The sequence below is a fragment of the Zosterops lateralis genome (assembly GCF_965231275.1).
Source record: "Zosterops lateralis genome assembly, chromosome: Z".
NCBI classification, from domain to species: Eukaryota; Metazoa; Chordata; class Aves; order Passeriformes; family Zosteropidae; genus Zosterops; species Zosterops lateralis.
The window spans coordinates 52,331,404-52,475,582 of NC_139800.1; the positions used below are offsets into that span (position 1 = coordinate 52,331,404).

Consider the following 144,179-nt stretch of genomic DNA (forward strand, 5'->3'; position numbering starts at 1 on the left):
GCATGTTTCAATTACAAGGGAAGTTTTAGAAGGAAGTGAATGAAAATAACTACTCCAGCATTCTTTAGATAGTCTGCATTATAACAGAAAAATTACATTGAAGCGATTTCTTTTAATTAAAAATAATAAAATTCCAGGGAAAGAAAACCAAAAACCAGTAGCATCTACAACAAAAAGAAAAACAGGGAGGAGTACCTAAGCCTAGCTGAAGTTAAATAAACAGCATAACCTAGGCTTTTTTTGCAATCCTGGAAGACTGAACATAAGTTAATGTAATGTGTGTAATAACTGTTTAAGAGTTTCATGAAATAATGGGTTTGGAATAAAAAAATAATATAGGGGTAGAAGTGTGATAAACCCATGGAGATCACTCAGCTTTGCACTTGAACTGCTGAATGCAATGAATACTTTATCAAAATTGGGACTGTACTGGATAATTCAAAATGTTATTCCATAACTCAAAAATATTCCATATTCCAATATTCCATCTGTGCTATGTCATACATCAAAAATTGTTCCTGTCTCTTTAAGACCTGTTGGCTGGAAAGGGAATTGTGGAGGTCAGGAAGTGCTAGGACCTTTTTTAAGGTCTGTGTTGCTTAGGCAGGAGCCCTCTTGCCTTTATCCTTCATTCTTTACTGCTCTTTTGCCTATTATTTGTTACTTGTTTTGGATTTTCAGTAAACTCCTATTTTTTCACTTACATTTTCTCACATTTATCTCTCTCCTTACTGGTAAAAAGGGGAGTGGTTAGAAATAAAAGGGATGGTAAGTAATTTTGGAGTGTCTGCCCCTTCAATTGTATTAAACCCAGACAGGCATCCACTGTACCCTAGGAGCCCAGAAATATTTAACATATTTTCCATATTATTACCCACTTGATTCTCTGCTATGTTTTGTGGCATTCTGTATGCCAGATGTTTAGACCATTGCTGCCACTTCCTTGTGACTGGCAGAGTAGTCACTTCCAGATCTACAAGTGGCACAGCTCCCACTTGTCCTGCTCATCATCCTCTTGGATGCAACATTTCATAAACAGGTGGTGGTGGTTGTCGTTAGGACCGGATCATGAGCCTAACAAAGCCAACAGATACTACACCATCTACCTGTACGAGAAATGTGATTTTGGGTTGTGTCATGTAGTTAAAATATCTGACAGTGTTTTTTTCACTAGGGTACTGATAAATGCAGTGCAAAGGAGAGAGGCTTTCTGCACTACCTCACACAGGAGCCTTTGATGTACCTGGAATTACTTTTACTTTTCTGGTGAGCAATGGTACCAGCTGTGGGATCAGGCTCCCCTGTGCTCATTGGAATTTTCCCACTCAAACAAAGGCGTTTTTGGCACTGTGACCAAAGGAAAGTTTCAGCCTGGGAGTATCCAGGTTGCGAACCCAAGATGGAAATGGAACCAATCCTTGGCAAATTATGTTCCCCATCATGACAAAAACTGGGAATAAAAAAAACCAACAAACCCCCCCAAGAATTCAAGAGTTGCAACAGTTTCCAAGAAGCTGTGCTTCATTGCTGCAGACCATTGCTGGATGATGAGGTTGTCAATCACATACCTTTTCTTGAAAAAGTCACTGCCATCAAGGCATATTACCTGTTGTGGTGTCAGCATGATGTCAGTACAACATCACCATCACCACCACCACGGGCCCAAGGTTCTTTTTCTTTAATTAGTGCTAACGGTTACCCAGTACTACCCCATTACTAATTAAACAGTGCAACAGGCCAGGAGATCACACCTCACATCCCTTAACAGAGGCTCATGTGGATGGATGCCCTTCCAGCCATTTCTGCACTGGAGGGGAATCAGTGGCCTCATGCAAAGGACCCTTTTAACTGTGTGGCTGTAGTCAGGGATACTAGAAGGCAAGTAAAGCAGATGGCAGTTAATCTGTTCCTTTGGTCTCCCCAGATTTTTCAAGTTTCACTCTATCCAACCTGCTGCAGCAGACATCATTCCAAAACACCACAAAGCCCTGAACAAAAGCCTCAGGACAGCTAGATTAGAAGAAAACACACTCAACAACTTTTGGTACTATGTAGTAACTTCCCATCTCTGTTTTACAGTTGCTAACCCTGCAGCAATTGCTTTACTCACATATTAAGCTTTTTTCAGTACCGTGAACAGTAGAAACCTTGTAAAAATGCATTTCCTGGGGTTTCATTCATGTTCATTCATTCAGTGCAGCCTCAAGCAAACAGCTGCATGAGATGGAGGATGAACAAGAGAAATGCAACTATTTGATAGGAAAAAAAAACCACAGGAAAAAAATCCAACAATAATGTAAAATAGTTCTTTTTGTTTTCATTTTCAATTTGAATTTTGGAATACATTTATTAACCACTTTTGCCCACTGCTGCATATCATTATGAAGGTTGTAACGGCAGCAGCAGTACATAGTCTTGTGCTACAGTTGTCTGTGAAGTTCAAGAAACAACTCCATGAGTGGAGATGGGCTCAGGGCAGTGTACAGTACTCTAGAAAAGGTGGAAAACTTACTCTTTGTGACAATGGGCAATCAGATCAGGATCATGGCACCACAGAGTTCTTCTGATGAAATTGCATCAGGCTAACCAAATCCATTTCTTACTGTGTCAGAACAGATATAACACACTTGTGAGATATTTAACTTTCTGCAAGAGTTGTTCAAATGGATTTGGATCTAAAACAAGTCCTAAAAGAGATGTAGTCTCAGCGGGGATTCTTTTTTATGATGTCTAGGAACTGCTAATATTTCTTACCAGCTCTGTAGAAATTTGACCAAAAAGCTGCAGGACTGAGATGAGATTGATGTCTCCTGATTTTTTGGTGCCCCTATTAATTTGCATTCAGTCAGAGATAGTCAGGACACGAATCGATGAAATGCTGTAGTTGCACATATGAAAATAAAGTACACTTTTTGAAATGCTGAATTTGGCAGTAAATTTGTTTAAAAGCTTTGGCTTACACAAGGACTGTCATGATTGTTTTATTACTCAATGCCAGGTTTGCTATTCCCTTAGCCCATTTGATCTTAATGAGACACACATTGCAAAAACGTTGTGCAGTCTGTAGGGAATACATACAACCTTGCATGTTTATTTAATGTTAGTTGCTTCAAGACCACTTAGGATGAGGAGAAAGAAGAAAGCTTGGTTCCTGCACATGCAAAAGTAAAGGCATATACAAGATGTGTTCCGAGATTAAGGGCATACTTGTAATTAATTAGTTTCTGTATTGGTTTGAGAATATTACATGCTGGTCTTGAGGAGTGCTGCTGATGTCATCTGCCACGAAAGCACAGCTGGAGTGCAGCATTGAAGGCAGCAAATCCCTGAGACAGAATCACATTCTTGGTTTTTCAGCCACAGCTACGTGTGGTTTTCTGGCAACTGGACTGTCTTACAGAAAGGAAGTTTGTTTGGAAGCAGAGACACAGATCTGCCCCTACAGGTAAGAGGGATTCCTGCCCAAAGGCAAGAGCCACTGTGGCACAGCCATGCACTGGCTTCCATGCCATGGCCATTAAGGTCTGTCTGCACCTGCACACTGACCTCAGCATAAAAAACAAAGAACATTTCTTGTGTCTGCATTACAGAGATGTTTGTACCTGAGCAGGACAGAGGTACCAACAAAGCACATGGAACAATCGACTGAGAGCAGCAAAAAGATGAGGAATGATGGCCCCAGTTTAGCAACAGGAAGAAAATGTTTTGAGTGAAATGATAGATATCCCTCTAAATCCCGCATATTGCCTTGAACCACAGGCTAGGAATCTGTGCTCTGAAGGATGGTAAAATCTGCACTTGGCATGTAAATCCTAAGCCAAGAACTCTCTGTGTTAGGGTAGATCCTAACAAAGGAGAAGAGATAAATACCTGGTTGAAATAATGGCCAGCTGTACTCTGAATTTTCATGGTTTAAAACTTGAAAAAGGAAAAAAAGCATCAGTTTTAAGACAGGTAGAGCTCAGTATAAATCCAAATGAGCTAGGTTCTACATTTATTCAGAGCAAAATTAGAGTAACTGCAATTAAAGCTATGCCACTGTAAGTGCACAGCAGTTTCCTACAGTGTTGCCTCACATCTTGTTGATAAGCAGCATACACCTTTCCACTAGCTCCCTTTTCTTATGACACTGCTGTATCCTGAGTCGCTGTCTGAGTCCCATCTTCTTAAGATTGGACTTCCTCTAACCCCAGTGAAATAAAGTTTTTGCCCAGGAGTCTATTAATAATGTAGTGATCTTTTCAGAAGTGGGGGCAATTTCCTCCTGCTTCATCCCTTTCATCTTCTAGATCTTGGGCTAAGCATTCTCCATACTGTAATGTGAAATGCTGTTAAATTCTTGATATTGCAGATATCTTTACTCATATTGATGGAGTTATGCTTTCTCTTTTCCCGCTCCTTCATAAAAGAGCAGTATGTCACCTTTATTTACAGCTCAGTAAAGGCAATGTCATCTTTCAATTGAAATTTGGCTGCACTGTGAATTTTTTTTCCTTTTTTCTCTTTCTTTTCCTGCACAGCTGGAAATTAATTCCTCTCCAATCCAGGAGAAGAGTGGAGAGATAAAAAACCAAACCTGGCAAGAACAGTGCTTATTCTAGATAAAGTGAAATAAACTGAAATTAAACAAGGCAGTGCTGCCTCTTCAGGGTTAAGCTGACAGTTGTGTCAATACTGGAACAGCAGCTGAGGTGTGGGGAGCATAAGCTAGAAAAGTTCAGCAGTTTGCTGTGAAGGGAGCTGGCTGCTGACCAAAGGTTCGGGCACAGGGCTGTGAAAAGCACACACCCTCCTTGGCCTAAAATGGAGGAGAGAGAAAAACACCATGGTGTTTCTCACAAACTGTGGCTGAGCCCTCCTTTGCACTCACGAGAAGTGGTGAAGCTGTGGCTGGATGTAGTAATGCAGCCACCTCCCACCCTCCCTGGGAACAGGGAAATTACAGCTCACACAAGGCATGTGACACAACTGCAAATGGTGAGAATGCACACTTGAAATGAAGCTGAGATGCACAAGGCTCCTCCTGAAGCACAGCTTGGTGCTGCAGAGAAGCTCAGAGCATGACTCAGAGCCTGCTCCTCCCCATCACAACCACTTGGGCCACAGGACGGCTCGGCAGGCAGCAATAGACTGAGTCACCAGCTCCCCTGCCTTCATGAAGTTTGCAGGGGAATAAATTAAATCAGACCATGAATCCAGTGAGGTTTTATTGGGGTTTTGCTTTTGGAAAGAATGCTGTGGGCTTCTGTTGGGCCTGAGGTTTTTCCACAAGCCATCTCAGCAGCTTTCCTGTCTACTTCTTCAGCCTGCTCATTGCACATATATGTAGCTTGAATTTGTATTCTGCTGCCAGCTCAGAAAACATAAAGCTTCCAATTAAGATTTTAAAGTTACAAGCAGCAGAAGCAAACTAGAAAAACACGAGTACTGGCTTAATTACCTTTAGAGTAGAAGCTGTTTAGAGTCATGTAAAGTGACACCAGTTGTGAAGATTCCTGAGGGTTAACCACACACCTCGTAATTGCTTTGAAATTCTCCACTGCTCCTGCAAGAGAATTCACGTCTGCAAGGGCTGATAGAAAGAAGTCTGAGGAGTCACAAAGAATGAAAGGCAGGCTAACAGAATGGGGAAAAACCTGTAGCTTGTTCAAGGCAGGACATGGTCATGAACAGATTATCCTTAAGGTTCCATAAAGCCTAAAAAATACCAACTCACACTTTCAAATGCAAAACTCTGCTATTTTCTTCTGTTTGGCGGCATACTACATGGTTACTACAACACAAATCCTCTTATATTAAAATAGTCATAATATTGATTAGAAGCTAAATAGGAAAATGCATTACAGCTCTTTGTTAGGAAAATTTCCTCACAGTGAATACCTGCTCTAGACCCCCACAGTCTTGTTCTGTGTACAATGCTTCCTTAGACTGATAGGTAGAAATGGCACAAAAAGAAAAGCAAAATAGCAGAATATAAGCAAGACTCAAACACAGAGGCTTGGTTTAACACCGTCTCTCCTGTTTGGGCTATTCCAAGCAGTGAAAGGAGAACTAGAAAGTTTAGAAGTAAGATACCGTTCATAGTTCTTACTTAGGCATTTACAGAGATTCTATATTGATTTAATTGTTTAGAAAAAAATAGCCACCAAGCAACACTGGCCCAGGATTCCATGCAGAAGACAAAACATACAGGAAAGAGAGAAAAAGAACTAGAAGTTACAGATACTACTAGTCTTTAATTAGATTCACTGCAATGCAAAACTCTTTAATGGCCAAAGAGAAGGGGTCATCAGTGAAATCTTGAAAGGGACTGAGATTCTCAATTGAGTTGACTATACTATGAGAGCATATTGCACCATAGGATGCCTTCTTGTCCTTTGATACAAGTTTCTTCTCTTTGTAATAGAAAAGAAACTCCATTCATTCATATTTAACTTTACACTGTCGTTCACAATTTCATCTATATTCTCACACTTATTTATTCCTCAACATATTTAATTGCCTTTTTTTTTTTCCCAGAGCACTCCAACAAAATACTGTCTTCCATTCTCAAGCAGAACAACATACCAACAAGCCAATATAGCTATATAATGATATCCATAACTTAGAAGAAATCTGGCAATCATTGGTAAGCCTGAGATAACTGTCCCCTAATGTCAGGCTAGCAGGAAAAGACAGTTACTTGTTTGTGTGATCTGCATGTGACTGCCACACCACTTATTTAGGGCTCAGAGAAACCGATTTACACTGCACTACTGCATACCATACCACAATGTGGTGGTTTGGGATTTTTTATTCTTCATCCATGATTTTAAAATCCTCACTGCATTTGCAAAAGTGCTTTAGATCTATGATTCCACAGCTAATTCAGTTCCTGTATCATCATCCAAATTATCAGTTTAACAGGTGAAATTGTTCAGCTGTAACAAAACCATAAAATAAGTGGTATCACCCACGTGTGTGTGCAAGGAGGTATTTTTCTATCACCAACTGCATTTCCAGTTTTCTGTCACTGTGTGAGTGCTTCTGGATTCACTTCCAGTAGAGGGCAGAAATAAACATGATGTTCATCTGGCACAAATTTGATATCCTCAGGTTTTGCCAGAGCTGCTCAGCAGAGATGTGCCCAGCGCAAGATTTTGCATCCAATGGAGATTTGAGACTTTGATGTTACATATGGTGCTAAATTCAGTATTCACTGCAGTAACAATGCTCTAAGGAAAAGTTTTTCATCCAAACATCACCAGCCTTTGGGCATGTTGCAGTTTGAACTTGATTCCTGTCATCCAGGTCTCTCTCATCTGTACAGTCCCTTGTTTCCAGAGAAGGCAAAAGCCTTTTTTTTTTTTTTTTTTTTTTTTTTTAAATGCCATTATATGATCTGTATATCATAGTGTCTAATGCCACCTTTCAGGAGTATGGTACTTGTAGCATGTAGATCCTAACAAGTCAGAAAACAAAGAAGTTACATTTCAGAAAATAGTGTTTGCGCAAAGCAAGTGTTACAGGGGCACAAGCATTTTTCCTGCAAACTATACTTCCAGAAAGCAAAGTTGAAATACATATGTGAGAAACTCCAGTTTAGGAATGAGTTGTATTTTGAGGGCATTCTTTTCCTTTTCCTATTCCCATGAGATCCTTTCCCCATATATCTTTGCTTTCATCTCTTGTTACTGACGGTGACCCTGTCACCCTTGCACCAGAAAAATAAAAAAGCCCCACAGAAGGTGTTATTTCTACCTCCAAGGACTACTGATGATCTCAGAGAGGCCCTAGATTCTCACAAGGCAGCAAATTCTCTCAACCTGTTCCCTGAAAAATGTATCTTCTATAATCTGGATTAAAAATCTGCACAAAGGGTAACATGTAGCTTGTATCACCTAAAAAAAAAAAACAAAAAACAAAAAAAAAACCAAACCTGAACCTGTAAGTAAAGTATATTTCTAAAAAATATCATCATTTTCCAAATGTTTGATTGTTATCCTTAATATTGTGTATAATCTAGAGTCCCTGTGGCTCTCTGTTTTACCTTCTCTGTGATCTCAGTCTTGCAGGCTTCCTTTCACAAGAGCACTCTTTCATTTAGGCTTGGAAAAATATGGGATGAAAGATGAACCTATGCACTTGCTTTGCTACTTTAATTTGGTGAAATTCTTAATAGCATCTGTTTACTTGTGGTAATGGTGGCTGATGAAAAGAATCAATAGCTGAATACTTTCAGCAGCCAAGGTAAGAAAAGGCCTTCAAACAGGAAGGAAAAAAAAAGTCCTTAAAATGTGGCTTAAATAAGAAGAGAAATTAACATTTTTCTGTTCTAGAATAGAAACTGGATTCCTCAGTTAAAATGAAGAGGAAGCATCACACCCTTTAATTAAAATTCTTATTTATTTGTATTTTAAAATAGTTTTTTCTTACTTACATGCAGCTAGTCACTGCATATCAGATCAGAAGTCATTATCCTCATCTGTAAACAGAGAACTGTGGTTCAACAAGACATTTTGGAAGGAAAACTGTGAGAGAGGTCTTCAGTTCTGTTTCTGTGGCTAAAAGTTTATTTCTGACAAGCTTGATTGGCAGTGATGTTCAAGCTGAGGATTGCCTCTTCTGAAATACTTTGCAGATGTGTTTCTGGGGGCAGCTGCTGTTTGGAAAGAGGGGAAGGGAAGTCACTGCTCCCTCAGACCACACACCCTCCATCCTTATCAATGGCTTATAGATCTCAGTATCTGCATCTTCCAATTTTGCCAGGAAAACCATAGTCAGAGGTGAGTGTGGAAAAACACTTTTCTCACATTCACTCACCTGGTTTAGTCTACCTGTCTGCACAGATGAGAGCAAGGGTCCAAGGCTGCAGCTGAAAATATCTCTGCCCTGATATTAAAGGCACAGAAGCTACACTGGCAGAGGAACTGATACCCAATGTGATCTGAGCTGTTGATGTTTCAGATACACAAGATTTCCTTTTGTGGTGCAGAGCCTCATGCTGCAGTGCAGCCTTGTGTGTGAGAAGTGCACTGTGGCCATATAATAACCATAGGCAATTGCTTGGTCATACATCATTTAGCAAATGAAAGACATTTTTGTTATCCAGTGGTACCAAGCAAATGATATGGCAGGTGCTTTACCAGATGATGCTAGCACGTTTGGAAACTTAAAATGTCTTATAGAGTCTGAGAAAATTTACCAATTTCATGAATGGGGCAAAAGGAAGGAGTTGTATGATATTATGTGTCTCTATCACCTCCTGTCGCAAAGTCCTTCCTTCCTTCCTCCCTCCCTCCCTCCCTCCCTCTCGTGGAGACTGTTAATATACAAGGTTATATGTGCTTAATACCCAGTGCATAGTTTACTTCCCTGGTTCACACCAGGTGCCAAACTGGTCTGTCCAAACCCACGAGTTCTGCTGCCTGCTCCTCTTGCTTCTCTGCCCCTTCTGATGTATTTCACGCTTTAGGCTTTCTTCTGAACACAGGACTGGATCCATGGCAGCCTCCACTGGAACAGGACTGCCTGCCAGGCTCCAGGAGCCTTCCAGCAGAGGTTATTTGGAGGGGAAGCAGCCTTTGTTCCATGGTGTAGGAGCAAGAGAGTGCCTACCTCCTCAGGCAATTAGCATGACAGTAATGACAGTTGTAAGGAGGAGCTTTTTACTGGGCTAGAGTGTTCTTTAGTAGGGATAGGCCTGATGACAGCAACCTCAAGATATCTGAAATACCACAGCGATCCTCTAATGGGAGACAGGAATGCCTTTATCCTCATTGACTGGCTACAACTGGAAAGACATATGATTTTAATTTTAGCTAGCTCTGCACCATTTCAGAGAGATATTTACAAGAGTATAAATAGACAGAACAGCTCTGCAGACCAGCTCATTGAAGTACCCTAGAGCATAATCTCCCCATCCTAATGCCAAATATAGGACCTACAATAACGCCTGATGGAATAGACAAACACAACCACAGAAAGGTTTCATGCTTAACACATGTGATTTCATGTACTTTTTCCTGTCTGAGTGCATTTGTGCCTCTCCACTGAACAGCCAGTGGAAGATAAATGCTGAACCAGGCATCCACAAGGGCTTTAAAAAAAAAACAAAAAAAAACCAAACCAAACCAAACCAAACAAAACAAAACAAAAACAAAAAAAAACAAAAAACAAAACAAAACAAAACAAAAAAAAAATAAAAACCAACATGGAGGCTGCCTTCCACTCTAATAACTTTGTTAGATCCTATAATGGATATTTTATTTGTATGTTTGTTTGTATAATTTGTTTGGGGTTTTTTTAAGCAAGTGTTCTTGTAGGGTTGGTATGAATTTGGAACACCATGATTATACTGAAGGAGACAGCTGAAATAATATTCACATTCCATGTGGCCAAAGAAATGATACGCTGTCTTGAGGAAGATGGCCCTACTAGTGCAAACCTGAATGTTTCTGAGTACTGTAATGGCAGAAGAGAAGGAGAAAGTAAGTCAGTTGCATTAAGAGGATCCCAATTTGGTACAAATTAGACTCATTGCATTAGCAGAACAACTACAGTAATGTGTCTGAAGGTCCATAAAACTCCCCAGGGATAGTTTGTCATTGGTGTACCTCCTGGTGTCCAGAGCAGAAAGGATGCCATGTGCTATGTGAATTAGTCCTGTTAGCCAGAAACAAGGCACAAAGGGAAAGTATCTCAGTCCCATGAGACATTTTTCAGATTTTTTTTAACTGGCTGTGTTTTGTCTATGTAGCCAAAATCTACAAAAACAATAAATACCATTTTTAAATAACATGTTGAAAGCACTGGTCAGCTCCCCCACTGTAGGAGTTTCCAGTTTTTCAGTCATGGCTGGTACATCTGACTGTGTAAATATGATATGGCTTTCTTGTTAGGAACTGAACCCTCTTTAATAAATAAATAAATAAATAAATAAATAAATAAATAAAATTAAGCTGACTCTGGAGAAACCCAGAGCTCCAGGGAGCAGATGAGGCTCAGTCTGAAAGCTCATACTGGAGCTGGACACTAGGGAAATTTGCCTCTGGCTGCTATCTTGTTGTTTGGAAAGACATTTAATTGTCCTTAAATTTTGTTATGAAGAATATCTTGAAACAGTGAACAGAGAAAAAGAGTACAGCAGGAGGACATTTGGTTCATACATCCTCTCAGTAGTCTGGCATTTTGCAAAAGAATGCAAGCAAACAAGGGATAAGGGGATTTTATTGGTCTTGAATTTCAAGTATCTCCTTTTACATCCCCCAGACCAGACTTGCCAGCACACTGTCGGGTCTTTCCTTATCCTTCTTTTACTCTTTGTCCCTGGAAAGAAGACAAAAGAACTATCTATCAATCCTTTGATGCTTTTTCAGCTAAGTGCCACCCCACCCCCAAGCTTGGCCACTGCAGCAAAACTTGACCTGATGGTGTTGGTCACTGCTTTCTGTCATAGAGGTCCTGAGCCTCCATGCACCACATAGAGAGGATGACATGGAGACTGTACAGGGGCAAGGCACTCACCTATTTTATGGATTTGTCTGACATGGCTCTTACCATTCAACATTCCCATTTTTGCCTTTGTGTAAGAGGGGCAATTGTGCTGCTCCAGTGCATCCAGGGTTGTGAGTTGAGTAACATCCCAGACATAAAAGCACTCAGGCCCTGCAGCAAGAGAGGTCACAGTGCTTCAGACAGGTCAGTTAAGTTTACAATCTTAAGGGAAATTTTATCTTGTAGAGGTTTATATGAATAAATAATGAATGGCTGCAACTCGTCTAGATACAGGCAGTGTCTCATGTCCAATCTATCCATATAAAGTGGGGAACAAAGCAGCAACATACTCTTTGACGTGATGTTCATGTCTTAACTCAGAGATGTAACTCACTGGGAGGATCACTGTGGGAAGTTTGGTTATGCTTTTGGTTTTTTTGAATGTGGAGATTGTGAATGTGCTGCCTTATGCACATTGCTACATATGTGTGCATTCAGAAACACATTTGTGTTCCCAGGAATGCTGGATCTTGTCCAGAAGAGCTGGGGAGTCCCAGCCACTCCCAGTAATCCCATTCAGCAGGCAACAAGTATACAAGTGATACTAGAGAATTTGCTTCCTGGAAGTACTGAGTTACTTTCACTTCACAGTTAGTCAAATTTACCTTCCTGAAGTCCTACTGGAAAAGTCAACAGAGTACCAGGGGTTTGTTAGCTTGTGTTCTTCCAAAGGATTATTCGGCAAAGCACAGCACCAAGCAGGTGCTGCCTCCCTTATCCCATCAGCACTGAATATAAAACAGGAAAAGATAACTGAGGTTGACTCAGTTCTATTTGCCATATTGGTAATGCTTCAGTGAAGACAATGTTCTTTCTCAAGAGTTAAATTGCTTTACTATCTGAACACCAGCTACTGCTAAACAGCCAAAGACAAAGTCACTTTTGGCTTTCACCACTCAAAACTGCCAACTTTAGCCATAGTAATCCCAATCAAAGGAGACCCTGAAATGAAGGCACAATCATCAAGATATCCAGAGAATATCTTTGCAGTGCTCAGGTAATTAGTCCCTGGGTGCAGGGAGCTGACTGCAGAACAGGGTTCTGCAGCATTTAATGGTGGATTGCCAGAGGAAAGCACTGGGTAAAGAACAACAAAATTAGGAGGAAAAGTTGATTTTGGAGAATTCTTTCTCAGTGCCTGATCACAAAGCTACCACAGTCCCTTCTGATGGCCACCCCTGAAAGCATTCAAAAGAATTTAATTGTCCTAGACAGGAATCACACAGATTTAGAAGCCAGAGGACAATTATTTGCAGTGGCAAAAATCTCCATTGCGACCATTGAAAAGTAACTCAGGAGTCAAAATAGCAGTGCAGGGTCTCATAAGAATGTAGGACAATAAACTCACCAGATACTCAGGTGCTGAAGCAGTGGAAGCACAAAGAAGAGACCACAGCCATCACCCATGAGAGCAATGCCACCAAACTATGGCAGGCCTGGGTCAAAGTAAGGGGGCAGCAGTAAATCCCAGTATAGTTTTGAACACAGTGATTCCTGAAAATATTAAGAAGGAAAACCTGCCTTAAGTATTATCTACACAAGAGCAGCATTTATGAATAAACAATATATTTACAGCTTATTGAAGTGGAAACTATACAGTGAAAATTTGACTTCAGTTAGATAAGAGACCTCAGATATACTGAGCACTGTACTCATGAGGTTTCTTAGGAAGAAGAAAACTATTTTTTCACAAGGTATGTAGATAGCACTCAGTAGGCTGAGGCTTGGTTACAGAGCAAGAAGAACTGCCCAACTAGTCAACTGACCATGAACAAAACTGTATTGATGAGGATTAGCACAAACCAAAAATTGGGGTAAACACAGATTCTTCCAAGGGAAAAAAAAAAGGAGGAACTAATTAAATACAGCTGCTTATGATAACACAAATCAATAATAATGATTAGACAGTGAAAAACCTCCTCTCATCTGGAAAAATGTTCTCTGACCTCAGGTTCACCGCATGCTGAGCTTCGCATCAGCAGGTACCCTGAGACCCCTGCTTCCTTTCAGAAAAAAATGTTATGGTAAATAGAATAGTAATCTTTCTTTATATTTTGAAGTTTCTAGGAATTTAATTACTAAGTTTCAATTCCTTTTGTTTATAAAATTATATTTACTGGCTATTTTTAAATTAAATATTAGTATTCAATAACTGTAATCATTTTGTTGTGCACTCCAATTATTTTTTCCAGTAAAGATGTTTCAAGGTCTGTTCTTTACAAATTAATCATAGAGTATTTCAAGGACAATCAAAATCAGGTTTATCAGTGAAATAATGAAGGTGTACTCCTTAAATGATGGCTGGAATTAAGATTAATTTGCAACTTGTGAAGGTCAGGGCTGTAGAGCAAAATTAAGTGTGCCACTGCAAAGCAGATCCACATTAAGTTTACAAGAGCAGACATTACATTTTGCAGTGAAAAATTAAAGGTTTTGTTTCTCTATCTCTAGAGCAAGCATAAATTTAGGAAGAGAGTTCAGGAAGAAGCAATCAGCATGCCAGTCAACAGACTTCACAGAACAAGATCTTAGGTCTTACAATAACAAAATAAGGAACTAGAATAGGAACTCCATTTGAAAGGTCTAGCATTAAGTTTATAGAAGAAGAGAGCATGCCAAATAAATATAGTACAAAACTGCACCATTTTAAGAAAGAACTTCAAAAAAAGAAGCAAATTATAAAGCAAATAGAAATATTTAAGACAGAAAAGGCAAGAAAAGAGTAGGCAAGAAAAGGCAAGGCCTTTTAAAAGGGTGGAAAAGGGGAGAAAAGAAGCCCACAATCAGCCAGGGAGCTTTCAAAAAATATGCAGTTAGAAGCCAAAGTAAACTCTGTACCACTGCTCAAAAAAAAAAAAAAGCAAAATTAACCCTTCATCATTCATAGTCTGTAAGAATTAAAAAGCTTTCAAAATTAAAACATGGCATTTAAAAAATGGAAAGGTCATACAAATGAAAACAACAGGAGGTTTTTGAAAAGGTCTTGGAGCAAATTGACAAATGACAAGTCTGTCAGTCAGCTCCATAGTGCATAGGGAGATGCTCTGGAACATCCCTGACAAAAGAAGATATGTTTCCACACTCCTCCAAAAATTTAGGACGGTAGATTTCTTCTATAAAGTTTCTAAGAAATTTCTCAGTCTTCTGTTCACCAATCAGGTAAGGGCTAAGATAAGGGTTATATTCAGTGAAGCTGAAGCAAGGGGATATATTCATTGTATTCTGTCCTGTCCCAACACTCTCTACATTTGTAAAAGCCCCTCTCCCTGTATTTTATAGCCCCCTTTAAGTACAGGAAGGTGCTATAAGGTCTTCCTGGAGCCTTCTTATCTCCAGGCTCAACAATACAGACCCTCTGAGCCTTTCCTCATAGCAGAAGTGCTCCATCTCTGTACTCATCTTAGTTACCGCCTCTGGACTCACCCCAACAGGTCCATGCCTTTCCTGTGCTGGGACCCCAGAGCTGGATGCAGGGTTCCAGGTGAGAACCTGGAACCGGAGCAGAGGGGCAGAATCCCCTCCCTCCCCTGCTGCCCACACTGCTCTGGATGCAGCCCAGGACACGTTTGGCTTTCTGGGCTGTGGGTGCTCATGGCTGGGTCGTGTCCAGCCTCCCATCTACCAGCACCCCCAGTCCTTCTCACAGGGCTGCTTTCAATGAATTCTTGTCCCAGTCTGAACTCATGTCTGGGATTCCCTGAAGACAATCCTTCAAGTAGAAGGATGCCACATCTATACTTGAATGCCACTTCAATTCATGCAATTCTTAGCTTAGGATTTATTTTTTAATTTTCTAGAGTGATATTTAAAGAACAATGGCAGCAAAAAGGAGCAAGCAGTAAATCCATGACAGTAGATTTCTGCTTCCTACAGAATACAAATTTCATTAGGCATCACTGTGTTATGTCTGAGTCTATGTCTAGTGTTAGTCCAGGTACATTAAAGAACAATCAGAATAACAATAGTAAGGATATCATGGGAAGACAGAACCTTAGGTTGAAAGTTTGGGCTGAGGAATATAAGTGATTTATAGAGAAGACTGGCAAACTCCTTTTGTTGACTAGTCCTCCAAGCACATTCAGAGTAAATTGGTTTTTAGTATCATATGTTTGAATTTGTGTTTCCATTTGAGTTATATAAAATGAAGAGGTTCTAAGAAAGGCATAAAAGTTAAGCTGTAGCAGTTTCCAAGTTCCAGTATAGTGAATTTATGTCTGAGAATGAGATGTTTCCATGAGAAATCCAGGAAAGTAAAAATTCACAAATTGTCAAAAATTCCCTTTTTAAAAACATATCTGGGACACATGGATTGTTCTCGTGGATTACTGTGGAGCACCAAACGGGCACACTATGTACTCTCCACAAAGAACTCCCTACATCACTTCTCTAGATTTTAAAGCAGTACTGCAGTCAGGTGGATGGCAATGTCTACCTCGATAAAGACCAAACTTGCTGTTGGTGAAGTATATCCTCAATAGCAAAAAAAGCTACACAGCTTAATAATAATAATAATAATAATAATAATAATAATAATAATAATTTTTAAAAGACAAAATTCCCAAAAGGGCTGGATCTAGTGTTTGCTTCATGTTTCCTAAAGTTTTCTTCCACCTCCAAAGCAAATATGATTAAGATGGTTATGATTGTCTGCATGCAATTTGCAGAGCAAACTGTTCTTAGTTGCCTCTCTGCCAATCTGTGACTTCAAAAGGTTACCTTACATTTATATTTAGCTAAGACATGGAAGCTCTGTTGCACCAGGATTTACATACTCTGCAAGCAATTATGTTCTTTGCCATGTGACACAGAAGGTTAAAAGCATAGATTTTTCTTGTTCCTGAAGCCCTTTTTTTTTTCTTATAGCAAAAGAAAAAAAATTAACTCTTTATCAATTGAAACTCATTATATAAGTAATGCCTTTATTGGGCAATATACAATTTCTTTTGTTACTGTTGTTTATTCCCCTCTTGACATGGGAAATTTCGGTTGGATCTTCAGAGTATTTTTTTTTCTGATACTGAGGGAAAACTTCCACCTAGGGATTAGAATGGAAGGGCTATATATCCAATTTAATGCAGAGCTCCCTTTACAGTTTGCATCTAGTATCCACTTGAGTCCAGAGAAGCCCAAAGGGGTTTGTTGCTGTAGTAGCTATTTCTGTTGAAAACATTTGTGCCATACACACAAGGAAGAGAATTTGGATGGAACAGATTTTTATTTTCTGAAAACCACCACCCATTTTTTTTTTTCCTAAAAGCATCTCATGTGACTAGAACTCCGGCTATGAGCTTTTAGGGCTAAATGGGAAACATGGTCTAGAATATATTAGTCATGAAGCTGCTCAATTGTGGATTGTGAGTATTGGTGAGGGTTTTATTTCCATACCAACAGTTTTCTCAGCACGTTTTCTCTAAAGCATTTTTTCAGATAAAGGCTGCCTTTCTAGAGTATCTCAGACTGCACAAGACTTTAAATTAATATTGGACAAAGAGAACCCAAGGAGCTAGAGGGATTTGGACTTCTAACAGGAAGAAGAAGTCTCGGGGTTTTAATCCGGTTGTTTCCACCCGAGATTCCAAAGCTGGCCGGTGGTTCGTGTGGGCACGAAGGGAGTGATTTTCCCTCTTGACCTCTGAAGGATTTAGGGTCTGCTGTCTGACTCTGTGTCTCTGTGTTCTGTGCTGAGCTCGGTGCTCGGTGCGGTGCAAGAATGAAGAGGAGTCTCAAGGTCGTGGTTTTCTTGGTTTCTCGCGTTGTTTATTAGTTCTTATCTTACAATTCTCTGTGTCCGGCCAAGGTGTTCTCAGCAGCCTGGACACGAGGTGACTCCCCTTCCCCTGTGTCCGGCCATGATGTCCACTGCAGCTCGGACACAAGGCGACTCCCCTCCTGTGATGGGAGGTCGCTACCTCTTATACAGATAACTACGTACCCATTGTTTACAATTCTATGCCAATGTCTATCACCTATACTAACAGGGTCATTTCTACTTTGATCCAATCCACTGAAACTATTTTGTGCCCACGTCACTGCAGAAGATGGATGCCAAGGGAGAAGAAGAAGAACCCAGGGCACCGCCCTAAAATCACCATCTTGTCCCTTTGCATCTACATTCTAAAAACCCAAAACTACAAAATCTTCTGCACGGTGATAACTACACTACTCTCAGTAACACCTTTGTGACTTGCAATTCTTCTCTCTGTTGGATGTTTTTCTCATGGACCAAAATCAAAGCCTGTGTCTTCCTGGGCTCTGTGCCAGGCAAACCCCCCTGCACAGACCCCAGACCCTCTTTCTTGGGTCCCAGGCCTCTCTTCCGAGGTCTGTGACTTCCCAGGGCGCCCAGAGGGATGCCCTGGACTCCAACAAAGAAGAAACTAAATTTACTCAGGAACTTCTCATGCTGAAATTCTGGAATTCTCCCACAGTTTTCTTAATCTTTTGAGTAACTTCGAGATGGGGATATGAAGACAGAGAAAGGAATTGTTTCCATTAGACAGGAGCAATTCGTGCCTCCAGACAGATTAGTCTTTTAGAAAAGCCCAATAAGGAAGTATTTGTTTGCATCACTCCTATCCCAACTGCACACACTAAGAGATTCTGTTAGGTATCTGGATATTTAACTGCTTTTCCAAACACAGCTCAAATGTATTGAGGTTGCAGATTACTCCAGACCATATACAAATCACTGCTGAAGTCAGATGAAAACTTGCTGCACTCACGTTTGCAATTGCTCCATGTCCTAAAGGAACTGTGCAGCAGTAGGACATTAAATGGCATGAAAAGTATTTGTGGAACTGAAATTTGTTACACTTGTTACCTCTGACCTGCTCATAATTCATGCTGAAGGCATAGAGCTCACTTGTACTCATGACCCTTTTCTGTGGCAAGAGTCTTTGTCCTGTGTTTCACTTGCATGCATGTCTTATTTTCCCAGTACACCAAAAATATTGTTGACCAGATACAAAATACTGGAATATCACAGTTCCTGAACAGCATCACATCCTTTACTGAGGAATCTGTGTCCAGACATTATACCATCCCTCCTTTCCCTGGAATGTGACTTTACTCTGGAACATGAAAGAATGTTATCTCCATTCCTTCCTGCTGTGCTCCTGGTCTGAACTTAGGCTCATGTCAGGATGCTTTACTGAAAAAATTATTATTTTTCATTGGCTGTCATTCTGTCCAGCACTCACAAGACACCCAGGGTAACTGAGAAGGAGCCATTTTCAATTATTTTTTCTACCTTGCTGCACAATAGGTGCTCTGAGGAACATGCTGAGTCTTGGGGGTGGTGCTGTGCAGGGCTAAGAGTCAGACCTGATGATCCTTGTGGGTCCCTTCCAACACAGCATATTCTATGATGTTGTGATTTTGTTACTTTGTTCATTAAATCAATCAAATTAATAGCAAAGTGGCTGCATCATTGAGAAAAACAATATCCAGAGAAACAGACTTCTAGCTCCTTTGTGCATGAAGAAGTCTGGGCTTGTTTTTATGTTCTCGGTTCTGAGAATATTGAGAAATTTTGGTTGCTGCAGGTGCTCTTAAGATACTATCCATCTTAGCTGATGAAAGGAAGAAAAATGATTACTTCTTTGCTGGAAGAAAATTACATTCATCATAAAGGACATACAGCACTTCACTGAGTGTAAAACTTCATGCTAACAACTGGCAGCCTCTTCCTAACCCAGTTTTTGATCAACTAAAGAAAGTATTGCTAAGGCACATGAGCAGTTTTCATATTTTCCTAGTGTCTTGGAATTCGTCTTTCAACTGATTGGTGGTACAAATGCTGCAGTTGTGCAGAAGCTGATGAGGTCATGCAAGTACATCAGAAATAGTTACGCATGCATGCAATAGGCAGAGCTTCGCTCTTTGGGCTGAAGATAGAGGCAGAAAGGAAGGAATGGCTTGTTCCTTCATGGGATGAGGCAGAGATATGAAATTACCCTGTGTACTCATTTTGTTCAGTGCAGGGTCATGAGTGACAGAAGGGGCTCTTGTCATGTTATTTGCATGAAGAACAAGCTGGAGGCTTCTTTATATAACTTCTGTTTGAAAACTGGAAGGAGACTTCCCTTTAAGAATCTGGGTTCTGGAAGATACAAGGAGAGGCTGAAAACTTCAGACCATTTTCTCTTCTAAACAAGAATTTCCTTCCGCTACTGCTACTGACTGATTAAATACAATGGTTAAATACAGCAACCCAACTGTTTGGAGTTCTAAGGGTTGGAAGGATTTAATTAATTTTGGGATAGCCAGTTATACAAGTGCAACATATAAGTGATAATTAGTTGGTAAAAAGCAGTGAAGCAAAGCAGGAGGAGTTTCCTTTCTTTCTCCCTCTGCTGACAAGCTTCCACAAAATGAAAAGACTCAAGGCCGAGGAAATGTCCATTACAGAATGTGCTGACCTTTCTTTGCAATACCATGTTTGTCCCACTAAAGCCAATCAGTGGTTTGGCAGTGTATAAGTGTTGGAAATACAAATGCTTGCAATGGCAGTTCTGCCTCTTGCTTCAGCAAAAACAGAGCTTTCAGTCCTAGGTGTGACCCCACTATTCCCTCAGGGTCTACTGTCTGTATCACAGACAGAGGAAAATTATCCATCAAGCAGAACCACCTCCCACAGAAGTCCACATGTTCAACACATGTTTTTCTGCCTCACTCTTTGAAGACTCTGCTGGGAGCATCTGTAAATGTTTTCTGTCAATATTGGAGGAGGCAGTGAATTCTCACTTTCTTGAGTCAAACCCTGCAAATTCTAAAAGAATCTCAGCCTGCTACTGACTTAGACCTCCAGTGTTAAGCAGTACCAGCAGAAGGGCAGATATCACCTTTCCACAAAACTATGGACCTCATTACAAAAACCAGTGTGTTAATAAGAAGTTAGCTAACCTAGTGCACTGAAATGATCACAAAATTAATATGAGAAGCTGATCATCATATCCTATACACATTCACCTGTTCTGTGAATTTACAAAAAAAACTGCTCAGAAATGCCACACTGCAAAATGGATGGAAAAAGGAGTGGGATGGATGCAAAAGGACTGCATCTGTGACAACAGTGGTCTGTAGCCTAGCTGGCTAAAAGGCTGTATAGGAGAACCTTAAGAGCCATCATGAAGTTATGGCAGCTCACCTGTCAGTGACTAGTGGCAAAGAAATCAGGAAGTGCATTTATGACAGTGTTCTCCAGGAGAATAAGCACACGTCCATTGTTTCTGGCAGAGGAATGCAGACAACACAGTCAATTAATGATAGATGCAATATAAGCCTTACTTGGATCTGATAATATTTTATAACCAGAAAATGCATTTCTCATGTGACTAAGGGGGGTTACAGGACTCCCCATAGTGATAGTAACTTGATGTGTGCTCCTAGCACAAGATAAATATATTCTGCCTACTGCCAGATGCATAGATAAGAAGAAGACAGTAAGAAGTAATTTGCATGTGTTATTCTGATGGCTGTCTGCCCTTTACCTTCTCCCAGAGGCTCTTGAAAGCACTCAGGAACTCTGCACATGTGTAGCTTAGTCAATCCTTGAGGATGCATGATAGTCCACCCTTCAAGGAACTACTGGATGCTGAGCACATGAAAAAGGTGTGATCACAGGTCACAGCCATGACATAACATCTGCCTTTCATCACTTGGCTAGAAACACTGGTAAATTTAGGATGGTTATTTTTGCATATATCGTTCCATCCTTCCAAAGAGCCACCTGTGTGGAGTGCATTCTCTCTAGGCAGCCATGCTAACACAGGCTGCTGAGACCAGCTGAATGAATGAGTTCAACAAGGCCAACTCCTGGTCCTGGGTCACAACAACCCCAGGCTGGAACAGAATGGTGGAAAATGGCTCAGCAGAAAAGGACCCTGGGGCAGCTGGTCCACTGACAGCTGAACATGAGCCAGCATGTGCCCAGGTGGCCAAGAAGGCCACCTTCTTGCATCCTGACCTGTATCAGCAACAGTGTGGCCAGCAGGACCAGGGCAATGACTGTCCCTCTGTACTGGACACTGGTGAGGCCACACCTTGACATTTAAAGGGGGCCAGTTTTGGCCCCTTGCTACTGGAAAAACACTGAGGTGCTGGAGTGTGTCCTAAGAAGTGGACCTGGGGAAGGGTCTGGAGCATAGGTCTGATGACAAGCAGCCAAGGGAGCTGAGGCTGTTCAGCCTGGAGAAAAAGACTCTTGAAGGAGATCTTATCACCCTCTACAGCCACCTGAAGGGAGCATATAGCCAGGTGAGGATTTGTCTCTTGTCCCAGGTAACAAGTGACAGTACAAGAGGAAATTACTTAAAGCTGCACCACATTTGGAATGGCTATTAGGAAAAATACCTTCCCTGAAAGGGTTGCAAAGCATCAGAACAGGTTGCCTAGAAAAATGGTGAAGTCACCATCCCTGGAAATGTTTTTAAAAAGTGAGGTAATGACACTTGAGTACATGGTTTAGTGGTGATCATGATGGTGGTTCCACCTTTACAGCTGGATGATTTTAGAGGTCTTTTCCCACCTTAACGATTCTATGATCTAGCCCTTCTTTTATGACCACTCCTGAGAACTTGGGCACTGTGACAAAATGTGGCAGTGTGTAGAGGCAGTGTCCACACATACACGAGATTAGTATTGTCAGCACACACTGACACTGTCCATCCATGACAAATCCTAATATCAATGGAAAGGAAAAGCAGCCACATTTTTAAAGGGGGTTTATGCTAAATCACTCTTTACTCTTTCTCAGCAGCACTTAACTTTACTCTTCCTTATTGTTATGAATAAGCGTGGGCAAGCTTCTCTAGGACCAAAAGAGTCAATAATAAAGATTTCTTCAAGCTATTTTGCAAGCTTTGAAATCAGTGGTTTGTTTTGCATATATCTACAGTGCACTGAGTGGATGTATCTAGTTTGTACAGGGCTAAGCCTATATCCAAACTGTTCACAAAACTTTCCATCTACTCCTCCTTTTGCTCCATGGCCTGCAGCACTTGCAGAAAACTTTTCAGATTAGATAGAGTTCATGACTTGTTTCCGGACATCATGGTTCCTTCAATCCCCCTTTGGAGCATTTTGACAATAATTCTGTGTTTTCAGTATGCTCTTTCCTTTATCAGGCATCACTGATGAGCTCTATCATCATTTAAGTTGTGGATGTCACATATCCTTAGCATTAGTGCTACGACTTTTTTGACTGCTGCTCTGTTGTTTTTCATCTCAATTGCAGCTTGTATTGCTGACATTTCTATTAGAGTGATATTAATGATATCTTGGCTAAGTTCTCACATTTCACTAGATGTTGTATTAAGGTGTAACTAAGGAAGTCCTGTGTCCTTGTTTTGTTTTGTTTTATTCTACCCAAATCTGAGGATGCTTTGCACCTTTGCTTTCAATTCACCCATTTCTTCTTTTTCAGATTGTTGCTTGAGAGAAGGCATTTACCCACTTCACTGTAGTTTCTGCTCAATCATTAGTTCTTCACTTACTTCTTTTGCTTCTTCACTTACTTCTTTTGCTTTGTATTTTCCTGCTCTGTCCACTTCCTCAGGCACCTTATTCCCCCACCTGGAGTTTTCCAGTGAGCTTTGCAAGAGTTTTCATTGTGTGTTTTTTCCCTTTCCTGAGAAATTTTCCACATCTCTCTGTTTCTCAAGTTCTTTCTCACTAGATTGATATCCAATTGTTCCACATAGAGCTTGATGTCTACTGTATCTGAATAATGTCAATTATTCTTCCAGTGTGCCTTTTTGCCTTTCTCTCAATCCATTCCTCAGTAAAGAAAGAAGCTACTTGAAGCACTGTCTTTCTTTTCGAGTACATATTCTGCCTGATATATACTGCATCTACTCTGCATTTTCCATGATCTGATTTTTCTTTGCAAGAGCCTAGCTGCAGTGTTATCTCAGTTCTCTCTACCATGCAATGCTCCTTAAAATAAAATCATGTATTTATGAGAACTGACTGTTCCTCTTAATGTGACTAAGGAACAAAAGTGCAACATGATGTTGTTCATCACAGAAATTATAATGCCTTCTGGCCAAAGGACTGGAGTTCTGTTTCTGCTTTGTGGGTCCTTCTGGCAATGTTATTTGTGCTGAGTAGTGTCTTGCTCAGCTGATTCTGCTCTTGAAATCAAAAGAGGAACCTCAGAATGAGGAAGGGCAAAGGGATTGGTCCTAGCATTATGTATTTATTACTAAAGCTTTTGCTCAAAGTGCTGGACATTCTTCACAAACTTAAAAAAAAAAAAAAAAAAAAAAAAAAAAAAAAAAAAAAAAAAAAAAAAAAAAAAGACCAAAAGCACTACCCCAGAACCAGAGCATTAGAAAACTGTTCCATTAGGAACTCAGCAGGAAGGTGAAAAGTTTAAACAAGTGAAAAACAGAGTAATAGACAGCCATTGGAGATTGTGGTGTAGAGACATTTGTACAAAAATATTAATGAAGTATGTTGTCAAAGACATAATATTTCTAATTCAGCTATATGTAAACAGGCACAGTTTAAGATCAGCAAACGAACTTCACCCACTTAAACTATGACTTCTTCATTTATGTCTGTACACAGAATCTGCATTTGAGAAAGGAGGGATTTTATTGGTGTGTGTTTTGATACATATCAAATATAAAAATCTTTGAGTTTATTTTTAAAGTATATGTTCACGTTCTGTAATCAGAGCTGGGCAAATTTTGGACAAGTCCAGTTTCTTCATTCTGACACTTGGGAGCTCCAGAATCCTGTTTTCAATTGCTAGCTCTGACAGCAATTACATGGACAGCTTTGAGCAAATCACTGAATCCCTCATTCCTTAATGGAGAATATCCCTCTTCCCTGTTTCCCACTCTCTGTTTATTTGGAGTGAAAGCTTTAGAAAGAATGAATATCTGTTCATATCTGGGATCCCCTTAGGTGGAGCCTCAGAGGCAGGAGAGATGCTGATGCAGTAGAAAGAGTTTCCAGATACACCAGCAAAGGATGAAGATGCAGTGAAGGGTAGCCAAGTAGGTGAGCAAGAAACAAGCACTTCAGTAGCCATGACTCACAAGAGCTTTCATGCAACCTGTTGCTCACTAACAGCACAAGGCAAGGGCTACACAGTTTAAGATTAAACAAAAGAGCAGAGATGTGTAATTTTTGGTGAGTTTGGGTTTGGATTTTTGGTTTCACAGAACCAAGCCTTTTAACACTGCTATGGTTTGGTCTTGTTGCATGTTTACACCTATGGCTCTCCCACTCCTGCTGATAAATGCTCTCTTCTACCAAGGTCAGTACTAGCTGTTTCTGTTAGAGCATACCTCTCAAAGACACAAGAAAGTGGTATTGTCCAAAACATCACTGGAGGACTTTTACTACCAGACATATTCAGTATGCAGAAGTGTTTATTAGACCTAGCTTAGAAGACTCTTTCTTAGACTAAACTGACTGGCATTTTGAAGTAGACACAGATAAAGAAGGTAAGTGTACTTTGAAAGGAAGAGACACAAATTAGAAGGAGGAATATGTGTTCTTTGGCAAGAACATTTCTGCTTCAAGCAGTTACCTCATCTTTGAAACCCAGTCTACCTTCTTTCACTGAAACGTTCAAATACACAAACATGTATTGATCAAATCTTATAATGAAATCTAAAATCAGTCATTCCTATAGGGCAAAACAAATCTTTTACTGCTATTAGGAGAGATTTATGGCATCACTGATTACTCCAGTTTAAAAAAAAATGAAAGAGAAATATGCTTGCTTTTAAAACATTCATCTTAGGTGAGATCTTCAGGTATGGTAAAAACTTTAAAAAAAAAAACCAAAAACAAGTCATTTGTTCTGCCCCTGCATTCCTGTACTATATAGATGACTGCAGTGCATCACAGTTCTTGGACAAAATGGACATTTTGTCTGTTTTCCAGATAACATTGTTTGTAAAAGGAAACAATGAAACCCATGAGATGATATTGAAGACAAAAGGCATTTATTTTTATTATTATTATTATCGACATTTGGTTGTGCCAACTTCAGGTTTTTTGCTTTTTAATAAATTTTTGCTCTAAAATCTCAGAACATTACACAGCCTTCCAACATTTCTGCTCTATACCAGTCTTTTCACTCTATGTGATTCAACCAAAGGCATCTTCTTAGCACAGTTTTTCTGAATGGCAGCAGCACACCAGCAGCGGTGGAGTTAATAGAAGGTTTGATAGCCAGGTTTGCATCTTTGGTGTCCCCAAAACCAATCTATACATATGTCAAGTGCTTCATGGACCAGAGGAGGAGGAATGTTCAGAGGTAGCCTGCTTTCAGGTTTGCTGCAGGGTGGAAGGGGAACTTTATGGGTAACAGCTGTGCTTATTTGATGGTTTCCTGGCTTTTAACAGTTCTGCCACCCGTGAGCCACCAAGTCTGCTATTGCACAGCAGTGGGTGGAGCTTTTACAGAGTGGCTCCAAGCTGTGACATGACGATTTCAAAATCCCAGCACAGGATTTTGCTGTTGGAGTCTGGCTGCCTTTTGTCACAGAGGCCCCTATTTCCACCCCCCCTGTTCTGTGGCCCTGCACTGCATGTCCTGTGTTCTGTACCACTGAGAGTCAGGCATGACATTTCCACTGCCAGTAGGCAGAGCAAGGCCGGTCTTGTGGCTGTGATGTCACTAAGGAGCTCCAGTTCATGTCTGTGTCATTGTGGCAGTGATACACTATTTGTCATTACAACAGTTTACACAGAGCTGGAAGTATGCTGCATAGACTGAAGCCAGGACAATGTCTGTGTCAGTAAGAGTGTGTAACAAGAAGTGGTAAGTAGTAAGGATACTCTATGCCAATGTACCTTTTACATCATTTGAAAGTCCAAACATGCTTTCAACAGCTAAAGATCTATGGAGTGGCTGTGCACCAACTGCATTTGCTTTAAAGTATAGCACTTGTGGGTTCCACTTAAAACCGATGTTTCACTTTTCTGGAGACTGTCAAACCCTGGTTTATGCCTCAAAGAATTTGCAAATCCCTACTGTTGCTTTGACCAAGTGTTGCACTGATGCATTAAAATGGAACGTTTCAAATGATTTTTTTTTTTTGGAGTTATTAATTTCAGAGTTTTCAAGGCTTCCTCCTTAATTCCATATTCTGAAGTGACTCTCTTTGTGAAACCTCTGACCCTGGCATGCTCCAGAAATCCTGGGAGCTGTTCTGGACTGCAGCAGGTGCCCAGCTCACAGAAGGGTCCCAGGGCTGCACAACTCCTCTCTCACTTCTCCTCCCTACAGCCTAATCTCCACTACTCCATGTTGATGAGAGTTTCAAAGGATGGCGACTTTTTAGAAAACAGATACCTTTTTTACAGGCAACCATTCACTATCCACATGAAGATAATCCTCCTCTAGATAAAATCCATATGTGGGTAGAAGAGAAGCAGATTCACTGTTCTTGGTAGACTCCTAGAGGCAGAGTGGAAACTAGAATGGGATGGTACAGACACAGAGAGGTATGTTCTCATCATGCCAAAGATGCTGAAAGGAGCTTTTCCTGCTCTGCAGAGGCAACATACTATGAGAGGTAATCCATTTCTTGTACTCAAAGTATTCTGTATTTACAGCAATGTAAAGCCAATAAATTTTTGGCGTAACGAAGCCCAAGCTCCTGACTCAGTAAGAAGCAGAATAGGCAAGTCCTGCTGCCTTTTATTCTTAGGCTTCATCCCAGGGAGCATGGGTATTTGTTCTGCTGAATGAGCAGTGTGAGGAAGTTTGCAATTTGAGGAGCAGCACTATGCACAAGCCTCGCTTGAATGACTGACCAAAAGAGCATCTGGAAACCACCAGTCCCAAGTCACAAGGAGCGCATTGCTCCAGGTTTCCTGTGAATGTGCTAAAAGACAAGACTGTATTCCTATTTTGAATATGAGAGATATTTTTCTGTCATCTTCTTTCAGGTATTAATGGGAGTCACAGGCCAAGCTACGTAAGCACATAGACAGCAGTGTGGACACTTTCATATAAAAGCCGCTTAAATTACATTGCCTTTTACTGACACCGAGAACTTGATTTTGACCCAAATATTAACCCATCACTGCCTGGATGACCTTTGTACTTTGTGGTAGTTACTGATTTCTGGAGTTCATGCGAGTTATGCATGTAGCTGTGTGAATGACTTCATGGTCTTCTTATTTTTAGGTATTACCTCTCCAAAAAATGTTAACTTACTTAGCTAACAAAAAATGTTAGCTTACTGTAGTAGGTAAAAACTTGGCTGAATCATACTAGGCACAAAGAATGGGTCTCAGTTCAAAAAGGAAAAAGAGAATAATAAGGTCCAGAATAGTTTGGCTGAGAATGTATTCTTTAATGCGACAAAGTTAAAAGCTATCCTAAGCAAAGTTCAGGAAGGTGTAATAAATCATGGCATTCAAAAGGCTTACTTAGCACATTGTATAGATTGTTATTTAAAATTTAGAGAATGTACACAATGCCAGTCCTCTCATAAATATTCTTTTCACTCATTTTGCATCAGGATTTTTCTATCTCTCACACAATAGGTAATTTCACTTATTCAGTGCTCACAGGATCATATAAGCTCACCTTATCTGAGTTTAAAGAAGATTCACTACCGTGCAACAGTGTTCACCCTTGTCTGGGAAGAGCCCAGAGAAGTGGATTTCGCTTGACTCATTTAGCTGCTCATAGTCCTCAAACACACCTTGAAGAAGAAAGATAGATTCTTTGCAGCCACATAGAGGGAATCCTTCTTTTTCTGTCATTGCAATTTTAAAACACATGGGTTTTTCACTGTGTGTCAGAAAGTAAGGCGCATTCTGGGATGATCGATCAGTGACTCAAAATGGTACCTGGAGGATTTTTTATGAAAATAACTATTATTTCTGCTTATTTCTTTTGCAGGCTATGAATCTTGTCCAATAGATGCCAGCCAAATGGAAAGATGCAGAATGATACTGCTGTTTCCAGTGATTCAAGCCTTACTCTACCGTGTCAGGAGTCATTTCTTTGACCAAGAAATTGAGTCAAATCCGTGGCTTAAGCAGTTCTTCCCAACTAGAACAAGTTCAACAGACAGCAGTCCAAACAGGGCAGATTTGTGAAGCCTCGATGTCACATAGCTTAAGAAATGGCCACAAGTGTGTGCAATTCAGTAGTAAGGCTCCCAGTATATAGAGACAAACAACCTTGCACCCTGACCTATTTCTTCCTATTCAACCTCAACATTTTGCAACTTTTTTTGAGTTTCTGCTGATAAGGGAAAACCCTAAATTTCAATATATTTGTGTAATTGCTAAAGACCAGATTTCTTGGTTGAACAATTTAATAAAGTGGGGTTTTAACTCCTCTGTAAGGAAAATGCCTCTGCAGTTCCCGTTAACCTTCACAGGGCACGTGCATCTACCTCAAAGAAAAAGTCTTTGCTTGCAGATTTCATGCACAGCTTGTGATCTGGAGACTGAATTTTGGCCCAGGATCTTCGGTGGACAGGTTCCAGAACAACTGGAAGAGATCAGTCTCAGGTGGTACATTAAAGGTTTCCTATTGCATTTGACTACTGCATCCACTTAATGATCATTCAAATGGTGCATGTTCCTCTTCATTAATTATAAAATAATTTTTAAAATCATGTTCATAAAAATTACCATTATTCTGCTGATGTTAAGTGCAAATACTCAATTACAGGTTTGTCTCCATATTCCTATGGGGAAAAAATTAATTCCCATTTTAATCACTTACTGTTAAATTTCTGGTTGTTAATTCAATCCCAAAACTAGTAAATACTTTTGTCTATTCTACTCCGTTGAATAGTAGTAGTGGGTAAAACCATACAGCATGGCCTGTTTCTAATTATACTCTCAGGTTTCCTCCAAATGAACAAAAAATCTCTATTTGGTACGTTGCCTGTTAACCTCTGTAGAGGTCAGTGCCTCGTTCCTGTAATGCAGCACACCTTTTTCCTTTCCATTTAACACAGTTATTGCTTTCTGGAAGGCAAGATGTTTCTTGTTCAGACTGATGCACAATCAAGCTGGCCCTTTTCATTCAATATATTACATATTTCTGTATTTGAAGGGTCAGAGAAAAGTAATTTACCATCTCTCTTCAGAATGGTGAAATGTTTTGTTTTTTCATATTATTCATTTTTTATCCTTATAGGTACTTTATTTGTTAAATAAATAGTTTTTTCCACTTTCCTCCAAGAAAATCTTTTCCTGAACCAGTTGTGCAGCTCTGGGACCCATCTGTGAGCTGGGCACCTGCTGCTTGAATTTACTATTCGAAAGAGACCGCATTCAAAGATTTTTTCCCAAATTTGCCCTAAACCAGGACAGTAATTAAGTTTGACCATGAGTGTAATAGCTGCCACAGAGGTTACTCACCCTTTGTATGCAAAATTGATGACTGATAAAACATGTTTTCCATAAAAATATATGCATGCTTTTTGCTTGAAGATTTTAAGCCATGGTAGAGCAAGGACTTGAATTCAAGTATTGCTAGTCCTGAACAATCCGATACCCATTATTAGCATCAGCAAAACTTCAGGTACCAGCAACCCATATTCTTCTGCCTACCAAACAGCCTATTTCTGTCATGGTCTAAAAACCCCAGTTCTGTGACTGGAAATCTCAACCAATATACTCTATTGCCAATTAACAAGCTGCTAGTTACCAACTCTGTACTGAGAAATAAATAAACAAACACATAGAGAAACATCTCAGCTTTGCAGTTGACATCTCTCCTCTTCCCTTTTTACTCCCTTGGTTGCACTCCGTCCCTTCTGACATATGGGTGATGACACAGGGACATGATTGTTCCTTTACTTTTGCTTTTCTCACTTCTAACTCCACTGCCCCTGTACAGCGTCCTGCAGAGGCTGTGTGCCTTCCTAATCCTCCTCCCTGCCTCTTCCAAGTGACTGTTCTGTGCTGCCTGAGAGCCTTCTGAAGGGAAAAATTAAAAACCAAAATCTGATGGGGCCCCAGGTTTATTTTATGGCACAGTGGCACAGCTCAAAAGCCAGAGCTGGAGCTATTTTTTGTTTCTCTCAGTGCTGAGAAGGTCACCATCAGGGCAAGTATGTCTCTGAAGAGTTACTATGGAAATTACCATGCACTTTGAACACCTTTTTCCTATTGAAAGGAGAGCTGGGCATCTAGAAATCTTGGGAAATCACAGTACAAGCCAGCCAACTTCTGGCAGTCGGTCAAAAAAGTGAATGTGCCACCAAGAAAAGTGTGCTCATCGTTTAAAAATATGGGATTAGACTTCCATCAGGTTTAAAGTGGCTTTAGTGGATGAGTTCAGGGACTCTGTCCCCACACTTTGATGGCATTAAACAAATGGCTTTCTACTAGTTTTCCATTGTAGCCCTTACTCTACTTGCCCAGTGAAAGAAACACAAAGGAACTACAAGAACAATTGCAAACAAAGGCTGCAAATACTATGTGTGGGATTGTAAACACAAGCAGTGATTCAGCCCTAAATGGCAAAGAGAGTAGCAGGCAATCAGGCCTTCAATTATTAACTAAAAGGGCTAAACTCACCCTAAGGTCTTCTGTGCTTGTGAGGCGGAGCAGGGGCATTTCACCGAGTGCACAGCATCAGCATGGTTGGGAAAACTGCTGTGGCAGCCAGCCAGCAGAGCACTCCTAAGGGTGCAGTCCAAGGATTACATGGGTTTTGCTCCTGCGGGGCTGAGAAAAATCAGATGCCTTGATCATCCTAGCTTATTCTCTCTGGGTGGGGAATTGAATCTAAACCTACATATCTCTTTCCATCTGGGGTGCCCCAGAGTGTCCTCAACCCCTATTCCAGAAAGACACAGAAGGACTTCCTGCAGCTTCCTTGTGGGCCCAACATGTACAGGATGGGTGTTAGATAACCCTAATAGTGTCTGTGGAACAAGTAATGAGCTGGTGTGAATACCATTCTTACAGCTGGAGATCATTCCCTGTCCTTAGTGTCTCTGAGATATGATGCTGAAGTTCAGGAGAAGCAAACCTGGCAGAGCATCCCAGGTAAGACCTGGGAAGTTCTTCTTAGGGAAATGGAGTGTCTTTAAAAATGGGCTTCCAGCTCTGTTATCTGATATCCATGTCTCCTGCCTTCATGCTAAGGAGGGTTGACATGAAAATTTCCCCCTGCCGCCTAAGCTCTGCTTCTTCCTTGGTGTGGCCCTGCCCCAAAAAGCAGTATCAGAGATAACTAATCTCTACCAACATCAACAGGAGTTTGGAGGAGCTAGGTGAAAACGGAGGCAGAGGAGCCCCAGGGAAGAGAAAAACTTGTCTCGTATCCTGTGAGCAGTCTGCACCCACACTTGTCACCTTCCACTTCTCTCCTCCTGTTTGTTCTTCATTGGGTTTGTTTGTTTGGTTGGTTGGTTGGTTGGTTGGGTTGGTTTGGTTTTTTATTTATTTTACTCTAATTTTAGGTTTCTTAACACGTGGACTCAAATGGATTGAAATGGAAGTAAAATAAGAAATAAGAGACCTGGTGTCACTTCTGAAACTAAGGATTGGAGTCTTTCCAGGCTCTCAAAGACAAGTGTATAGCAGAAGCCCTGCTCTGACAGAAAGCCTTTGCTCACTGCTATATTCTAATACTCTAGATTTGATTTTTTTTTTTCTTTTTCCCTGTCCATTAGGTCTGTTCAGACATGAGGATCAGCAATGAGACACAAAGGACAAAAATATGTTTGTCACCTAACTACACCAGACCTTTTTGGGACAAAAAGTGTCTGCAGAGCCACAGTGAAAATAAAGCCAGAGTTGGAGTTGATTGGAGCAGAAGGAAAGTTTACAGAGGAGTTGTGTAAGCCAGAAAAATTAATCTGCCTGTGGTAACAGACACAAGAAGTGGGTTCCTAGACTGTTCATTAATTAACCTCGGAGACCGGAAAGATTATTGCAATAGGAATTATGTTTAATAAAGGAGGCATCTGCTCTGGAGGAAAAGTGTATCTCCTAGTGCCTGACATTTTTCCTGTATTTGTGCATATCTGGAAGGAATTTCTCCCCACATACCTACAGCTACGATTTTCTTTTGTCCTACACATCCATCAAAGGTGGATGACTGTGTTGACTATAATAGAGTGCCACCTGGAATGCATTTTCCTGTGCTTTGGAAGAATATATTATAGAATAATAATGTATGCATGGATCCTGCATACATTATTTAAATGGAAGAACTAAGAAAACAGCATAAAATGTGTTCATCAGCTTGACTGACAGGTGTTGCACACCTGCAGGTCAGTGGAGAGCAGGGACAGCAGCATCTCCTCTTTTGCATTCTGAGGAATTCTGAGGTTATTGAAGGTTGTTAATGGTGCAATCAAACCATTATAAGCAAAAAGCTACAAAATCAAATTCAGAACAATGAATGCATCAGTTCATTAATGGAACAGTTCCAGCCATCTGGTATTCATATGCTCTACACTGGGGCTGTTATTGTACGGATATAAATGACCCAGCCTTACCTTCCAGCAAGAGCTTTCATTAACTAAATATATCCAAATTCTTTATTGTTCAGCTAGTATTACAGGCCCTATCCTGTGTTTTGGAAAGGCTGGGTTTTGGGGGTTGGTTTTTTGTCTTGATTTTTTTTTTCAGTTTTGGCCAGTTAAAGCTTCAGTCCCACAGTATTTCCCCTTTGGGTTTGTGTGTGTGTTACCCATCCCATTGTGGACATGGCACCTCTTGGAAAACTTTTAGTGACTTCTGCTGCTGAAGCTCTAGAAGAGAGTGAAGGGGCCAAAAGTAAAAATAAAAACATTCAGACTCTAGCAAGAAATACTGTCTCTTGAAGGAAAAATTCCAATGTTGCACTGAGTTTTTCACTTGGCATTATTTACTTTTTTCAAATGATACCTCCAACAGCTTCTCAAAGCCCACAGAATGGATAAGACTGGAAAGGACCACAGCAGATCATGTGGTCCAACCTCTCTGCTCAAGTAGGATCATCCCAGAGCACATAGCATGGGATTGTGTCCAGACACTTCTTGAATATCTCCATTGAAGGAGAGTCCACAACCTCTCTGAGCAGCTTGTACCAGTTCTCAGTCACCTACAGAGTAAAGAAGTTCTTCCTCATGTTCACATGGAAATTCTTGAACATCATTTTCTGTACATTGCCTCTTGTCCTGTTGTTTGGCACCACTTGCGCCACCAAGAAGAGGCTGGCTCCCTCCTCTTGGCACCATCCCTTCAGATATTTATAGATGTTGTAGAGGTCCCCTCTCAGTTGTCAGTTCTTGAGACTGAACAGGCCCAGCTCCCTCAACATTTCCATGTAAAAGAGATGTTCCAGCCCCTTTGTTGTCCTCTGCTGGACTCACTCCAGGAGCTCCATGTAAGACCTGACATTTAAACAGACCAAACTGATGCAAAGTTATATACAGTACAAAGGCATCCATGTGACTTTTTCTGAGTATGGCACTCAATTTATTGGTGTACAAATATCATCCAGTTCAAGAGGAAAGGGCACAGACAGGCTAAATTATGGATTTTAGATATTGTCTATTGACAAAGGATCACAGTTGGAGCAGGATTTTATAACCTTTGACCTTTGCAGTTATAGCCAAAGGGGTAAGTGCTGGAGCAATGGACCCAACGGCTGCCTCTGCAGTTGCTGGAAGTAAAGCTTTCCTTGTTTCCCTGTATCTACATGAGAAGGGGGATTCTAGTCATTTCATGGCAGACCAGAGCTCTGTTCTTGATGAAAAGACAAATAAGAGCAGCCTTCTCTACCCAGTCATCCCTTAACACCATAAAAATAAATGTTTCTTCAACAGTCTGGAAAACAAAAGGCTAAATGAGTAGCAGTATTCAGACAGCATAAATGCAGAGCTTCTCTGAAGTAGCAGTGCTAACCTAGCCCCAGGATCTAGCACAGGTGTTCCATAGAGCTGAAGGGCACATAGGAGTGTCCAGTGCTGCAGCCATCCCATGGGAGATACCCCTGCTGCCTTCCCTCCATGGAACCTGCAGCCATCCCTGAGCCTGCGTGTACCACAAAATCATAGCTCCTCTCCACTGTCTCACTTCCCTCACCACAGTGAAGTCACAACCATCAGCTTCCTGGCCTCCCATCCAGGAGCCTCCTGGCAACCTTCTGCACCCATGTTTGTTGCCCCAGACAAACCCCATATGCTTCACAGAGCCACCAACTCTCTTTGATGCATCTCACAGCATGTGATTCATAAGACTTTTAACAGTAACACAGAGGCTTATGAGCTGTCACTGAATTAGTCACTAATGCACTGAACTCCTTTGCATCTCTGGCAATAACTACCTGAAGCATCTTGCAAAACCTAGTCCAGTCATCGCAGGGCAACAGGGATATTACAAGTGCCAGGACAAACCCAAAACTTCTTTCACAAAGAGCCCTGAGGCCTGGTCACTTGGATAGACATTGCTCTTATTTCTGGAGCAGGCATTGTCTAAACTGTGTGATCTGACTTAGATTTTGCCATAGAGGCTATGCTAATCAACCATCTCCTCTATTTTTGTGGATATATTCCTAATCCTCAATATGCTCAGGCACCCATTTTTCCTTCAATCTTGGCCTTGCAGTCCTGCTGTTAAGGGCTGGGAATGGGCAGAAAACCATGAAGTGACAAAGCTCGGCTTCCAGGAGCACTATGGCCACATTAACTTTCCAACAATCTGCTACACTTCAGAAGGATTAGGATATCCTCAGGTCCAGACAACAGGAGGCTGAACCAGGGAGAGAGAGAGTTTCCATGGAAAAACTTGCTCTTTTGCCTTGAGAATTTAGAGGTTTTAGAGGAATTTGTGCTCACAGAATTCATTAACTGCTTCTGCATCATTGCAGGAGCCCAGAGAAGACTGAACCAAGGCAGAAGAACTGCCACAAAACAAAGATGACATAGTTTTATGGATAGGGATGCTTTCTTTCTGTGAGATTTCTGATGTGTCTGAAGTTTCTCTGGAAAACAGCATGTTTTCTAACTGTAGGTAATGTTATTTGCTCAGATTCCTCTGCATCCTGTCCCAAACAGAGATGACCAGCATGCAAGCTTCGGAGAGTGTGTATGTAACAAATGAGCAAAAAGTCGAACTCCAGAGAGTACTTTATTCTTTGTGAATTGTTGGAGCTGTTCTTTGTAATGCACACATGCTTTAGCAATCTATTACAAATGGCGGGACTCTAAGAAATAAAAGCTGATCAATAAAAAGTGAAAATACTGTTCAAGGTCTCTATTCCTATCTCAGATAATGCTGAAGCATGCCAATTTTTTCCACAGGAATTAGATCTCATAGAATGTATCGTTCAAAGCATCCACTGCACTGAAAATTTTGTCACGTTTCCAATCCAAAATGAAATTATCCATTGCTACCCATACCATGCTACCCACACCAGAGTATGCTGCATAGAGAAGTGACAGAGTGAAGAGACATCTTAAGTGTAAATTCCCAGATTTTTTTTTTTTATGAAAAACATCAAAGGTACTTTCCAGAGCTAGACTAAAGAGGAATTAGATGTTTAACTTTTCTAGGTTTGTATGACTAATCTTGCAGCCACTCAGTTGAAACTGTACGAATGCTGAGAATTAAGTATATCAATGTCTGCACATGTTAAGCATACTTATGATTTGAATAAATTCACTAAATTGAGCACATGGAACTTATACGGTTTGTTCTGGAAACAGAAGTTTTTCCAGACTGAAAGATGTGAAAAGTACTTCCCTATCTAATGCAATTCAGTACATCTATGTGTGATTACATAAACATGTTTCAGACCACAGAGTACCACAGCCAAGTCTCATAGCAGTTGCATTCATTAAACATGTGATCTTCCCTGGATCTTCAATATTTGCCTGTTTATAAGATTTATTGAATATTCCCTGTATTTTCTATTTAGAGTAAGAGTGGCTGACGGAGAATTAATGACATTATCCTTGAATAAATGACAAGTCAGTATTTCAGGACTGAGCGAGCATGCCTGAAGTTACTAACAGAAAACAAAAACTGAAAAAACATTGCTGCTTTAACTACATCAGTTTGCTGAAAGTGGACTCAAAAATAATTTTCTTTAAAACGTTTGCTATCATTTTACCTTCATATAATTCCATCTCATGCACAGATCAGCCTCTTCCCATGAGTTCACTGCTATTTTCTACTACTTTCCTTCAAGGGTCAGTAGCTAGAGTTGCTGCACAGGACATCCTAACCAGCAATTTTTGAGTACAGGGATGCTAAGCAGCAGTGATTTCCAATTTGCAGACATAGTAGCTCTTAGCAGCAAGCACTGTCCTACTGAAGGAGACTATGCATGCTTGAGGTTGTAGGTCTCACCCACAGAGATGTAAATCTTGTCAGATCACCCTTCGCTTGAAGCTTTGATTGCTTTCAAGTTAATCTTGGTTCTTAGAGTGGTATCTGGGCAACTGTCTGAGGACCGGAGAGGTTTTGTAGACATGTACATGCAGTTTGTGTCCCCAAAAGATGAGTAAAACCTGGCTTATAATGGTGCTATAGCAGATATGCTGCCACAGGACTGAAAGAATCAACTCTGAAGACCTGCTCTCTAATCGGTGGTTCATTCATGTATGTCATCCCTTTTCTACCACCAGGGGAGGACACCTGCATTTTGAGCACACCGTTTCAAGACTGCCATTGTCCAGCTCGGATGTGGCTTGTGCATAGGTGAGAAGACCTGTCACCATAATTGGTGTATAGATGCTAAACCATCTATAAGAGCTTGTAACAGAACATGCTTTTTGGTCACCTCCTGCAAACACTTGGTAGCTTGCTTTGAACAGGTAGAAGATTAAATCCAGCACTTTCCAAAGTTAATAGCCTGCTGAACACTTAACAAAACTTTTCAGCATATTGAAGTCTAGTCTCAGAGCAAAAATACAATGCTGAGTATGAAAACAAGGTCTGTGTGGTGACAACTTCTTCCTAAAGAGAAAACATCTCACCAGCCATGACAGCAAGAGAGACCTGCTCTCATTGATGCCAAAAACTTGGTTAATAACCATACCTGTGGCGCAGCAGATATTGCCAGTAGCTATGGTAGACAGTGTCATTACTGTGTTGATGACACACAAGCAAAGATCAGACTTGAGAATTGTCTCTAATGCTTTCTGGTTCCTTGAGAAATATGAGTGCTTTAAGTCTGCTTGATGCTTCATAATAGTGCTGCTGGAGGCACTGATGGCTTGTGTAACTGTAGGAAACCTCCCCAGAAATCTCACTGCAGGGGTTAAAAATGTTTAGCCATTTCAGCCATCGAACTCTTAAGTGTTGTGTCCAACATATGTCTTTTCACTTGATGCGTGTACATGCAAAAGCGGCCTCTAGATGCTCCAGCAATCCAATTAAATCAGACTATTTCACAGTAAAATCTTATGGAGGGCAGAGGGTGGGGAAGAAGTAATTTGAACCTGGTTTTGTATAATAAAATAATTCTTCTAATCTGGAGAACAACTGTGCGACCCTTTCCAAGGATGAGCGCTCGGTGAACTTGCAAACTGACTATTCCTGTGACTGCGGGTCCCAAACGGCTCTTCCGACATCGGAGAGAGATTCCAAAGTTTCACGGGACGAGAACTGTGGCTGCTCCAGGAACACCTGCACACCACGGCACGCTCCCGCACCCCCCCCCCCCGGCCTTTCCCGGCCCTCGGCGGCGGCCCCGGGCTGGCTGAGGGGCCGGGCCCTGGAGCGGGCATGGGGCGGGCGGGCACACCTGGGCCCGCCCGGAGGGGGCGCGGGGGCGGAGGGAGCCCGGCCCAGCTCGGCCCGGCCCGGCCCGTCACTCCCCGCCGCGTCCCGCTCCGCTTCAGGCCGCTCTGCTCCGTCCCTCCCCGTCCCACCCCTCATTCCTCCCTCCCTCCTTCCCTCCTTCCTTCTCTCCCCTCCTCCCTCCCTCGCTCCCTCCCTCCCTCCCTCTGTGCGCGCCGGAGGCGGCGGCGCCGCGCTCCCTCAGCCGCGCCCGCGCAGCCCCCGCAGGTAAGCGCAGCGCCGGGCCGGGGGGCGGAGCGGGCCGGGGGGTCCCTCCGTTCTCGCCCGCGAAAAGGTGCCCGCTCCCCATTCCCCAAGGGCTCCGTGCCCACGGCGCCCTTCTCCTCCTCCTCCTCCTCCTCTCTTTGGCTTTTTCTCTGGTGTTTCCGAACTGGTCCGGGTCCCGCGGCCGCGGTGGAGTGCGGGGCGCGCCTTGGCGGGGCCTCTCCGGCCGAGGGCGCCTTCGGGATGGGCTGCAGTGGGTTCGAGGCGTCGGGTCAGGCTGCTGTTCCTGCTGGACTAACGTGTCCAGGACTGGCCTGGAATAAGTGATGGGCACTTGTTTGATTAAGGAACACGAGCGGGACTGACTTACGGTCTGCCCTCTTCTTCTTTTTTTTTTTTTCTTTTTCTTTTTTTTTTTTTTTTTTTTTTTTTTTTCCTCACCCCGTCCTTCCCGAAATCTCTTTGGATTTATTTATACCAAATTAAGGCAGTGGAAAAAGTCCTAGATAAAAAAAATGGTTGCCACCTCTGTCTCCTGACTTTCTCAGTCCTTGGGACGAAGAGCCTGCTCAGGTCCAGTGGGAGCAGTGTCCGTGGTGTTGGCAAAGGTAAAGGACAGGGAGAAGATGAATGACAAGCATAAGGGTGTGATTTATTAAAGAAAGACCGGGAGCGCTGGGAACAGGAGGGAAGCTAGAGGACAAAAGCCGTTAGCAAACTGAAGTGAGAAGAGAGAGGTGGAACCAGAGAGACCAAGTTTCTTCCTCTCACTTCTCTTCCTATGTTCTTTTTTAAATAGCTCCGCAGTGGGCACCATCCCAAAAAACTGCTTCCTATGGAAATATGCGAGAAGTTTTCATTATCACAAAAAGGTTGGAATGTCTGAATCTGATTTTCTCTGTGAAACAAGCTCACACCTTCATGATTATCCAGTTGTCTGTGAATAGTTAGAAGCTGACTAAATCCCTAAATCCCCCCCTTTTTTTTTTTTTTTTTTTTTTTTTTTTTTTTTTTTTTTTTTTTTTTTTTTTTTTTTTTCCCATCCTTCTTTGCTCCAGGTTTGGGTTGGTTTTCTCTGTGTGTGTCCTTTTTTGAAATTGTAGTTTTTTGCTTGTTTGGGCTTTTTTTGTTTGTTTGTTTCGTTGGGTTTTTGTGGTTTTGATGGGGGGTTTTTGATGGTTTTTTTGAGGGGGAGGTTGTTTGTTTGTTTAAGTTTCAAGGCAAAATAACTTGGGGGAGACCCTGTAGGCAACTTGTGCTCTCAAAGTGTGCGGGAATTGGGTTAGCTGCAATCCTTTTACTGCTGAGAACTGCTGCAACTCTTATCTTTTCAAAGAAAGTTTTTGCATGCTAGGTCAGGTTTGGTGTGTTGTACCGTTTGGTCTAAAATGAATCACTCTCAGGTCAGGGAGTCATGTTTCAATTTGGCGGCCAGGGCTGTGTGTTACTCTTGCGTGAGGATGGGCCATACTTCAGTACTAAAATAATATTTCTGGCAATTTCAGCAGTGGACTGAAGCAATACTCTGTGTGCACAGGCGTAAGTGAAGCTCTGCCCTGCAGCTTGCTATTACTGGCTATAGGCGTGCCACATGTTTTTCCTTAACTGATATGTGCTCAGACTTACAAAGCAACTTGATAGGTCTGTGTTTTACTGTTGTTTTTTATTAAATATTAACCACACAAGATTAAATGCTTTTTTGCTTCAGAATAGATTGGCACTTTCTCATCCTGTGCAGTTGTACATGAACAATGGTTGTTTTTCTTTTCGTACGGCAAATAACCAAGGAAATGTTACTTAGGAATACTGAGAAGCACTGCTTGCTACATGATCAGTGTGGTGTTGTCTTTATCACTCCCTATTACAGATTGCAGTAGTCAGACCATTGTCTGCTATAAACCTTGTTGTAAGAACTTAGCAGTAGCAGTGCTGGTTGAAGAGAGGAAAACATTGGCTGGTGTCTGCTTTCTCTTCCTCTGCTCTTCAAAACAAATATTGAAGGTCGAAAGGTTAAATGGCTTTTGAAACAAAACACATGGAAAATGCAAAATTAAAGTGATGCTACAATGTGTAGCCAGCTTTAATATGTGAAGTCCACATGTGAGTAACTGACCATCTTACCACTGTGAGCAAAAATACTTCATGGTCATGTGGGTTTCATCAGTAGATCTGGAAGATTTTGACTAAAATGTTATTCCTTCTCTGCTTAAAAATGGGGAAAAATAAAAATCTGTCTTTAACTTGGTCTTATAGTGTCACTCAGTTAAACTCTTTGGGGAATCCAGGAGAGGTTGTTGAAGAAATCAAAGTGAATCCTTTTGAAAGTACAAAGCAGAGCAAAATGCTATCGCTGTGATGAGCCTCTTAATGGATAGTTAGCTGTTTCTCAGTGGCCTCTCCATACTAAGCTTGCTTTGTCTCATATTTAGAGGTTTAAATCAAAAGGCAAGTAATTCTTCTGAGCAGTTTATTCCTTTGGGAGACCACCACCATCTTCCCTATGAGTACCCAGCAGTTTGTGCCCTCTCAGAGGTGAGCTGCCTTCTCCAGATGTCAGAAGAGCTGGCTTTGAGCACCTCTAGGTGGTGACCTGCCAGCACTTACTGAGCACTATTGCTGTGTATCTGCCTTTTTTAATCAAATGGACGCAGAAGAAAATTTAGTGCCGTGCTTTGGCTATCAGGGCTGAGTGGGGAACTCTTCACAGGCCATCACTTATGGTCTTGGTGATGCTCAAGGATATGTGGAAGAATTTGAGAGTGGGAACAGGTACTGTGTGGCAGTTGCCTTTTTCACTACTGTTTCCCTCACAAAATTAGAATTTGCCACGTAAGTGCAATTTCCTCCCTTCCAGAAAGATAAGTGCATGTGATTTAAAGGATACTTAAAGTCAGCTTAAATTCGTAAATGGGCTATTTGAAGAGCAGCTGCTACACACATGCCAGGGGAAAGGTGCATACAACTGTTTAACTGAAAGAAGCATAGAGCAATCAATATTTGAGCCCTCCTGCATCTTTAGTTAGTGGATTTGTTCTTTATATGTTGTGCATTTCACTGCTTCATCTTTCACAATGGGCTGTATTATTTTTTTTCTATCAGTTCCATAGCATGAAAAGAAAACCAACTTTTGAGAAAGTAAAGTGTGTCTTTCCTTTTTCTATCTTCCCATGTCTTTTTCTTTAAGATTACTTTCAAATTAGGTATGGTCCTCATTTGTTGCCTTAGGAGTTTTGAAGGGAGAATGCTGATCTGCAGAAATGCTTCATCATGAGGTACTTGAGGCAGTAGTGGCTTCAAGTGGCAGTGGTTATATAGCATCTGATGTATTTCTGACTTTTCCAGGTGTCACAAGATGATACTGTAGAGATGTGGCAGCCTCAGCAGTGCTGCATTAGGGCTGAGTTTACACACTTGTTTTCCTCCATGTGTTTTTCTTCATAGCTAAAGCAAAAACTGAAGGCTTTCATCTGTGGCCCATAGATATCAGTGGCAAAATCTGTATTGGCACTGAATGACTTTGGATCAGGTGCAAGGCTGATGTGTTGCTTTGACAGAAATACAAAATTATTCCCAAGGCAGGAGAAAGTTCTGTCAAGGAAATGAGAGCTGCTTTTCTACTTACATGTAAGGGAACTTGAATTTTGGTTTTCTTAATTTATATTTCAAGCTTAGTTTCTTTAAAACATGTAGAAGCATTGCCTGTGCATTCTTGCACTTCTTGCATATGACCGTGAACATCTGAATGTCTGGTGTTGGGGTTTGGTTTTTGTTGATAGTAGGGGAGAATTCTGAGAAGTGCCTGTCCTTCTCTCCTTCAGTGGTGTTTCTTGACTGCCTGACACTCTTTCCATACTCCCAAGCTGATTACCAATACACCTGGCTTGCAAAATCTTGGTAATTGTTTGACTGAAGGTTGCACTCTAGGATCAATTTCCATTTTTAAATTACTGGTGTCTGACTGTTAAAAGTACTGTTTTTATTTGTGCAACATTGAGCACCAGAAAAGAAAAGAGCCTGTGTACTAGTGCTGGTTTAGAAGACAGTATATGTGTGTCCGCATCTCACATGGCAACTCCGTGACCATGGCATTTCTCTTACACACTCTTGACAAAGAACTTTGAGGTGGCTAAGGCATTGTATTTCTCTGCAGAGGAGCAATACCTTTTCCTGGATTAATGTGAAGTGTCCAGAATTACCTGATAGGCACATCCTGGAATAATTTTGTTGATCATGCTTTTTCAGTCCTTTAACTATTTCCAACTGGGTCTGGCTCCTTCTTGATCCAGATACTGTAGGCAGTTAGGTTAGTGCACATAAAGAGGAGAGCACTGGTGCATTTACTCAAGAAGTTATGAAGTATTTCTTCTTTAAAAGAAAGTGAGTCTTCCCCCTTTGCTTCTGGCAGGCAAAACCAGTCACAGACTTTCAGGGCTGCTGTGGTTCAAGGAGTCTGGGTAAGGCATGCCTGCCCCTGCCAGCAGCACAGCCCGAGAGGGAGAACCACATCCCTCCTCCTCAAACCACTCCCAGGATAAATAGCCTGGACAGGGCTCTGGCCTGGGGTGTGTGCAGGGTGTTTTGCTTTTCAAGTGCCTTGAAGATTTGTGCCGGTGGACTTTGTGATGGATAATGGCCTGGCCGCTGGCTGTGCTGGGGAAACAGGAGCAGTGTTGTGCCTTGCTGTTTCCCACTCACACACTGCAATGTGTTCTGCTGCTGAAATGATGGTAGGCCATGTGGATCAGAAGCACAAGAAATGCCTTCAGTTGCAAAAGTGAGGAGGCTGGGTCTCTTTTAGAAGGAAACGTGTTTTGGGAGTACAGATACTGTATTGCTGAGAACCATATGTAGACTTTTGGGCCATCTGAATTATCTTTGTCTGAGATATCTTTAACTTGACAGGCATTGGAATTTTGTTGGGGTTTTGGGGTTGTTTTTTTTTTTGCTTCCCTGTGATATACTTTAGATAAATTTTGGAGGTCCTCTCATTTTCTTTTTAAAAATACAAAGGTGATACAAGAGTCCTATGTTATCTTTCTGATTATACTTCTGACTGTGACTAAGAGGCAAACACTTCCTGAAGTAGATTTTTGAAAATGCTGAAAAAAAGTCTCTGAGTTTGATAGTCATATATGATAATCCTCAGTTTGCTGTAGGCCTCACGTTGCCATATTACAAACTGTTCTGGCTTTTCTGTAGGAATTTACATGCCACAGTGGCCTTTGGAGTAGGATGGATTTCACAGGCACTTTTTGCAGTACATCCATTTCTTTGCCAGCTAGAAAATGTATTGCATATTGCAGTGCTTGCAGGAGCAAGCCTGAAAGCATTGGATTGACATCAAAGGCAATATCTTTCTGTGCAGAATGCTGGAGATTTTAAGAGTGGTAAAAATCTGGCAAAGGAAATGCGTACTGTTTTTCATTGCAAGCCCCTTTCCCTCCCTCCTCCCCATCTTTTTAGGATGTGTGTGGCAGATATGAAATAGTGCTGGTACTTTATTTATGGGAGCAGAAGTTTTTCTTAGAAGTTTTTTTGCCAGGATGATTGTTTTCACCCCGGGTGGAAAAGTATAGCTATAGTAGTACCCATTTTTTATTAAGAAGAAGTTAGCTACAGCAATAAATGTTGGATGAGTATTGAATGTTTACAGCATAGAGAAATTTGTATCTTCTTTCAGTAAGTGGGTGATTATTTAATAGCAGTGAGCTGGATGTGAAATCTAGCAAAGACTTACTGGAATCCAAGCAGTCAAGAGATGCTGTACAGGTCCCACCTGTTTTTAAGGTGGTTATACATCAGGTTAGGGTTTTGTAGGAATGGAGAAAGACTAATAAGCTCTCAAGCTTTCGTATCTACATAGCTTTCAAGTGTGGCAAGTGTTGTTTCGTCTGCCATGAAGGAGTATTGATAAAGGATCTATAGCCTCTAGGTTTCACCCATTGTTTAGTCTTTGATAGTGCAATCTGTTTTTGACTCCTTATGGTTGTCAGATCTGCTGGACAATGTTCTGAAGCCTTGGGCTGGTGCTGGTGGCATTGCATAGCTGCAATGTGTGAAGGGCAGCATGCCTTCCTGAGACAGGATGTGGGTGTCCACAGCCAGGGTGTTAGTGCAGAAGAAAGCTCAAGTTTGTTTGCTGCTCAATTCTGGATCAGCTTTGCTGGCATCAAGTGAGGTAGGTGGAAGGAGTCAAGGAGGGGTGGAAGGCTCTGGGGATGCTAGCAGTGCAGCAGTCACTATCCCTTCAGCTCATAGCACAGAAACCCAGTGGGTGGTGAGCCTCCCTACCCTCCTGCTGCTTTGGATCAGGGAGAAGCAAATTGTCAGAGTGGCACCAGATGCTACGAGTTGGATGGCGGATGGCAGGAGACCTGCGTGGAGAATTGCAGGTTAGTACCTCAACCCAGTGGCAGTGTCAGGAGAAGGTCACCTTGGCCCTGGATGTTGCCTTGCACTGGGTGGTCATTATTGTGGTCAGTATTTTTTTGGTTTGTGTGCATGCATTAGGTGCTCACTGACTCTCTTGGTGAGATCTATTTTCTTGTGGTTACTGTGTTTTTTAACAATCTCTTACTGCAACAGTGGTGTCGCTTCTTGGGTCTGAGAGCTTTCAAGGTTTCATGGTTGTGTTACTAACCATATTCGCAATTACTTGTAACCAAATGTGGCAGCTTGTATGTGTGCTTGATGTTCTATCTGGACACTTCTGGGCTCTTTCATTGATACTCCAGCTAATAAAAGTAAATTATGCACTTTTGTGCATAATTGAGTTGTTGTTTCAATGCCTATTGTGACAGGTGTGTTTTCAGTGACTGTAGAGACTGGATCAGTAGTTTTACAAGAGATGTACAGTCCTCTTATGAGTTGCAGTGGGAAGAGTTTCATGTGGTAGTGAAGCTGTAATGTAGGATGTAAAGGAGAAATTTGGCTATCTTGCCCAAGGTTGTGCTTATAGGAATAAACTTGTAGCACATTTCTGTAGCTGCATGCTAACTTTGAATACATAAAACTAATTATTGAAGTAAAAAAGCATTCAGGAAATTGGTAAGGGAATATTACATAGAGAAGCATACCTTCAGATTGATGATAAGCTTGTCCATCCCAAAGGAGAGTAAAGCACAATAAGGTCTGTATTAATACTGTGTTGCGTCACTGATTATTGCACTTGGCAGGTGTCTTTGCAGATGTGTACACAGCCCTGCTAGGGTGTTGTACGTTGTATTGGCCAATTATCAGTATAGGAGAATAACTTGAACGTTCTCTGCATCCATCTGAAAATGTCTCTAGGCATTCCTGTCTTATCAGGATGAACCAACTAGTAAGAGCCTGTTGTCCTATATGCCACAGTAACACTGGAATGTACTAGGAGTGATGTTTGAGCATATGTTAACCATCCATGTAAGCATTAGATTTGGTTCAGGAGCAAAGCCTGGGCTTTCAGTGAAGAATTCATTGGGATTTTCAGCTGTTTTTTATCCACGTGTCTCCCTATATGTTGCTACATTCCCGCAGATACAAGTCCAGTGCATCAGTAGGTCACTGCCCCTTCATTCCCCTTGTCAAGGAAATGGAATTCACCAGTTATTTTCCTGAGATGCTGCAGTGGGACAAACAACTTCAGGGAAATGGATGTGTGGATAGGTATCCGGCATTCAAGGAGCATCATCTTGGATGTGACTTGTACTTGAAAGATACCATTATAAATGTCTCAAGTTTACTGGTCTTTCTATCTGTTGTTTTACTTGCTGTCCCACCCAGAATGCGTCATACATGGAGAGCAATTCTGTGGAAATGTGCCAGGTATCTTTGAGCTGCCCTGGGCACAGTTTCTGCACAGAGCTTTGAGAGCTGTCTCAAGGGGACTAGCAACATATGAGGATTGTTTTGCTCCTCCTAAAGCTTTTGATGGAACTACTGAAGACTTTACCTCAGAGCAGTGTATTTCCCTGTACAGAAGTCTTGCAAACAAAAGAAGACTTTTCTGAATTAGTATTTGCTCCCCTAGTCTTTTAGCTTCTTGTTTACAGTAGTTACACTGTCCTATTTCAAAAGCCCATGCTAGTGGGGCTGGAAGCTGACTGAGACTTCAGAGTATTATTATAATCACAACAATCTTGGTATTCAGTGAATAGACTAAAAATAGTTATCTGGAATTATTCAATTTTGCAAACAGTTGATAGGAATAGCATAGCTTAGTACTTGCTTCTCCAAGAAGTACAGTGTATTTCTGTTTCTTGCCTTGGATTGCTTAACTTTCACATGCAAGATCATCCTAGGAGGTTCAGCCTAGAGGAGAAGATTCAGGAGGAGATGTGTAAGCTGATGACAGTCTGATGACAGAAGGGAATTACATGATTGTAGAAAACATAAATGCTTTAAAAATAATATGCCTAGGCAAACGCTTACACCATGATCCTGCATATTTCCATCCCCAATATCTCTTCCACAAAGTTTCTTGAAATCAGTTGCCCAGATCTTTGTGACAAATTTCTCTTTGAGAGACTTGTTTACAGCTTTTTCAGTTCTTCTTTCTAAATTGTTCCTAATATGCTATGAATACACTGTGAGGGGATCTTTGCTATATTTTTTTCTGTGAAAACAGTTACTTTTTCCCTCAGAAGAGTGGCACAAAAGTGCAGAAACGGCTTTGGCAAAGAGGCCACACCCTGCTCTTTTGTGCTTCATGTGAGAAAGGAGAGAGAGAAAATACTGACTTTTCTTGGAGCTCCCAAGATGTGGTGACATTTCTTGGTCGGTAGGAAACCCAAATGTGCACTTCCCATGCATCTGCCACCTGCAATTGGGCCAGTAGTCATTCTGTGCTCTGTATATACCTCTGACTATTCCTCTTGTGGTTTAACTGCCTTTCCTCTCAAGACCCTGAAAGTTGTCATCTCCTGCTTGAATAAGCTGTGTCTCCACTAGAGGGGGGTGCCGGTTTTGCTGTAGTGGGAAACTTTGAGGATTTGGTAAGCCATGGTGATTTACTCTTCCTTCTTGCCTGGCAGTGTTGCTCGTTGGGTTAAGTGGAGTATCCTTGGAAGAATGCTGCTGCAAGATTGAAGGCAGCAGCTGACCACGTAATAGGTCTTAGGTTTCTCCAGAACACTGTCAGTTCTGCCAGCATGCCATAGTGCATTTTTGTATAGAACTATAGAATGGTTTGGGTTGGAAGAGACCTTAAGGATCAGCTGGCTCCTAAGCCCCTGCCTCAGACAGGGACCTTTCCACTGCCAGGTTGCTCAAAGCACTGTGCAGCATAACCTCAAACAGTCCCAGGGATTGAGGTATCCACAGCTTCTCTGAGACCTATTCCAGTGTCTCATTACTCTCCCAGTAAATTATTTATTCCTGATATTAATCAATATATACCCTCTTTCTAGGTCAGATACCCCCGTTGTTACATACCCTTGTCCCTTTCCAGCTTTTTGTAAGTCTTCTTTAGGTACTGGAAGGTGCTATAAGGTCTTCCCAGAACCTTGACTTCTCCAGGCTGAGCAGTCCTACTCTCAGGCTGTCTGCATAAGAAGAGTACTTCAGCCCTCTGATCATTTCTATGGCCCTCTCTGCACTTGCTCTTTTTTCTGTTCAGAGATCCAGAGCTGGATGCAGTACTCCAGGTGCAATCTCCTGAGAGTGGGGTAGAGGGGGACCATAAGGTTGGCTGACCTAAGAGAGGCTGCTCAGTAGCAGGAGGCTGAAAATTAGACACAGCATGCTTAAGTGGGCTGTGTCAGGGATGAGAGTAGCTGTGCATGGGCCTCAAGCTTCAGCCATGGACACAGCTAGTGTGTGCAATTGTGGGATGCCTAAAAGATCTGTTTGTGGGTGGATTTCAGTACATTCTCCTTTTGTGGCCTGGATCCCTTGAACTTCTTGGTTTATTTGTGCGGTTACAAAAGAAGTCTTAGTGGTTCCCAAGTAATGCTTTATGGCTTATGCTTTTGTTACAAAACTGTCTGAAGGAGGCTTTGAAGTGCGTATGTGTTTAAAGTTTGTACCCATGCTAATGTGCACCAAGTTCCAATGGAAGAGCTTGGGGCAAACTACTAGTTAGTTTTCATTTTCTTTTTTCTTTAAGAATAATCCATTGATACTCAGTTGTACTTTTATCCAATAGGGTTGGGGGTTTTTTGCCTTTCTTACTCTTTAAAAGAGGTAAAAAAAAAAAAATAAGATGTTATCTAAAAATGGTGAGACAGACTAGACAGTACTTGGACACTAACCTTTCTGTCATCATATGTGTTAAAAGCTACAGTGTTTTGGTTTTGTTGTGTTTTTACATCAACTCCATCCTGCCCCCTGGATTTCTGTTTTCACTTGAATTTGTGGCATCTCTGAAATATTCTGATGGAAATATTTGCTGTTTCTGTTGGGCATTATATATATTGAGGACCTAGTCAAAGAAGCTGAATAATCACTGAAGTATGGTGTGGATTTACAACAGCCTACTTAATTCATATGACCTCTTGTGTGCACCAAGAGCCTGTCTGCTAAACACAACTCAGAGTTAATCCAAGTCAATTCTTAAAATGCATTAGTCAAGCTGGGAGCTAATCCTCTGTATTTACCTGCTTGTTCAGATAGGCAGCAACCTAAGTTGCGTTCAACTTGATGATTGAAAGGGGAAGGGTCGAAGGGAAAGGTGATGAAGTCCTGGTGTTTTCTTCGTATCTCTCCTTTCAGGGCATATTTCAGTAGTGCTTTGCATTTATAAATATTGAGTTCATAGAATGATCAGCATAAGCTACCCGAGCCCAAAACCCAGTACTCTGATGCAGTTCTCTACCAAACATCCCTGACAAATGCTGCTACTGTTCCCAGGGTATTTTGAGGAGTGTGTTACTTCTTGATCATCCATAAAAACTGTTCCACAAAAAGTCCAAGCATTTGAGTTAGCATACTGTAGAGAGCAGGGAGCACAAAGCAGACTGTGAGGACTAGGAAGCCCTGTCGACTTCTGCCAAGAAAATAGTAACCAGCCCCAATTTTACAGCAGGGGTTCACAGATTCTGGGTGTATTGTTCTGAGCACACCGGATACTTTCATGATGGACAAGAAGTAATTACCTTTCATTTGTCAACATCAGGATTTTTTTTGTCTTGAGCTTCTGGGTTTACTCCCCCTCTATTTTGAGAAGATCAGAGGTAAGATCTTAGTTCTGGGTCACTGCTGTCCATCAGATAAGTTTGTGGCCTTGGGAAAGAGCAGTGACATGAGAATAGGGAATTTAAATCCTGTCATTAAGATAATTCTTTCTTATTGTTAATTTTAAGGTCTTTCAAACTTCTTTCAGGATAACTTCGCAAAATACAGCACTGCAGAAAGTATCTGGAGAACAGTCAGTTGAACCAATGCAGATGTTGCATAAATACTTCTGAAGGAGCATGACTTATTTCTGGTTTGAGGGGTTGATAAATAGTTCCTATGTCTGCATTGGTGGTCTGAACCACATTAATCTGTTGACTTCTTTAATGTATTTAAGTCTTTAATGTATTTTCAGGAGTGGGGAGAATAGGTGGCAAATTTCTATTTCAGATAAACCAAATTAAACTCCTGTTTGTGTATCACTGGTCATGGTTCATGTAGATCTATATTGAGGTGGTGCCTGTGTAGTTTGGGATTTGGGGTTTGGCTTGCTTGATTGTGAACTTCCTTGGCTTCAGCATTTCCAGATTATTGTATTTTGTGGTGGTTTATTCTGCCTGAAGATTGAACATCTGTTTTGTGGATGTGGGGTAAAAAGGAAGTATTTGTTTTAAGGCTGGCCCCCCTCAAGGCTGCTTAGAGAATTGTGACATTTTGTTATCATCCAGATGTTTTTTTTAATCTAGCAAAAGGATATCGCCTTAATGTTTAAATACAGACTTGTTTCAGAAGAGTGCCAGCCTATTACTGTTTTTCTGAGCTTAAAAGAAAAGGTGGAGTTTACAAATGGAGTCTTTGTTGCTATCCATGGAAGTCTTGGATTACAATTCACTTTGTTATTTTTTTCTTGGAAACAAATACTAAATTTTTTTCTAAGTTGTTGATAAGATTAAGTTCTTGTTGCTTTTTCTGCTGAGGAGTGATAGTTGGAGAAAAGCTTCCTGTTTTCTGATACAGTGATTTATACCCTGCTAGAACCGTAATCATAAAATGGCCTAGAAAGGACCTTAAAGGTCATCCAGTTCCAGGCCCCCTGCCATGTCCAGGGGCACTCTCCCTAGGCTAGGTTACTTAAAGCCCCATCCAACCTGACCTTAAACACTTCCAAGGGTGGGGCATCCACACCTTTGCTGTGCAAGTGTCTTACCACCCTCACAGTAAGGGATTTCTTCCTAATAAATAATCAAAATCTACTCTGTTTCAGTTTGAATCCATTCCCCCTTCTCTTTTCTCTACATGCTCTTGTAAAAAGTTCCTCTCTATCTTTCTTGAAAGCTCAGTTCAGGTACTGGTGGGCTGCAATTATGTCACCCTGCAGCCTTCTCTTTTCCAGGCTGAACAATCCCAATTCCCTCAGACTTTTCCTATAGGAGAGGTGCTCCATTCCTCTAAACATCTTGGTGGTCTTCTCTAGACTCAGTCTAACAGGTCCATGTCCTTTTCTGTGCTGGGACCCCAGAGCTGCATGCAGGGTTCCAGGTGGAGCAGAATCCCCTCCCTCCCCTGCTGCCCACACTGCTTTGGATGCAGCCCAGGACACATTTGGCTTTCTAGGCTGTGAGTGCTATGGCTGGGTCATGTCCATCCTCTCATCCCCCAGCACTCCTCTGTCCTCACAGGGCTGCTCTTGATTTGTTCGTTCCCTGGGACTGTCCTGACCCAAATGCAGCACCTTGCCCCTGGTCTTGTTTCACCTCATGCAATTCCCATGGGCTCACTTCTCAAACTTGTCCAGGTCCCCTTGGGTGGTATCTCTCCTTTAGGTATGTCAACAACACCAATAACTTGGTGTCATCTGCATATAGAGTGCTGAGGTTGCGCTCTATCCCTGTGGCTATGTCATTAATAAAGTGGATACAAAAGTCTTTGCCCACTGTTATCTTCTTTAATGATACTGATTAGTAAGCAAAATAGTCATGAGAATGTATTTAGAGCTAAATTCTGTCCACTACCCTTGCCATTCCAGTGTTCAGAATAATTTTAATGAGCAGCTTCTTGCTCTGACACTCTTTTTCTCTCTCTCTTTTTTTTTTTTTTTTTTTTTTTTTTTTTTTTTTTTTTTTTTTTTTTCCCCATAACAGAAGAGGACAAAGCACCCGCCATATTTGCTTCTTTTATACGCACATGTACACACAGTGCTGGCAACAGTTAATAATGTAACTTAAATGATGAGCTATCTATCCATGGTTACTTTGAACTTTTCTGCCTCTTAGTTAACTACTTCAAATTTCATGTCTGTCAGTAGAAATAAACAAATTTAAAGGAGTTTCAGAAACTGTTTTGAAATTACTTCTTTTAGAAGTATTTGGTACTATAGATGTCAGTATGATGCAAGTGTGTATTTTGAAAATACAGTCATATGATACCAGCTTCATTGTGGTTGTGCCACGAGAGACCAGCCATATTGTAGTGACTTGTTTACATAAACCTGGGCAAATTAGTGTCACCCTGAATCTTCTTGCTTTTAAATGTTTGAATCTTTGTAGTGAAAATTCTCAGGCAGCTTGATATAAACTATATGTGTTTTTAGAACTTCTCTGTGTGTTTACATGTTTCTCCTCTGGGAAGAGAAACATGATTGATGGTGTTCACCAACGAGGTCCATGAGGTGGCAACCTGTATAGCCAATCCTTGGCCTTCGAATCAAAGTGTATATAAGATGGAGTCAGAAAATAAAGACAGAGCTTTCCTTGTATGACTTTCTGCTGCCTGCTTTGTCCTTTGTGTGTCGTGAATAGCAACAAATTAGCATTATTCTCCTGGAGTTAGCGTCTAGCTGCATTTTTCCTCTTTATTTTCTTGTGATTCTGGAAGTCTAAAGTAGTCAGATAATGTTGAAATTAGATGATTGCATGAATTATTAATCTGGAGTCTCCCTACATCATGTTGCTTTTACTTGAAATGCAACAATTAAAAATTCACTTTCAGAGATACCTTACTGTTTCAGTACTTACCAGTTAAAAAAAAAACATTGTAGAGTTGCTGCTGAAGTTGTTTCTTGAAGATGGTGCTGTGCCTAGTAGAGATGTTTTAAAGCGATTTTTATGTGTCTGTGTGTTTGGTGAGATTATTTTACACTGACCTGTTCATTGTGTTGAAGAGGCTCCTAATACATCCCAGGAGACATGCATCTACCAGCCAACATCCCTTGCATTCAGGCAGATGCTCACTCTTTTCCCCTAGAGAGTGGGAAGAGGTTCTCCAGCCTTAATGAGTGGCAAAGGAACAATCATCTCTAAGCAATTCCTAACAACCAAGCACTTATGGAAGTCATTAGGAGAAGCTAGATAATGACTGAAACAATTCTAGAGATGGTGGATAGTAATGGGAAGACAAACTGATGTGTTGGCTTTAAAGGGCAAACTGTAGGAAAATGGGAAAACTGAAGAAGCCATGCAGATTTTTTTTTGAATTTTCAGACAAAGCTCAGCTTTTCAGAGAAGTAGAAGGCTTCAGGAGAGGATGAGATATCATTCTGGATTTAAAAAACAGCAACAAAGTGCTCCCCAAGAGAGCACTTGGGTGTGGAATAGATACAATATGGAAATAATCAGGAAAGAAGGTTTAGCAAGTGAGAGAATTGCACAGGATGGTGCAAACTGACCTAGGTCAGGGAAGTATGGAAAGGATTCTGGAAAAGGACGACTGTGTAAAATAAGTGGAAGCTTTGTCTGACTGCAAATGAGATTAAGTGCCTCAATCTGCAGCTGTATGGAGCAAGGAAACGGAGTATGATTCAGTTTTGGAGAGCACAGTTTGAACAAAAAAAATGTTGGGATGTTAATAGAAAATTAGGAGTGTGTCTTTTTTTTTTTTTCCTTTATTTTGGTAAATATCTTTTCATCAGTATGCAGAGAAACCTGATGTGCTGCTGCATTCCTTGTGGATTAGCCTGCTGCCGATGTGAGTCCAGTTTGTATCACAACTGACATGACTTATGGTGAATGTGTTCATGATTTCATGTTACAATGCCAAATCCTATGGGTTTGTCCTTTCAAAGTATGCTTTCTGTCACCTAATAAAATGTGACATTTTCTTCTCCCTCCAAGAACCCCAAAATAACAAAAAAAACCAGCTCCAGGACAAAAACAATTCCTGAAAGAAGGAACAGCTTGTAATTTCGGGAACAATCTACTCACTTAAGATCATCTGGAGGTTCGTTCTGGGGCTGAACCTCAGGGCAAGTAAAGTAGAAAGGTAAACATGTGTAGTTTAATTACAAACTCTTGAATGGTCTCCCCCTTGGTGGAACTTAGTGCATGATAGTGGTCAGTCTGCTTTTGTCATCCTTAGAAGATGAATTAGAGTGGCATATGGAAAAGATTTCCCTGCAATGTAAAGGCTTGAGGATAACTCTCTACTGGTTTGTTAGTTAACCACTAACTCTCTACTAGTTATTTTCATTGAAAATCTGGTAAGAGAAGTTTTTGTCCTTTTATACATTCAGAGATTGCTCTTCTGCTTTTACCTGGGGGCATGGTCTAACCTTGCCTTGGTGGGATCACTGTGAAAGTATCTTTGTGACAGCCAATTATTTCTCTGAGGGAGTGCGACTGCATGATGATACCATTTTATTGTTGTAAATTAATTCAGTATGTGATAGATGATTAGGTGACAGAGCTCTCCCTAATCTTACAGTGGGGAAAAAGGACAGTTTCGCGCAACACTCCCTCTGCAGAGTTCATGAAACTATTTAGGTTGGTTAAGGGGGCTCCACCTGGGGCATCTTCACTGAACTAGCAGGCACTATTCTGTCTTGGGAAGCCTTAGCAGCCGTGTTGTAGTACTTTTATTAGTGAGGCCAGAACAATGATCCTGTCCAGATTAGCCACAGAGCTTCTATTCAAGAAGGTTTGACTGACGTAATTATTTTTTTGCTTGAAGCACAGACTGCACTGTGAATGCAGATGACTTAGATTTGAGATCCACTGTGGAACCTTGTGTTGTGGAAGAGTCCTACTGAATCTAAAGGAAGTTTTTTACATTTCTATAGAAATAAATTTCTAGCCTCAAATCATTGCTGAAATCTTCATCTTTTTTTCCTTACCTAAGAAAAGCTAACAGCTGTATTTTAAAAGTAAAGATTGAGGTAATGTAAACTGGAAGTCTCTTTTAGCCCCAGGATGTTGCAAACTTCCCTGCAGCAGCTTTTAAAAAGTCTAAAAGTCTTTGAGGTGTACAGATGTGATTTGGTGGAAGGCAGAATGGAAGCTAGGAAACATGAATTTCTTCTTTTTTTCTGGTTAATAATATACTTTGAGACTTCTGCATTTTAGTTTGACCTTTAAGTGAGCTCATGTTTGTTTTGTTTGTTTTGGTTTAGGGTTTTTTGTTGGATGCCTTTTAGGTACCTGGACATCTTGAAGTTAAATTTTCCAAGGTGTTGTCTGTTATTTTGTTTTGATTTGCTTAAATAAAAGCTGAGTGCTCTGGCCAGCTGATGCTGTTTGAGTAAAACAATCTGCAACCTGATACACAGCTAAACATGCTGTCCTGTTTTAAAAGCTGTTCATGGCTAAAGAGGTGATTACACTTAATATTAAGATGAATGTATGCTTTAGCTGACAAATTGCAATCGAATCAGGCATTATACCAAGACAAGAGTAGATGTATAACTTAGATAGAACCATAGCAATAATAAAATTCCTGGCTCTTCATTGTATCTCTGTAATACTGAATCACTTCCAAGACAATTGTTCAGGGCATGGTTGTTCTGAAGGGGCAGCAGTGGTGTAGGCATTACCTGTTTTGACATGTTCAGTGGTTGGGTTTGATCTGTAATTGGGAGGGTTTTTTGTTCTGCTTTTCTAGTTGTCACAGTCCTGAGTGCTCAGATTGCTGAGAACAAAGAAAAAAGAATCCTACAAAACCAGACACCACCCCCCCCTCCACTCCCCCCCTCCCCCCCCAAAAAAAAGGGCAACAAAAAAAAACAAAAAAAAACAAAAAAAAAAAAAAAAAAACAAAAAAAAAAAAAAAAAAAACCACACCAAGCCGAAACTACAACGGGGGGAAAAAAAAAACCTCAAAACAAAAAACAACAACAGCGACAAAAAAAAAATATCCCTAAACAAGCCCCAAGAAAAGCCAGAAAACAGATTATGTGCATGGGATAAAAGGAAGGTGGTTTATAATGACCAGAAGAGCATACTGCCATTTTTGTGATCTGATCTGCTTGGCTGTCCATGCCGTTTTACCCTTGTCTCTCCTGAGATTTTGAGGTGGATCAGGTAGCATGCTGGAGGTCAGATGGTGGGTAGTGGTGGCACTTGCTGTTCTGTTCTCTCTCAGTGCCTAGGAAGAAGGCTATCTCAGCCAGCCTCACTGACAGCCCTTCTGTGTTCCTTCCCCATCACACAGGACATCCTGTGAATGCAGCTCTGGTAGTGCTTTTGCGGCTCTGCTACAAATTATTGTTGTGCTACTTACAGCCAAAGAGTGAGGTCAGGAGAGAGGGTTGAGTATCAACCAGTTCTGGGGTTTGGGCCGACCAACTCAACTATCCATTGTAGTTCCCAGTTTATTTATTATTGATATGTCATTTTTTAATGACAGGGAAACATTTAAAACGCTACATTATTCTTGTTGCAGGTCTCCTTACCTCTCCTTTCCTCCCTTCTAAGCCTTAATGATATTTTGTTTAGCCAGTTTCTGTGTTGTTCATTTTTTGTGTCAGGTTGGAAAGGATCCTTCATAATTGCTCTGGATATGTGTGTGCTGAAAGAGTACAATGCTTCATCAACACCAGGAGTTCTGTAAGCAGGAGTGGACTGAATTGAAATTGATGCTGTTGGATTAAGGTTCTCAGACTGTGAAAGAAAATTCTGATCTCTTAAACAATACCTGCAAGGAATTGACATTTGATGTCAAAGTGAATTAACTATGGACAACTGCAAAGAAATTACTAGGTCCATAGGGTATTCCTCCACAAGGAAAAGTGTTTCTGGATATAAACTGATTTCTAGTTGTGGTTTCGGTAAATATATGCACTGTGTTTTGAGGGTGAGGTAATATTTATATAAACATATTTTATTCTGTATAGTTATTGCCTATCTTCAGTGCATATGCAAGAGCTTTTGCCCCTGTATAGCATGCTAGTCCAACAGCAGCATGAAAAATTCACCTTGTTTCCTGTGAGGATCTCAGTTTCTTCTGCAGAAGTGAACAAATAAGATCAGTTTTGTTGTACCTTCAGTCTGTCTTCGATCTTTATTCTTAAACCTAAAAATCTGGCTGATTTTTAGAGCTGATTGTGACTTTTGTTAGTTTTTTAACTTTTGTCACTCTTGATACTGGGAAAGGGCAGAGTCAAGTATGTTTTACTCTGGGTTTTGGTTTTGTTTTGTTTTTATTTCAATATTTGCAAGGTAGAGATTTCTTATTGTTGTATCTGAACCTTTTCACATGTTAGCAAATGCCATTCTGTTTTTATAGACAGTGAAACTAGACTCAAGAAATGTCTGGCTTTACTGGCAAGGACTGTTTCTAGGGGGGTTGATGGTGCAGCCAGCACAGGAAACATGCTGAACTTCTCCCTTGTTTTTGGCACTCCCCTTCCAGACTTCCACAACCCCTCAGTAATACTTCACAAATCCATTTTTGCAGTGAATTTAGTAATTCTTATGAAGAGTTTCCAAATGGGCGAGAAGCTATGACTCTGTAGTTTTTTCAAGCAGTCTGGCCAGTGATGAGAAACAGCAGACAGGAAGGCTTTGCAGGTGGACATATTTGTAGAACTGGTCTTCACTGGAGTGATGGAGATGTTGCATGTGATGTAAAAACAGGTCTAACTTGGTGTTTTGTTGGTAGCTGTACCAGTTTGATAGCAAACCACTAAGAGATTTTCCAAGTCAGAACTACAGTTTAATAGGAAAATTGAAATCAAGGCAGAAAATGCAGCTTAAGCTAGAGTCAGAATACAACCTGACACCTGCTTGGTCAGAGTGGTGATAGCAGTCCAGTTAAATGGTAGATGTGGTTCTGTTGAAGTGGTGATCCTGTAGTAAGGTCTGGTCCTTCTCCAGTGGTGATTGTTGAGCTCTTTTCCTCTGGGAATCCAGTGGTAGATGCTCTGGTGTTCTACAGGTTGGAATGCTTGAGTCCTCCCCGTGGGCAGAGCATCTCACAATGGGATGGTGAAATTTTATAAGTCATGCAGTGAGACCTTGTTGGTCCATGAGCAGAAGATATCCCTTGGAGGAGTTATCAGGAATGTGTCATGGAAGAGATAAAGAACACTGCCTCACCTGGTTTTAACAGCTTATGAAAATGGTGATAGAATACTTACTTTTGGTGCATCCACAGTGAGTGGATGCACCAGATACGCCAGTTGTGAGCTTCTCATAGAGCCCACAGTCATGGACTAAATGAGCACAACAGACATCTTGGAGGGATGGCCACTGGCTATGGAAATGATATCTGTGTTTATGTGTATCTGTATATGTGTGTGTGTAAAGTTGGAAGGTGTAGGATTGGGACATGATATAGATGGCATAGAATGAGGGGTGCATAGTGCTTGTTTTTTGGCCAGGACAGAGTTAATTTTCTCATACAAGCCATGAGAGGTCAGAGCCTGGAGCCCTGTGCCTCGGTGGCTGTTCTGTGCTACACACATCACCACAGGGGGCTGGAAGTAAGGGAATCTTGCTTCCAAGAAAAAGCGGGGGCTCAGAGTCAGGAAGAAGAACATGGGCACAGAGGGTCTGTGTATGGTTCATTATCTTGGGGGCAGCATGGCACCAGGTCGGTCTTTGAGCACTTCTGCATGTAAATCACCTTCTTTATGTATAGCTAATGTTATTAATATTGTTGCTGTTACTGTTCGTTTTCTTATATTATTGCTATTTCCAGTAAAAATGTTCTTATCTCAATTTGAGACAGCAGAAAAACATTTGTTATGCTAACTATCACTTCAACAAGTACTAACATGAAATGCTAGGCAGGATAAGCCATTGCTGTTGCTTTTCCCTGGATTGCGTTCATTTTTCTTTGTGATTGGTAAGGCTGGCATGGTGGGGTGATGCATTTATTTGTGAACTGAATGAATTAATTGCAAGCAGGATTGTTTAGTGAAGACTGGCAGAGGTGAGTGATGCCAGGTGAATACTTTCAGATGGCAAAAATTCAGATGTGACATCTGGAAGTGTGACATCTGTATGAGATCTTTTTCTTACTTTCTCACCTTTATTACATCGTGTTCAAATGTTTTATTTTCTTTGATGAATTTACAGAATATATCCATCTTGCATCAGTTAGTACTTCACACCGTAAGCTGAACAGACTTCAGAGGGTTTTTTCTTACTTTTTCAGGTTTTTTTTCTTTATGATGGTCCCTAGTAAAAATGTTTTTCTCTCCTTTTTGTATGGCAGACAGGATTCTAAGCATACTTTTGGTTTTGATTTAGACAGTGTTCCCTAAAGTCAGCTTCAACTGTAATTTTTCCCACCTTCATTATCCAAAAGAGGCAGCATTTCAGGATTAAGAGAAAAGATTTTTAAAAGAAACTAACAAGGACTTGCTGTAAAGTTAGTGCAGCAAAACCACTGCTTTTAAGCATGTCATAAGAAGAGAAGAACAGAAAAAAAAAGTCTTCTGAGGTCTTATTTAAGTTACAGTTGCAACAGGTTACAAGACATTGATGAGATATGTTGGTTGAGGATTTTCAGGCTGTTCATAGAGTTTTACTGCAAAGCACTGTCAAGCTGCAGAAGCTTCCCTAAGTCAGAGTTCCAAGTTGATGCTATCTGTTTCCCTCATCTGGCCATAGGAAAACTACCAGATTTCAGAAAATTAATTCAACTCTCATTTTTGAAAGAAAACGGGAAGCCTGAAGGTTGTGTTTGTTCTTTTACTTTGTGGAGACTATCTTGGGGAGATGCTACATCTCCATTTTCTGCCCTCCCCGTGAGTATAGGAGAAGAAATTTGGAGCGGGGAGTGGAAAGAATGAAAAGCTACTAGCAAGGACTGAGTAGGAAAGAATAGGGGTCACTGGAAAGCTATATAAAGATGGAAAAAGTGATCCTAGAGCTTGGAAGATGAGACATCTACATGTGACGTAAGGCATGTGAGGATGTGTTGAAATGTGAAGCAGGCATTTCAAGATGATGCTTTTTAAGAAGGAGGAATAATTTCCACAGTGGCGTGCAAAGGCTGAGTTTAAATTAACAAGACAGGGAAAAAAAAGACATAACTGAATCAGAAAAGCATGTGGAGCATAACTTTCCTACAGCACTTATCTATTCTTTCTTGGCTTGCTAAATGTTGCCTTTGAAAAAATGAACTTATGGCCAGGAAAGTTACTGTTGTTGTCTGTGTAACTGTAGCATGGCCTCAGTTTGAAAAATACTACTGAAGTTTGAAGTAATTTTTGGTATGTTTATTGGATGCTGATTACACTTTACGCAAGTAGATTACTGACATGACTTGCAGAATAGGAAGTGATAAATGAAGACAGCAATAGATGTCTCTCCAAAATCCTTTCTGTGGTGACTAATTTGTGCATTGTGTTGTATATGTCTGGTCTCACTAAGGGAAAAAGCCAGTGGTAGTCTTGGTCTAGAGTTTTTTGATGAGATTATTATCTTGGATGTTTACAAGAGTTTCCCTCTCCACCTGTTTGTTTGTTTATTTTCTTTGCACACAAGAGTAGAAAAAGAAAAGAACAAATCTGTGGAAGCTGGACTGACCTTGATAAACATGATAGCTATGGAGATAACTTCATTCAATTGAATATATTCAATCAATTCTATTGATTCAATTTTACAGTTCAGTATATTCATGTACTGCAAATCTGTGACTACCTGGAAAAAAGGAGTGTCGTATTTTTAAGTCATAATGTTTAAGCTGTTTTTCTTAACAAAGACGAAAAGTTTGTGTGATCACTGAACTGAAGGAATAAATGTATCCTGAATTCCAGCAAGTAATTCTATGAATATTCTTTTGTGGGATTTTCTTTTTTGTTGTTGTTTTGTTTTGGGGGGAGCACAGTTGCAATGTTCTGTAGGTGACCATGTTCCCTTGCAAAAGAAAAGTCTGTGCATTAACCTTCTTGCTGATTTCAGTTTATGTGAGTCTAGTTTGTGTTGTTAAGTGAATTTTTTCCTGTTCTGGATCAAATTCCAGTATGCCGTTTGAAACTTCTCCTGCAGATCTGTTGTAAGTGGCTGTGTCAGCAAGTGGGGCTGTACAAACTCAGACTGGTTTTGCAGCAGCCCAAGGTCTTGGTTGTTGACTGCCTACCCAGTTCTCTTGTTATTCTCAACTGGGTTTTTTTTCTCTCCTGCTAGGAGTAAATATCAGTATGACTAGAGTCTGAGGAAGGGCTTCTGTGTTCCTACGAAGAGCTTGCCAGTGCAGAGGAGCAGTGCAAGGACAGCAGGGGCATTTTGAGCTACCATGGATATCGCCACAGATTTGGTGCCATCATCCATGATGTCCCAACCTGAGGTGATTGAGGTGAGTAGACCACCTGTAACTCTAGCAGGTAACTGATTAAACCTCTTTCCTATTTCCTCATTGAATCCTAGCTTTTTCTCCTCTCTCATTTCAAGTCATCAGGGGAATTTTCTGGAAATACTACATTAAAGACACTCATCACTTACTAAGAGTGTTATACTTTGACACATGACATTGCTGTGTTATAGTACTATTTGTAGAAGACAATATATGGCAAAATATGATCTTTATTGACTCCATGTAGGTGATCACTGCACTACAGCTTGATTTTTCTGTGTTTAATAAATACAAAATAGAGGCTGTAATGTGGATGAGTTGGAATAATACCAAAGGAAATTTCAGGTTCAGTGTTCTTATCAGAAAAAAATGAAATGAAAAGCAGTAGTAAAATTAATAACACATTTAACGTTACTAACACACTAATCTTGCTCTCATGAAACCACTGTGTGTTTGACTCATAAAAGTGATTCCTTAGCTTTGTGTGCTGAAGACCAAGTACTTGAGTATTCTGATAAAGTAAAAACTACAAACAGAAAAGGAGATTCCCATAACAGTCAAAATTTCATTTCAGAAAAGCATTTTCAAAGTCCTTTTGACTTCACAAAGACCCAAGTGCCTGTTACAACTTAAAACATTTAAGGATGTGTCTTCTACTGAAAAAGGCACCACAATAATTAAGGTAGATAGCAGAAAAATTTGACATCCAATATTTATTTTGCTTGGTTTTTTGTTATTCTTGTTTGCTCTACATTATTTGGCTCAGGAGACTATAGCTCTCAGCAATAGGCACTAAGAAGTGCTGTATTTCAAAGATCCCTAGACTCCATGAATTTAGGAATAAACATGTCACTACTGGGTGATGATGTGATATGAGCTAAATCCAGAGTCTGCTTTTGAGAGACTTCCTAGCACTACTCTTCCTCCTGTGTTTCAAATGGAGAACTAGCGTATTTTTGTTACTTTTTGAGTCTCTGTTAAGGTTCTAGAAGGATTTTGGTTTTTTACAGCATAGCAGAACACCTGGTAGGAGGTGAATGCTGCACACTTGTGTCCCAGGCTGCATAGCTACTGCAGACTCCTCTCCCTTTGTGGGCAGAGGTTCCTGCAGGCCATCACCACACATTTGCACCTCTGTCTTTGTGGGTTGCCTCTTCAGATCCTTCTTTCTGTGTGAGTGTAGTGGGTTGACGCTGGCTGAGCACCAGCTGCCCATCAAGCTGCTCTATCTATCCCCTTCCCAGAGGAACAGAGAAGAGAAAAATAATATGGAAAACAACTTGAAGGTTGACATAAGGCAGTTTACTGATCAAAAAAAAAGTGAAAGTTTGTGTATCTGTTTAAGTGAAGGGAAAAATAAATTAATCTCTACTTCTCATCGGTGAGTGATTCTCAGTCACTTCCTGGGAAGCAGGGCTTCAGCATGTGGAGTGGCTGCTCTGGAAGGCGAACACTAAAATAACTAATGCCTCCCATTCCTCCTCCTGACCTTTCTCAGCTTTTATATCTGAACTGCCATCATATGGCACGGAATATTGCTGTGGTCAGTTTGGCTCAGCTGACCTGGTTGTGTCCCTCCCAGGATCTTGCCCACCCCCCATCCCCTTGATGGAGGGAGGAATGTTGGAGGGACAGCGCTGGTTCTGGGCCATTGCTGCTCAGCAATAGCCAAAACACTGGTGTGTTATCAGCACCTTTCCAACTCTTGATGCAAAGTGCAGCAGCACTGTGGGGGCTCTTATGGGGGAATGAGCTCCTGCTCAGCCAGACCCAATATAATCTCTACCCCTTATTCCATACCATTTATGTCACACTCAGATGCCACATAATTCATGTGTCTTCTGGACTGTTCCTTTGTATTTATTTCTTGTGACTGGAACCCCTTCTGACCCACACATACAACTCAAACTACATCCTTAAACTATCTCTCTACCAAACATACATTTTCATTAACTATTGTCCCCTGCTCTTTCACAGATAGATATTATTTTCCAGTTTCATGGGCTTTCTTCATCTCTCCAGATCATCCAGTCCATCAGGATGAGTTGTCAGGATAGGAGAAGTGGTATACTTGTTCACTGGGCACCAACACCAGCCTGGCCTGGGTTGCCATCACATTCTTGCTCCTCATAAAATTCATTCTTAATCAGTTCATGTCACTCCTGCTACTTTGCTTCCTGCAGCATACAACTTATACCACAGTGTATTTTTCCCCCAGGATTAAATCTCCTTGGCACACATCATGTCTCCCCATCCTTCTGCATTCCCCACCAAGTCATTACCCATCAAGTACTCCTAGATCCATGGGCAAAGACAATCCCACAAATGGGTTTGCCTTAGTGGGAGGAAAAACCCACACTGACTTCCTCAGCCGCTTCCCTGTGTAGTGCAGGGACGGTGTCTCCTCCCACAGTCCAAAGGGATTTTGTTTGGGCAGGACCAGGGCAGTCAGCAGATCCCCTAGCGTTAACCAGCCAAATGGCTTCTGCTGAATTTGCATCCCAGTGCTTCCATGCCCCATTACCTAATGCTCTTAATATGGTCTTCAGCAGTCCATGATACCTCTGAATCTTCCCAGAGTCTTATATAAAGGATGTGATATATGCACACAATGTGGTCTTTCTTTGCCCGAGACTTCATGAGGTTATTTTGAAAATTAATCCTGCTGTCTGATTCAATGCCTTCTGGTATACCATGTCTCTACAAAATGTGTCTCTAGGCCTGAGATGGCATTTCAAGCCAGTGGCAATGGTTTACAGAGTGTGTTTCCAGACAGACAGTTGTTGCCTCTACTATAGTATGTAGCACTTGCTTTGGTGCATTTGTGGCAGTGGTCCAATGCAGTTTGCCAACCCTCACCATGTTGGAAACCCAGTCACCACCCTCTATTCCAAGGAGATTTCACTCCTGTAGTTTGCTTGATTGAAGCGTGTTTCGTATTTGTTTGTGTCTAGAGATTGTTGTTCAGAAAAAATGCCTTTTCGAAGGGAGAATAAGAGCAGCTGTAATGTGAGAATGAGCTGAAGAAAAGGTGCAACTTGTAAAGGACTTAATGATCAGCATGGTTACCTTTCTGTTGTGTTGAATAAATGCACATATCCAGGGAGTTTTCACTGAATAAATTCTGCCTGGACTTATATCACTAGGCCAAAGACTAGAAATAAATAAATGGTTCTGGTCATTGGTTAGTAATCTAGAGGTCTCCCTCCACACTCAAGTTTTAGAAACAGTGTGAGATTTTAGAAACAATGAGATATTACTTGGGAGCCAAAAAGAAATGACAACAAGAAGCAAAAGAAAGACTGGTATCTCAGTGTCAGAGATTGTAGTAGAAAAAATACCAATTTCTTATCCTCATATTGTAAAAGTAGGCTCAAAATTGGTATCTCTATGAGAAGACTTAAATGCTTGCATGAATTCCCACAGATTTCAGTAAATCATTGTGGATATGGCAGTTGATAAAAGTCTTCAATCGTATATAAAAGAACAACATCCCCAGACAAGCTGGGAGCCATCTATATGTTTCTGAGAATAAGGAGGACCTTTTTAACAGACAAGGACATAGTCAGATATGCAAGTAAAGAGACAATTGCTAGATTAAGTATTGAAGTAAACCACTTTTCACACTTGGGCTGGATGGGCTTTTGCCTTTCGTGTCTGGAATGAATTTTTGGATACAGTTTAGAAAACAATATTGATTCAAATGGTTTTTTCCCAGAGGACATTATTTTGCCTTTTGAAATTGAGGAGATGCCACGGTGTGCTGCAGAAGTAATTTAGAGACTAATGTTTTAAGGAAGGATTTTTTTTTTTTAAAACTTGGAAGTAACCTTGCGTGCCTTTTGCATGAGCTAGATGATATCTTAGTTGCAAAAAGAAGACTTTTGCTACTTTACTTTAAATATTCTTTTTTTTTTTTTTAAGTCCTTGGCTTTAAACTTTCTTTTGGCATCACCAGCATGGTTGGCTTCCTTCACATTAGGTCAATTTATACTCAGAAATAAATACTATCTTTTTTGTATACCTATATATGTATATGCTTACATGTTTATACATTGCAATAATAAATACTACTCTGCTTATCATCAGTCCTTTAACTGCACCAGGCAAACAAGCTCTTTTCCCCTGGGAGAGAATCTCAGAGCCCTCAACAAGACCTTTTTTAAGTCAGAGTTCCTTCTGATAGGTTTTTGCTTGGACTTCAATTGTACAGCTGTTCATTGTGGCAACACAGTAAGAGAAGTTCCTGTTAATTTAGTAGCAAATGGTATTTTCCCAAGATTTATACTCTGAGTCAGGTAGCAAAAGCTCCCATTTTGAAACAGGTTTTGAAAGTCACTTCAGGGTACCAGATGTGAAATTGATAATACTGTTCTAAATATTCTTGCAGCTAGTGTGTCAGCATAGGACCTGCTTCTGGTGCTTCTCTACAACCCTCTATTGAAGCAACATATTTGCCACAGTCATGTTTCTTCATAGGACACCCTCCCAAAGCACTAATTTATTCAAATCTCCCCTCATCTTTTCCACCCTCAGTATCTTGTTACCAGGCTCAAGAAGTGGTAATTAGGAGCACAGGCATCCTGGTCATGAATGAGAGTGAGGTATAACTAAAGTTTCAAGGTAGTTTACCTGTTAGCTGTGATTTGAAATAAAAAAATAGTTAGGGGACAGCATTCACAACATGAAGTGAATGAAGTCAAAGAAGTCAGTGAAACAAAAAAATTTCTCTAATATGCTTTGATCTTTTTGCCACGGGACTTCATTGTAAGGCAAAAAAGATACCAAATTAATCACAATAAATCACAGTCTAGTGATTTCTGATTAGTTAAGATTTTTAGCTCTTAAAGAGAGAGAAATAAAGCATAACAGATATTTCTAACTTTTAATTTGGAGATACTTTGTATACATGTTAGGACTTCATACCTCAAATATAGATAAGTAAAAGGATCTTACGGAAATGTGACTAGTCTGATAATGCATTAAAAAAAGTTAAATAATTCTGTAAGAAGCATTTAGCATCCCAGAGGGCTTTGCTGTTTGCAAAAAAAAAAAAAAAAAAAGAAACATCAGAACTGGTGACCCATACTGATGAAAGTATTCTCTGAAGTGATTAGTAGTTTCTCTCTTTGTGAATGGCATGAGATGAATTCTGTTGTAAAAGCTTTGAAGAAGTAATGATTTGAGCTCCAGTTACTTAATGAACCAGGGACTTCCAACAGTGCCTCAGAAATGCTTGAAACAAGAAAACAACAAAAATTCATCATTCTCTCTTTGCTTTTGCCAGCAGTGGATCCTACCAGCCAAATACTAGAAGCAAATACGTGCATTTAAATAACTGCCTTGCAGCTGTTCCAAAGAGAAATCGAGAGCAGTTTCTGTTAGAATGGCCTTTCAGGTCCAGAGCCAAAAACCACTTCTCCCACTCTGTGCCATCTCTATTTTCTCCTCGTTTTGTTTGAATTGGAGTGGAAGAGATTTAAACTATCATTGCCACAGAATGGTTATAGTTCTCATAATATGCTTGAGCCCAGGCTGCTGTAGACTGGCCTAGGTGGTCACCCCTTTCCCCAAAGAAGTGCAACACAATTTGCATTTTGGATTTGATGCCCAAGTTTCTGCAAAAAAAAACAAGTGTGTGGACTTTTTTGTCCCCCTTGAGCTGAATAAACATATTAGCCTTGTTACCAAAACAGGCCTCTGGTTGTGGTAAATTCAGTAAAGGAGAACAAAAGGAAATGGTGAGTCTGGAAAAAAACAATTTGTGATTCGAAGTATATCCACCCAGTTACAGGCATCATAGGGAAAACTAAAAATACCAGTACACTTTTTTAAAAAATTATTTTACTAGATGAGATTACTGGAGGTTCAAAATCTCCTTTTTTTTTTTTTAAGTAGGCCAATACTGCCTTAAATGTTTGAACAAGTTAGTTATAGAGACCCCATTGTTTCTGAAGTACTGAGACAAAGATTTTTCTATATTCTGTTTATATATTTCACAAATCTTGGAATCTATCAAAGCAAAAGAAACCCAAATTGTCTAAAATACATTTAATGAAAAAATGTAGATACAATAAGAACTGTCTCTTATTTCCATCTGTAAATCTCTATTTCCAGTCCCAAGATGAAACTTGCTATGCTCATTTTGCTTGTAGGTTGAGCTCTCCGGAGTGCTCACTTTGCTGGTTTGCTTGGTGAGGAGCAATGGGAGGTGTGCCCTGAAGGTGGAAGCTGCTCTAATGTATCCCGCAGCATTTTCTCAGCGTAAAATTGCAGTCTTTGAGCTGCTGTAGCCAATAATTAACTCCCATCTTGGTTTACTAACTGAGCCTAAAGGATGCACGTGGTAAATCATTATGCATAAAACTCGTTTGGGAGGTTTTAGGTGCAGATTTTTTTCCACCTCTGACTGCTTCCACTCTGGCTTCTGAAGAGCACAGATAGGACTCTGTGTACCACAACTCTCTCCAGAAAACCCCTCCCAAGATGGAGGTATTTGATAAAGATCTGTCCTCCACTGCACTCATCCTCACAGCAGCATTCAGGGACTCACAGCAATTTGGATGGCTGTGGTGTTCAGGCTGAGGGTAAGGCAGGTGGGCAACTGGGGGTGAACTGACCAAGATATTGGAGCAGCCCAATCAGCATCATGGCAAAGACATTTTCTGAAGGCATAAGAGGTGGAATATTTCAGTCACTAAGTGAGACGATGGAATATAATTGTCTTCCTGTGTCTCCCACAAAGCCACAGAGTGTTGAGCCTGTGCCCATGTTTGGCTAGTGTTTGTGAAGCTCAGCTTGTCATGAAAGCTACCCCAAAGGAAAGGAAGTTTTAAGAGCTTTGCAGTAGTCCTTTCTACACTTCAGGCTTAAGTACCAAATTTGGGCTCAACATGTTCTACCTGTGCCACAGCCAGTTACTTTAGTTTTGCAATATCTCCACATTACAGTGGGGATCTCCCTTTGAGAGGAGCTGGGAAGGCAGGGATGAGGTGGCAGAGAAAAAATAAATCCCTAGTAATCAACATATATAAGTCATTCTAGGAATTTAAGTGAGGGTGTGATGATGTGGAGCTATGCCCTGATTCAAATAGTCTGCATTTCCTCCTCTGCTGGGAAACTTGCCTATGAACATTTATGTAGTACTTGTGAGGGACACAGCTTATATGAAAATGCTGGATCTGTGCAAAAGGAGCAACAATACAACAGTGATTTGCTGGCTAAGGTATGGATGGATGACGTCTCTCTCTCTCTTTTATTTTTTTTTTAAATCATCTGGCTTTTAATTTCTTAAATCCTCTTTTGCTTGCAGAATTTTGGAAGGTCAACAACCTCCCTGGTTTTATAGCCAGTCTGTGAAGGTCATAATCATAGTTAATCAATGGGATCTGTCACTTGTGAATTATAATTTCCAAGAGTAAAACTGCCTCTTTCCACACTGGTGCTGATGACTGAGTTTCTTTAATACACTGAGTGCCTAGATATGTTGAGCTGTGTTTCCAGGTATAAACTGTAGGATACAGAGAAATTAAATTCTCAGTTCAGTTTCTAGTCATTTGATATTTGTCAGCTCTGAGACTCTGTGGTAATACAGTCTGCTACAAAAGCATCCTAAAAATTATTGGATGCACTAACTGTTGCCACATGATCCTTAAGTAACTTTATGCTTTAGGATGTTTTAATAGCATTAAAGTGATCCCCTTGCAGAGATAATAATTTCCTCCTCTCTTGTCAGCTTTGTGAAGGGCAAAATTAATCCAGTGAAATGAAGTAACCTGCTGTGACAGAATGACCCCATCCTCTTATACAGGCTTATTCTTAAGTCTGTTGAATGGTTACTTTGGGAGATGCCCCCCTGAAGAGGAGGACCCATTCTATGTTGGTGATAGAATTTCATACTTTCATTGTGCAGATGAAAAATCTGTTTTTGCGTAAGGCTATAATGGATCAGGACCCTTGTCTTGTGAGTTCGTGATTTTTTTTTACTTCTACTTTTATTATAAAGGAAACACATCTTTCCCACTTTATTTTTAAGGCTTTTCTTCCATGTTCTGCAGCTTGAAAAGTAGTCTGTGTTTTTCATTAGGTAATAGACAATTGTTTTTTCAAAATGGATTTTTTTTTCTCATCTGTTACAACTTTACTTTTGTAAACCCCATGTTTAAAAGTTGTGGGTTGATGAAGTATTCACATATTGATTCAATTGTGCCTATACTTACTTGCTTATTTTTATTTTAATGATACTCTTAATTTATATTATTTGGGATTTTGAAGTTGATAATTCCCTAAAGTTTTTCAGCTTGACTCCTGCTATGTTGGTAAACTTAAGGTATTTACCTAAGCTGAAAGCAGTGGTACTGATTTCCATTCACTGCTGCATTAAATGTAAAGATATGGTTATTATGGGTTTGTAGTCTTAGTTTACCACACCAATACTCGAAAAATTAATTATTTTTCATCTCCTCTGTGTTCTGGGTAAGAAAACAGTGGCATCTGGAAGTTCATTCAGCAAAAGACAGAGAAGAGAGGAGCAGAGTGTGTTTGGAGAGTTTAGGATTAAGATATTTTTAAGAGATTTCCTGGATATGGACTCTTTTTTCTAGCTCACAAGTTTGAAAAGTGCTGCACAAGTCAGACCTTAGTATTCAAAGAATGTTCTGCTCTGTTTCTCTCAACAAGAGATAGATGCACCCATAGGTACTGGGTGTGGGGAGATGGTGGCCTGCCTTTTTTTGTTTCATGGATCAGGGAACTCTCCAAACTCTGAGATTGCAGAGGGGTTTGTAAAGTGGTATCTTCCCCTCAGGCATCTTGTGTTAATTAATGCTTTGTTTAGGCAGGATCAATCTATGGTATTTTAAAACTTTTTGATTTCTTTTTCTACCTCAAGCATCTCTCCATTCACAGCCCTTACCAGGTGATCTGTCATTCACCATGGAGCTGGCAGGATCCAGAGATCCCCTCTCACCTTCTGCTCCAGGCAGACAGTGTGTTCTTTACTCCTGTCTCTGCCCCAGGCAGGGCAGGTACTAGTGGGCTGCTCTCCCAAGGACATCCAGTGGTCAAACCTCCTGTGGATCCAAATCCTCTTCCTGTTCTTTCGGGTGTGATGCAGAGGTGGGGCAGAAGCAAGATGAATCAGGCACAAAACTTGGGAAAGCTTACGTGGGCTCTTCTTCCCACTGGCGCCCCTGTGGTGTGATCCCATACAGCCAGAGGAGAGGAGACAACCAGGCAAATAATGCCTGAAAAGGCTAGTGCCAAGGTGAATTGAATTGTTAATTGCTGAAAAAGAGTGAGTTTTGTTTATTAAGTCCTGCTGCCAAATTACCTGGTCTCTGTGCACCGTGCTGTGGTTATAACTATGTCTCATGATATTAAGAGATTTAATTCCATGTACTTGTGATTTTCTTCTTCTTTGATTTGGGACAACTCTGTCTTGAGTCCTCTTCATACGGTGACAGGAGACTTTGCTTTTAGCCTGCTTTTGCTCCATTTTTCTTTATCTGTCCTGTTGGTTTATAACTCAGTGTTTACTTCTTCCACACAGATGCATCCTAGAGGTTTAGTTAACATGGGCAATTTGCAGCTCAGTATGTTTTAAACTTCTGTTGAGATATAGTGAATGGATGAGGTAGATCTCCGGGCGCCATACATCTGGCTTACACAGGCAGCAAAACGCACTGAGTGAAACTTCAGGAAATTAAAATATAAACTTCCCTGCCCCTTTTCCTGCAAGGGCAGGAGGGGGGATGGGGTCTGCTTGCTAGCATATGCCTTTGTGGTATGTTAACACTTTGGGTACTGAGAGACACAGTGCATTTCTCCCCTGCTTGAGCCTTTCCAGTCAGCATCACAGCTAAATGTGATGCCTTCGGATTTTATGTTTGTGACCTGGGAGGTCAAAACCTTCCTTTAAGATATACACTGGCATCCGAGAAATTGATCATCTGGAAGTCCCCTGTTTGAACTTTTGCCAGCAAACTATCTCATCTTTTTCTCTTCCTTCCCTTGTTGGGGGGAGCAGGGGAGACAGGGAGAGAGGTGTGTCTGAAAAGATTGCACTTACAACAGGTCCCAGGTTTTAGATTAGGATGCCTTAAAAAGAAAACTTCTCCAAAATCCCTTACGTTCTGGTGAAAGAACACAACATTTTGTTTTTCTGTCTTCAAAATGAGAGAAGCAGCAAGTGTGCCTCATGCTAACTTCGCGGAGATTGCTCAAGTGCTGTCCTGCTTTTAAATTGAACAAGTTCAGCTCCTTAGTATTTTATGTACTCTTTATGTGTCTACGTATGTTCCACCTTGGCTTGGCGTTTTTTGGATAAGTAATTTTTTTTGTTTTGTAGATTTTGTTTCAGATTTCAAATGAAAAGGTAGGGAAGAATATTGCACAATCAGAGGATAATTTACATTTTAAGCCCATGTGCAAAACAAAAATACAAAAAAAAAAAAAAAAAAAAAAAAAAAAAGGAAAAATAAATTAAAAGCATAATACATGACACATTTAAAATTTCTGAATTAAAAATATATGTTTTTCCAGGTGTAGCAAGTCTCTTTCCACAGGAGCAGGAATCATTATATGGGCAGCAGACATCTGAAAGAAAAAAACAGAGTGACAAATACAGAGGCAAAGACAATTTATTCAAGATCACAAATATTCATTAGACCCTACATCCAGATATTCCTACAGAGATTAAAAATCCTGTGCATTACATAATTAATGCAGATGTTGGCAAGCTTTTATAAGGGCCACTAATTCATTCATATGACTTCCTCTCTCCCTCAAGGGTTCTTACACTTGACCTGTTATTACTACAAGGTCTTAACCAAAGAATTAAAGCCAGATGTCGTCTCGGTCTCCTTTTGTTAAACGTCCTTTGTAAATTTATTTTTTTTTTATATGCAACAGATCCTACATGAGAACTTTTAAAATTTCTTTAATAATTAAGGCTAAAAGGCTTCAAACCCAAGGGTTGATGTATCCTAAAGGAACAATAAAAGTATTATACTCACTTTGCTGAGAAATACTATTTACTCTAACTTTCTATTATCCTCAGCCTACAAATGTTTCTGGTCAATGTTTAGGCTGGAGGTAAAGTCTTTCTTAAAAGACCTTTTTCTTTAAAATAAATTTGAATGTCATGTAGTCCATTTGGGATATAGGTGGAAATTTTTATAAATTGCTTTATTGGAATTGGCTTAATTGCATTGACAAATGTAGGAATGAAAAGAAACAGAAACAGCTTTGGGTAATTCTAAGGAGATCTTTATCAGATACTATTTTCACTTGAGTCAAGTTATGAATTTTGTTTCCCAATTCTGTACATTTTTGTTTTCAACAAGAACATGTTAGCTGTAGCACTTCCTGCAGAGTAAATGTAGCTGTCCAAAACATATGGTTTACTTTGTATGTTGGGAAGAAATTACTGTCTTTTAGTGTTGTTGATCTGTTCCTTGATTGGGCTTCTTACCTGCATTGCTAAAACTAGTCTGTTTTTGTAAAAATTCAAGTTTAGTTTATAGAGTTCCAGAGTGATAAAAGCAGAGAGGCAATGGCAGGTCTTGTAGAAAGAGACTTTTTTGTTATGTGTTTTGTGGTTGGATTTTTTTTAATTATTATTATTTTTACATCTTTGTTGTTTACCCATGCTAAACAAGGAACCAAGATGCTGTTCAGAGGAATTTCTTTTCTTAAGGTTTGCGTTTTGGAAATTGCTCCTTGAGTAATTGAATGGAACTATGAAAGGAAACTCATTAGGCATTTCCTTATAAGCAAACAGTTTTATCCAAAACTTCCACATTCTGGTGGAATACAGGCTTGTTTGTTGCCCCCCTAGCTGTTCGCAGGAGTACACTGCAAAGAAAATTAGTCATGTGTTCTCTGACATAGTCATGACAATATTGAATGCAGGAAATAAGGTTGGATGTTTTTAACACTAGATAAGCCAAATATTACTTTTCTTATTTCTTGGCTCACTTCTATTTCAAATTGGAATAAGTCATTTCTGGTGAGTTATATTTAAAAGCATTGTGCTTTTCAAACCATTTCTAGAAATGTGGCTGATGCTCATAGAAATGCTATGTCATGCTTTATTGTTCATAAAAGCACTTTTTATGGACATATGTCATCCCTTGCAATTCATGGTCTTCAGAGCATACTGACAGTCTTTATTTAGGGTATTCTTCACATGTTTTAAGACAGCACAAGAAGGAATACCTGTGATGGAAACTGGAATGAGTTAAAACCTGCTCAGAAATGTAATGCACGTTTTGCAAAACAACAGTTTTGTGCACTGATAACATAAATAAGGTTTCTAGCAGAGTTAATTTTTCTTAATTATTAATTGCATGCCTTTCCCTTTAACTGAATCTCTCAGCTGGTCTGCTTGGCCAGAAGCTCATTTTCTATGCAATTTACAACTACATCAGAAATCATGCTATCTCCCAGAGCAGAAGAAACTGTTTCTGGTTGTTTCTAATCTGGTTGCTGTTACTAGATTCCTCAGAGCCATTGTTGGTGAGTTGTGGAATGCCATTTGGTCTGAAAAATAAATTTGGTCTGAAGCGTGTTCCTTTCCTGTCCCCTTCCCGCTCTTTGTGTATGTCTCATCCATGAAGGCAATCATATGTTTTCAGTTCTGTTGTCATTCTGGTTTTTTTTTTTCTCTCTCTTTTTTTTTTTTCCCTCTTCTTTCAGTCCACAGCCATGAGCGAACCACAATGCTACTACAATGAAACCATTGCCTTCTTTTATAACCGAAGTGGAAAATATCTAGCCACTGAATGGAACACTGTCAGCAAGCTTGTAATGGGACTGGGGATTACCGTCTGCATCTTCATAATGCTGGCCAACCTCTTGGTTATGGTGGCTATTTATGTCAATCGCAGATTCCACTTTCCTATTTATTACTTAATGGCCAACTTAGCTGCTGCGGACTTCTTTGCGGGGCTGGCCTATTTTTACTTAATGTTCAACACAGGACCCAACACTAGAAGACTGACTGTGAGCACCTGGCTTCTCCGTCAGGGCCTTATTGACACCAGTCTGACGGCCTCTGTGGCCAATTTGTTGGCCATTGCCATTGAGCGGCACATTACAGTTTTCCGAATGCAGCTACACACTCGGATGAGCAACCGCCGGGTGGTCGTTGTGATTGTTGTTATCTGGACTATGGCCATCGTCATGGGTGCCATTCCAAGTGTCGGATGGAACTGTATTTGTGATATCACTCACTGCTCCAACATGGCACCACTCTATAGTGACTCCTACCTGGTCTTCTGGGCTATTTTCAACCTGGTCACTTTCGTGGTCATGGTGGTCCTTTATGCTCATATCTTTGGGTACGTTCGCCAAAGGACTATGAGAATGTCCAGACACAGTTCTGGACCCCGCAGGAATCGGGACACCATGATGAGCCTCCTCAAGACTGTGGTCATTGTGCTTGGTAAGTGCTTAATTTGCCCACCCTGTTCTCCCTGCTCTGTTTCTTATCAGGTGAGTTCAGTAATGCATGGTCAGCAGAATTTGGAAGATGCTAGAAGAGGTGCAGACAGTAAGAACACCCAGAGTTCACTACTACTATGACCACTGGGACTATCAAGCTTATTTATGGAAGTTGATGTAACATGGTCACTCAGCCCTATAACATGAAACTAGTGAAAATCCAGATGTAATGTAGTGGTTTTTTGCAGCAACACGTTTTAAACATTTTGTAGCAACCTATTATATGCAGTGTTTGTCCTTTTGCCTTTGAAGATGCCAAATGGCTTCAAACGTAAAATAGTACAGGGAAGGTTCAGTATTCCACCTAATGTCTCCTTTTTGCCACCCGAAAGGTGTTGTGTGTATTTATGCAATATTCCAGCACATGGAGAACAGTGAGGGGCTACAGGCTATTCACGAAAAGGTTGAGTGTTAAGCAGGTCTGCATGTACTCAGTCCAATAGTATCTGACCATGTGCCAATACAGGAAAGTAGCCTGTGGGGATAGTGGTGTGCTTCAGCACATTGCTCAGGAGGTGGCCTAAGCTTCAGAGCTTGGCATGAAGGAAATAACATAACATACTTTGGATTCAGGAGGTTCTTGTCATTTTGTGAGTAGTTTGACTTGGGTTTTTGTCTGGGGCTCCCAATTTCCTTATGCAGAAGCACAGCCTAAATGCTGAATACCATTACCTGGTCATCTTCTTTGCTGTTTGTTATGGTTTTTTGTTGCTGAAGATGATAGTGAGCTGAAGGCAGCAAGGATGGTGCAGGTTTTCTCCTTGTCCCAATGTGTGCTTGCACCTATTAGGTCTTCCAGTACAGTACATGGGTCTTTAGGTATCCCAGTATCCTGTTGGTTCAGATGGTTGCCCCAATAGTCCATAAATGCAACTGGTAATGCAATTAACAAATGCAAAGCCCAAAACTTAGCCCCATTTCTCTCCTTGACATTATGGTTCCCTCAGGTTTATGCTGCAACTTGCACTTTCTATCACAAATGTGGCAGAATGGTTGCAGAGATTTGGTGTGAGTCACTGTGTCCACTCACTTGTTAGTTTAACAATTTACATGTTGCACTCTGACCTAGTGATTTGCTTTTTAACCAGAATATGAATTGTGCAGTCAACTATCCTGTTAAGCCATTGATAAGATGTATTGATAACATGTATTTCTCCATGTCCTGCTCTTCACTTCAGGGAAAGAACTTCTATGAGTTTTGCAAGGCAGACTGTAGCAGCTGCTAAAAACCCTCCTGACCTCCTGGTGGTTCAAAAATCTGTCCCTTCCCATCTCCATGATTTTCATGACAGAAGGCAAGATGAGGTTAAGAATACAAAGAAAATTCAGATTTTGCAGTCCTCTTTTAGGAAACAGTTCTCTGTTTTCTTTCCTGAAGACATTATTGTTCATACAGCAGTGTAGTATTTTCCTATGAGGTGAAAGACTGGCTCAGACTTAAAAAAAAAAAATAAAAATAAAAAATTAAAAAAAAAAAAGACCCCTAAAACAACAACCAAAAAAAACTGAGTAGAAAATAGTAGGCACTTCTACCAATGCAATGTGGCATTGTGGCAATAAACAGTCATTGAACAAATAGCAAATGTCATCTAATCCCAAGCATGTATGGTACTAGAGGTATGGATATGCAGCAGGAAGGTTAAGTGGTGACCACACTGTCTTTCCTTCTCCTGTGAGAAGAGGTCAGAAGGAAGATGTAGAGGCCATCCACTGTGGCCACAACAGTAGTGGTGTACAAGGAACATAAAGGGACCCTTTTTTCCCTAATAAGTATATCTTTTTCAGGTATTGTTCTAGAAAGAATGAAACAACTCCAGGGGTTAAGGGACATTAGCTAAAATGGAGGTGAGTTCAGTTTAGCTGCAGATGTAGTTCAGTAATACTGTAATTCCTCATTAAGGTGAGATTTTTCAGGACTTTGCAAGTGGCACATGTTGAAGCTTTCTTCGAAATTCAAACAGGATCTTATTTCTTGTTACTGCTGCACTTCATTTGGTGTGTTGTACACATCATACTTAAGCATATCTTCTAATCTGCTTAAAATGCCATTTACAGAAAACAATAACTTATTATTTTATTAAATCTGTTTAAAGGAAACAAAGGCACTTGTAGGTTGTGACACTCTTCATCATTTTTGCAGCTCCCACCTTGCTATTATTTTGCAAAAGATTTGGGGTTTGGTTCATTTAGGATTTTTTTCTTAAGCAAGGTAGTTTTGTAGTAGTTTAGCCAACCAAACCAAAACAAGTTTATAGAAGAAAGCTAGAGGATGTCAGCCATAAACCTGTAGTGTAAAGAAGCAGCAATGCTTTCACCTGCTTACCACTTGTGAGACACAGTTGCAAGATAAAGATGGTTGGGAAACAGCTGTGGCTTGTTGTGTAAGTTCTTTTAATTTAAGAAATAAATAAATAAATATTGGACTGAAGTCAAGAAGTAGGCTTTGAGCTAACCACAGAGACTTTTGAGGAGCTAAATATTTGTGTATCAAGGTGTTATCAGACTGCTAGGTGCGCCATGAGAAATATTCATTAGTTGCCATCAGCTAGGGAGTACCATCCCATATTGCTGAATTTGCATTTCAGAGAACGATTGTTTTATGGTTCTAAAGAAGAAAAGCTAAGCATAACTTCAAAGCACTTCTGGGCAACATGTATCCCAGATATCAGCAGATATCTCTCAAGCAGTGTGGTCAGCATGTTGATCAGACAGGTGTGCTGATGCTTTATCACTGTTGGCAGTCTACTTGTAAGTCTGGCTTAAACTTTACTTAAGCAGAAGATTTAATTTCAAGGGCCATACTTCCTGAATGCCTTGTTGAAAAGGTAGTGCTGTAAGTTGGTCTACTGGAGCTTTGTGAAAGGCAGAAAAGCTGTGTGTTAGGCTGCATGGAGCTGAACGTTTATCTTATATTATCTGGCTTTTTCTACATCTGTGAACCTCAAATATATGGGGGAAAATGCCTTTCTTAATGGTGCAGAATGGGGTAATAATACATTACTCAATACATTGATTTGAGGCAGAAACCAAGTTTTTGCAGGAAGTGAAGACAGGAAAGAAAACAGATCTGAAGATCCGTTCTCCCTCCTCTCCTATCCCACAGTCAACTGAGGAAGGGAGCTGGTTTGTGTCAGCCTACTTAACCTACGAGCAGATAATTCATTTCGGAGGAGAGAGAAGGTGCCCTGGGATTGAAAGGAAAACAGAACTGAGGCTCTGGGTAGACCTGTGAGCATTGGCATAGGGGAAGCAAACTATTCCTCATCTTAGAATCTTTGTTAAAATGCTGCTCAGCCATAAGTAACCCTATTGTGAATTGGGCAGCAGTGAACTGTTCATTTGACTTTTAAACTTCCATAAACGGGTGTCCTTGAGTTGTCCTGCTGGCTGTACTCCCAGGCAAAGCCATGCTGCTGCTGCAAGGAGAAGAGCATCTTTTCCCTTGTCTGCATTCTCACTGTTTGGTGGGCAGGAGGGGGAGGGAATAACACAAGAGCTTCTTGTTTGTTGGCTGCCTAACACGGCCTGCCCTCCTTGTGCCTTGCTGCCTTGCTCCAAGAGGAGAAGAGCTGGCCCAAAGGGGTGCAGTCCTGCAGGCAGTGATGCTGTCAGCATGTGTGGGGAGGGTGCCAGCTGCCTCTGACAAGGGGGTGATTGTGTGGGGAGGGCTCTGGCCGCTTGACGCACCGACTGGAGCGGTCGGGATCTGGCACACTGCGTCATCCCACAGAGCGGGTGGGATGCTGAATCCTAGGGACAAGTCAGAAGCAGAGAACAGATTTTTTTTCTTTTTTTTATGCCCTCTTGTTTTTTTGCTTGAGTAAAATAGTTTAAACAGAAGGAAGTGATTTCACAGCTGAGCTCTTTCTTTCTTTTAACAAGGCTGCTTTTGAAATCTTTCAAAAGTAGCAAGGAACATAAAGCCCTTTCTCTAAATCATGCTTTTCCTTTGCACTGGAACTAAGGAAGAACTGATCTGTGTACTGCACATAGCCATAAAATCATGTCTGGTTTGGCTTGCAGCTCGGTGACACTTTGCCTTTCACCACCACCATATGTTCCCTTTAAATGAGCAATCAGGGAACAGGCAGAAACTGAGCAGATACATCAGCTGAAACTTGGCATCCTCTCTTCTCTACTTTTTCTCGTGTTACATTTAAAGACAAAGCTAAACTGTTTTTCTGCTGGAGATCATAGTTAGACTCTGAAAGCATTTGTCTGGGCCGTTTGTAGGTTTGGCCCAAAAATAGATGACAATATCTAACTGTTGTTTCAAGAAGTAGTGAAAGCACCAAATTAAGTATTTCAGAGCCCAGGCCTGGATAAACTGGTTCTGGTCTGGATTTTCTTGGCCTGGAATAAGTCATGAAAGGCTAGGGTCTTTCAGGTATTTTCAGGTAGGTACCTATATTTGTAGAGGAGTACTGGCTTAGAATGTTACTGTTGGAAAGTCAGCCTATATTTCTCCTGCCTAAAATCTGATTAAATATCCGTTCTAATTTGTCACCTCTTGTGTGTGGATACCTCTGCCATATACCTCCATATGCATCTTTGGGCATTCCTCTCTATTTTGACTGTGAGATACTAAGGGTTTATAACTGAATTTCAAACGAGTACAATACCAACAACCTTTTTTATTTGCATTTTACTAATCCTGATGATTAGCATTCTGTGTTGAGTGAACTCTGTATTGGGTGAGTTCTCAATTTTGTTTGGCCAAAATTAGGCATGTCTTTTGAACCAAAAACCAGAGCCACCCTCCAGAATGTAGGGAGACCTAATAATTCATATATTATATATTCAGTGTATATATATAGTATCCATTATATATATTAAATATTCATATTCATAATATATGTTGTATATATTCATATTCATTATATTCCTGGAAAGTAAAAAGACACTTAGGACTTTCCTGCCTGTAGAATCATCCACTTCATTTGCAGGAACATGGTTTACTCTGTAAGATTGGGAATGTTGGCACAAATAAAAAAGATGAAGGTTCTTTTTTCTCAAAGTATAAACTTTGAGTTTGTATAACTTTTGATTTAAAGGAGTCTCACTGTGTTTGAAGACAGTCCTTTACTTACTATAACAAAGAAATAAATGTAAGAAAAATATCTGGAAGTTCAGTATAAACATCTGGAAGGGTAGAACTGCTCAGCAACAGCTTTTTTCCTGCCCTCTCTGATGCAGTTATGAATTTCATGAGACTTATTTTTGTACTTTTGTAGCTTTTCTTTCACATCTAGATACCAAATGGGGTAGGAAAACAGCAAAAAACTCTTAATGCACTTGTTGTTCACATATGCTGTAGCTATACCGGTGAAGCAAATAAAGTGCATTATTGATAACTTTAACCTTTCTGACTGGTTGTTTTGACATGCAGTCTACATCTCCACTCTCTTTTTCTTCTCATGCAGTAAAAGCACTTGATTATCAGTAGAATAGAAAAAGACTACGAAATAGTGCTACAACCTGACTGAAAGCACATGGTGTCTCAACAGAGGCCTGTCTTTATTTCAATATCCCTTGTGCAGCATCAGGTAATTAACTGGAATGGCTTATCTTTGTTGGCCTTAAGGCTTAAACAATATGGAATATATTTCATCAGTTAACAGGGCTGTGATCCTGGGATGAGATGAAGATGGTCATGTCTAAAGAGACCTTGGTTATAGTACCACTCAAACTTCAACAGACCTTCCCTGCCTGGGGAACATTATGCCTGTGGGCCAAAGGGAACATCAGCCCTCTTAGCACAATGCAGCTTTTAAGATGGAGTAGCCAGGGTTTAACTCTGAGCCCAGTGACTGTAAGAAGACAACTGTTTATCTCCTCCTTGAGGAGTCCTGCTGCCATCAGGAGACATGAGCTTTGCAGCAGCATTTTTCCTGAGATGAGAAATTGAGGATGTTGTTTTAGCTTGGGGATCACTGCTGCCATCAGGTAACAGTGGCCTCATGGGGAGAAGAGCAACATCCAGTTAGGTGTTTTTCCTTGTAATTACTACATTTTCCATGGAGAGCTGGGCTGGGCGGTAACATCAAGCTGAAGTTCAGATGAGAACAGCATTTTTCACAGCCTCTTCTCTGGAACTGGTGCAATGAGAAGCCATAAATACTGTGTTACCCTGTGGTCTGTGCAGGTGGCCATTTCAGAGTCACTAACCCTGCCTGACCCTGTGTCACAGAAATGTCACTTGTGTATTGATTTAATCCTAAGAGAAAAACAGGGCAATAAACTCTGTAATTAGTGCAGGCAGTACAAGTCTGAGCATCAATGACTTTCTGTTCTAGCACACAGGTTGTTGCAGTTATGTGCAGTCCCAGTGTTTTTAGATAAGTATATACATATATAAACAGTGAATTTAACCCTACAGACAAGTAAACTGGGAAATTGTTGCTGATGACTGTAGTCTAAATGGAGAGTTCATAGAGTTTAATGGATAAAATCTTATATTGTTTGAAGAGTGAAGGTTTGTAATACATGCCTTCAGAAATGCAGTGTGACAGCAGTACTTTCAAGCTATATCATCAAATACTTGCACAAAAAAAGTGAAATCTTGATTAAAATTATTATTTATAGCACACCTTATCTATCCTACTGGATTTTGAATGACTTAGTCTCCTCCCTCTCCTCCCTCTCCTCCCTCTCCTCCCTCTCCTCCCTCTCCTCCCTCTCCTCCCTCTCCTCCCTCTCCTCCCTCTCCTCCCTCTCCTCCCTCTCCTCCCTCTCCTCCCTCTCCTCCCTCTCCTCCCTCTCCTCCCTCTCCTCCCTCTCCTCCCTCTCCTCCCTCTCCTCCCTCTCCTCCCTCTCCTCCCTCAGGAGTAGTTCTGATTGCTCCTCAAGCTTCCTTGCAAGAAAAAATGCAGCTTAGGGAGTCAGTGGTTTCTGGGCTTTGCCATGTCCACTTACTGTGTATTATGTATTATCTTTTTGGTTTTGTTGTTGGGTGCTTTTGTGGTTTTTTTTTTTATTTCCCCATGTATCTTAATGACATTTAAATATTGACTTAATTAACAGTGTGCTTCTAGCTTGCCAGCAGATGAAGGGGAATGAAAGGCTTCATATTGTTGCATATATTTATTAGAAGGTTTAATTCAAGTTTGGTCTGAAATCACTAAGATTTAATAACAGGAACTTTAACTTTTAGTCAATGATTCATAGCAAGTGTATATTTTTATATTTGTAAAGGTAAATGTCTGTATTCTGTTTTCTTGATAAATACAGTTCAATCACTGTATTATACAGGTCTAACACTATTTTCTAATAGGAAGACAAATTTTCACAAAGAATTATTAGGCGTCAGTCAAGTTTTCTTTTTCCAGTTAAAATAATGGAGGCATGGAAACTTTCCAAGGATCCACGTACAATATGTACATAATTATGCAGTGATTGCAATATGTTTTAAATTTAACGCCCTTTGTAAAAGCAGTACTGTGTGTGGTCTGTCTCAAAATCTCAGTCACTGATCATTTTTATTCTTTATAGTCCTGCAAATGAATTCTGGTGGATTTTCTTGAATTTTTTCTAGTAGTCACAAACCAAATCTTTTCCTCTGAGGAAAAGATCCAGTGAGGATGCCAAAAGGAAAAATATACTATTTTTCCAGCACAGAGTCTGGAAATTACAGTGTGGTCAGTTTGTGTGATAACTTCATAAGTAGCTTTCTTTTCCAAAACAAGCCCATGCAAGCTCCACTTGATGAACCGGAAGTTACTGGTGCCTTGTATCCAGGCAACTCTCTTTGAAGCCAGAGTATGGCTGGATGTGTAGAAAGTCTCATTCTAAGTGTTTTGCTTAATTTCTTCACCAACTCTCTCAGTTAATTTTAATGCATCCACAGTTAAAGCTGATACATCATTGGTGACTGTCTTTTCTCTAAAGTATTCCAGGTGTCCCTACAGCATTCAGTGCTTCACCCTGGGGAATCCATTTAGAAGTTTTCTCCTTTCTCCTTTCAGTTAAGAATAAGAATTATTTGTTTTCATTCAAGATCCTTTGAAAATGCACTTTGAGGAACCTTCCATCATTTCCCAAGACAGGATTGTAGTTTTATTTTGTTTTATTCTTGACAGGGAAAAATGTCTCAAGTAAATACATTCCTTTAAGTATGATGAAAATGAGGCCTTGTTTAATAAAAGTCTTTCCCCTGACTTCAGTATAATTTATTACCTTTCCAGAAGAAAAATAAGTTTAAAAGGCAGCTGAAAGCACTCTTCATTTTTCCAGGAATGGCCTGAAAGGGATAAACCTTAAGTAGATCTTGCACTTCACCTTTCAATTAAAAAAATTATAAACAAAAATTAATTTGTGTTACTTGCATGTGTTTTGTCCTTTTACAAAAAGCTTCTAAAATGTAATTGCAATAGCAAAAGTAGATATATTTCTCAACAGGTCCTGAGAATTGGTTTTTATTTTCCTTTAATTTAGTAATAGGATTTGGAAATCATACCTTGACCTTGAAAAATAAAATCCAAGATTTTCACTTGGATTTGCTGACTAAGGAGTGATATTCACTTACTGAAAGTCGACACCAAATCAAAATTAATTGGTAACCTATCTTGCTCTGAGATCAGATTCCACTTAGGAGTGTTACATCCATGAGTGAATACTCATCGACCTGGGCTTCTCCAAAATGCAGATGAGCATATTTTGTGGGACTTCTGCTCTAAAACAAGGCCTTGGTAAACTTTGCTGAATACCCAGGGCAGAAATTGTTACCAAAAAGAAGTTTTGAAAATCAACATGTACAAGAAGGCTTACTGTAAAATGCCAGAATATGGCCAAGTCTTACTGATCTCTCAAAATTTGAGAATTTTTAATTTTTTGGAAGAGAGTATGGGAACCCATCCTTTCTTTAGTAGAAGCAACAAGAGTGCTTTTTACAGAATGGCTGCTCATGACCTAACATTTTTGTCTTCTAAAAAGCAAATAGTCGCATGGAAAATTTGCTTCGAATTGTTTTGCTTATTTTGTTCACTGACTTTCCGGATTATATTTCTTACCCCCTCAGCTAAAACTAATACATCCTTGGCAACTCTTAAAGGAAAGCATTTGCAGTCTGAAGGGTAAGGTCCACGTCCAGCCACTGGCTTCTGTTTTCACCTTTGTGATAACATCTGTCTTTCCAGTGTTCCAGCAAACACCACTCAATCGCTAAGTTAAATTTACACCTAGACCTCAGCTTCAGAAATTATGTGAACAAAAATGCCAACTGTTAACTTGTCTCATTGTAAAATTGCATTCAATGAGGCAATGAATTCAGTGAGGCAATGAATTATTGTTTGTTTCCACCAGTGAGAAGCACTGACAACAAGAGACTGTTTTGTGCAAGAGAAGCGGTGGTGCTCCTTCTGCATCTGTTTGTATGAGCAGTGTGATTAAGTATTCTGAGTTTGTGTTTTTCTGGGATAATCCATGAAAACAGCAAGAATTGTCAATATCAATTTTTTTTTTTTTTTTTTTGAAACTATGGCTCAACATCGTAGGGCTCAACAGTATTGTTACTGCTGGCAAAACTTGCTGAGACATCTGAGGTGCAGCAGCCAGTCAGTGCAGTGGGAAATGGTCAGCAGTGATTGATAGCTTTCAGACAACAGCCGTGCTTCCATCCTTCTACCTTCAGCATGAAAAGAATGGTCCTCAAAAACTTAGGATGGAAAATATATGCTTAGTTTCTGCATTTTTTTAAAATAAGTGTATTTAGAATCTGAAAGTGAGAGCAAGATATGATTCTGAGTTCTTCTGGTGCGAGCAGAACAGTTTCTTATTTTCATGTTTCATACGGGATGCTGTCACTGAGCTCACTGACAGACTACTTTTACTTTCTTTTTTTTCTTTCAAAAATCTTTTTAGGTTTTTTCCTTCCCTTACCTTTTTTTTTTTTTCCCAGCCAGTCCACTATAAGTTTCTCTCAAAGACTTGCACCTTTGATACCCTTCTTTAAAGCTGGAAGCAGCAACAACAGCAGAAGATCCCTATCCTTTCTGTAGTTCTCATTTGGCAAAATGTGTCACACTTCTACTTTCCTCTGCATAAGAAAATGTCTCTGAAGTTCATTTTCCTGGATCCATATGGAGAAGTGCTGATATTATGTCGAAGTGTGCTGCTCCTGTAACGTGACAGGTCAACTGCTGGACACATAACCTTTCCCATCAATGCCTAGATAACAGCAAGGGCTCACAGCTTGTATGGAAGGTCATAAGACCTCCAAAGCTGTGGCATCATTTGCAAATCTGAGATATTTAATTTCCATGCTCTGGTGTTGTCCATCACTCTGCACTATTTTACTGACTTACTGGAGCAAGGGAATCGCTGTAAGTGAAAATCCTTGATTTCAAAACCCACTAGCAAACAGGAGGAATTTGAATGGGGATGAATGCTTTGAAGTTTGTGGATAGGGTGAAGTTTTACAACTGCGTAAGTGAGAACTCGGTCTGTAAAACTGCCCCAAACATATCTGCCATGTGCTGCTGTTAGGAGAGTAGCCTCTTGTGTGTTGCAGAGGTAGAAACAATTAATTCCTTGACGATGGTGTTAAAAGCCTAGGAGGTTGCTGTAAAAAAAAAAAAGGTTGAGACATGTTTAAGGGGAGTGAGAGAGTAATTCCCTTGCATTTTTTTGTGTTTGAGTAATAGCTATCTGCCCGGGTGTCTGTTTTAATGAAGTACTTGGTATCTGATTACAAGTTTGTTAATATAACCCTAGATATGCAAGAACAGTTAAGATTTTTGAAATATCTTCCTTCATGAAAGAAGTCATCTCCTGAAGAAAAGGGAGGGAATTTAGCTGTTAAGAGGAGGAAAAGCTGCCAAGTTCCCCTGGATTCAGTACCTTCCTGTTCAAAGCAGTTTTGAGGGAGCTGTTTTACATCTTCTGGTATTGATATAACCTCAGAAAGAACTTGTTCCCACATATGGCATTGATAATTCTCGTCTTCCCTTGTTTTAAGCTGCTTTAAGATGCTCATTTACTACTTTCCTAGAGAAGTACAATTTAGAGATGAATTTTCTAAACAAAAGCTCAGCTCAAACAGAGTAAAAAAATATTGTGTAAAACTATTGTGTTTTTTAGGATGGCTGCCTCTTTCTTCATTTAAACAGACTAAAATTGAAAACTGGACAGATGCCATGTTGTGTGACATAGCTGTCAGGGTGCTGGGTGCCCAGGGACCATCACTTGCAGCCTTTTTTCTGCCCAATACTCAGCCTTGTGAACACACTTGGCCTTCTAGTTGCATTTTGTATTTACCCTCCTTCAACAAGGAGAGAGTAATATCAGAGTATGTTTGTTGTAGCGCAGCTTCTTTCCTATTGTTGTCACACACACACACAAAGCTAAAGTGAATGCTTATTGGTTAATAAACTGTAATGCCCCTGCAGACCATGAGGACTGAGAATGGTCCTTTTTTGAGGGTGATCTGCATCTGATCCTTGCCTATTTAGCCAGAGTTCTGCACAAGAGGCGTTGTGTGGGTTTCTGTCTTTCCAGCAGAAAAGCTTGACTTAGTTCACTCTATGGGGAGGATGGATCAATTTGAGTAAACAAACCAAGCAGAGTACTTAGCTTGAAATAAGTAATGTTGCATTCTTTAGATGAACTTTCAGCCAATTCACCCATCAAATACCTGAGTATTGCACTCACCCTGTGTAGTCCTGTTATAAAGCAGAAGGTATTCAGGCCTTGCCACAGCAAGTAGGCTGAGAGGTGTGGATAAAATCATATGTGCTCAAAAATACGAGTTTTTAAGCACATTCCAGAGAACACAGTACTGGTTGATGCTGTTTCCCATGAGATTTTCCTTTTCTCTTTTTCTTCTTTTTTCTTCTTTTCCCTCCTGCCTCTCTTTTCCCTCTGTTCCCATCTCTCCATTCTCTTTATTTATAACTTTCTCTATGTGGTCTTGTCCCTGTTTAGCTGACAGGCGGGAACAGCCCCTCTGGCAGCCACCGTAACTGCCAGGATAATTCACGGGAGCATGAGCTGTCAAAGGATGTTCTGGGGCACTAGTGGCCCTATCTCACATGCCTCTGAGCTGGATTACACTGCCAGACCGTCCTGGCTTGTGGCATGGCATAGAAAAGCAATTCCAGCCTATTTACAGAAATCAAAGTGTAGCCACCTTTCTGCAAACCACTATCATAGGCATAAATATCCAGTGTATAGAGATTTAATCTTAGAAAGAAGAGTAATTTTTCTTTCCTGAATTATTGGAACCAGGTTGTGAAATGACAGGCCCATCTGTTGCATTTTTATCCTGCCAGTTCACCATTTAGTCTTCTGATTGATTTAGCTCTCTGATTGCAGGAGAGAAGTACCTCAGCAGGAGGAGTATTGAGTACTTTGCCTGCTGGGTAGGCAGCTATTTGCTTCCCAGCTTCCCTGACTATGCTGATCCAAGAAAGGCACCAGGATGGCTAGGCACAGGTCAATTTACTATTGCTGCTGAGATTTTGGGAGTCCAAGGGTTGTGTTTCTTTCCTTTTGGCTAGCTCCCTCTGCATCCATGGGAGCTCACAAAAATCATCCAGGGCTGAGCCATATCCTCTGGTTCAAGGATACATGACTTTCTAAGGATATGACCTCTCCCCAGGGCTCTGGGAAACTCAACTTCAAAAAGATACTTTTTTAGATTTTACTTTATTTTATTTTTTAAATTTTATTTTATTTTATTTTTTATTTTTGTAGTTGTCTTGTACTTCCAGTTCCTAAGTCCAAGACCTCATTGATCATCAGTAATTGAAAAAAGTAGATTGTACAGAAATAATGGCCAGTTAAGGTTTCATCCATAAGGAAGTTGCACCTATTTGAATCTTTACCATTGGGAGGGATGTACAACCATAGATGTAACAATTTTCTAGGATACAGTGCATACAACAGTGCCTCAAATTCCAAAATCTCCTATATTTAAAATTAGCTGAGAGAGCTGGCAGAAGCAGAAGTTCTGCATTTGTCTGTATAAACACAAGGATTTCTCCACAACTACTGTAGAAATCTTAGCAGGGACAGGAACCAGATTTCAAACCTGGCCTTGACCACGAAGTATTCATAAGCCTCGTACTTTATGCACTTCACTTTGAAACAATTTGCCTTTCTCCCAAAGTTTGGAAAGTGGTCACCTGCATCCACAGGCTTTCAAGAATTACCCTTGATTCCTGCAGTACAGGGGTGTCTCTTATGGGATGTCTTTATGCCATATTGCACTGTTGAGTGCAGATTTCCCCCAAAATGACAAAGAAAATATTATACTTGCTAGAGACTGTGTTGAAGAAACTTGACATCTTTTTCATTTGAAATTTAAGTTCACTGCCTCTTTTTGCTGCAGTTGCTTTCAAACAGAAGAGATAAGTGTCAAATGGATGCAGCAGTTTCACCAAGTGTCTCCTCAGATGTAAGTAAGAAAGCAGAAAGCACAACAAATAAAAATGCCAGCCCAAGCAGAAAGCTTCTGATACTGTTGTAAAGAGTTAAGTTGGAATTTTTAATAGAAAGTAGTGTCAGTACAGTGCACAGCTCTAGTACCCTGATAGAATTGTATAAATATCTGCAGGTATGCAATTTTGAAGGCAGTATTTTGCAGCAGTGTATTATAGTGCACTTGTGTGTGTGCTGAAATCTGTGATAGTAAGAGATGTTTGTTACCACATCTTGAAACCATATCTTCCACATCTGTGACACAGACTGACCGCTTTCGAAATAACCAGGGAAAGTCCACATACTTGGAAGATGGGTAGTATAATTTTTGGTGTTTAAACACCTTTATTTCTCATGCCTCAGAAAAATAAAACACAAAGTTCTTGAAAACACCAGGCACATTCCCAGCTGTTTTAAGACCTCTGAAAGGAGTTGTTAGGCTAGCAGTAGGTTTGGAAACTTGATGAACCAACATGAGAGGGATCAGTAAGAGAAATATCTGGAAATATTTAATGATTCAGTAGTTCAGTTCATGTATTCCTTGTTCTTTAATTTTGGTGGAGGAGTTGTGTTAGAATATTTTCACCCTTTTTGATTAAAGGGTGTTGTATGTATATTGCAGTTTGTGCCCTTGATATGAGGGTTTTCCAGGAGACCCCTTATTGCCGTGACCACAGCTGCCCTCTTTGTGGCAGTGTCTCCTGGCTCCAGGACTTGCTTAGCATTCAGAGCACTCAAGAGCTGATAAAGACACCTCTGTGATGTTCTCACATTAAGAGTAAGGCAAATCTTCCTGACGCAAGAACAGTAAGGAAATTTTAACGGGAAGATAAACACTCTTGTGTTTCAGCTGATCCTCAGGTATCAAAGGGGCTGGTGGTGGCTGGGCTTAGATTCTGGGTCATAGACAATTCCACACTAAGAAATACAGAGGCAATGCAGTGCTTTAAATCCAGCCATGTTCAATAAGAACTACTCCAATTACAGACTCACAGGTAGAACAATACCATACAATACACTGTAAGCCTAGTCATGCCCAGTGAACCATCACAGCCAGAAGGGAAAGATCTGATGGCATTCAATAGCTCTTAGGGCCAGACACAAAATAATGTCAGTTCATCAGCATCAGAGATGTGGATTCTTCTTGGATTACTCATGAGCAAGCATGCGTGAATACTTAAAATACAAATAATACAGATGGCGAAAAATTCATTAAGTTGCAAGATGAGTATATGCACAAAAAGTGTGATAACAACTTAAGTTAGCTTTCTGAATTTCCCTTAGTATAACACTTAGTAAGGCTGAGTCTGACCCAACAGGTGTTCCTATGGGTGAGGAGATGTGTACACCCATTGACCATCCCTGGATACACTGAGAAAGGACAGGTAGGGATAAAAATGGAGAGGTGGCAGATTACATTTGGCTCTCTTCTGCCATAAAACAGCTTTTGGGGTTGTCTCTTTCCACCTGGTTGACACATCTCAAGACAACGTTTCTTTGGAAAAGATTGCATTTTAAGTTGCATCCATAAACTTTTACATGTGTCTCTTGCAGTGATACGCAATGCTCTTGCAGACATTGCCACCTCTGCCTCTCCCTTTCTCTGTGCTTGTGGACAGTGGTGACCCCTGCATATTGTCATCTCACTGCTTATCTTAAAGCCTCCTGACAATGTCTACTGCAATTAGCAAACCAGCTCATTTCCTTACTTATTGATGAGCTTGCTCTTGCCTATGCACTGCACCATCTACTGTGAACATCTGAATTTTCCACTCAAAAAAGCTTACATTGCAGTAACATTGAAGCTCAGACTTCACAGCTAGCAGCAGGGTTTTACAGCCACAACTGAAGCTTGGGAGATCTCTGCATTCAGCCTTCTCCCAACAACCCTGAACTCCTGCACAAAGTAACCCTTATGAATGTGGGAATTAGTCTGTCATGCAGAATAAGAAGGAAGAGATGAAGAACACCAAGTCTATGGATCAGCTACAGGTGCTTTTTTTGTTGTTTTTTTGTTTGTTTCTTTTATGAATGAAACAGCAGTAACTGCAGTAACATGCTGCCGTAATTGCACAAACATAGAACACATCAAAGCCAGTGAACATAAAAAGGGTGGATTTCAACAGTTAGAATTTAAATCTCAAGGGAGCTCCCCTGGCTGACAGAGAAAACACAAGATCCAGTACCATCTGAGAGAATAACACTTTTTATAACTTACTGGAGCAAAATGCTCCTGTTTGGGGAGGGTAAGAGGAGTCCAGAAATACTGCCTCTCCCCATTCTCATTCATTCTCTTCCCCAGACACATACAGCTTGGGTTTTATAAAACGTCATGGTTCACTGATATAGATACTGATGCAAGTTTCTCCAGCCATGGGTCAGGTGGGAGGGGAGCAAAGTTCACATGAAAGCCGTGTCAAAAAGAGGGAAGGGTGTAACCAGGGTGATATCTGGTGCAGTGGAGCATGGAACTCATCAACCCAAGAGACTCATATGGCATCCCAACACTGCAGGTTTTGCAAAGTGCTCAGCCAGCTTTGCACTGAAAGTGGATTAAAGTAGCAGAGAGTGAAAACTGTTCTGCACAGACCGTGTTACTTGCCCTGCATCTGAGCTGAGCCACTGATGCTGCATTCTTAAAGGGATTCAAGCTGGTGAAACTTGAATAAGCCTTCTATAATAAATGCAGTTAAAAACAAGAGGACAGACAATGAAAAATACCATGAGTGAGTGCTTGTTTTCAGAAAAATATGTGCTGAAAATACTGTGAAATTAACAAATGTGCAGTAGGTCAGTCTGTTCATAGCTACATACTCATGCTCATAGATAATGAGCATGATTACAATATCAGAGTTTGGGTGGCAGTACAACAGCAAGAACACCAATGCCGGTAAAATGCTTGTGGTGTCACTGGGTGCCTAAGGGAACTGAATGCTGATTATTTTGGAGGGCAGACAAGTGGGCTCATACCTTGTTGCTTGCCTCTCCTAGAATATACCAGGAACAGAGAAATCTCTCCTCTTTTTTTCCCCTCATAGTTTGCAGAGATGTTAGAGCCTAGTAGATAGAAAGCTTGCAGTGGTGGTTGGTTTAGCTCCTTATTACTTAAGGCACAGCTGTGATCAATCTCCAGGCTATAAAGTTATTAAATGAAGGAGCTGGAAGCATGGGCTTTTCCTACAGCACTGAAATGGCCCCTCTGTCCTGCATTTGTCCCTCATTTAGACAGCCTGACTTTGGTATCGGCACTGCTCTGAGCTCTGTAGAAAAATGAGGAGAAGACAACAAGTATCACCAGGTACTTCAAATGAAGTCCAGCAAAAGCTGATCTGAGTTTTCCTCAGGGCTTTTGCTTTATGCAACTTCCCTACTGCTGGTTGGAGTAGGAGTTTACCTACTAAATTGGAGTTACCTCAGTGTGCCTTGAATATTCCATTGCTAAAACATTTTAAAAGAAAATAAAATCATCTTTGAGTGGTGCCCTTCAGTGCATTGCTGAGTAGTTGAGAGAGTTTCTGTTTTTTCTGAAAAAGGAAAAAAAAGCTTTGTATTTTGTTCTGAACAGCAGAGGTACTTCTTAGAAGCAATTAACTTGCTGAGTAGAAGGATTTTGCAAGCAATTTTCTTACCATGTACTAATTGCTTATCTCTTTTTTTAAAATCCAGAAATTCCTCAGTGGAGGGCCTTTTTGCCTGGAAGATCTCATTTTATCTCATGCAGTTTCCTGTTTGCTTTAGGCACAAGCCTACAAGTTTCTGCTAAAACAAAATAAACACAGTCCTGGAGAAGTCTTTCAGATTCATATATCAGTATGTCTGTCCCAAAATAATCTGACTTGAACTACTGTGAGCAATGATGAACTAAAACATGAGAATGATCCCACTGGTACTGTTTCAGGGGGTTGTTGGAGGAGGAGTAGCCAGTGGAAGTGTTTTCATTAGTTAGCATTGCAATAAAACATATTTCCTATGTTCTACCTCCTGGGCATGTGCTGGTGGGCACAGCCTTTCTGCTTGGTGTGGTCCATTTTTTTAACATGGAGCAATACAAAAACCAGGAGCAATGGATTTGAGGAGATGTCTTTTTTTGATCCTCTCAGCCCTATTGCACCCCTTCTGCTGGTTTGTCAGTCTGCTAGTCTGTCAGCCCCATAGGTGAGCTGCATGCATGTGCAGCTGCTGAATGTAGTGCAAGTGGACATTGTCTTAGTGGTCTGGTAGCAGTCTTGGTTCTTTGGTTCCTCTTCCATCAGGCAGTTACAACTGATGTTGTGCTAATTCGATTTTCTGTTTCACAATCCTACATTCATTGTATTGTTTAAAGCAGAAGGACACGATACAGTAGATATCCTAGGCATACTAACACCTTCTTTTGAGGACTGATAACTTTGCCAGAACTTCTTGTGGGTTTCCACAGAGCATAGAGGAGTCTTGTTTTCCTTTCAGAGGCTAGCTTTCAAGGCAGCTGTAGCGATTGCAACTGTTGTTTTTGCAGTTGCTTGTGGGAGTTAGTGGAATTACAGTTTCTTTGATGGCTGACTCGCTACTTGCATGCTGTCCCCTCCCTTGGAGCAGACATCCCAGTCCTGCATCTAGAGCCTGTTCACATGGAGACGTCATGGCAGCATGCTCCACAGACATGCCTGGTGATGGCACAGGATCAGTCAGAGGAGATTAGACAATTCTTAGGGCCATCAGATGAGACAGAACCAATTAGGTTTGCTTTCTGGATGCCTCATCACTCTCTGCACGAAGTCTTAGGCATTCCAGATGTGAAGCAAATGCTTTCACAAGTATTTTCTGTCTCTGGCAGCCGTTGGTGTGATCTGCATTGTACGTTGTTATCTGCCGCATCTGCAGATGGAACTGTTATTAGGGGTTATTTTTAAAAGTAGAGTTCTACCCTGCTATACATAATGATGATGTGCATTTTTACCAGATCACCTTGGTCCACATCTTAAAGAATTGTTTAAGCAGTCTTCTCTTTTGAAAAATTCTGGATTTTACATTGGATGGCATATAAATCCCTTATCACTTAAGGACTAAAGTCCATGGCAAGCAGAGTGCTAAAGGAAAGAGTTTCCAAGTGCAGAAGCAGCACATTCACTGGCAGGTCCATGGGGAGCCCCTGTATGAGCACAGCCATGAGCTCTGCCCTGGTAGCCGCCTACTCTTCTCTGTGTTACTGTAAGAAACAAGATGGCATTGCCCGTAGGCTGAAGGCAGGTGGCAGAAGAGAATGATTACTGCTGTCTTTGACAGTCTCATTAGAGAGGCCAAGAGTTCAGTGGAAACTCATGCTCATGCCCAGCAGCTGAAAACCCAGGACAAAGCCAAGCAGCAGGCCAGGCGTCCTACAGAGAAAGCAGCAATATTAACACCTCTGCTTTCTTTGCATGTTAGATAGGGGCTGGATCTAAATGGCCTTTGTCTGGCACTTCTCATGAACACCCCTGAAAGAGATGAAGGTGGCTGGGAGTCAGCCCAGTTGTGGTACAGACAGTTATTTCAGTTTTGTGCTGCCATTCAATTGCTCTTTCATGAGAGGGTAGGAGAAAGGGAACTGAAAGTTAAGAGACTTGGCGCCTTTTTTTTTTTTTTTACTTCATCATTTTTGTCCCTTGTTATATATAGCCAAAACCTACAGTTTTTATAGGGATACCAGAGCAAACTCTCTGCAAGAGGTCAAAGGAGTCACCTCCTCAGAAACATGCAGATGAGTAACCTTCATAATAGCATGATAGTGTGCTTTTTTGTGGTTTCAGATGTTATTTATATGGCAATCTTTAAGCCAAGTGACCAAGGATGTGGCGCTAACACAGTCCAAGCACCATTCTTGGGTCCTTTTAGGTGCCATCCTTTTCTTAGCAGAGGTTAAATTTAGAACAGGAGAGCAGACTGCCAAAGGTAGAAGACTCTTCCTGTGAGACAGTGGAAACACAAGGATCTGTTCTGTATGCCGAATCAAGCTCACATCTCCAATAAATGCAGTGATTTTGGGGAAAGTTAGTCGTAGCAAGGAGGGAGAAGTCACAGGGAGAAGACACATCACTTATCTAACCCAGGAGCAGTTTTAATGACTAATCCTCTAAGTGGACGAGACTGGGATGCCCTCATTTGTAGTGTAGCTACATTTCTGGGGTTTTACACCAGTGTGTACTTCTGAGAGAAGCAGCTAGCTGAAGATGCACTGGTTTCCCCCCAGATAATGCATGATTTGGCAATATGATTCTTGATTATATGACTTGAAAGAGAGGTTATATTTTATTAGAGCTCTCTTCTGTGTTTGCCTGAAAACTTTAAATCAATCTAGGTTCTGCTACAGTAAATTCAAAAAATTACAGACAAGCTGTCCCTGGAATCCATCAGCAGCATGAAACATTTCCAGTCTGAATTTCTCATTTGGAGTATGGGAAATACTGTTGTTACCACACTGAAATTACATGCAGCAAGTCAGTAAGCATCCTAATGGGGAATCCAGAGGAATTTGTGATAGCCAAAAGCTAGTTGCATCCCTTTAAACAATGTCTCATCTTTACAGTGTGGGAATGCAGAACAAAGCCTATATTTTCTGCCCTAGATACCAGCCTAATCTCAATAATTTTAGCAGGTACATATAGAATTAAGTGCCAAAACCTAGAATTTACCCTTTCGACAATCTGTAAGTATATACTGTAAGTATATACTCACCACGATCAAAACATGTGGGTTCTTCATTCAGTGTTCTTCCTGTGATGTGCAATGCCACATCTGTCTTCTCCCCTCTGTTCTAGCAGTGCCATTTGTAGGTGCCTCCTTGATAGGCTGATAGCCTGAGTAATGTCAAATGACCTTAACACTGCTTGGGTAGTGAGGTGTGGAGAAACTCAGTATAGTGCCACTCATGTGCAGTCTGTCCAAGGCTGCTTCTGCTTTAAGGCAGTAGTTTGACTTGTTCTATTCCAGTGAGGAGTAGAAAGGCTTTTCTAACTTGTCTAAACTAACTTGCCCAAAGAGAGGCAGATTTTTCCAAGCAGACTTATCCTAGAGTAGCATTCCTGTATCCATAGGGGCTTACCCTCTTGCCTGCTTCACTCTGGAGCTTGTGCTCTTCATTTTCTCAGAGAGGCACAGCTGTCAGCATGAATTCTGCTTCTTGGGTTTTGTGTGACCAATCTTAAAGCAATTTCCTCAAAGGATGTCTACCACAGCTTAACCAGATAGCTATAATCAGATAAATCTTAGTATGGCTATGTAAATTAAAAGCACACACAGTTTTTTGCAGTTGCGGTAGAGGTGGTAGCACTTTCTCCTACTCAGAGTCTGGTATTAGCATGAGAGAAACAAGTTTTGTTCCTATTAGGGAAACCAACAGAGGTTAATATTTTTCTTCTAATAGGTTTAATCTTATGTAAGAGTCAAGGCAGTCCTTTACATATTAAATTGCATCTACCCAGGCTTCATTTAGAATCTTGCGTTGCAACTGGAGCTTATCCAAACATAATACCAGTAACACTTAATGTCCTTAACAACAAAGGAAAATACAATTAAACAATCTCACATAGCAGTTGTTTGATATCTGCTAAATGTGCCATGTTGTTTGAGCCTAGCATTCTGAGCACGTCTGGGAAAGGAGCAGAGGACTGCAGAAGGTGTATAGATTTCTGTAGAAAAAATAGGCAGAACAGGGTTTTTTCAACATAGCTGTGAATTATTTTTCTCTGATTGGAAACTGCAGCTACTAGAAAAGCAGCAAAACACCCAAGTCCCAAGCACACTAAACATACCTTGCAGAAGCAGGCAGAGGAGAGTCCAGTCTGCAAGCCCTGCTTGTAGGGTGCCAGCTGTCCTTCTCCTGCCTCATGTGACCTCTAGCAGTGAGCCTTCACTTCACACTGCAGAGGCATGTTCACATTTCAGGAGACCTGGTGACCTCCAGCTGCCCCACATCTGGGACCTGAAAGCCCCAGCCAGACCCTTCAGACAGGGTCCTCTTGCAGTTCGGGAAGAGGTCTGTCTCCCACCTGAAGTCCCAAGTCATGCCTATGTGCATTCAGGGCCCCTGAAGAGAATCCTAGCTGAGTTTGGACTAGGGTGTGAAAACAGGTTGTCAGGTATGACTTAAAGGTTGTTTCCTGAACCCATTAGAGCAGATTCAGAAGACAGCCAAGATGATCAGAGGGCTAGAGCAGAGGCTGAGACCATTTGGCTTGTTCAGCCAGAAGGAGAAAAGGCTCTGAGAGGAACTTACAGCAGCTCTCAGTACCAGAACAGGGCCTTTAAAAACACTGAAGAGGGACTTTCCACAAGGGCATTGAGTGATAGAACAAGTAGAAATGGCTTTATAGAAAAGGAGTAGATTAAGATTAGAAATTAGGAAGAAATTTTTCACTGTGAGGGTGATGAGGTACTGGAAATGTTGCCCAGGGAAGTTGTCACTGTCTCATCACTGAAAGTGTTCAAGGACAGGGCCCTGAGCAACCTAATGAAGTGGGTGGCATCCCTTTTCATGGCAAGGGATTAGAACTAGATGATGTTTCCAGACTTCCAACCCAAGTCTTTCTAGGATTCTATGATTCTTGCTTCTAGTTTTCCCCAGACATCTCTTGCCTGCTTTTCTTTGTCCTGTGACCCAGGGAGAGAAGTACCCGGAGCCCCTTATCAGCTGGGCTGACGTGTTCATTTTCCGGCTGAGCTACCAGAACTAATTTGGGACTCCAGGAGTATTTGTTTGCAAGAGCATAAAGGCTTGTTTGTTAGAGCATAAAGGCTTGTCTAGAACACCCAAATTTGAAAAAGACATCAAAATTTCCTCTGTGTGTCAGGTTTTTTGGAAACAGAAACTCCACAAGGATTACTCTTTGTCTTTACACAGAGATAAATAACCAGATTGCTTTGGCAACAGCCAAGCTTTTATTCAGACATGAGCTTCACATATCTTTATGAATTTAGAAATCAGTCAGAATGCTGACCACTGGCATTTAATGACTTCCTGTTTTTGTCTAAAATGCTTTCTATAGATAAAAGCCTTAGTTTCTCTCATTGCAGAGGGGCAGTGCACCATCTCTCTCTCCTGCAGTTCCTAGACCAGGATCAGATTACATTTTTCTTGTTTTGAGGAATTCAAATGGATATGGTTTAATTGCAACAGGATTAAGCTTTTGCTTTTATTTTTGGAATGCATGTTGCACATTCCTCTTTTCAGGTTGTTTTTTAAAACCATTACAAGTATGTTCTAAAAAAGGACTATTCAAACACCTTTGGTTTGCAGATGTCAGTTGAGAAACCCTCCTGGTCTCCTGAATTTGCATTAGCACTGGAATTCTCCTTCAGAGATGTCAGCTGTGGAATACTTGAGGGCAGCTGGATCAGCTGGCCAAAAAAACCAGTGCACTCATTTGCAAGACTGCAAGTGCATCAGGCATTTTTTTTAAATCAAGTGTTAGCCTCGGCTAGAGTTTGGCAAGCACACATGAAATAAACAGGTCAGTTCTGGTGGCTTGCTACTGCCCAGTTTCATTCGCTTCAGTTAGTTTTGTTATTTGTCCTCCCCAGGCTTTTCTGTTAGTTTGCTGTTTCAAACTTCCAAAGCTTTAGATGCTCCAGCGATATGAAAGTGCTTGGAGACCATGTGGTAGGTATTGGAAACACCCACATCTGGTGCCAGGCTCCATGGGAAGTCCACCTGATGATGTCCAGTTGGGAAGACATGCAGCTGATAGGATCTCCAGAAGAAAAGCCAGGAGTCCGAGTGTCAGCATACCCTGCCTCCAGCACTTGGCAAGTAAGCACTTGGGGCAGTAGGCACAAGGTGCTGCAGAGAGCAAGCTCACAAAAATTCCCACACCTGCCACTTGTGAGTCTGGCTGGAGGAAACTCACTCTTCATCACCTCTGGTCTGGACTTGGAAAGATAAGCAGGAAAAGAAGATGAAAGGTGTTGGCCCATCCTGAGATTAGGTAAGGTGTGGTCACTGTACATGCAGCCCTACTGACCACAGGCATTTTGTGTCTGAGTATCTCCATGCTCAGAGACAGTGGTCACGCAGCTAGTGGTACCAATGAAATTGTTGGCTAGTGGTTGTTGTCAGTTCCCTGCGAAACACCGTGATAGGTCAGATGTTTCTTCAGCTGACCTCTTGCGTAGCAGGTATAGGTGGCCAAGTGTGCCTGGTTTCAGAGAAAGGCCTTGACCGAAAGATTTCACCAAGATATTTGTGTGCTTTTCAGTGATAAATTGTCAGGGGCAGTGTGGTGCTGTGAGTATTGGAAAAGAGCAGGTAGAGCAGAGGCCAGTCTGTAGCAAAGAAATCTAAGTGCCAGCAGAAGTATCATTGGTAGTCAAGATGGTGTGTCCCCTTAGAAAGAGTTTTACTTTATTTTTTCTGAAATGAAAAAAGCTGATGAGGTGATCGATGAACAGACACATGAAATATTAAACATTCAGGCCCAGAAACAGATGATGCTAATATACACAGGACTTCACTCTTTTGGGGTCAAGGCTTGCTACTTCTCCCACCCCAGCCAGCACACCGGCAGAGCCCCAAGGCTGCTTTAATGTAAAGTCATTAACACGTTTTAAACCAGACAAATGTGTGAAGATGGAAGCAGATGGGTTCCTAAGAGAAGGGATGGTTTGTTGACAAAGATAGCCATGCCTGAAACACCAAAAAAATCCTGTGCATCTTCAAAGGTGAAGACAGATGTTTGAAGCAGACACATTGTGAATACCTACTGAGAAGTGGAAACACGTTTTTGAGCAAGACATGATTTCTCTGTTCCTACACAATCCAGCCATTATTTTGTACAAAGTCTGGGCGAACTTGATGCCTGAAATTTCCAGAACAAGATTCAGCAAGGGGTTGGATTGTGTGTGTGCAGGTAGCTGTGGAAAAGATAGGAAATCAGGGATCTGATGGAATACTAGCAGAACCAGTTTATTCTAAAATCCCTTTATAAACCATGGGTACAGTAGACTGAAAAATCTCCCAAACCTGTCAGTTACAGAATTCATGTGGAGTTAAGATATTTGATAAAGCTGAGGATAGGGTTTTATCTACAACTTGCACATTTAGAGCTGCTCAGCTCCAGGTAGACAGACCCCTAGGGATAAGGCATATATCACTATATGACAGACAATCTGGTGGCTTGTATCACCCAGCTCCTTTCATATGCTCTCTAGTTGTGTATTCTTCTCTCTTATGTGTTCACATCCTCTTGGTTCAAGTCATCTCAGAGAAGTATATGTAGGATAGTGTTGCATGAATATGAATGTAGATTTTATTTACCTTTGTGTTGTTTCTCATTTCCTGTTTTACAGTACTATCCGCTCTTTCTCTCTGGAGATAATCTGCTCTTTCTTTTACACATGGCCCCACCAGATAAATGTTTGGCTTGAAACACAAAGGCACCCGTAGTGTTTAAATCTCCCAGAGGCACATCAGAGAAGGCAGGATTTTACAATCAAAAACTGCAGGAGTGTGCTATGAATCTCTCACTCTTTCAGAATTCATACCGCTTCCTTAAATAAAGGCACCTTGAATTAATGAAGCTGTTCTTATAGCACCTTTTTCAACACAGACATTCTTACTGGTAACCTGTAGGCAGCTCTCTCCTACCTGGGCTATTTTTCAAGGACTTTCCAGCACTGTCGTCCTCCTCAAATCTTTTGGAGTCTGTGAATGGAGAGGCAAGCCTTTCATATATGAAATTCTTCAGACTTTGCCAAGTCTAGCATACAATTATTTTAAATTTATTAATCTGATCCAAATGTGGTAGTCACATTTTATTTCTTCACACGAAAATTCCGTGGCTGGAAGCAAACATTACTCCTATGTTAAATTATTTCCAGCAGAAAATGAGAAAAACAAAACCAGTGTTTTCATCCACCAGGAACTATTAGCTATATTTTGTGTCAAAATTGAGAAAAATTAGGTCAGACTAGAATTAGAAGTATCACTCCTACACTCTGTATGTTTACAGCATGATAAATGCTCTTCATGATCTTTGGCATCTATAATCGTTTATCCATTTTGGATTTCATGCTGTCATATTTGTGTCAGGGGAAAACAATACATAGCTGTAAATAAGCATTATTGCTTGCAGTACTTATCTCTGTTCATGCTATGCACAAGATAATGCTCAGTGTGATACGGAGAATTATTGATACAGTTTACAGATGGCTAGGACATGAAGAAGTGCAGTTGTGTTGCAGCTGATTAGCTTACCCCTCAGTTAGCATAGCAAGTGGCTTTCCCTGCTGAGAGTGGGATTGTATCAGAATGTGGGAAATGCCAGGCACTTCTGCAGCCCTTCTTGGCCATGGTTTTGTTAATTAAGTCATTCTCCCAGATCATTCCTTTTAGCCTGCACCAAGTGCAGAAGGACTCTTCTCCCTGTTGGTAGTTGTGATAACAGTGATAGCAGTGATGTTCAATGTTCTTTCCCCTCTCAGTCACCGTTGTCCCAGAGGAAGCTGGGGCGGGGGGGGGGGAGGGGGGTGGGGCGTGCAGCTGCCTGTCACAAATGCCACTCTGACAGCAGGAGGGGATTTGGAGAGCACAGCTGGTGGATAAGAATAGGAGGGCAACAGCGGCAGTTCCTGCAGTTCGGCTGGAATGGATCTTTTCTGTCTTTAGTATGCTAGTTCCTTATCCTATTCCTGTAATCTTAAAAAAACTGCAAACACAAGGGATATTTTTTTTTCTTCTCTCATTCCCTAAGAAAGGCCCTTTCAATATTTTTCCTCTCCACATAGACTGAGGAATTTGCAGGGTGAGTGTGAGCCCATGCCAGATATCAGGGTTAACACACAAGATGAATAGAAGAGAGCACATGAAAGGCATACAGTGTGGTTAAGGCAGAGAAAAAGGGTGTTTCAGAATAGGTGTGCATTGACAAGAGCTACATCCCTCTGGAGCCTCTGAAGGACAGCAGTGTGTGACTTGGCAGAAGCAGAAGTGCTTCTTTTATTTTGCTCTTTTGAGTTAGAGGAAAACAAATGTTCGCAGAATAAACACAGACATAGGCTCTCCAAGGAAACACTTTGCCTGCTAACACAAGAAGTTTCGTGAGTAGCCATCCAGTCTGGTATCCTAGTAATTAGTGACTAATTCATCAATGTTTATTCTTGTGTAGCTTATTTCTTTTTTGTTGCTGGTTTTTGGACATGTTTTCTCTATTATTCTTGTACTCACTGATTTTTGTGTGATTTATCATGGCTGGTTTCATATGCCTACTGCCTACAACAGTTTTGCAATTGCAACAGTCTCTTGCAATCAAACCTTGCTGTAAGGCCTTGTCTCATTTACCCAAGTGTTTCCAACATCCAGCTACCATGGAAACATAATCCGCACTGATGTACCAACAAGGGTTCAAGACACATGTGATGTAGTCATATCACGATCATTGGAAAGCCTCCAGTGGACTTCTACAACAGCTCTGCAAGACAGACAATGCACAAGGAGTCGGAGTTCCATTTCTCATTGGGATGAGAAGTATCACACAGCAGCAGAAAATTAGATTAGGTCATAAATGTTTGTAACTCATATTTCCTGCTGTAAAACTTGCTTCTCAGTCCATAAGGACCCTTCAATCTTTTAAGAAGATGTGCTATTTCTCTGGTTCCCTCAAGTTTTCCTGTCCAACGGCTAGCCATTTACCCCTCATCCTGATGGGCATTTCTTCTTCACCCAACCCTCTGTGGCCTCACTCTAAGGATAGACCTTGGCCATGCTCCATGGGAATGTTCCTTCTGCTGCAACTAAAGAGCTCATTTAGCTTCTTGCAGTGCCATTACCTTCGAAGAACTTCCAGGGCTGGAGGTAATATCTCAAGGTGATTTCTGTCCAGGCAACAGTGCTCTTCAGCCACCCAAGGACATAAAGTGTGCACTTTTTTTCAAGTACTTTGGGCTCTCCTAGTGCCATGGCTTAACCGTGGTATATCCACAAAGGTTCAAATCACTGAAGGCAACAGATCTGCTTTGTATGTCATTTTAATTTAGGTTTGACCAAGTTTGTAAAATGTTAAGACGCACCTGGAAATTACTAAGACTGTACTTTAGACTGCTCTCAGTCCTGATTCTGAGCAGAAAAACATCAATATTTTGGTGTATGCTTAAGGCTTTCCAGTATATGGCAGCAGGAAGCTTTTGGATGTCAATTTATTTATTATATGTGATATTTTTAGATCTTGGTGAAGTCAATTCACAACAGATTTCTGCGAGGGGAAGAATGTAATCTCACTTCCAGTTTACTTCAACAAATATTCTAAGCAAGAGGGAAAAAAAGAAATTTCAATCCTTGTTTCTCTTTCAGAAACAGAATTCCATGTTTAACAGGTGAATTTTCCTAAATCTGAGGTATTAAGGGCTTGACATTTATATTTTCCTTTGTATATAACTCAAATACATCCTTACCATCAGTGATGCTTCTCAGTATTTCCCAGTGTACCAACAGTTAAATAAGAAGTGAGTAAACCTGAGATATTTTTGTCACCATTTACAAGCACTTAATAAGCTGCCAGAGCCATTAGCATGGGGGTATAAGTTTTTCTAGGAGCAGAAGAGTTACAGCTTGCACAATAATGACTTCCTTCCAGAGCTGGGTGAGAGGACAACCTTTGTTTTTATCATTTGTCAGTGTAGCTTGAGCTGCACTGAGCAGAAAGTTGGTTGGTTGCAGTGGTTCGGCTTTCCAATGGGTGCAGCTCCGGCCAGCCCTGCCGCCACTACATCCAGGGGCCACTTTGCCAGAGGCGTGGGCAAACCTGACCACGGTGCGGATAGTGCACAGAATAGAAAGGCGGGACTCTCAGGATGTGCAACCAAGGGATGCGTAGCCCCAAGGCAGCGCTCCGGAGAGAGACGCTGGCCTCGAAATGGCACGGCTTTTTATTGAGTGGGTTCAGGGGTGGGATTGCGTGGGACCAATTACAACCTTTTGCCATCGTATAATGAGGCAATGCACAACTTTTGAACCAATAACAAGTAACTTGGGGAGGAGGAATACATGATGAGGGGGTGGGGAAGTTATATAACTTAAAGATTGACAGGTAACCGAAAAGTGGTAAACAACTATTATGGGATGGGGTTACCAGGACAACCAAGATTTTGGCGGGAAGGTTTGAGGGGGGGGGGAAGGAAAGTCTGAGGGAAGGAGAGAAGGAGAGGGAAGGAGAGGCCATCTTAAACAATAGAAATAAATACAAAATTATAAAACACAAATTATAAAACCAAACCGGAGCAGTGAAAACCCAATTGGAATTGAATTTAAGCACCACCACAGTTGGTCAACTGTAGTCCACTTTTTCTTGAGTGCAGGCTATCAAGCCTCAGCACGTAGGTTATCAGATCTGTCTGAGATACTGAGGAGCCCAGAGGAGCTCAGGAACTCCATCTGAGATAAGTGTTCAGTGCAGTGATCCTCATGTGGATTTTTCTGGATGTCTTTGGGGCTTTCTCAGGAGCAAATTCCTATCTGCCTCACCATAGAGCTTCATGTCTCTGTTTCTAACATACCAAAAATATGCCAACAGAATGTTCTGTTGTTCCTCAGCAACAAATTTTAAAAAAAAATTTGGAAAATTGGAAGCTTTTAATTGCACTTTGAACAATGCTATGAGAGCTTTCCTGCAAGCTCTGTTGTTTCCACCTTGGACTTTTCTGCTACAGGCCTGGTGAGAATGCTGTAATTTCCTTTTGTCCTGCACTGTAGATCTCATGACTTGCCATGTTCCCCTTTCTGATGTTGTTCTCCCAAGGCAGCCTATAGTGAAGAAAATACATACTTGAGCTAGAACAAAGTCTACTGCTCTCTTACTAGCTAGGAGGCTAAACACAACATCCACAATTTCAACAGTGACTGGTTGAATTTAAATTGACTTGGTTTCTGCAAAAAACAGCTCAGAAGAGCTTTTCTGTGTAGGAGGAAGATTGTATCAGCATGGACAATACTGCAAATAAAGAGATGCAATTTTTTACTCTTACAGTGACAGGTGCAAGGAAGGGACAAAAGCCTGTAGTCGTTTTACATGGGTTTCAAGTACTCTTTTCTTTGACTGGTGGAATCCAGAATAGCTGCAGAGAAAAGATATGAAGTGGGTTCATGTGTTCGATGCTACCTCAGCGTGGGAGAGTTTCATGCCCATGCTGTCAGACTGCTGCCAGAGACCCTAACAAAGTCATTTGGTGAAAGGGCTTGATGATTTGTACTGGCAACTGGCAATTCACTCCCCAGCTTTTTGCATTGGTGAGCTTTGTTGGTCTGCACCATTAGTTTCAAGCAAACTCAGTTTACGGATGTTTTCTCATGTGTAAAAAGCCTTTGTGTGTGGTTTCTTGGTTGGTAACCAGTGTCTGTCACCTGACATGTGTTGCAGGCTTGCAGACCTCTTTGGAAAATCTTCTGTTCAATCTAGGTGGGTTTGCTGTCCAAACAGAAAGGTATCCAGCAGAAAGCTTTCAGTTACCACTGCCCCAGTTGGAAATTGCTGGCACCTTCTTAGCGGGCATGGCAAAAAGTCTGCATGCTGTGGGACCTGACGTAGCTGCTAGTTCTGCAAGACACCATCACTCAAGGAAAAATGGGAGCAGTATGTAAACAAATATATACCACGGTGACAGGAGGACCAGTTTGAAAACAGCACTCTCTGCTTAGTGCTGGGAAGCCCTTATTGCTGCTGCGTGTGCTAATCCTGCTCAGTGATGAAAAGACATTGGTTTCCACCTCAGTAGAGCAGCTTGGAAAATCTCAGGAGCCCTGTCTTTGTTCTGACATGATTGGTGTGTCAGGGTTTCCCCAGCAGTGCTTACATTTAAAGCCTCTCTAACCCTGCAAGGAATTACAATCTTCTTAGTTCAGTACTCCCAATAAAGTACAAGGCATTTGATTTAATTTCTGCATTGGGATCTGAATTTTGTTCTGGGCTTTGTTCTCCTCAGACCTTTGGAAAACAGAGAAAGGATGGGGGGAAGCATTTTAATCAGTGTAAGACTCTGGCTTTGACACTGTTGAAGCCTGATGAGCCTCTGAATTTCGATTGAATAGAGCCCTAAGAAAAGAAGTAGATCCCTTGAAGGACAGCATTTGTGTGCAAGAAGGATGCGTGTTTAGGACTTTCCATTACATAATGGGGCTGAAATGGGTTAACAAGACCCAGGCTTTCATTTTCTTGAGAATTGCTGCCTGTGCCACTCTTTTTCTATTACTGATGCTTCAGTCACAGCACTCACAGAAGGGTTTTCTTTGTTGTTATTCGTTTGAGAAGTACATTGCAGTATTGTTTCTCCTGATCAAGAGATTGATTAGTCAGAGGTCTCTAGCTGAAGGAAAAAATGTTCCTCATTATCAGCTTTAAATGTAAATGTATTTGCCAAGCAGAGTTTCAGATGGTGTGGGGCTGGGGCTTGGGGGTGTATCTTGCTCTTTTGATGTGCTGCCCATAACCATTTACAGATCTTTGAAAGGCATCCCTCTCCTTGGGTCACTGAAAAGAGAGTGTGGGAACAATGCTCTTGAAAGAGAAAATTAACCATTGCTGCTTCTGTCTGGATGGTTCTTGTGGTGTTTCGATGAGTAATGGTGCATTAGCATATTTGTGGACTTTGCGTTTTGTCTGTTTTTCTCTTTCTAGGTGCTTTCATAATCTGCTGGACCCCAGGATTAGTCTTGCTGCTCCTCGATGTTTGCTGTCCCCAGTGCAATGTCCTGGCCTATGAAAAATTCTTCCTGCTCCTGGCAGAGTTCAACTCTGCCATGAACCCCATCATCTACTCCTACCGAGACAAGGAAATGAGCGCGACATTCAAGCAGATCCTGTGCTGCCAGCGCAGCGAGAGCACCAACGGCCCCACCGAGGGCTCGGATCGGTCGGCGTCCTCCCTCAACCACACCATCCTGGCTGGCGTGCACAGCAACGACCACTCCGTGGTGTGACACCGCAGCCGGCCCTGTCACCGACAGAGAGCAGCGCGGTGGGGCGGGGCAGGCGGGGCCCCAGGGAAGGTAACCCACTCACATTTTCTCAAACACTAATGGACTACAAGTGCCTCTTTTCCAGGGGGCCTGACCTACCAGCACAGACTGCCCTGTCCACAAGATTGGCCATGCTGCAAAACCTTTGATTTCTACTTTGAGAAAGTAGAACGGGGTTGCTTTGCGGAGGAAGTCATTAATAGCTCATGGAAGGCCTTGCTGAGACTTTGTTGGACTTTGCTGCATCTTGGTGCCAGTCTGAATCAACTCTGATTAATTAAGCTTATACCTGCTTCACTGCATTTACATGTAGCCACTTAGTATTTTTAAAAAGGGAGTAAAGGGGATAAAAATATGCCTATCATTTAATAGACATGTAATATGTATCACCATCAGCATGCTTGTGATGAACATTTTCTGTGCAGGGAGTAAAACTGTCCTCTAGTCTTTGTATCCTTAGACACACTGTCATAACTACAGTAAAATGAAAAGGGTTTTTTCTAACACAGGCAACAGGAAGATGAGGAGAACTGACTCTTCTTACCTTCTTTACTGGTGTTAGAGAATGCATGTTCTGTGTGTATGCAGATTGTTTTAATTATGAAAAAAAAAGCTCTTTGTAAAGTCTGCTGGAAAGTAGAAAAGCATAGACTGTATTCCAGTGTTTGTTTAGATTATGAAATAAACAGTACTTTAGTCACAATGTATATAAGGTTCTTCTTTGAAGTGCAGTATGAAATTTGTAACATGAGGGGTACCAAGTTTTTTATGGATAAGTTCTTAATGTAGGACACATCCCTAAGGCTCTTAAAGGGCTACAGTCAGCTTGGTAGATTGCAAAAATTGTATTTATGGCATATTCTTGGAATGCTTTTCTTGTTAATGGCAGAAATCATATGCATTTTTAATGGGGAAAAAAAAGGTATATTTTTATGGAACTTTTCTTGTAGCTGAAAACAAAACACCTTCTGCATTTTTGCACTGAGAAATAATGTAGAGTACCGTTCAAATGATGCCCCCTTCATTTCAAAAGCATTGGGCTACTAAGAACCAAGGCACAATTTTGTTTTGTGAAGTCAACACTTCACAACATAGTCATCCGTTGCAAATGACTGGACCATATTAGAGGTAGTAGCCACACATGTACACTGCTATAAACACCTGTGGCAACAGGTGGTTTTTTTAATATGAGACTGTTCCGAGGAGAAATGTCACTCATGTGAATATCAGTTGCCAAGAATCACTATGGTAAACAAAGCTCATTAACAGGGTTAAATGTGAGCAAAGGTGGGATCTTGCTGATAAAAAACTTGGGACCTCTTTCCAGGAAATTATGTGTTCTCCTAACAATGTAAAATATATCAATAGTAAATTCCTGGTACTGTTTACATCATTGTAATTTGTCTCTATAACAAAAAGAAAAAACAAACGAAACAAAACAAAAAATTTGAAAAAAAAAAACCAAGAAAGAAAAAAAAAAAACTCACAAAAAATAACCCACAAAACAAACAACAAACAAACAAACAAACAAGCAAAACCCTAGAGATATATATCTTCCATTGTACCATACTGAAATGTAACTTAAGGGATGATATTCTCCCTTTTGGGCAGGGGAAAAAGGAAGGTAGAGGGTCAGCCCATCAAAATCCAGTGTTTTCAGCATCTCTTCCTTGAAGGAGATGCTTGGATTTTATGCCTCCAAGCATAAAATTGCTTGGAATACACGGTTCCTTGCTGAGAGAGAGAAGAGAAACAACTGAACAAAACCTGCCTCCACTGAATAAACTGAGTGTTTTGACACTGCCTTCAGTAAAACTGAAATCTACCTGAACTGTGGAGCTGTTTCATGTGGACACTGTGGAAGGTGGAGTAGACAGAGAGAATAAGCATAACATTGTCTGCCAGCTGACCTAGGTTTTTAATATATCCACTCGCTTTGAACAAAACCATAGGGGTTTTTTTCTGACTCTTATTTGAGAGCAAGTGAATGTACAGGTTGATTTGGTTTTATTGACAAAACTGTACTGAGAAACAGAAGACCAGACTATGTGAACTTTTTCATTTAAAAGCATCTGCTTGCTAATCCACTTACAATTTTTCCCTAGTTCCTGCTCAATACTTGAACTAGTGCAGGTAAGCAGAAGAAAGGAGAGGGTAAGTCTGCCTCCAAAGCCAGGGGACATCTGACAGAAAAACTACTTCCTTTTCTCAAGAGTGCTTGGAGTTCCTTTCTTCCTTGGGTCCAGCAAGACCACTTTTTCCTAGCATCCCCACAAAAGTTGAAGATCATAGACACTTTATTCTAGGGTTTTAGAGGTTTTGGGCTGGGGAGCTGCCCTTTCCAAGTATTTTTTTCAATGCTGTTTACATGCTTTTATTGAACCTCATCTGGATAGGGTGGGAGGATAATGTTAAAAATAGCAGCAAATCATTCACCCTAGTTTAACCTCCTATAAGTCTGGTGGATATTGAGAAGCCATGGGTGAATAACTTGAAAACAGGGGTGGTGTGGTTGTTTGAGACATGGGTTGGGTCCAGAGGCTTCTTTTGAAGACAGCTGCCCAAGGGAATTTTCTGTCGTCATCGTGATTATGACAGATGGCAGTTGCTGTCCAGGTACATTGATCCACCCAAGGAGGAACTCAACGATTTAAGAAGCTGAACCGTTTGAACTCTTAGCAGCAATTAAATTACAGTTGTCAGGTACATTAATCCAGGAACATGTCTAGCAACAGGTGGCTTTTCTTCTAAAAGGAGAAGTGCATTGTTTCAAATGGGATTGCACTGAAGAGCATTGCTTGGAATTCTGCTAGAGGAACTCACTGAGCATATGGCTGCTGTATAAAAATTTGATTAGTGCTTTGTGTTGTTGACATGTTGCTCCTATATCCATAAGAAATCTGATCTGTGAATTGAGTAGTTCTTTGCAAGCTAATGAAATTAAAGCTCCAGTGAGCAAAGAGAATAAAAACCTGAGCCTGGAATAGAAGGATTCATCTGCTGTGTTCCTTAGAATGATTCCAGCCATTTGTTTTCATCTCAGAATTTTTTTAAGTTTTGCTCTTCTATTCAGATTTTCCAGCCTCATTGTGCAGTTGTAGAACTCACTTCTGTTATGTGAAAACATGGTGCAAAGTACTTAAGGAAAAAGATTGCCCCACTTATTTTAACTTATCTCAAATTCTTCAAAAGGTTTTAGAAGACTTCTTAAAATACCAACAATCCTCCCACAGTCATTAAAATTCTTTTGTTGCAGATTGCCTCTGGTCCAAGTAAATCCTCTTGAAGTTCAAATGCAGTGGTGTTTGTGTCAGCAATTGTAGTGGTGGGGAGTTGTGTATTAAAAGGAATATTATTTGCGACCAAGGAAAATGTGTTTTTACACTTCATGTATTTTCAGTGACAGTATAAATATGAAAAATTATTAAATTTTTATTTTTAATTAAAATTAAATTAAAAAGATGGCCTTTAAATTTTAATTCCCTGTTGCTGTGATATATAGAGAGGCTAGGTAACTCCTTGGTCAGGAAAAGCATGACCTTTTTATTGAAAATATATTCTAAGTATTTTGACACATTGTTTTTCTTGTCAGCACCGTTTTTTGTTCTGAGTTTTCTGGGATCCCTCGGCAGCTTCAGGCAGGCTTCTGACTAAGATACTAAAAGCTGGGCAGATAGAAGAGAGGGCAGACCAAAAAAAGACTTTTTCAGTTATTCCTAAAATTAAGCATGCCTCTCTGTCCATAGTGCACCAGTAATGGAGTTTTTTTAAATAGTTGCCACAAGATTAACCTTCCTTTTTTTATTTTCTTTTTTTAAACTCTGCCTTTGCCAAATAGTGACAGCTGTAGCAGCATTTAAACAAGTGAGCAACAAAGGCTCAGAGTAGGATACTTGGTGGAAAGGACAGGCCTGCTATCTTCATGGGGCAAACTAAGCCTGGGTAACTTGGATGTCAAACAGGAAAGGACAAGTCTTATGTCCAGTGTTTTAGTTCTCCTTCCTCTGCTAAGAACCTTCTCAAGATCAATATAAATTTGTCCCAGTATGGGATTGCACTGAAATGAGACTTTTTCGGTTGCTCCGTGCATGGACTATCTTTTGATCTGTACTGGTGTGGTGGGCAGGGGTCCCCGGAACCGTGTGTCAGGGGAAACTCAAGTGGGCTCTGCTTCTGAAGCAGGTTTTGTAGCTTTTTCTGACCTTTGTGTTGCCTCAAAAATATGCTATCAGATACCATACTTAACTACTGTAAAGCCACCTGAGGTTTCTGTCTGTGACACTGCTGCAGCCGTATCTGTCTGCAGTGGGTATCCACAGACAAAAATCATGCAATCTTTTCTGTGAAAGAAATAAAAGTCCACCCTGCATATTGCTCTTCCCAGGTAACATTAAAGAGAACCCACCAGGTGGAGAGGCTTTGATGCAAACACCCTTGGTCTGTCTTTCAGTCTCTGTGAATCAAGGTGATACAAAGCAGAGTGGGCGGACACATTTCTCTAGGGCATTGTCCCCACTCCGTTCAGAGGCCTGGCCCCATTCCTGGTGTCCCTGTCATTGTTCTGGGTCCTTTCTGACTGGGAGTCTGGATGTAGCTGGCAGAGGTCAGTCTTAGCATACTGGATTTTTTTTTCCATTTGCAGAGGTAAATACAGGCTCTTCGGTCCTGTTAAAGGCTTTTCCTGTTTATTGCAAGTGTACCTGTCATGTCCATTCAAACCAGTTCTTGCTGTGAGGCATCAATCTGTGCTATTCACTGATGACTTTAAGGAGGGGATTTGCAACTGCAGTCTCATTTGTTCAGACAAATTGCTTGGGCTTTACTGTTTGGGAAAAGGCCACTACCAATAGAGAGTTACATATTGGGAAAGAACACTACCAATAGAGAGTTAGCTTAAAAAGTACCAATGCTCACAGCTGTCCAGCACAGCTCCTTAAGAAAATGTGCCCTTATCTTTCCTTCCATTTTCCTCTCTTAGAGGATTTTCTAAGAAGCTATTCACCCAGCTCCTCCTTTCTAAATCTATCAAGGAAAAAAAAGAGGTTGATATTTAAAACAACCAAAACACCCAAACCAAAAAAAAAAAAAAAATTATATATATATATATATATATATATATATATACACAACAAAAACATCACAAAACAAACTTAATAAAAACCTCCAAGAAAAACACAGAGCACAAGGATATTAAACTATGTTGCTGTCTTCTGCGGTACATGGAAATCCAACACACTGATAGCTGCCAACATTTTAACAAGAGCCTCCGTGAAATGCTCCCATTTGCCTGTGATAAAATTCTGATAACCAGAAGTGTGTGTGGGAGACTCAGGAATCTGTTAATTTTTCCTGTTTAAATAAAGCCGTGTTTGTAATTCAAAAGTATTGAGAGAGCCAATGAGCTTTGGCAAACAATTATGTTACTAAGTGCACTTACTGTAAATGTTTAGAAGCTGTATCTAGTACAATAAAGTATTTGGCATGTGTAATATGGAGTGTGAAAGAAATACCCTTTTTCGGGAGAGCTGGTATTTTTTGCATGTGGAGGGGAATTTATCAAAGACTGTATCAAGGCTTGTCTCTTCTTAGAGATAGCAGAGGACTAAAACACAGGGACAGCAAAGGGACAGGTTATTTCCAGTAAATCACTTAATCCATTCTGTTTGTGATTCTTATATGATCCCCTTCCTTTCTTTGAAGTCTACATTTGCACCATTTAACCTCAGACTTCATCTTGTTGCTATAGAGAAAACATTTCCTGCACAGAGAAAACAAACTTACTGCTTCTTTTCCCACTTCCTATTCCTTCCTTTCTCCCTCTGCTTTCTTCCTGTTCCTTTTGCTCTTCACCTTCCTTTCCTTCTTTTTGTGCATGGACATGTTTCTTCTACAGTGTGTCCCCATTTTTTATTTAACCATAGAAGGTTGACTAAAACAAATCTGGTTGGCTTATGTATAGAAATGGATGTGTCCACGCATAGATCTGCCATAGGAAGGGGGCAGAAGTGAAACAAAATTATTCTTTCAGTGCTGTTTGAGTATAGTTATATAAGACTCTATTATACTGCTAAATCCTATTTCACATTTTGAAGAAAAGAGGACTTATATAAAGGCTTTATTAGCTCCCTGCCTTTTTTTTAGAGAAGGCAATCGCTTACACACTGATGGAAGCCAAGTGTTTGCTTCAGCAAAATGACAGAAAAAGAAGTTGGTGTTCCTAAGCGTTAATCACTCTAAGCATTGTTAAGTACCAAAATAAAAAATGAGAAGAGTTAAAGTTTTTTCATCTCCCCAGATCCTGGTGATTCATGACTAATGCCTTGGTGCTGGGCTTTCCATGGCATGGCACGTGTAATGTAAAGCAGCCCCACGGAGCTTGATTGCTGGACATAAAGCGCAGAAAGCCAAAACACACAATTGCAAAATAAATCACATCTCATGAAAATGCACTGCAATGCCTCTGGGATTTTCTGCTTAAGCCCTGGATCACCATTTGCTCGGAAAGCTAGACTGTTTATATGGATATCTGTTAACATTAAATACACAACACGTGCAGCACCACAGCTCGCAGCCTCAGCGCGCAGTAGGAGAGGCACAGGGCAGGAGCTCTGGGAGCAGAGAGCCAGCACATCTGAGATCACAATGCCCAGAGCCTGCACTGCACTTCTCTGCACCGCCTGGGCCAGCACTCCCTTCCTGCTTTGTACCTTTTTGTGCCTCTTGAGAACAGTGTGTCTGGGTGGGCAGCACTGCCTCTCATGAGCTGGACCCAGCAGGAGCAAATGCAAGTCAGCCTCTTTCATGTTTATCTAAAGCCTTTCTCCCCTTGACTGCTTAGGCTTCATATGGTTACAGATCTGCTCCCTCCTCTAGCCCATGCATGCCCAACCTCATGCTGAACATTCTTGTCACCTCTCAGAGTCCTTCCAGTTCCTCATTTATGTTGCCTTTCTCTTTGCCTCCTCCAGAAGACCTAAACCATCTTTGTAGCAAACTTCAAGGTGACAGCCAGGTCAGCACAAATGCAGTTCCTTTGTAATTCCCTGGAGGACACAGTAGAAATAAAGTCAGTAGTCAGCATGTCACAAGTGGTGTTCCAAGGGCCCAGTTTTGGAGCCAGTTCGGTTTAATATCTTTATCAATGATGTCTGAAGTGTGTCACTATCCCTGGAGATATTTAAAAGATGCATAGATGTGGCACTTAGTAGCATAGATTGCTGCTGGGCCTGACAGTGATAGGTTGTTATAGTCAATGGTCTAAAAGATCTTTCATAACCAAAACCATTTTATGATTCTGTGGGAAATAAATAAATACAATATATAGAGGAAAAGGAAGTGAAAAATTGTGAAAAGTAAGGGACAATGCAGAAGAGACTCCCCTACCTTCTGTGCAGAATTTGGTTTATAACCCTTTCAAAGGCTTTCTGGCAAGGAAAGAATTCTTGGTTGTGGCTTTTGTTCAAGAGGAAAGAATAATGCCCCTTCTGTGGCACTACTTTTTTTATTTCTGATGAAAATCTTTGTTGTTTCAGGTGTATCTAATATATTAAGAGATCAGAACACCAATTGAAACATGGAGAAGCCTTCCATTTACCACCCACACTGAACACAAAATTAAACTGTTTTTATATAAATGGTGTTTTACCACTCAAAAGATTGAAGGATTCTTCAAGAATTACTGGAATAGGTTGAGGTTTCTCTATTTCTCTGTTTTTCCAAAGTTCATGGTATCTGGATATTTTGCAGCTTATTCTGCCACAGATTTTTAAGTTTGTACATTCTTCTTGTCCTCAAGTGTCTCTTTGCAATCCTGCTTTTCGAAATATGTAAACGCTTCTTAGTTCAAGGGAGTTACTCAAAAATGTGCCTGATTTGAGCTACTCCAGCTGCTACTGCCTTCCAGACCCCTCTCCTGTCTGATCGCACAGTGATGTCTGATTTTGAGCCACAAATGTATGTCAACAAGTGACAATTATTTTGTTTAGAAATTCTTGTGTCAGGGAAAATGTCAGTATCATATATATGTCTCTACAGCTGATGTTTTTCAGGCAAGCTGGCTGCCCATATGTTGTTTCTTAAAGAGACTCATCAGGAAAACAGACTTTCCTTAGCTGGACTGAGTTAAGGGCTTGAAAAAGGTGACTGACCTTTCTTTTATTTTTGAAACATGATTCCTACATCTTTGTATGAACATGCTTAGAGGTGAGCTGTTGTTTAGTCTTGAGATCACCTGTCCTTTTTCCTGCTGTTCAGACATATGCTCACTCCTGTTCATGCTCCTGAAAAAGCATGCATACTTTCTATAAAGTGGAAAACCTGTTTTTCAGTGCACATGCTTAAAAGCACAAGGCATCCACACCTGATCTACCAGACAAAGTGCACAGAGAGTGGAAACTGAGACCTTGGCTGTCAAGGACTGTCTTTTCTTGACATCTGGACACATGCATAGTCTGTGGTTTTATGTCTCTTTTGGTATGAGAACACTGGACATGTTCAATGACATGCTAAGGCCACACATAAAACACAGTCATGACACAGGCAATGATTTTGCTTAGCCAAACTCCATGAAAACTTTCAGGACTGGAAAACTTGCATTTTGAAGGGTGTATTTTTTGATTTTTATTTTTTACTTCTGTGTAGAAAACTGGAAAATAGTGGGCAGCATTACTTTTCTTTTCTTTGCAAGCAGAACATACCCTGAATCTAAGTAAGAGTTCCAAAATCCTGGGAAAGCACAAAGAACAAGACTAAAGGCAGAAACTACTTGTTTTTTTGTTGTTGTTTTGTTTGGGGTTTTTTTTGTTGTTGTTGTTGTTTTTTTCCAATAACAATCCATAGATGACAACTTCCTTTTTTGAACAAACCATGTTTAACCTAAGTGCTGTAGGAAGATTACTGTGCTTGAAAACTGTGAATCTGCCAGGTTCTGAACCTGACCTGCACGCTGTGAGCTCAGGGAAGGGGAAGCAGTCAGAAAGATTTTGTTCACCCTCCTGTCATGGCTGTGTGGTGTAGACGGTAGCAGCAGCGGCTGTGGAGGGGAAGTCACTTGTCTCTCTGAGGTGTGAAGTCAGCCCAGATGTGGGCAGGTTTGCCAAGGCAGCCCCACCAGGAGCAGCAGCCACAATCAAGCCACGGGGCTGCATTGCAAGAGGGACATGACAAAAAATGTTTGCAAGTAGTTATATGAAATTGAGACAAGCTGGACTACCCTCTTGTCTGCCTCTAGCACTTTACAAAGAGGTGGAATCTCTGTGGAGATACAGCAGAACACCACTAAATTGAGATCGAAGGAACCATATGGTTATAGTGAACCCATAAAATGGATTGTAGGGATTCAAGACCTGGCCCAGAGAGCAAGGATATAAATTTCGTCTGGGATAAGGCTTGTTGTCAGGAGCTATCACAGTGCTCCACAGTGAACTCAGGATGAGATCCTCTGCACAGTTCTTAAATTGTGCTTCATGGCTATAACTCAGCCAAAAAGGACAGGTCAAATAACTTAGATAGCTTTGAAAATATGAGAGGGTCCTTCCAGGTGTGTGTTAAAAATAGCGGCCTGCTGGCCCCTCTGCCTCTCCAGTGAGTACTGAACAGCAGACAACTCTGGCTTGCATTGCCTGGCCCGAAGGCTGTGCTGTGGCAGCAGAATCCATCCCACAGCAGGTACTGCGAGCAGGATGCATGTATCTTGCACATAGAAGCAAGGTGTGGGATTTTCTTTTTGTCTAGGATTTGAATAGCATTTTAAAAGTTCCCTGCAGCACAGTAACAGCCACAGTAGACATTTTTTTATTCATGTGTACACCAGGCAGTAGTGAAAGAAAAAACATCTAGGTCATCTATGCAAAATTCAAGTTCTTGCTTTTTCTACTCGTCTTCTAATGAACAGTGGTATAAAAGGAAGTCTTTATAGCATTGTTGGGGTTTTTTTCTTAATGTCTGTGCTCTGTTCTTTTACTTGAAAGGCTACCATTTTCAAAAGCATTTGCGTAGCTGAAGCAGCATCAAGATTTATTACAGTAATTTGGCTCTTAAAAAGTCAAAAACAGTTTTCTTCACAAGTGCCTTAAATATGCACAAAGATGGCTGAATCTATTTTATTGAGTTTGATGAAAGAATCACAATTCAGCTTGTGTCAAGATATCTGTGTTAATCTCCTATTGTTTGTGCCAGTCCAGGTAAATCTGGTTCAGGAACTAAAAGAAACTGCACCACTAAAAGGCACCTTTGTTCCAGTGTCTTGCGTTTCTGTCTGAAGGTACAATATTGAAGGAAAACATCACATCCAGTCCAACATCTGCCAGTGAAATTTTTCTAGTGTAAGCCATGGACTCCTAAGTAGCTCAGACACTTTTGAAAATATTGCTCTCCATCCAAATAAAGTAAAAGAGCAGCCAATATTCAGAATAAGTGGCTTTACTAGTAATGTTGCTTAAAGCAACCTCCCACATGCTTCACCTTCAGTGAGTAACTCCATAACTGAAACATCTGGAGGTGGTCCAAACAAAACAGTGTGTTTTCCATTAAGAGTGGAAAAAAATTACACAGCATATAAATTTACAATGAACCCATGTTATTTGCTATGAACTAGCAGTGACATACATGTGATTTTAGTAGAGAAACCCCATAATTTCATTAGTTAACATTGCAAATCAAGCATACAATGACAAACAAAGCAGATCCAGTCATTCATCAAAGAATTGTCCATCAATAAAGCTCCTGAGCCTTTGCAATCCCACCACCGGTCTGAGTGGGCTTCTGCCTCCTCTTTCTCCTCCTTCCTCCCTAATCATGCCCAGCCCATTTGTGGCAGGATTTGCCCCCCACAATCAGCAGCGGAGCATTGCTCTGAGGAGGGCTGTGGCTCTGGTCCCAGTGCTTGCCCCTCTCCTGGGGCTCAGTGCTGATGCTCAACGCTAGTACATGGTAGGATGCAGCAGTCCAGACACTGCGCCAGCCCATGCTTTCCTCTCTGGTCTGCCTCTAATCCAGAGACCCAGGACACAGTCAATATATGCTAGGAATAATCAAAAGAAAGAGGAAATACAGCCAGATGAATAAAATATTGTGCCAAGAATCAGAACATAGAAATTATGCCTGGCTCTGCCACACATTATATACAAGTAGGCAATTAGCCCTCATTATTTGAGTTTTCCATTTCAGTAAGGGGTATTAGGTTTATGCCCTCTGCTCCCTTTTTACCATGCATTCTACAGTATGGAAATACCTCATTGTAATGTGTTTTTGCAGAATCCAGAGCAATAAATGAATGTGTTCATGGGAAAACATTTCCAACAACAAATGAGACCATTTCTACATCAGGACTCGAGTCACTCTGTTAAACAACTCTGTCACCCAGCTGACTCATTCTCAACTCAGGCGTGAACTGGTTGGTAATCTTTTTACCTCATTCTTGGAGGAGAATTTGGACAAGAAACAGGGAATTACATAAGAATGCAGTTGGACACCAAAAAGTAGTAATGAAGGAAGAAAGCAAAATATATGTTCAGGGATAAAAAACTAAAAGGAGAATTATAGAAAAAAAAATAAAACTAATGGATTAAATGCAAAGGTGGAAACCTCCTTGTGATTAGGCTTTGCTGAACCACAGACAGAAAACTAATGGGCTGCTAAGCTTGATTTTCTGCAGGCCTGGAAATGAGGAAGCCATCAAAGGAACTGCTGAAAAATAGGATGGTGGAGTCCATCAGGAAATGGCTGTGTTTCCTGAAAACCTGGAAGGGTTGAGTTAGTCAGCAGGTTTATCATTTAAACAACCTCAGACCCTTACAGCTGCTGAGGTTATGGAAAATCAATGGGACCATGTAGGCCTGTGGAGTAGTGTTGAAGGGGAGGCTGTGGTGCTTAGGAAGAGAGAAATAAAGGAATGGGCTTTGCCTGAAAAACAGGGAACAGAGACATTCAGCTCCAAAACATTACTAAAACACAGAGCAGCATTTGTTAGAGCAGACATAGGTAACAAGAGATCCGTTATGGAGGATCTTGGCTGGAACCTACAGCATCAAACTCACTAGTGACTGAGATGGTTGCTGGATGGGAGCATGAATCCACCACAATATGAAAAAACATGACCTGAATTTTCCCTGGTTTTCTCCACTGAAGTTATGGTCCTTTCGGGCATGGTGATTCCCCAGGGGCAACCAAGAATTTTCATTCATAAATACTAAGATAAAATGGGAGAAAACAGGCTCTGCTGAGCATGTCAAAATGACCCTCTGTGTGCCAGCTGCAAGCTCACTGGGACTGATTTCCACCACAGTCTTTGTGGGATGGAGGCCAAGCCATCCAGCTGCCAGCCCATTTCCTGTTGTGTTAGTTCAGTTGGACTTATTTCTTTCCTCCCCTTTTTGGTGGCTGGAAACATGTTCCTTGCTTCCCACACCAGAGCCAAGGCCATGGCCACAGCTATGTTTTGCTGAAACAATCAACCTGATGCTCTCTTGAATTTTGTTGTAAGAATTAAGTTCAGAAGGAAGGTAGTACAGTTGCTCCAAATAAGCCTCATGACAAAGTGCTTATGTCTCTCTATAGAGACTGACCAAAAGGCAGAAAGGATTTCCCTCTACAAGTGCAAACATAACTGAATGTGAATGAGGCATCCAAGACAGACTAAGCTGGTGCTATTGGAAGGGATTTCCTTCTAGCATAACTGAAATTATGAAATCCTAATGGTCTCAGGGCACATGAAAGCCTTCTCACTTAAATTGTTTTGCAAAGACTTTTGAGTTCAGAGGTCTGCGACTCCTCCCAGGACACTAAAAGTGATGCAATAAAAGCCTTGCTGACTTCACTTCGGGTGGGAATATCCCTGCCATGGAAGGAAGTAGGGTCTCACCAATGGTTCTGGGGGCTGAAGCCAGCACAGAGTTTCCCATATTGCCTAGCACCAAGCATCTGTATGGGATGTTCAGGATGCTCAGAATGTGAGTACCCTCTCAGTCCTTGGACATCTCCTTGGAAACAGAAGAGAAGCTACCACAACAGAGATTTAACTGGAATGCACAATTCCAACCATTCATGTCTACTTTATTACCACATTTTTCCATTAGGTCAAACAAATGCTCTTCAGGCAGGCCATTGGCCCTTTTTAGGAAGAAAAATAGTATTCCTTTTTTATTAATTGTCCATCAAATTTGCTCTTCAGTGCACAGGTGGGAACTACTTCTTCAACAAGATCATTAACTTGTTTGCACAGTTTTGCAGATAGCATACCCTGGAAAAATCAATTATCACAGGTTTAAATTCCTACTAAAATAAATCTTTTAAGCTGTTTGCAGAACCATATGTGATGAAATACAGGAAGTGTTATTACTATCTACCACACAGTTATCGTCTTGTCTCGTTTCTCTAGAAATACCAGATGATCCTGTTGCAATCAGAAAGTCAAATCCAGGTGTATGTCTCTAAGATTAAGATCAAGAGCTGGGCACTGCCTTCTTTTAAGTAGCAACTATAGCTGTCTTTGACATAATCTCTGAAAACTCATGAAAATAAAAACAAAAGCCAAAGTCCATACAGATATTCAGGACAAGGGTAAAGTTTCCCTGTACCAAGGACTGGTATTAAGATTCTGAGCTGTCTCTGTGGCAGTAAGCAATTTGGCACTGGAAGGCACAAACGTGGCTGTGGGTCACTCATGGTAATTGGGTGAGTGTTGGCCTGGATCCTGGATTTCCTACTGTCCTAATCATTATCATCATAATATTCTTGAGGTTTTTTCAAGGTAAAGATGAAAATTGTAGTTTGAAATAATACCAGTGCAGTGACTGAGATTTCCAAAGAAAACCTTTCCACATTATTTTAGATAGAATTAGTGCTAACCTTGTCACAACCAGTGAGAATCTTAAACCAACAGTTCAAATGTGTTTCAGAGAAACATTTCCACCCTACTTCACAGTCTCCTGCTGCCACTACAAATTGCGGGCCATTCATAGCATACATATTTTGGAGACTTTTCAGAGGCAGGAGTGGTTGTCAAAAAGCTGGAGCTCTGAAGTCAGGTAGTGATCAACATCTACTGGGGATAATGCCTGTTCTCTGGTACATTATCCTCTTTGGGGAGCAATCATGTGTTTGGAGACCCAGTAACATGGTGGCACCCTTGTCAGGAGACAGAGGCACTGTTGATAGTATCAAAGGTAGGTTTCAGAGTAAGTGGAACAACCTGCTTTTCCTGTAGTTGTTTTTATATATTGTAGACATTTAAAACCCGGTGTTCATAGAACATGACTATATAGATGTATTTACTTTTCAGTTTTTCAAAGGTGTTTGTCTGCTCGTTGTTCTTCTAGAAATCTAAAAAATATCTGAGGATAACACTGTTAATCATTTTTTTTGATATTCACTGCACATAGTCTGCCACCTACAATATATTTTGCACTGGTATACAGTGATTTTCTTTAAGGTATTTATTATTCGGCAGATAAGTCAGCATCCAAAAGTAAACTGAAAAGAAGAACAACCAGGAATACAGATGCAATGTTTGGCATGTAAGTTCCTTCTTCAGCTCACTTTGACCATGTGGTGAACTGCTCTCAGGAGGCATTTCCAAAGTTTGCACATCTGCTGAGGGGCGACTCACTCCCTCATGTGAAAATCCTCACTGTGTGGAGATTTTTATTATAAACAGAGGTCATGGGGTGGTGTGGAGGGAGGAAAGCTTAGGGAATGTGTAGAAGACTGTAAAAGCTTAGGGAATGTGAAGGATACTTTTGGTGTATGATTTATTTGCCAAAATTATGATCTTAATCAGCTGAAGAATGCTCACAGCTTCACGCATAAAGATGAAGCATCTCTAGAAAATACCTAGAATTTCTGGCCTCCAAGAATTATTTGTGGGAATTAGAAGGCTGGTTCCAGTACATCACTAGCCCTTGCAAATCCCAGAATGTGCCTCTCCCATCTCCAGATGCAGCAGAAGGGCTGAGGAGCCAGAGCTTCTCTGCAATGACTTGCCTTCAGCAAACTCTGAAGTAAAAAACAGCAAACTCTGACAGAGTAAACAAAAGTCATGCAGTTGAATGAGACGGGGCTGCTGGAGGTCTTTCCAGAAATGATGCATCATACATTGGCACAGATATGTCAGGAGCATTGACTGCATTTCCTATTATTTTGTGAATGAGCCTTCATAGTTGTTGTGGTAAGGAGAGAACTTAGCTGAACAATGACTCTAGGAAAGGGATGTCATGACAACATTCACAGTATGGAGAGGTTTTAACAGCAGGAAGGGAGAAATTTTTTGGGAAAAGGAAGTTTTGGACCTATAAAGAGGAAATGGAAAGAAAGCACAGCCTGCATAGATAGAGGGTTTTCTGTCTGATCCAGGCAATGGTGTCACTACAAAGTAGTTTGAGAACTACTGCTTTGGATATTCCAATCCAGTGCATGCAGTTTTCACTCAGGAAAATGTGTCTTTTATATAGTTGTTTTAAACAACTTTCTTGTGATTTCAGAGGTGCCTTTTTCCATAAGATGTGGCACTAACTACCCTGTTTCTGAAATTGGTGCTAGAATGCCACTAACAGGTAAGGAAAACAGCAAAACCAGTACAAAGACTTTGTTTAGAGTATCATTCATCAACTACTGTGGGATGGAAATAGCTTTTAACTCATATGCTGACACAACCCAAACACCAACAGCCAGGAAATGCTTATGAATCCAACTGAAACTGAGCTACCAGCAGACCTGAGAGAGAGAAGGGCTGGCAGGCATCTGTCCTGAGGCATCTGAGAGGAAAAAAGAAGCATTGCTGTAGCAAATAGAAAATATCACCATCTTCCACCAAATAGTCCTTGCATGCCAGAGGACTTCAGAGTACTTTACAGAACAGCTGTATTGATGCCAGCCTCCCAGGATGACCTTGGGAGAAATAGATCAAACCTTGTGGGTTGGCACAGGAGAATCTCTTCACCCACAGCTGTCATCTCTCTGTGGTGAAATGGGAACATGGAAATCCATTGACATTGCACACCTTAGCTCTGCATCCAGAACAGGCAGATTAATCATCTAGTCTGTCTTCTAAATTATCTTAAAGGGAATCAAAACATGTTCTTCTGAAGAAAGTGCGCAAAGCACCATAGGTATGTGAGCTGAGCTGTAAAAAACTATCCTAGTATTTGTGGCTGCTCATATTGACAAGTCTCTTCCTGCAGCTGGAAAATATATATTTCAACAATGTGATGGCCAAGGGATTAGTGGAAATTCTTGTGGGTTGGATTCTTGCAAGAAAGGGTGTTACTAAGTGACCTTTCTTCTAGAGGTGGTCTGGAAAAATCTAACTGCCTGTAATAACTCCAGACTGCAAAAACTTAGTTTGACCACTGTAGAAGCAAAGTGTCTTCCTCAAAAACAAAGGAGAATTCCTCATTTTCCACCAGCTGGAGATCTTGATTCCTTCGGCTCTCCTCCCACCTACCAGGGCTCTTCCCTCTTTTTACCTCTCCATCTCTTCATTTTTCTTTGACCATGCTTCTCATCTTCCAAGGGCTTCCTGACTCAGTGATGCTCTGCCAGTCAGTTCTACTTCCTGTTGATTCCTTGCTTTGGCCAGGGCTCTTTGTGTTTACTTTCCATTAGAAAATTTCTTCTATTTCTGGGTCATACTATTTACAAGAGTAGAACCTGAAGATGAACTCAATCTTTCTATCTTTCAGAAGTTTCATTTAAGATACACAACCCTCTGGTTTGAGCTCAACTCTTAGTCTTATGAAAAAAAACTCTTATCTGGAGCTCTGGCTGTCCCAAGCACAATTCTCCAGGAATATTCAATCTCAGCATTTCTTTGTGTCCAAGTGCTGTAAGAAGAGCAAAAGCAATTAACACAATTCAGGAAGAAATGCAGCTCCAGAAGGACCTCCAATGACAGCTCTCAACAAATCAGCTGCACTTACCTATCTGAAAATATGCCTATATTGCTACCTTCCTCTCTCTCCTCTCTCTCTCTCTCTGGCCTCTTGTTTCCCCCATCTGTGGCGCATTTTCATAAATATAGGACAAAATTATTCTATTTCCTGAATGTTTCTGCATTGCCTAGGACCATAAAGTCCTAACTTTACAGACAGCCCTTGGATACCACCAGGATTTTTTGCAGCAAATTTAGACCCCTTAAGTTAGGATATGTTTTGAAGATTTGTTCCAGCAAGAAGAATAAAAGTTTTGGCATTTCACACATGCAATGATCATCACAAAATTATAATGGTTTTTATCCTAAATGAGTCCGCCCTACAAAAAGAAGTATCTGGGAGGCTCTTTTCTGCCTATCCTTGCATGTTAAAGCAAGAGAAAATTTGTGCTGTCAGAGAAGTGGCATGCTAAACTCATAAGCTGCATACTTGGTGGTGTGGAGTGTCACATGTGAGATTCTGCCTCACTCTGTTGCTAAGCCCTTTAAAATGCTTTCGAACAAATAGACAAATACTCCTCCAAGGACTCTGATTCTATTATAAAACTGTCTTTTGGATCAGTGAAGATAAGAATCAGACAAGATATCTTCTGGTGCTCTATGGATTCCAAAATTTGAAATAATCTTGCTGGAGAAAACAAAGTTGTGACTTTGGGGAGCAGTTAACATGATTTTAGAAAGACACAGGATAGATTTGCATTTCCTGGCCATTTCTTTCCCTTTTTTCACATTACTTTGTTTAATTTTTCATATGTATTAGAATTTCTCCCTTTTGTATTGCATAAGCATTCCTCTTTTGTAGTGGTATGCTATTAACAAAGATGCTGCAGCAGGAATAAAAATAGATGCATAAATGGTAATAAAAATATCTTCCCATTTATTAGACCCATTGATCTGTGACACAATTGTGATGATTTTAGTGGGACTGAAAGAATAGTTAACCGTAACCTGGGCAAGGAGTCCCAGCTTGTCCCTGTTGCAGGTTTGGGGTCACTCCTGTAGTCACAGTCATAGGTGAGTGGCTGTGTGCGCACAGACTGTTCAAATCATAGGGGAAGTCTGAGGATTACTTCATACAACTCATTAAAGACTATTCCCAGCCCAGTTCCTATCAATAGTCTGGTTAATAAATCAAAATTCTTTGAGCTGGCAACTGTTTTCCATGAAACTGTCCTGGGATGAATTTTTGGTTAGCCACAGAGGCCTGCTAGTAAGAAAAAAATTTTCTGAGTAAAGAGCTAGTATGGGATTTTTATCAAGTTGCAGTGGTACAACCATATGCAAAGATGAAAAATTACTCCCAAAGTGACTCTAAAGAAGGGGAAAAAAATAAAATTACCTCATGCCAAATCTCTCCTTGCCATCACATGCCTTGAAATTAAAACTATAGGAAATCATTAGCAGGTTTTGTAATAAATCCCATTACTTTTAATGAAAACTGCTACAGAGTTATGAGCACAATTTCTGTTAATTAGCACAGCCCCATCAAAGTGACTTTTCAGTTTCAGAAACCTAAAGTTTTATCCTGAAGAAGATTACAGAAAAGGCGAGTCATTCTAGTAGCATAGATCTATTATACAGGACTCTAAATATCCACCCACCAGACAGGAAGGGCATCATGCACTGCAGAGCAACTTCAGTTACAACTTGGATGGAAATTATGTTGGAAAAGATTTATAATAGGTTAATGCAAGATTTCAAAAGTTTCCTGTTTAATGTGTGTAATGAAGGATTTCAAGTAACTCTGAAATAAGTAAAGCATAGAGGTAACTCATTGCCCTTTGGACTCTTTAAAAATTGACTAGTCACTAAGGGAATCTATTAAGCACCTACTAATAAACTTTTTTAAGCCATTTTTATAAAGCTTCCATGAAAACTATGATCTCTGTTTAATTTCTAACCCTTCATCTACAAAAGCCCCTCTTTTGCAACAAATAATCGCTGCCCCTACTTCACTGGAGCTCATTATATGATTCACTTATTTCAAAGGAGATGTTCTGCAAGTACAGGTTACACTGATTAAAGAAGGCAGAATCGATCTCACACCCCCTGTTATTCTAAAAGTGGAAATTTTTTTCCATAAAGAAGAAGAAAAATGGCTTCAGATTCATGGAGAGATAGCAAGTATGAGAAGTTTTCAGACAGTTGTAATGCAGAAGTCAGAGCCAGGATGGGTGAGGCTCTGTGTCTGTCAGGCACTTAGGAGAAGCAGATAACACACCCCTTCAGATGACAAAACCACCTGCCCTGGCCCTGGAAAATGCATCTGTACTCTGACTCACTTGTTAAGCTTACCCTGCCTTGTCCTCACTGTTCTGCAGAAAAGTAAAAACTGACTGTTTGCTTTCACAGAAAGAAAGAGCATAAAATAAGGCAACAAGGTAGTTTTAATAGCTTGGCTCACAAAGCTAGGAAAAACCCCATCACACAATTAGAAAGTCAGATTTTCTGCACGTCAGTTGAGATTATTAGAAAACATTCCGTGGAAACCTCATGAAGAGGTGTTTGGGGGTTAACTAGTTTCCATTTTATTCTCTGCATAGCTGGGTGCAGTTTTTAAGGACTAACCATCCTGAATTAGCACAGCGGAGTACTAAGGACACATCTGGCAAGGGAGGACCTTCAGAGACTCACTTTGGACATGGAAATGTTAATAGGGAAGGTTGGCACAAGGGCTGAAACTTGGAAGAAGTGCTTGGTGCTCTTAGGGAAGCATGAAAGGGAAGGTTTTTTCCTCCAACTTGCCTTGTATTCAACTATAGGGTAAAGAGAAGAGCATCTATTTTACTATATTGCTTTTTGTCAGCTAAAATTTTTCTTGAGAAAGGTATTAGGTTTTCTTCCCTTTCTGTTTCCTTCCCCTTTATTTACAGTCCCTTTATGAAAGCCCAGGAGCACTGTGTGGGTGCATGGCTGTGGAGTGGTCCTGCACAGCGTGGTTTTTTCTCTAGTTTTGCATACTTCTCTGCTTTTTTTTCAGCTGCATGCCCTCTCTGATCACAGACCCCTCCACTGTGTGTCACTCATGATCCATAGCTGGGCCATCTGTAGATCGAGACCTTGAAAACTGAGCCTCTGACATGTTGGCTTCACCTTGTCCCTGCCACTTCCCACAGCCCCAGCTGGTCTCATATCGCCCTATAGTCTTCATGGGCTTTTAATGGATCAGCACCTGGAAATCATGGGGATACATGAGACATCTCCTTTCCCCATAAATGCTGCTCCATCCACAGCAGCAGGAAAATTATGTAGATTGGTGTGATTTATGTCTTGAGAAAGCTGGTATTTTGCCAGCAACCACTTTCTAAATATTTTGGATGGAGATCTAGCTTTCAGCATGGTTAAATGCCATGGATATCATGTTTCCTCTTGCTGTCAGAAACTGAGCTACACTAGCAAAAGCAAAAGGAGGAACACTTTTGGGAGGAAGAGGAGTTAAAAAAGCTTTTCACAAAAAAAGAAGGCCAAAGAGCAGGAAGCAGTAGGCTGCCCAGGATAGATGATACGGCCTTTGCATGAGATCTGCTTGTAATAATATAATAGAAATCCTGAGCCATATGCCATTGTTACAGTGCCCAGTGGAACAGCCCTGCTATTTGCCCTTTCAGAGTCTTGCATTGTGCAGGAGAAGCACAGTGCAAATCAAAGGGACTAGAAGAGTGGCTGTGATTCATTCCCATGAAGGTTTGGTGCAATGCAGACAGGTGGCAATAAAGCTGCTGGCTTTCATGAAGGAAAACGTGTACTTTTTTTTGTCTTTGAAAACATATGGTGAGTGCCTGCGTAAAGTTTGCCAGTTCTGAATTTTCTCAAGGTGTTTAATACATTAATTTGATTATTTTGCAATACAGTCTTCAAAAACTGTCCCGTTGTTGGCTTATCTTTCAAGTCAGACCATCTGGATAAAGATATCCGTCAGTTTTGTCACTGTAAGACAGCAGGGATCCACTTGTTAGCTGGATCATTGTATTATTTTGGCCTTAGGCAAGAGACGGAGAAAATGATCTGTGCAGGCAGACTTTCAGCCATTTTCTGTTTTCACCAGGAACTTACCCTGTTACTTTTCACCTCTCTTGGCACACTTGCCATGAAGTTACCTGTTTGCACTTGAAAATATTAGACGCTTTTCTAATTGGCAGCAAGTTTGGGCCCAAAGACCTTAAAGTCAGATCTTGACCAGTTCTTTTTGCTGAAATAAGGATCCTCCCGGCACTGAACTATGATTTTCAGCATCTCCAGATCTTCATTACATTCAGGATAAAAAGTAGTTTCTTTTTTATTATTATTATTTTAATCGATAGAATGAAATTAACTGAAACAGTAGGTCTCTGTGATATTTCTAGCTGGCATGAAGCCAAAAATTACACGCATATCAGAGATAGAGCACACTCTTTTTGGTACAGTTCTGGAAAGAACAAAGTTTCAGCCTTTCAGGGTTTTCTGCAGTAGCCCTAAGGACTTCTTTCATACTTTCTGCTTTTTACTCTCATTTCATTTTAACACAGTCATGCTATGTAAATCCAGCAATTCAGGCTGCCTTTGAGCATGTGACCTTGTTGCATCTTTTTAAATCATATATAATATCAAATGTTGACATTAACTTAATATAGTTTCTAATTCACTTAATCATCTGATAAGAAAATATATGCATACATAAGTGCTTTTTCTGTTCTGTCACAAAGTAATTGTGTCACCTCTTTTTTTGGATCTTTGGCAGCCTCTTTCTTCAGCATTTTGTAATTTCATCTGGAGGGCTGTTTTGACGTAACTCTTTGTGTGCAATGAATTATTGTGTAACAGTATACTCAAAGCATGAGATTGACTAAAGGAATACATGGAAACATTAAAAATCTGTGGTGTGAAACTCGGCATTAAAACCATATGGTGTTCAGCTATGCCTCTGGTTATGTCAGAGGTTTCATGCAGAGCACAACCTCTGAGCAACAAAGACCATGCTTGTTACAGATTGTTTGATGACCTGTGCATTGCTTTGGTACCACAGTTTAGCAGTAACTCTAGACTCAAACGTCCAAAAGTTGTGGCATGGCATTAGAAGCCATTCATAGTTTAAAACAATGCCTTTAGGGTACTTTTATTTGTCCCTCCTCTGGAATTTTTCCAGCATATTCCTATCAGCTACAGAAAGGTTCAGAGCAGATGTCCAGACTCAGACTTGAAATCAGTATTTGCAGAATTTTTAATTTGAAATTGAATAAACTGGGATGCTTATGTCTGAAACTAGATGGGGAGGTCACTTTGTGTTACTCTTTCATCTGCTTTTTGCCCTACACCAATTAATCCCTGATCACTCAGGTCCCCCATTTCCTGCAGAGAACTGCATGGTCAGGTTTTGCAAGCTGCCTTAAAAGGCTCAATCTGTGGTTTTAAACCAACGTCTTTGCACTTTCCTGCATCAATGGCACCTCTGTGGTAGTCTACAGTGTCGGATAGAAGTCTCCCTGACCTAACTCATATCTTTGCAGACTTGTTTGTAGACAGACTATCTTGGCCCTCATATTGAGGGGATTTGCAGTGGAGTAGCAAAGAGTTTTCCTAAAGTACTGGATTGGGGCAGTCTCTATAGCTTGCAGAGGGGGCATTTACCACTTATTTTCTTAAGGTAATAGCAGCAAAGCTTTGAAGTTTGTAGCTTGCAGCATTGCCAAGTTTCCTCTCCTCTCCTCTCTTTGGAGGCATGCCCATAACTTGCAGTAGTGTGTGGTCCAGAACACTGTGAGAGGTAGGTGTCTACAACTTTTGTAGAATATTTTCTGACCTCTGGTCTCAGAGAATGCTTTCTTCAGGACCTTGACACTAAAAGCACTAACAATACAGGAGTGGATAACCTGAAAGAAACTCTGTGGAATGCAGGTTGCTGACTTATTGTTGCCACTTGGGATTTATTTTGGCTCAAGTCAAGTTCAATCCTCCAAAGTCCTGAACATCTGCCAGGGATTGGGCCTTGTCTTGTTTTCAACTGACCACAGTGTTTTATGGAACTCCTGGAAAATTCGCCTCAATGATATTTATTGTTTATTTGTAAATCTCTCTAGGCTAGGGAGCTGAGGGCACCCAGAGTTGCAAACACAAGCACTTCCACAGCCAAAGTTCTGTGACAGCTTCCATCTTCTACAGCATGAAACACAGTATATGTTCCCCTCTGGGAGATGTACTTCCTCTACTCAAAAGACATTGCCCCATTGTTTGAGGCATGTAATGTCACAAAGGCTGTGACCCTTCTTTTGCAGGACAGCCACCACTTGGCCACAGATGGGACCTGCTAAACAAGGACTGCAAGACCTGATTCTTCTCACAGTGCTGACTGCAAGAGCTCCAGTGCATTACATGCTGGACAGGGAAAGGCACATTTTTTCACACTGAATAATGCAGGAAGATCACATCTTTAGGAAACACTTTCTTTCCCACCTGTTGCAGGACCTCAGCCAGAAATTTTTGTGGCACCTTCAATGAAAAAAAAAAGGAGTTGGAATGGACTTGGCCAGGTACATGTGAATGAAAGGGTAAGCAGGGCACATGTATCTTCCTGAGTTTTTGCCTGCTGACGAAGTGGGAGACTTGGTAAGTTACATGCATACAGATAATTACGGACACACAGACCTGTAATGAAAATAATCAGAAACCCAGCACAGGCCTTTGGAGATTATTTTTCTGAAAAAGAATTCTACAATGCCTCTACACTCTGTAGATTTAATTAGGAGAAAAGCACTGGCCGAAGACCATTTTGGGAAGTCAGCACACATTACTCATGCAGACATAAGATGAGTGATATTACATAACTTGAGTGACATCCAGTTATCCTCTAAGGCCCCTTACCTCTACCCATTCTTTCTTCAGTTCTTTCATAAAAAGTAACCTGTTACCAATACAGTCTTAAATAGAATATATGTTGCAACACCTGTTTCCTGTAAAAGTTTTACATTCCCCCTACAGCATGCAATCCTCCTTCTGACATTTGTGCAAGGAAGCAAAGTCCAGAGACGTATCACCAAGAGGTTCATGGATCTACATCTTTTCTGAGGGAAAGGAAGAAGATCTGGCAAAGGATACACAAAAAGGATACACAATAGCTTCCTGGGCATGCTTGGGAACCAAATGGGCAAAGAGCCACATCTCAGCTCTTATTTTCTATTAAAGAGAAGAGCTTGACCACCCACATACAGAGAGATTCCCATGGGGTAATTGAGCAAATTCCTAGCTCTGCAAAAGTCTGTAGGGTAAGACTTGCCGGCTTCCCAAGTACTGGGATATCACAACAGCCCCTGCAAAAGTCAGCTTCTACCATGAAGTAAGGGTCTGTTCTTCTCCAGCAAAGCACATGGTAGAAATTAAACATGCATTTATTTGTTTTGCTGAATAGAGTAAAAGAGTAGAATTGAGACCAGTGATAAGGAAAAGGCGATATTTTGAAGTATAATATAAAGGCAGAGTTAAGTCATTGAGTTATATACCTTTTGCAGATATATATATACCTTTACCCATCAGAAAAGCACTTAGAGAAATTATTTTCTGTGTCTTGAAGAAAGTGCATATCTTGCTCACAGATACTTCTTATTTTTGCAAAATATCTGTTACATTCACTGTGGCTTTTCCTCAGACATCTACTTCTATCCTTCACATATATGGTTTTATATTTCTCTGCCACTGTAAGAATTCTGCAAATTAAGTAGAGACCGGATTTCTATCCAGAAAAAAATTCTACGATGCCTCTATCTCTATTTCAGAAAACTAAGTCCCACTAAAACTGGTAGTATTTTTTTCTTCTGTTCCTCAACAAAGAAGGAGTAGCAGTCTAGTGAGTCCTTTCATTTTGTGGCATTGATGTTTGCAAAAGATTTTAGGGTTTTTTTATCATAACAATTTTCCATTATTTGTTCCACTTTTAAATTTCTCTCCAAAATCTGTTCTCAAATTTGTGATCTCAGTCCCCTACCATTTGTATTTTATAGTATAAGGCAAATCAAGAGATGTGAAAGAACCTGCTGGAGTCTGTTTCATTATTCAGGACCTTCATGGAACCTCCCGACCACACATAGAAGAGTCGTGAGTAGTCTGTATAATTTACCAAGAGATTGGAGTATGCAGTGTATGCACATTGATTTGAAACCAGAGATTTCAGTGGAGATGCCAGAGACTGTCATGTTCTCAGGACTCACATCCAGGCTGGAGGGTTTGATACCATGGAAGATAGGGAACTGCATGCCATTGCTTCAGCTGTGTTATGAATTGGCCCTGCAGATGTTCACCTCTGCAGCATCTGGTAGGATAATAGAGCTGCCAGTGCCATGCTTTTTTGAGAGTAGCCTCAGGGGTAGGCATAGGCAGCATCAGGTACACCATTGTCATCTTTGGCAAAAAACAGATTTTGTAATGACTGCCTCCATTCCTGTGGCATGAAAGGCTCTGAAAACACCTGTCCTGTCTCTCATCTCATCTCGCTGGACATCAGAGTGTTGTATGTGGTCACTGATGAAACAAATGTGTGTGTCATTCTCTCACAAGAGGTTGGAGATAGGAAGTGTAGTGAGGTTTCAAAAATTCCCCAGAGTGGATGGGGCAGGAAAAATTAAGCAGGACTCATGATTTTCAGCCTCTACTGGTATGGTCCTTTTGTTCCCAGTGCATCTTAAAAGGCGTCCAATGCCTTGAATTCCTGTGCCTTGCAAACATCGCAGAAAAGTTTAAAAATTGCTTCTTTTCCCACCTTTTCGTGTATCTATGAAGAGAGTTGAGAGCCAAGCCAACCAGCAAAAAGAGTGAAATTTCAGAATCTTACCACACAGATCCAATGATGTGCAGAAATAGGGACCAAAAAACTGCTTGAATGTGATCCATGGCTTTAGACATGTAATTTCTTTACCTAGTGCCTAATGGATAAAATATGCCAAAAAAGAGGCTGCTGCTCTCATGCCATTGCTTCCTGACTGCTGTTCCCAGACTTCACTGAGGCCACAGATACATGAAGCTGAGTGCTGTAATAACATAAAATAAGAGCCAGGCTCTCTCAAAAAAACCCTTGCCTTTAAGACCTAATCCCAAAGTTAAATCTATGTGGACAGAGCTTTTATCCTATTTCCAGCCAGGATGGGGTTAATTTTTTTGCAGCAGCAAGAGGAGGCATGGATAGGACCTGGAGATTATTGTATGACCTCATGTCATTGCCAGGCAAGATGGTTTGGGGATCTGTTCCCAGGAGAAGGGGTCCTGACAGGTTGGCATAGTTTGGTGCAGGTGGTGGTCTCAGTATTGTTAAGAGGTTTCCCTGTGAATTATTTGCCCCTTTCTTGCACCCTCTGTCATTAGTATTGTTACCACTGGGGTTCATTTTCCTATCTCATTGCTGTTTCCAGTAAATTGTTCTTATCTCAACCTGTGACCTTTACCTTTTGTGCCTCCAGTTCTCAATTCCAGCCACCTGTAGAGGGAGGGAGAAGGGGAGGAAGAACAAGTAAGCAGCTCATGGTTTGGAGAGTCTCAGTGAGAGTGCTTAATTGGCAAATACCATTTCTAAAGCATGACAGCCTTCTGTGCTCCAGGGATATACATGAAGCATTGCCCCAAAATATGCCATTTAAAACAGGACCTAAGCCAATGCCACATACTGGGGCAAAAGGAAGAAGCAGAAGAGAAATTACTGGAAAAGGAGCAATATGCTTTAGCTCTGTGCATTATTCACAGGCTTCAGGCTTTTCATTGTCTTACAAAGCTGTGGACTTCTCACCAAAATGGAAGCTCCAAGTTTCATTCAATCTCTGTTGCTGAGCTTGCTGCAGGCCAATCTAGCCCATACTCCCAGATCATTTGGGTTCTGTTTGTGCCTCCTGTGATTTGGATCAGGGGAAAAATTACCATCCATGTCAACCTTCTCATTTCCTCATATGCTACAGTCATGCACCTATCCCCTGTGGCTCAGTTTTTCCTTTCTTTCCCTTTGTGGTGGTACTGTTCTAATATTGTTCTAAGCCTTCAGATCTTTTACCATGGTCTGTTTAAAAAAGAAAAACCTAACCAAAAAAACACTCAAACACCAACAGCTTCCTATTTATCAACACTATACTATGACTAAAAAATCTTTGACCTCTTAAAAAAAATCTATTCAAATTTTTAGGAAGGCCTTACATTTTCCAAGAGTGCCAATTGGTTCCTTCAGATTAGGAAGGCCTTACATTTTCCAAGAGTGCCAATTGGTTCCTTCAGACAAGGATGGCTCCCAGTTTGCAGCAGCGAATTTCTGTTTTGGCAAATGCCAGCATAGCCTTCAGAGGTTTGATTTAGTGCCTGCAGATGAGATCCAGCTGCAGGAGCTCCAAAGGAGATTAGCACCATGCCCTCATCCACAGGCAGAGGCACCTTGCTGGTACGTCCCTGGACCTTGCTATCAAGAGAAGGGTGAGAGCAGCATGTATCTCTGCAGGAGACCCTAGACATGGCTGTGTCTTTTCATTAGGAAACAGGTCAGTGAGTCAGAACACTGGGGTGACATTTAGCTCTCTCCTGTTGGCACTGGCCTGAGTGGGGCCAGGACTGTGTGAACTGGGACTCTGGGTCACGATCAAGTTGATGTATTCAGGCTTCAGCAGCATTATTATGTAAGATTATGGGAAGAAGTTATTTAATCTCTAAAAAAAAGTATACTTATTTATGGATTAAAAAATATAGCATCAAGGGTCATGTTTTGAGCAGTGTTTTGCCTGGATTTTGCAGGCATCCTGCAATGTATGCTTTTACTTTGTTTGTGTGGCAGGGGGAGGAAAAATGCTTTCCCTGTGGTCAAAAATGATTTTGTTGGGCAACTACCAGACTAGATTAGCCAACCATGCTCAAGCCTCATCTCCCCTATTCTGGTCAGACCTGTCTTGCTAATAGTTCTCTGTCCCTGTAACTGACAGCCTTGTAAATATTTATGAGCTAATTCCCTGCCCTGAAATGCAATGGCTGTTGTTTCTGAGAGTCCACAGATGTTATGTGGCCTGGGACTGCTTGAGTTGGCAGACACTGCCACAAGTTTGAGAGCACACACAAAGACACTAGAAATGGCAAAGAGAACTGTGGTCTAGAAACAAAGCATGAAACAAAAGCTGTAAACCTTTTTTGTTCCCTCCTGGAAGCAATACCAGCTAGACAAGAGTCAGTTTAATCTCCCTCACAGGGCATGCAAGGAGAACTGAAGGAGCTATTAAATAACCTTTGTTATAAACGCAACGGCAAAAATCGGATTAACAAAGAAACAATTTATTAATAAAACGATCCCAATCACCGATAAAAAGAGAAAACCGCAAAAGGATTCACAGTGCAGCGCCGGGTGCAAGAGAAGACCGCACTCTAAGGCACGGTTTTCCCAAATCCACACGGAGCAGGTCGCAGCTCGGGGTTTTATAGGGGTTTTCATGTCCCGAGGCGGAACACGTGCCCAGGATAGTCCAAATAGTCCAAATAATTTTCAGATGGGCTTCCCGGATTTGCCGACTCTGCAGACCATATTCCAGGAAGATCCTTTTCATATGTGGATGGAGCTCGCCGGCCCATGGTTTTTTTAATGTGTATTCCTCGGCAGAGAATTCTCCTTTTCGTTCGGAGAGGAATTTCTCTGTCTGGGTGCGATGCCGATTCTTATCTGGGTTGGCTAGTGTCTTTGTTTCTCGTGATGGCCCTTGTCCTGTTCTCTTTATCTCAGGACTGAGGACCGTGGAAACCTGGTGGGGGAATAGTTTCTACGGACCATACCTTTATATTAACACCAATCTAACATATCTTGCCAACAGCTCAATGTCTTTTTTGTATTGTGGCACCCAAAACTGCCCCCAGCACTGGAGGTGAGGCTGCCCCAGTGCAGGGCAGGGCAGGATAATCCCCTCCCTTGCCTGGCTGTGATGCTGTGCCTGATGCCCTCCAGGACACAGGGGCCCTCCTGGCTGCCAGGGCACTGCTGACTGATGTTCAATCTGCCATTGACCAGGATCCCCAGGTCCCTTTCTGAAGCACTGCTCTCCAGCCTCTCATTCTCTGTTCTCTTTGTACATCTAGAGTTGCCCCTCCCAGGTGTAGAATGCAGCACTGTCCCTTGTTGAACTTCATACGGTTGGTGGTTGCCCGGCCCTCTAATTTCTCAAGGTCTCTCTGCAGGGCCTCCCTGCAGAGTCAACAGATTTTCAAATTTCATTCACCTCCCCAAAAAAAAAATATTCTGTGCTGTTGTCTCTGTTGTGGCAGCATATTCTGTGGCTGTGATTTGAGCGTGCATCATATTTTGGCAGTCCAGCATCCCCTAAAAAATAGACACATACCTCCTACAAAGCATCTGAACTCCATGAACCAGTTATCACTTTCCCAGCCCTTTACTCTTTACACCTGTATAGCTCACTCTTGTGTGACCCCTCCTCACACTGCAGTACAAGCCATGGAACTCAGCAGTTATAGCTCCTCTTGGGGTTTGGTTTGGGGTTTTTTTTGGTTTTTTTTTTTTTTGGTTTTTTTGAGGGAGAAACTTACTTCTTCCTGAAATTTCTTAATTCTGTTTAGATAAAAGACCACAGGTGATTTTTATTTCAGCTTTGTTTCCCATCCATGAGTTTTTAATTTTCTTTGTTTCCATTTGATGCAGCTGCAACCTGTAGCTTTTTAGGCAGCTAAAAACTATTCATTACTCATATCTCAGCCTCCACAAACCTCAACACTACTGAGTGCAATGCTTAGCCTTATCTTGTCCTCAATTTACTGGTTTTTTTGAGAGGGAGGAGAGTAAAGCAGCCTGACTTGAAGAGTCATGTGAGTTATTGCCTTGTTTTCTCAGGATTAGAAGGGAGGACAGGGAAGAATATTCACATTCTCCACTGTGAATATTTTGGGCAATCACTATGAGAGTTGATTCCTCCAACCCTTCTCTTTCCTTTGTACAACTAACACGAAACAGAGCACAAAGGTACCCAGCCAGGACCACTCTTAGTGATGATGAAACCTGTGTGATCCAAACCATTTCCAACCCTGTAACACTATTAATTTTTACATTACTGCTTCCTGCCCCCAAACAACTGCAGAAATTTGTCACTACTTTGTCAGAGAAAGTCAGGGAACAGACATAAAAGTGACATATGTTGGAATGAAAGAAAGGAATGGATATCTTTACCCTCTGCTTCAGTTTCTCAAATGCTGTTTTAGTACAGTTTCAGTTTAACTGATTTATAAAATATCTCTCTGGAAGAAGTTTGTTTGTTGCTGGAAAAAGGAACCCATGAAAGGGCTTTCTAAGGGTTTGGTTTTTTGTAAAATAAATTCTCAAAGGAAGGTCCAAGTACTTTTGCCATCTTGAAGCCTGGAGATGCCAGTACCAGGGAAAAGCAACTATTGCAGGTCTCCTTATTGCTTTCAGAATGTTTGGATTTGTGTTTAACTTGACTACAGTTGGCTGTGAAGTGTAGCCATCTCCTAAGTGAGGCCAATGGGAATTGTCAGTGCAAATTGTCTTGAATGAAAGCTGGATCAGACCCTATTATGCCAAATGTAACAGCTGTAGTGATACATAATGTATTTTTGTCTGTATTTTACCCAAAGCAGGGTGGAGAACATGGCTGAGCCTGTTTCAGAGAACTATCCTGTTTGGCAATAAGTTTTTGGTTCCTACTCAGATGTTTATAGGCAAGTCAGTGTCAAATACTGAACTTTTGTGCTCAGAAAGGGATAAACTGCACACACCCTTAGGGCAAGTACTTCCTTAAGTATTGTCATCTATTGACTTCATGGCAGCTCTCAGAAGCTCATACAAAATGCGCAATAGGGGTTAATTACTATCTTGGTCTCAATCCATTCACAAAAGGAGCAGAGGCAGACTATCTCATTTTGTATGAGCCTCAAATAATGAGTTGGATGTGGTAGGTCTCACAAAACTTCCATTATGATACTGTTGGTGTACATTCGATGCCTTTGGACGGACTTAGGAAAATGATTTCTAGACAAAAGCATGCTTCACTGAACATTGCTGAGCAACTCACCATGGCTCTAAGGCCACCCATTTGCTTGTTCAGGAATGTAGGTAAAACTAACGGCAAAGTAAGTGGGACTCAATGACCTTAGAGGTCTTTTCCAACCTTGACAGTTCTATAATCTCAATGGCCCCAGCACTTATTGTCAGCTGGGTCTCCCATAGGGCTGGCATTATACCTCTGGCTATCCTTGCACTGGCCTTCAGCTGAGTCCTGGGGCTCATGGTTTGCCTGACTGGAGCCACAAGTTACAGCATCCTCCTCCCACCACTGCAGGTTTAAGTGACAACCATGGAACCAAGCAAGGAGTTTTATGTCTCCTTGTTTTTCCCCCCCGTTCTCCCTCTGCTGCATTGATCTACACTGTGTTGCAAAGGTTAGGAGGCAGGGGATTTCCAGTGCCCTCTTATCATTTTGACTTGGGAGACTTACAGCATGAATTTTTACTGCAGTATGTGGCAAATGATCATGTTTTGGCCTTGTTGAAACATGCATTTAATTTTTTAAAAGACAAACCTCACAGGAAGGGCAAGAAGGGCACTTCCCCAGAGCTTGCTGTTATTAATTCAGTCAGGCAGGGATGACCAGAAGGCTCTTCTTTATGAAAGTGTTTCTGAAGCAAGGGGAAAGAGGAAAGAGGAAGAGAAGAAATTTTCCTTGTCTGTCTGCCACCAAAACTGTACATCTGGAAGGTGTGCCTGAGGCAGCATCAGGCTATTTGGAGTCTCAGCTTACCAGAAATTTCTATATCTGGAATTTGCCAAAATGTTTGAATGCAACCCTAAATTTGTCACCAGAAAATCTAGAATTGCATGTAGGAAACTGCCAGAGGAGGCCAAGTGCAGGTCATTCTTATATAACTCCCACATGAATTTACAGCAACTCAAAAGATTGTGTTACGTTATCAAAACTGTCTGTATTTACAGCAGCCTAGCTGTTATAAATCCTTGCCTTGCCTAACTGTTGATATTACAAAAACTTTGCTGTCAACAGTGAGGCTGGCATTTTCAAGCATATTCCGAGCAAGCCAATTTCTCCTGGTAGTGCCAAAATCATGGGAAGTTCAACTTCAGGGGCCAGCAAGTAGCACTAACCACCAAGGGAGGTTGAAGGATGAGTTTCTTACTACTGCCCCACTTTTCCTTCCCCAGGAAATGAAGTAGATCAGGATGATCCCTGCTGTATCCAACCATGTCTGTTACTTGGTAACAGTATCAACACACTTGCTGCTGCTTGGCTAGGACAAATTGTGTTCTTCAGGACAGACCATCCCAAAAGTAGTCACACCCTTCCTGGGGTGCCTTGTAGAGGTTGTCCTGCAGTATCACAGTGTTTCTGCAACACAGATTCCCACCATGGTGAACAGTGTGTCCCACAAGTCTTTCTTCTTCCTATCACCCAGCCAAGCACTGAGCCTGAAACAAATGCTCTTTCTGAGCAAGAAGTTTCCGAAAATGCGGAGAGATCCATGCCAGCCCTGGGTTCACATCCTTGCTGGAGCAGCTAGCACTGGGATTGACAGTTTTCTTGGCTGTGGGTGGAGCTGTCTGCTGATTCAGGGAGCCATCTGCAGATGAATCACGGGTTTCTTTGGAAAAAGACTGCCCCAGGAGACACAAGGCAGCCAGCTGCTTAGGCCAATGGATCCAGGGTTTGGAACTGAAAGAACTACATTTGGCTGCAATCATTTGAAGCTGGGGACTGAGAGCTGCTAGTGACTAGATGGAAAGAGCTCTTACTAAGAAGTACTGATGCTGTGCTGGTGTTTTACAAGTTATGACATTGCCAAATCTGCCAGAAGAATATTATATGATCCTGTGATATGAGTGACCAAATCAGTTCAGTGCAGGAGTTGCTTTAGGGACACAGATGGACTTCAGAATCCAGTGGAGTGTGCATTCACCTGTCAGCACACACTTCCCTATGGCTTGGTCAGAGACAAAGGCTCCAAATGCAGTTGTTTGTGATTTTAACTTGGAAAATGTTTGTGTACAATCCCTACTGCCACAGTGGGATCACAGGGTTAGCTTCCAACTGAAGTGTAGGTACCATGTGCAGCTGTAGGGGCTTCAGTGTCTAGAAGCTTCCTCTGCAGATAAGCTTGGTTTCTTATTCTGTATCATCTGGTCTATTTTTCCTTATGCCTTTCAGTTCTTTCCCTTCAATGTTTAATAGTGTTGCATCTCTATCAGCCAGAAACATCGTCAAAAGTCATTGATGCAAGTCAGTGGGTACCAATACTTTGAGTTGCACCAGGAGTTTGTTCTGATTCTTTTAGCCCTGCAGGTGCACACAGCACAATTGCCCATTGAAGGATGCTCAGGTCTTGGTTCAGAAGGTGTTATAAGCATTGTACAAGAGAAACTAAAAACACAGTACAAGAAAACAGAAAGTTAACATTTTTTCATCCAGTTATATGCCAATGCCAAGGCCAGACCAACCAATTATTGTTCAGGTAGGAGACACCTGTGATCTGAGCCCAGATTTTACAACCCAGGTCCTTCTGTAAAGGAATCTTAGAATAAGAGCAGTAAACCAGGTATCAGAAAGACAGGTATTTGGAATCATGATTCCAATAGTTGCCAGGGGATAGTTTAAGAAAACCACCAGTTCAGGTCTTACTTACATCCATAAAGTAGGTTTTTTGATCTTTGTTCCTCCAGAATGCTCTAGAAAACAGCACTGAAAGTACTGAAGCATCAAATGTAATACAAATTCACAAATTCACAGACCTCTCCCTTATGAATTTGTGTAATCTGTTTTGCTTTCTTTTTCTTTAAATGTGTTCATACTTTGGCATCTGTAGCCTAATGTGCATATAAATGTGCCCTGTGTATGATTTTTTGCATCCTTGTTTTGAAGTTCATTGGAAGACCCTTCATTTTAGTGTTGGCAGAAGCAGTGATTCACCCCCACTAATCTCTGAGTAAAGTTAGAATTGCCAGTGAAGGCAAAGAGAATCTCAGAGTTCCAAAAGAATGAACTGTGCAGATTTTTTTATTGTAGACACAGATACTTTTATCTCATGTTTAAGAATTTAATCTAACATTTTATCTCAAGTTATTTTTAAAAACTTCTTGCTAATAGATAATGCTTTGTCTGGATTGGCATAAAAGGGCAAATGTGTAGCAGCTACTTGACTGCATGGTAGCTGCCCAAGAAAAATATTTGTGCAAGTCTTGCTGAATCAGGGTATGTTTCCAAATTAGCAGCGTCCCTCTCATTGACAGGATTTATCTCATGCAAGCTAAGTCAAATACTCTTCTGTCCTATAGAGTCAGAGGAATAGTGCATATTGTTAGCAAAAGAGACAGCAATCCAGTTCAGCACAGTGTATAAGTATCCTAGTGTTGTGTCTATATAGTACACATTAAAAAAGATTAGCCAGAAAATTTATTGTTTTGTCCAGACAGGTGTCACCTGGTGCCCAGACAGTCATAGTTTTTCACATCTGAGATTAATGAGAGGACAGATCATTAAAATGCTTTGCTGTTGACTTGAAGATCTCACATGTAAGGCATACCAACACCAAGTCGTCCTGTCCATTCCCCTGCCAGTCCACGCTGTTGGACTGCAATGTGTTACTGACACCAAGCTATAAATCAGAGCAGTTTCTCTTGAAATGCAGCCATTCAGCAGCCTGGCAGCATGCAGATCCTCCTGGCAAACCTCATCAAGGCCAGTAATGACACCCAAACCTGTGTGGCTTTTCATTACTGGAAGGTTTGATCTGAACATTTTGTACAGTTCTCTCCAGGAGCTCTTCCCAAACAAAATGAGTCTCCCTGCCCCATAAAGACTTGCACCTGTGTTGCAGGTCAGGTACCCACCTGGGGTAGGGGCAGTGCTGCTCTATGCAGGGGTCAAACAACCACACCTCTTCACCACTGTAGGAGGTGTGGAAATGCTTTTGTTTGCTGGTGCTGCCCTGCTCCACAAACAGGCACCTGTCTGGACCCTGTGATCAGATGAATGTGGTGCATTGCTGGGAGGAAGGGAAAGGGAGCAGGGCTGTCCTGCTGCTTGCCTTGAGAAGAACACAAGGTGTGCAGAGTTCAGGATCTTGGACCATGAGCATTAAGAGAGCTCATTGTGCTCTAGAACAGAGGAAAATGTAACAAAAGCACTGCAAATAAATCTCAAGCAAATCTGAGTTTGGCATGGAATTGACTTTGCCTGGTAGTGTATCCCTCAGGAAAATGGTGTTCTCCTTGGCTGAGGAATGTTCTGCTCCTTGCTGCACTTTCCATGTAGCAATCCTACATTATCCCATCTGTTCTCAGCCAGCCACAGGAAGTTCCCCATCTTCATGATAACCAAAGCCATCCTGTTCTTCAGTGTTACTGCTTCAAAGTTAGCCCTCCTTTCAAAGAAGTCAAAATCAACACAGCATAATCTCAGCATCCAGAGGGTGAATAACCCCATTCATTCATTTGGCACTCTTCATTTCTGCACAGATCCCCTCTTCCATTAAGTTTTTTGTTTACATGGAAGTTAGCTAGCCTATATAAGTTCCCAAAGTGTAACATCTCTTTTATATAAGAGCCATGGGAGAGGGCAGATAGACATACAAGTGCTTCAACGTGTTCATTCATGCCCAGTAGAAATGTATGGTGTGGATATCTCATACTCAAAGTAAGCACACTGGCCTATAAATGGCACAAGATTTAAAGGATCCCTGCAAACAGAAGAAAAATATTTCTTTAATAAGTAAAATTAATTAATTAATTGATTGCTTTTTGGTCTAAATTTATCATAAAACATTCTGTCTATCAGTTGCTGATGAAACTCTTATTTATTCAATACTAAATTTGTGGGCTATTATGAGATGTTGTGTGAGCACATAAATATGTCAGTGGTATAAAGTATGACCTTTGCTAAGGGCTACCACTACAGCAATGAATAAAATTGCTAGTTCTGGTTTTAAGGGCAGCTTTGAACTTCTCATATGTTCCCCTTACTACAGTTACAACTGGCTACTGTACCACTAAGTATAGACAGAGGCCTCTAGGATCTGGAGGCAACTTGGCTATGCACAGCAAGACTGTATAAAAAAGTGAGTCTCTACAGATTTGTCAATGAATGAGTACATAATTTCTCTCCCAAGGTTGAGAAATCTGTAAAACATCTGTGACATTATTATGACAGGCTCTGTAGTTTTGGTGGAATAGGTAAATTGATAGGGGTTTTTTATTTTTCTTCTTGTTAATAATAAAATGAACCTAGTCCTGCATTTGCATATCACTGAAAGTCTTTGAATTCTTTATGAAATATGAAAAGCTGCTTCACGTTATTTCAGAGCTTCACACCAGCAGCAGAGGGAGAGCACCTTTCACATCATTGCAATGACAGAAACTTAGCAAAGGCCTCTTAGGACCTCAAGTTTCCTTGGAGGAAGTGAGATGTCATTACATTCAGTTGAAGATGCAAAGTTTTAGAATGAATGGAACAACACAACAAGGAATTTGCATAGAGGACTGAGTGAAACCTCTTTTACCCTCCCCACAAATCAAGCTTCTACACCCTCTTCCCATACACACGTACACAAACACAAGGATATGCATTTACAAAATCACGTATAAAAGCCAAGGAAAAAGAAAATATCTATTACATGGTTCTGCTCTTCCCAGCCACAAGTTACTCTCTCTCATTGTTTCATGGAGGATGGCTGAATTACCCAAAATATTCAGGGAGACTCCATGCACTGGGGACATCCCATTATGCTGTCTGGTTCAGCTGACCTCAGAAGGGGGTTGGAAGGAGGGAAGCCTGGTAGAGATTGTACTGCTGAAGACAACAGGTTCTGTCACAGGGTCAACTTTTCTGCCAGGCTAGAAGAATGTTTCCCTGCAGATTCAAAAGTCTATTCATTTTGCAGTGAGAAAGTCAGTGCACCACTTCTTACACCTTGAAAAACTTGGCATGTAACAGTCAACCCTTTAATATGATTCAGTCTGATTGAGAGGAGGAAAAATAACTCCTTTCCTAATTCATTAATGACTTTCTCAGCAAGAACAATATTTACAAAACACTTTTTTCCCTAAGATTTCTTGCAAGAATATTTGCAAAAAACACTTTAGATTGTGTTGATGGTCGGGGGGGAGAGGTGAAGAACAAGAAAAAAAGAATGTACTTTCCTGGTTTGCCTGACTAATTATGGTCAGAAAGGTTTGTTTGATTCCTGATTATTTCTGATTGTTAAGGATTTGCAATTAATTTTCAAATAGTTAAAATTCCCATAGGCTTACTGACTGAGCTCATCTTCAAGGATCATGTACAGAAAAAAGGAGTTATAGCCTTTTAGATAAACCCATTAGCATGAAACTTTGCTCAGCTGTGTTCTACAGATAGCAAACCCATTTCCCTTTTGATTTTATATCACATTTTAATTCCACACATCAAGGTGTGAGACCAGAACCCAGGCCCAAATACCAGCAGATATTGGGAGAGAGACAGATGTCATTCCCATCTGTGTAAGGCATCCTACACCTTGGGATAGTGGTCAAGGGACTCCAATCCCTGCACTACAAAAACATTCTCCTTTCCCTTGTCCAGCCCTTACTGTGTTCTCATAATGTAAATTTTCTTAACGTGTTCCTACTGCACCCAATTTAACCCACCAAAAAAACATGCCCTTGAGCACATATAATAAGATGACATTACTACCATTTTCTCCAGTATAAACAATGTGATAGTAAAGCTGCAACAAAGATATTTTAATAAAATGAAATACATCTATTTTTGGAAAAAAAACCCCACAAAACCAAAACCAAAGCCAAAACAAACAAAGAAAAAAGCTGGACAAGGAAGAGAACAGAGAAAACAGAATTAGTATTATCTTTTTCAATGTCTCTTTATTTTATAAAATATTGCACACATGAGTTACACAGATTGAGATAATGAGAAATGTACATCTCTCCTAGGGATGTCTTTCAAAGCCATCGATCATGAGGGTATAAAAAACAATCACAGAATAATAACTAGTATATTCCCTAGGGTAAATGAGACAAAACAGTTACTTTTAGCCCAAAAGTGTTTGAGAGGAAGTTCCTTCAAACCAAATTTGATCATGTTGCAAACAGTGTCCAATCAATTATGGAATTTATTCTTATAAATACATTTTCAATGCAACTGTCAAGTAAAGGCACAGGAACATGAGAGGATTTCTGTGCTGTTTGGTTGGTCAGATTTCACAATACATCACCCAGGATAAAGATGTATATGTGCTCAAGGCAGCACATTTGCAAAGGGAATGGAAACACCAAATGTGCTGCAAATCCTC

The 144,179-nt window shown here is 40.9% G+C and overlaps 1 protein-coding gene across 4 annotated transcripts; it reads left to right on the forward strand.

Annotated features, from left to right (window-relative positions):
• The first annotated feature begins 38,448 nt into the window (after window positions 1–38,448).
• On the forward strand, window positions 38,449–109,402 carry LPAR1 (lysophosphatidic acid receptor 1). Of its 4 annotated transcripts, XM_083884553.1 has the most exons (5): window positions 38,535–38,569; window positions 38,987–39,107; window positions 60,939–61,107; window positions 73,804–74,551; window positions 105,639–109,402. In XM_083884553.1, exons 3-5 carry the CDS (start codon window positions 61,048–61,050, stop codon window positions 105,938–105,940), a joined length of 1,110 nt encoding a protein of 369 aa, XP_083740679.1. In that variant the 5' UTR covers window positions 38,535–38,569; window positions 38,987–39,107; window positions 60,939–61,047; the 3' UTR covers window positions 105,941–109,402. The 4 variants fall into 4 exon arrangements, with proteins under 4 accessions (XP_083740677.1, XP_083740678.1, XP_083740679.1 ...); XM_083884551.1 differs by lacking the exons at window positions 38,535–38,569; window positions 38,987–39,107 and adding an exon at window positions 38,449–38,502; XM_083884552.1 differs by having other exon boundaries at window positions 38,511–39,107.
• Window positions 109,403–144,179: the final 34,777 nt, after the last annotated feature.

Bases quoted from the DNA above. Each gene is read 5' to 3' on its own strand.
- LPAR1 (XM_083884551.1), top strand. From the start codon at position 61,048: ATGGATATCGCCACAGATTTGGTGCCATCATCCATGATGTCCCAACCT. The intron at 61,108-73,803 runs GTGAGTAGACCA...CTCTTCTTTCAG, and splicing joins CCCAACCTGAGGTGATTGAG to TCCACAGCCATGAGCGAACC. The intron at 74,552-105,638 runs GTAAGTGCTTAA...TTCTCTTTCTAG, and splicing joins GACTGTGGTCATTGTGCTTG to GTGCTTTCATAATCTGCTGG.